This window comes from Rhinoderma darwinii, chromosome 6 (genome assembly GCF_050947455.1).
Source record: "Rhinoderma darwinii isolate aRhiDar2 chromosome 6, aRhiDar2.hap1, whole genome shotgun sequence".
Classification (NCBI taxonomy): domain Eukaryota; kingdom Metazoa; phylum Chordata; class Amphibia; order Anura; family Rhinodermatidae; genus Rhinoderma; species Rhinoderma darwinii.
In genome coordinates, this window is record NC_134692.1 from 26,341,602 (window position 1) to 26,458,793 (window position 117,192).

General features: G+C 42.1%; 2 protein-coding genes and 1 long non-coding RNA gene across 3 annotated transcripts; 2 read left to right on the forward strand and 1 right to left on the reverse strand.

Annotated features, from left to right (window-relative positions):
- Window positions 1-1,050: 1,050 nt before the first annotated feature.
- On the reverse strand, window positions 1,051-23,378 carry LOC142656214 (uncharacterized). The gene is made up of 3 exons (XR_012849624.1): window positions 22,834-23,378; window positions 9,405-9,490; window positions 1,051-1,128 (listed from the first exon to the last, which is right to left on the reverse strand). It is a non-coding gene; the product is annotated as an uncharacterized LOC142656214 (long non-coding RNA).
- On the forward strand, window positions 22,932-96,234 carry PSMD14 (proteasome 26S subunit, non-ATPase 14). Its single transcript, XM_075831098.1, has 11 exons — window positions 22,932-23,049; window positions 32,836-32,887; window positions 54,191-54,262; window positions 56,074-56,193; window positions 60,666-60,736; window positions 63,505-63,655; window positions 82,353-82,460; window positions 87,624-87,698; window positions 90,951-91,076; window positions 94,156-94,218; window positions 95,605-96,234. Exons 2-11 carry the CDS (start codon window positions 32,840-32,842, stop codon window positions 95,701-95,703), a joined length of 933 nt encoding a protein of 310 aa, XP_075687213.1. The 5' UTR covers window positions 22,932-23,049; window positions 32,836-32,839; the 3' UTR covers window positions 95,704-96,234.
- A 9,162-nt stretch (window positions 96,235-105,396) lies between these two features.
- TBR1 (T-box brain transcription factor 1) lies at window positions 105,397-113,109 on the forward strand. Its single transcript, XM_075831100.1, has 6 exons — window positions 105,397-106,202; window positions 107,219-107,373; window positions 107,613-107,734; window positions 108,490-108,648; window positions 109,308-109,369; window positions 110,556-113,109. The coding sequence occupies exons 1-6, from the start codon at window positions 105,511-105,513 to the stop codon at window positions 111,388-111,390; spliced, it is 2,025 nt and encodes a 674-aa protein (XP_075687215.1). The 5' UTR covers window positions 105,397-105,510; the 3' UTR covers window positions 111,391-113,109.
- Window positions 113,110-117,192: the final 4,083 nt, after the last annotated feature.

The following is a 117,192-nucleotide window of genomic DNA, read 5'->3' on the forward strand; positions in this document are numbered from 1 at the left end:
ACGGAAACCAAAGGTCGACTACGCTATTGATTCCGGCAAAACGACGGAACCCTTGCACAACTGAGACAAATGGAAACCATTAGCACCGGATCCGTCACCATTGAAATCATACCTATGGTTTCCGTTTCTGTCAGTCAGGGCTGTATTCCGGCGGAAAGCTCCCACGTTCCATCGGAACGGAGCCCTGACGCAGATGTGAACAAAGCCTAAGCAAGTAATGGCTCTACAGGATTAATGTTTGGACATTACGTGCAGATTTTTGTTCCTATACATTAGATTTAAGCGCTTGGCTGCTGATTTTCTTTTTTACTTATATTGCTAGTAGAGAAACTCACTGGTGACTACTTGCTTCCCTCATAAGGTAGGGCTTAGTGTTGGCTGGTGGAGAGGCGAACACTCACCGCCCCCATTATTACCCCAGTACCCACCACCACCAGGTGTGCTAGGAAGAGCCGGGTACAATCCAGTACCCGAACCTCTGAAGTGATGGTCGGGGCACTGGGGCGGACGCAGGCTGGTATTATTAGGCTGAGAAAGTCCAAAAACAATGGGCCTTCCCACCCTGGTAATGCTAGGCTGCTGCTGCTATGTTGTATCTGGCTGGCTATGAAAATGGGGGGACCCCACGTGTTTTTTTTTTAAATAAACAATTGAAAGAATAACTTGGGGTCCCACTATTCTTCATAACCAGCTAGACACACTAAAGCAGCTGCAGCCTAGCATTACCAGGGTGGGATGGGCCATTGTTTTTGGGCTGTCCCAGGCTAATAATACCAGCCTGCATCCGCCTCAGTACCCAAACATCACTTCAGATGTTCGGGTACTGGATTGTACCGGCTCTTCCTAGCACACCTGGTGGCGGTGGGTACAGGGGTAATAATGGGGGGGGGGGGGTTAGTTTTAGCATCTCCACCGGCTAACACTAAGCCCTACCTTAGTAATGGACGCTGTCTTTCAGACATCTGCCATTACTAAGGTAGTAGTAATAAAGTTTAAAAAAAAACCCTACACAGAAGAAATATTTTATAGATATAAAAGCCCCACACAACCCTCGTTAACGATTTTATTGAAAATAAAAACACAGTCATCAAAGTAGTCCTCGTATCCGACGAAGTCCAACAACCGAACCTGTAAAAAAAACACATTAGTAACTCTAATAACTAAAAAAGCAAAACAATTATTATACTTCCCTTCCTGGGTCTGTGACAGTAAACTGAGCAGTGACAGCTCTAAGCTGTCATTGGTTAGTTTACATCACATGGTCCCAGGTTACCTCCGTTCATCGGCCTACTTTTAAAAGTTTTGTGCTCCAGTCGGGAAGGGGGGCCGCTGCAGGAGTTTGTTTTTTTTTCTAAAAAATAATAAACTGTAACCTGATCAATAGTAAAGGAAATGGGCCCCAGTGTTCATGTGGGGGGCAGGGGTGTGAATATTTGTGGGGTAGAACTGAGCATTTCTTTTAGGGTATGTCCACACGTAGTGTAAACACTGTGGATTTTACGCAACGATTTTCATATGTGAAAAATCTGCAGCGTAATATAATAGCAGTAGAGTGGATAATATTTGAACAAATCTCAGCCACACGCTGTGTAAATAACCCACCGAAAAAACGTTCATAAATTGACCTGCGGTACGTTTTTATAATCCGCAGCCCGTCCATTTATGTTGTGGAATCGCTGTTTTTTTGTTGCAGGTTTTTCCTATTGAATTCAATGGGGTGGTAAAACCTGCAACAATTAGCACATGTTGTGATTTTTGCGGCGGAAAAGCTGCGTTATCGGGGGCGTCAGCCCTAAAAGTGCCTAGGGCAGCACAAACTCTAAATACGGCCCTGGCTATGGGTCTATGCTGTACCTCTGTGTGCCTCTATATGAAATCTATCATGGGCCTGTAATGTATGGGGAATGCATCTCCTTGTGGCAATGTAATTTCATCATCAGTAAAGTGTTGTTGAAATGCTATGCTGTGAAATTACTGCTTTATCCCTCCACTAGGTGGCACTTGTGCAGTGGTGAAACTGTTCCCTGTCTGGCCATGTATGAGCGAAGATATGCTACATTGCATAAGAGGGTGTTTAAAGGGGTTTTCCAGTCCCTAAAAATTGATGGCCTATCCTCAGGATAGGCCATCAATAGCTGATCGCTCAGGATCTGACTCCCGGGACCCCCGTCGATCAGCTGTTTTGAAGGGGTGCAGCGCTCAGGGGAGCACCCTCTTCAAAACAGCTGATCGGAGGGGGTCCTGGAAGTCAGACCCTGAGCGATCAGCTATTGATGGCTTATCCTGAGGATAGGCCATCAATTTTTAGGGACTGGAAAACCCTTTTAATCTGGCCAGTAAAGACATTGTGTACATATTGCATTCTGTTGCGTTTATTGACTGTTTTGATAAGGTAAGTAAAGGTGCTTGGATTGTTCCAATCTACATTCAGGTCACCGGGATGTATGGCCCGAAAGCCATTTTAAGGCTGCATGTACTATTCTGTAACAGACTGATGGTGGACACCTGAGCGTTTGTTATCACGCCTTGGGCGCGGCACTTAGGGTAGGTTCACACGTGCACGTCCGATACGCCTGAAATTACGGAGCTGTTTTCAGGAGAAAACAGCTCCTGAATTTCAGACGTGATGGCATGTGCAGGCATTTTTCGCTGCGTCCATTACGGACGTAATTGGAGCTGTTTTTCTATGGAGTCAATGGAAAATGGCTCCAATTACGTCCCAAGAAGTGACAGGTATTTCTTTGACGTGGGCGTCTTTTTTACGCGCCGTCTTCTGACAGCGGCGCGTAAAAAAAATGACCGTCGGCACAGAACATCGTAAAGCCCATTCAAATAAATGGGCAGATGTTTGCCGGCGCATTGGAGCCGTATTTTCGGACGTAATTCGAGGTTAAAACGCCCGAATTACGTCCGTAAATAGGGTGTGTGAAACCAGCCTTAGGGTATGTGCACACGGTAGCAGGCTTTTACGTCTGAAAAGACAGACTGTTTCCAGGAGAAAACAGCTGCCTGGTTTCAGACGTAAATGCTCCTCCTCGCATTTTGCGAGGCTTCTTTGACAGCCGTAAATTTTGAGCTGCTCTTCATTGAGTTCAATGAAAAACGGCTCAAATTACGTCTGAAAGAAGTGTCCTGCACTTCTTTTGACGAGGCTGTATTTTTATGCGTCATCGTTTGACAGCTGTCAAACGACGACGCGTAAATGACAGGTTGTCTGCACAGTACGTCGGCAAACCCATTCAAATGAATGGGAAGATGTTTGCCGACGTATTGTAGCCCTATTTTCAGGCGTAAAACGAGGCATAATACGCCTCGTTTATGCCTGAAAATTGGTCGTGTGAACCCAGAATTAGAGTATAAAACAGCGGTGAGCCCGCTAAACAATGTTCAGTGTTGGGACGAAGTAGAAGTGACCTCAGCTCTGCGTCACCAAGAGAGAAAGAGGTGTTGCTGCAAGTGGAGAAGTCTGGAAAAAATCTGCTGAGGAAGTGGAAGGAGAGACCAACAGTAAGGAGCTAGTACTGAGGAGCCTGTGTTGGACTGGTGAGGACCGTACTGCTTAAGTATCGAACGTCAGGCCAGTGGAGGAGACATGTCCTGAAAAGCAAGCAGAAGGTGGTGTGGCAGATCACTACTGTACAAATAGCTGAACCGGTGAAGGGCGCGTGAGAGGGAGGTGAGACGCAAGACATTGAGAGATGTGTAACTGTCAGTGATTAGCATCAGTGAAAGACTAAGGGTTGAGAGTCGCTCCTTTTTGAGGCTTACTGAGCCTTTTAAAGAGCAGCCACCATCTCGTGGGTCACTAGGCCTGAAGTAACGCAGATAGCAGCCAACATCTTGAGGCCTGAAAGGTCTAAAGCAGATAGCCCTTATATCAAGGAGGGGTGCCCGTGACTCTGTGTCTGCCAGTCATACATAACAAGCTAACCATCTTTGCCAGCCTGAGCCGTAACTAAGTTTGCGCCTCCCGAGGTTGGGAAAAAATTATAACTATTGTCTGTGGCCATGTACACCATAAGCTCCGGCAGGAATTGTATATAATTTAAAGAGGCTCTGTCACCAGATTTTGCAACCCCTATCTGCTATTGCAGCAGATCGGCGCTGCAATGTAGATTACAGTAACGTTTTTATTTTTAAAAAACGAGCATTTTTGGCCAAGTTATGACCATTTTCGTATTTATGCAAATGAGGCTTGCAAAAGTACAACTGGGCGTGTTGAAAAGTAAAAGTACAACTGGGCGTGTATTATGTGCGTACATCGGGGCGTGTTTACTACTTTTACTAGCTGGGCGTTGTGTATAGAAGTGTCATCCACTTCTCTTCACAACGCCCAGCTTCTGGCAGTGCAGCACTGTGACGTCACTCACAGGTCCTGCATCGTGTCGGCACCAGAGGCTACAGATGATTCTGCAGCAGCATCGGCGTTTGCAGGTAAGTCGATGTAGCTACTTACCTGCAAATGCTGATGCTGCTGCAGAATCAAGTGTAGCCTCTGGTGCCGACACGATGCAGGACCTGTGAGTGACGTCACAGTGCTGCACTGCCAGAAGCTGGGCGTTGTGAAGAGAAGTGGATGACACTTCTATACACAACGCCCAGCTAGTAATAGTAGTAAACACGCCCCGATGTACGCACATAATACACGCCCAGTTGTACTTTTACTTTTCAACACGCCCAGTTGTACTTTTGCAAGCCTCATTTGCATAAATACGAAAATGGTCATAACTTGGCCAAAAATGCTCGTTTTTTAAAAATAAAAACGTTACTGTAATCTACATTGCAGCGCCTATCTGCTGCAATAGCAGATAGGGGCTGCAAAATCTGGTGACAGAGCCTCTTTAATATAGGCTGCACTTGTTTTCATCCGTGAAGCTGCTTTTAGAGCAGCACTTCTCAAACAGTGTGGTAGGTGTAGATACAGTGAAGGAAATAAGTATTTGATCCCTTGCTGATTTTGTAAGTTTGCCCACTGTCAAAGTCATGAACAGTCTAGAATTTTCAGGCTAGGTTAATTTTACCAGTGAGAGAAAAAACCCCAGAAAATCACATAGTCAAAATTATATATATTTATTTGCATTGTGCACAGAGAAATAAGTATTTGATCCCCTACCAACCATTAAGAGTTCAGCCTCATCCAGACCAGTTACACGCTCCAAATCAACTTGGTGCCTGCATTAAAGACAGCTGTCTTACATGGTCACCTGTATAAAAGACTCCTGTCCACAGACTCAATTAATCAGTCTGACTCTAACCTCTACAACATGGGCAAGACCAAAGAGCTTTCTAAGGATGTCAGGGACAAGATCATAGACCTGCACAAGGCTGGAATGGGCTACAAAACCATAAGTAAGACGCTGGGTGAGAAGGAGACAACTGTTGGTGCAATAGTACGAAAATGGAAGACATACAAAATGACTGTCAATCGACATCGATCTGGGGCTCCATGCAAAATCTCACCTCGTGGGGTATCCTTGATCCTGAGGAAGGTGAGAGCTCAGCCGAAAACTACACTTGTTAATGATCTCAAGGCAGCTGGGACCACAGTCACCAAGAAAACCATTGGTAACACATTACGTCGTAATGGATTAAAATCCTGCAGTGCCCGCAAGGTCCCCCTGCTCAAGAAGGCACATGTACAGGCCCGTCTGAAGTTTGCAAATTAACATCTGGATGATTCTCAGAGTGATTGGGAGAAGGTGCTGTGGTCAGATGAGACTAAAATTGAGCTCTTTGGCATTAACTCAACTCGCCGTCTTTGGAGGAAGAGAAATGCTGCCTATGACCCAAAGAACACCGTCCCCACTGTCAAGCATGGAGGTGGAAACATTATGTTTTGGGGGTGTTTCTCTGCTAAGGGCACAGGACTACTTCACCGCATCAATGGGAGAATGGATGGAGCCATGTACCGTCAAATCCTGAGTGACAACCTCCTTCCCTCCACCAGGACATTAAAAATGGCTCGTGGCTGGGTCTTCCAGCACGACAATGACCCGAAACATACAGCCAAGGCAACAAAGGAGTGGCTCAAAAAGAAGCACATTAAGGTTATGGAGTGGCCTAGCCTGTCTCCAGACCTTGATCCCATCGAAAACTTATGGAGGGAGCTGAAGATCCGAGTTGCCAAGCGACAGCCTCGAAATCTTAATGATTTACAGATGATCTGCAAAGAGGAGTGGGCCAAAATTCCATCTAACATGTGTGCAAACCTCATCATCAACTACAAAAAACGTCTGACTGCTGTGCTTGCCAACAAGGGTTTTGCCACCAAGTATTAAGTCTTGTTTGCCAAAGGGATCAAATACTTATTTCTCTGTGCACAATGCAAATAAATATATATAATTTTGACTATGTGATTTTCAGATTTTTTTTTAATATAATCTATCTTTCACTGGTAAAATTAACCTAGCCTAAAAATTCTAGACTGTTCATGACTTTGACAGTGGGCAAACTTACAAAATCAGCAAGGGATCAAATACTTATTTCCTTCACTGTAGGTTCTCCTGCACCCGGGGAAAAGATTCAGATTGGCGCCCCCCCCCCCAACTTATTTTCCGACATCTCCTTCCCCCTCACCATGTTTGCTTTCTTTACCAATCAATGAGGTGTAATTTTTTGTCACAATTTTTTTAATGTAACTCGAGCATAAAACCATTTCTACATTTTACAAGCAATATAGTTATATAACATAGTTAACATAGAAATAGATTAAAAGAAAATAAATTGAAGAGGCCACACACAGCCCCCTGTAGATAGTGCCACACACAGCCCCCCTTGTAGATAGCGCCACACAGCCCCCCTGTTGTAGATAGTGCCACACACATCCACCTTGTAAATAGCGCCACACACCCCCCTTGCAGATAGTGCCACACACAGCCCCCCTTGTAAATAGCGCCACACAGCCCCCCTTCTAGATAGTGCCACACACAACCCGCTTCCCCCCTTGTAGATAGCGGCACACTCCACCCCTTGTAGATAGTGCCACACACAGCCCACTGCCCCTTTGTAAATAGCGCCACACTCCCCCCTTGTAAATAGCACAACATTGCCCCCCTTTTAAATAGCGCCACACTCCCCCCTTGTACTTAGCGCCACACTGTAAACTGAGCGGTGAGTGGTAGCCTACTGCTACCACTCTTAGCTCTGCCTGACGTGACTTACCGAAGGAGCCGAGGAGGTCATGCGGCGCAGGTAGCGGCGGAGTTCCTTCTGAATAGGGTCGGTGACAGCCAGGGCCGGACTTAGGTTGGATTGTGCCCTGTGCGGGACTCTCTAATGCTGCACCCTACACAAAACAAAAATTACCACATACATAGACACGCACATACTGGAACATTTATACTGTACATACATAAAGACAGATATTTAGACACACAGGCAAATATACATACACACATCTGGAATATATACATACATGTAAATATATAGACGTACAGACACACATATATACACACACACAACGGCAGATAAATACACACAGGAACATATACAAATACATAAAAGGCACATATATACAAGCAAAAAGACACATTCACAAACAGACCCAGTACATATAATGCCTGCAGTCCTATGTAACACCACAGATAACACAGTGATAACTCTCTGAGTGCAGATAATGTCATAGATGATAACTATACCCACAGACACATATAAACACACCCACACAGAGTATGTGTATATAAGGGCAGCAGGGTATATAGGGGTCAGCAGGATATATAGGCGGTCAGCAGAGCATATAAGGGGCAGCAGAGTATATAAGTGGCAACAGGGTATATAGGGGCAGCAGGGTATATAAGGGGCAGCAGGGTATATAAGGGGCAGCAGAGTATATAAGTGGCAGTAGGGTATATAGGGGCAGCAGGGTATATAAGGGTCAGCAGGGTATATAAAGGGCAGAAGGGTATATAAAGGCAGCAGCGTATATAAGGGGCAGCAGGGTATATAAAGGGCAGCATGTTATATAAGGGGCAGCAGGGTATATAGGGGGCAGTAGGGTATATAGGAGGCAGCACAGATATCTGCATTTTATCTGTTCTACTTTAATATTGAACACACATTTTTACAAAGAGACAAACACATGCAGAGACATATACACACACACACACACACACACACACACACACATACAAACAAACACAGAGACACATACTGTATACCCACTACACACACATATGCACACAGACACACATAGATACTCACCATGTCTCCTTGCTGACAGGATCATAGGTTTCTTGCAGGACAGGCTGTGGGCAGCGCATCCTCCTCTGCTCCTCGGCTGTTATTTACTCCGCGTGTATAACAGCAGGGCACAGATTAGAGGCAGAGCCCAGTGGCACCCCCTAAAGTCGGCCCTGGTGACAGCCCGGGAGTGGACCTGTCCAGTCACCTGACCTGAGTCATCTGACCTCGTCACTGACGTGAGGTCAGGTGACAGGTCAGGTGACTGGACTGGTCCACTCCCTAGCCGTCACAGACCCCAGTCAGAATGCCGCTGCATGATCTCCTGGCTCTTCCTAAAGCTGATCGCTGCTGCAGGTGTCCGACATACAGGGCGCCTATCAGCAGTGGTCAGCTGCTCTGCGGCGCCCCCCCCCCTACCACCTAGTTGTGCTCGGGGCACATGCCCCGCCTGCCCCCCCTAGCTACGCCCCTGCGGTAGGCTTTACTGGTGAGGTACCCACCAGTTGTTGGTGGGCACAGCTGGGGAGGAAGTATTGACAGGATGACCATATTCTGCACAGGCCTTTCCCTGACTTACTTATTTTAATGTTACACTTTGCGATGCATTATTGGCATGGACTTTTACCATTGATGAGGACCAGGCATCAACAAGTCCTAGTTGAGGACTCAGTAGAAAAACGTTGAGAAGTCCTGGTTTAGAGTGATTAGAAAATTATAACAAAAAATGCAAATAAACAAAACAAAAACAGAAATGTCAGAGAGAGAAAGAATGAAAAAAAGAAAGAAAGAAAGAAAGAAAGAAAGAAAAAGAAGAAGAATAGAAAAAGCTATACATCTGGTAGCACAATGGTCTTAGGGTCTCATGGACAACAGCAACAAACCATAATAACCTCCTCTAGAAATTACTTATTATACCTTTAATGACTTTAATAAATTAATTGAATAAATAATGCATAAAAAACATTATAGATAGGAATACCTGCACTAATTTATAGCAATTAAGTGGTGGACCACGGTGTTAAAATAGCGCACAGGGCTCATGTTCTCCATGCCTTATAATCTCCATGACACATAGGAATAAAGATCTTCCTATGGATTCATATTGTCAGTAATCCAGATGCTGGCCTTACATAATTACCAGATAATGATACTTAGGAGATATAACTTTCCTACATAGGTATTGCTCTGACGGCATATGTCTAATTAAAATCAACATTACTTACAATTAGGCATAAATAGTCAATAGCATCTGTAGTTTCAGGAGAACACGTGACGGAAGATGAAGAAGCAATTAATTGGATGAGGCCGCCTACAGAACGATGGAGAAAAAAAGGCATAACAGTAAGATTCATTTTCATTATTATTTCTTTTAAACCTATAGTGAATAGATATATTGCTCTTTACTCTATAGGGGAGGGGGTCTGATTAAAGCAATTGGGAAGGATTTGGAGGAAGAATATGAAGAGAAAAAACACCATCATATGTCACACCGTGTTATTTTTATACAACTGTGCAAAGGCATGTTGTATCTGGAGAAAAACCATCTGTATGCATATCTATATAAAGGTCTGTGCAAGGGAATATTCTTGTAGCAAAGCCTCCTCCTAGAACTGATGAAATGCAAGTGCTAAGAAAAAATAAAGGATGGTAAAAAAAGGGTGGTGAAAACAAGATGGTAATTTTGCTTTTATGTCTTAAACAGAGCGAGATGTTTGTAGACTGCCATCTCTTTTACTCTAAGGCTATGATCACACCTGCGTTGGGGCTTTCCGTTGTTCTGCTCCGTCAGAGGAGCAGAACAAGGGAAAATTGTAAGCCATGGTTCCGTTGCACCACAGATACCAAAGGTGGCCGATGACTCATTGACTCTAAGGCTGGGTTCACACGACCTATTTTCAGATGTAAACGAGGCGTATTATGCCTCGTTTTACGTCTGAAAATAGGGCTACAATACGTCGGCAAACATCTGCCCATTCATTTGAATGGGTTTGCCGACGTACTGTGCAGACGACCTGTCATTTACGCGTCGTCGTTTGACAGCTGTCAAACGACGACACGTAAAATTACTGCCTCGGCAAAGAAGTGCAGGACACTTCTTTGCAACGTAATTTGAGCCGTTCTTCATTGAAGTCAATGAAGAGCAGCTCAAGATTTACGAGCGTCAAAGACGCCTCGCATAATGCGAGGAGCTTTTACGTCTGAAACGAGGCAGCTGTTTTCTCCTGAAAACAGTCTGTCTTTTCAGACGTAAAAGGCACTTCTCGTGTGCACATACCCTAATGGGTCACTAATGGGATCCATTGATTCTAATGGGTTTCGTCGGCTTTCTGTTAGGGTGTCCGTGGCTTTACCGGAAATAATAGCGCAGCCGTGATCTCAGTCGGATCTGAGATGAAGGACCCTAACGGAGCCTCTAATGCAGATGTGAGCAGGCCCTTATACACGTTCAGTCATTGTTTACTACAATGGTGTGGACTCATCAAAACTAGTGCAAAGGAAATGCGAATATGATGCTCATAACAACTAACCAGGGGCATAGCTAGGAAGGGTTGGCAAGGCATGAGACCCGAGTGCTGGGTGCTGGGTGCCAGGGAGAGCACTAACAAGCCACTCTGCCTTGACCACGGAATTTAGATACTAGACTATGTCAAGGGTTGCCACCATTTCCACTCAAAAATACAGCCCAAGTTCAGGGTATATTTACCCGGCTTTGTAACTTTTTTACACCATTTTGCACAAATTGCGGAAAAAAAACCACCACAAAACTGGCATGTGTAATTACACCCCAACATGGGTAAAAAAGTGGGTGTGGTTTTGCGGGCGTGACTGAGTGTGAGTCTAGGAGGTTCAGACAATCAAGGGGGGGGGGGTTTCTTAAGTTGCAAATTCATCAAAAGTCGCAATTTGCACATTTTATTATTTTTTTGATGCGCTTATGATGTCCAAGACAATTTTCCCAAAAAATATGCGGGGCTTAGCCAAAAGTGCATGGCCTGCTGTGGCCCAACAAATAGACTATAATTTATGCTGAAGCGTAGATTTTACTTTCAGACGTAGAGATGTGCCTAATTTACTAAGAGGTGTGCACCTCGTAATAAACTAGGCGCATCTTACTCCAGCTATCTTTATATTAAGACAGGCGTATGAAACACCAGTCTTAGTAAATCTGCCCCAATGACTCTCTGTAACTCAGTCAGTATCCTCCCCCGACCTCAGCTTTTGAATTTTGGGTCTACGCAGACCGGCAGTGTACTCATGTCTGGCCGATGAATGTGAATATCTCTAGCTTTTTGCTGCTTTGCCCGCTGCAATCTCCCTACTGCGCCAATCTCACACTTGTTTCTACTACTCCTGATTCTGTTGATGTTCTTAGGGCTGGACGGCCAGATAAAGGAGAAGTATCCAATCGAATTGGGAAGTGATCTGACTGTACATCAACTGTCCTGGGGGTAGCTTACTATGTCCACGTTGTAGCACGATTTGTTGCATTCAGTGCATTGTACACTTAGACTTCTAGAATGCTAGAAGATCTAAAAGATTGATTGCTGTAGGCCCCTGAAGATTTGCAGCAGAAATAGATAGCGCAGAAATAGATAGCAAAGAAACGCGTAGGGCTAATAGTGGGTAGGATAGGAATTAAGGGTCTTAGCACTTGAACCATATTCCTTGCACCTAACTTGGATGTGCTGGACTTGGATTCAATCTATCTACCTTGTGCAGATCTCTATAGGGGCGGCTATTGGGCCCCACCTATATCTCTGATATTCTATGTCCAGTTTACAAACATATATAAAAACAAATAAAAATAAATAGTAACTAAGGTACAAACTGGACATAAATATATGTGATATGTTATTTTTTTTTAGCATTATTACCTACCACACTAGATTAATTTATTTTGTGTCAATACAAAGTGCAAAAGCACTAGACACATATTCTTGATACATTGTATCATTTATCTTGTATAAGCTGACATACTTATAATATAAACATTGGCAGTGAAGCATTGACTGCTAATTTATATAGTAGGTTTACATACAGTAGTAAACACACAGTAAAACACTTACATACATAGACCTAACTTACCTGCTCCTGCCGCCGCCGCTCCCTCTGGTCCGTCCGCTCCGGTCTGCTCCCTCCGCTCCAAGTGCACAAGTCCGGAAGCCGCGACCGGAAGTAGTAATCTTACTGTCCGGCCGCGACTTCCGGTCCACAAGAAAATGGCGCCGGACGTCGCACAGTTCAATTTGGACTGTGTGGGAGCGGCGCATGCGCCGTTCCCACACAGACGGCGTACAGCATAGTGGATGGAACGGGCCCTGTTCGCATTCACTATGGGACTGTATGTGTCGTATTCCATGTCTGTATGTGTTGTGAATCGACACATACAGAGATGGAAAAAAAAATGGCAGCCCCCATGGACAAGAAAAAGTGAAAAAATAAAAAAAAGTAAAACACAAATACACAAATAAATGTAAAAAAATGTAATAAAACACTAAAAGCAAATTGATATAAAAAAATAAATTTGTGACACTGGTCAGCGACTCAGTGAGAAAACTAACGGAAATTGAGAATTACAGACAGTGATTTTGTACATCAACTGTCCTATTATTACCGATACTTGCTATTGCTGGTTAAAAAAAATTGACCGATACTAGCCTCCTAATGGAAATAGGGCAGAGGTTTACTGGCCTGGTGGTCACCTAAACTAGGGCAGCAAATTAAATCTTTGTCACAGATAAAATAAATACTAGCTATGACCCTGCCAAAGGCCAGAGGTTTAAAAGTAGCCATTAGAATTCTGCATTTAGCTTTGGATGTGAATGGAGAAGAAAATATCACTGACCTTAAAATCAATAAAGAATAAGTAAAGCAAAGTATTTACAAATTTGCTCAACATTTTATACAGATTTTAACTGGTTTCAACAACACTATATCATCTGAAATTTGTTTAAAATCAACGAATAATGTAAAATACACAGATAAAATGGGACAGATGTACTAATGTGTCTGCCGCACCAATGTGTTGTAAATTGCGCCAATTTCTTGTTAAGCCATATTTTGTGGTATAAGAAGCACAAAAGTGTCTAGCAGGTCAAGTAAGATGCTCCATATTTATCATACAGCATGCACCACTGGGAAACATTTGCCGCATCATCTGACTGCCTAGACTAAGTTTACACGGCCTAAGGGTATGCTCACACACTTACTAAAAAAACGTCTGAATTTACAGAAGTTTTTTTTAGCAACTCGCGTTTTTCGCTGCCATTTTTAGAGCTGTTTTTCTATAGAGTCAATGAAAAACGGCTCCAAAAACGTCTCAAGAAGTGACATGCACTTCTTTTTTGCTGGCGTTTTTTTTACGCGCCCGTTTTTCAAAACGCCCCGTCAGAACAGATCGCCGTTTTTCCCATTGAAATCAATGGGCAGATGTTTGGAGGCGTTCTGCTTCTGATTTTTCTGCCGTTTACGTCCCGAAAAACGGCCGAAAATAAGCCGAGTGCACATACCCTAAATCTTAAGGGTATGTGCACACGAGAACTGGCTTTTACGTCTGAAAAGACAGACTGTTTTCAGGAGAAAACAGCTGCGTCGTTTCAGACGTAAAAGCTCCTCCTCGCATTATGCGAGGCGTCTGTGACGCCCGTAATCTTGAGCTGCTCTTCATTGAATTCAATGAAAAATGGCTCAAATTCCTGCACTTCTTTGCCGAGGCAGTCATTTTACGCGTCGTCGTTTAACGGCTGTCAAACGACAACGCGTAAATGACAGGTCGTCGACACAATATGTCGGCAAACCCATTCAAATGAATGGGCAGATGTTTGCCGACGTATTGGAGCCCTATTTTCAGACGTAAAACGAGGCATAATACGCCTCGTTTACGTCTGAAAATAGGTCGTGTGAACCCAGCCTAAACTGCATTAATACATCTGCACCAATATAGATTTTTTTAATCTTATATATGCCATGATAGTTTTTTGTTTTTTTTGCATGAGTTCTCCTTTACTGGAATAGAATTGAGAAATAAACTGTGATTATCAATGAAACCCCAAACCGACTTTTTTGATGCAAATAATTTGCACTAAGAAAAGAAATGGCAAAGAGACAGACAGACAGCTGCAAAACTGGAAAAGAAATGGACACATAGCATGAGGAATAGTCATCCTAACATAAGCAAACATAAACAGATGGGAGCAGAAATATCGCAGTGAGAAGGAGCGGCACTGAATTACCAGGGAACACGTTACGTACTCAGATACCAGTGAAGAATCAACAGATTTTCTCTTACTATAGCCTACATTTAGTCTTTGACTTAACTGGAACATCAAATCCACAATTTAGGCCTAATTCACACGAACGTGTCCGTTTTGATCGCGTAAAAATCGCAGCGTTTTTACTGCGTTGCAGTTCCGCGTGACATCAGTGTATGGTGCGTGTCTGCGTTTTTTACGCGCGTATGACATCAGTATGTCGCGCGTATGTCAGCAAAATAAACTGAAGGAGGTGTTTTTCTATTTTTCATTTCTTCAGCATCTGTTGCGTGAATCACGCACAACACACGGATGTGCGTTCGTGTGCCGTCCGTGATATTCACGCACCCATTGACTTCAATGGGTGCGTGATGCGCGAAAAACGCACAAGTATAGGACATGCAGTAACTTTCACGCAGCAGACACACGATACGTGAAAAACACTGATTGTCTGAATGGCCCCATTGACTTGCGTAGGTCCGTGCGATGCGCGTGAAAATCACGGACGTGAAATACGCTCGTGTAAATAAGGCCTTATTAGCATTTTAATCCTACCCTCTGGATTTGTAATCATCGCCATCCTGAAACACCTCTGGGTATTAAAATATAAGGAGACATTTAAATAAATATGTAACATCAATATATTCACGGAAATTTTTTAAATAAATTGTAAAGCTTTAGGCCCAGTTCACACAGTTTTTTTGTTGCTGATTTTGACGCGAAAACCGCGACGGAATGAGAGCCAAAAAACTTCCAAATTTGCAGGGAGGCAAAGGTGTTTTTTTCCCCGGGCGGCTTTTAACCGCTTGGGGGAAAAAAAAGCGGAATCTCCTTTCTTGCTGCGGTTTCCGCCTCTGACCTCCCATTGAAATCAATGGGTGGCAAAAAAAGCGTTTTCCGCCGCATTTCCACAAAGCGTTTTCCAAAAAAAGCGGCAAAAAAGCGCAGGTGGGTTAAAATCTGCCTCAAAAGTCCTGAAGGAATTTCGTGGCAGATTTTTTCTGCCTGCAAAATAATCAGTGTGAACATGACCTTAACCTCTTAAAGAGGACCTCCACTTTTGGCATTTCGTTTTGTTAGAAAAAAACTCCTAAAAATAAACTGCACAGGTTGTCCTGCTTCAGTGACCTCTATTTATAAGCTGTAATCTGTAAGGAAACCTGGCTGCAAGTGTTCAATTCCCCTGCAGCGCCACCCAGAGGTGTAAGGGTATGTTCACACTACCTATTTTTGACCGAAAAACGCCTGAAAAATCGGAAGCATAATGCCTCCAAACATCTACCCATTGATTTCAATGGGAAAGCGGCGTTCTGTTCCGATGGAGCATTTTTTGCGGCGTTTTTTTACGCGTAAAAAAACTGCCGCGAAAAAGAAGTGCAGGACACTTCTTGGGACGTTTTTGGAGCCGTTTTCCATAGACTCTATTGAAAAAAGCTCCAAAAACAGCCATAAAAAACGCAGCGAAAATCACGAGTGACACAAAAAACTTCTTGAAAACAGCTCAGTATTTTGAGACGTGTTTGACTCTGCGTGTGAACATACCCACATGAAGCACCCGTGGTTAGGTGATAATTGTCAATTTTGGGAAAACCCCTTTAATGTGCTGTCCGTGTAATGGATGTATGTTCCAGATTCTCCAGATAGAGAAGACTCTTTGTAGACATTATGTGCTTTAAATTATTGATAGAGTTTCCAAAAAAGGACCCCCCACCACAGTTGTCCTAATAGAGTATTTGAAAAAGGGATTTCTAAGCCAGACTTCGTCCCCAATTACCTTTGTGCTCATAACTTTATTTTTCAGTCTATGTAGCTGTATGATGGTGACATCATGTCCAGCAGCCACAAAAATTCCAACGTTGTTTTTGTCTATTTTTTTTAACACAGCTGAATACCAGAAAAATTATATTTTTTGCACATATAGTTGTTAGAAGAATTTTCCATACTTAGCAATAATGATTTAAGTTTTCATCCCAATAAGAGTTTTATTCTCATCGATGAAATACCGAGATCATGTACGTTATGCATTGAAATTATTTTATTAATGCTAGAAATATGTTTTCATGTGTTTATTACGTATTTTTCTTCTTATTTTCTCTTTTTTTGTCTTCTAAGGCCTAGTTCACATCTGCGTTGGTGGCTCTGTTAGGCGACTCCGTTGCAGATTCCTCCCGAAAATATCATAAGCAATAGCGCACCCAGACTGAAAATTCAAGTCAATGGGTTCCGTCGGCAGCCGGTGGTCTCCTCTGACGGAGCAGAACAACGGCATAATGAACGCAGATGTGAACTAGGCCTAAGTGATTTCATTTTATTTTCAACTTTATAAATATGCCAAAATATTAGATAAAATAAACCTTCTATCTAAGCTAATGTTAGGCCATAGCAATGTATGCTATAACAACAGGCAATAGGATCAGGCAGCTACTTGTTTCTCTAGGAGCCAGTGTTGCCCGCTCATCTATGACACCCCCATGATAATGTCAGTGGGATTTCCTCAGTGACGTGAAAGGTGGAGCCCTTTTGTATTACATTAAGGTCAGTATCGACCATGGTCACTCATAAACAAAAATTGTGGAAAACTATTTTCTCACTCACTGTCAGCCAAGCTTCCAGTCGGGTCATAGCCATGCAGGTGGGAGCCTATTGGCCACCCGAAGACAAGGTCTACACTATTAGGCCTCATTTACACGAGCATGTGCGTTTTGCGCACGCAAAAAAATGCAGCGTTTTGCGTGCGCAAAAGGCACTTGACAGCTCCGTGTGTCATCAGTGTATGATGCGCGGCTGCGTGATTTTCGCGCAGCCGCCATCATAGAGATGAGGCTAGTCTACGTCAGTCACTGTCCAGGGTGCTGAAAGAGTTAACTGATCGGCAGTAACTCTTTCAGCACCCTCGACAGTGAATTCCGATCACAATATACAGCAACCTGTGAATTAAAAAAAAGACGTTCATACTTACCAAGAACTTCCTGCTTCCTCCAGTCCGGTCTCCCGGCCGTTGCCTTGGTGACGTGTCCCTCTCTTGTCATCCGGCCCCACCTCCCTGGATGACGCGGCAGTCCATGTGACCGCTGCAGCCTGTGATTGGCTGCAGCCTGTGCTTGGCCTGTGATTGGCTGCAGCTGTCACTTGGACTGAATTGTCATCCCGGGAGGTCAGACTGGAGGAAGAAGCCGGGAGTTATCGGTAAGTCAGAACTTCTTTTTTTTTTTACACGTTCATGTATATTGTGATCGGAAGTCACTGTCCAGGGTGCAGAAACAGTTTAACTCTTTCAGCACCCTGGACAGTGACTGTCTCCTGACGTCGCGACCCGGAAATTTTTTTGCCGGGTTCGGTCAAAACGAGTTCGGCCGAACCCGGTGAAGTTCGGTACGCTCATCTCTAAATTCTGACACTCCGTTTGGATGTTTGTAAACAGAAAAGCACGTGGTGCTTTTCTGTTTACATTCAGTTTGACAGCTCTTGCGCGAATCACGCAGTTCGCACGGAAGTGCTTCCGTGCTGCATGCATGGTTTTCACGCACCCATTGACTTCAATGGGTGCGTGATGTGCGAAAAACGCACGATTATAGAACATGTCGTGAGTTTTACGCAACGCACTCGTGCTGCGCAAAATTCACGCATTGTCTGCACTGCCCCATAGAGTAATATAGGTGCGTACGACACGCGTGAAAAACACGCGCGTCTATTACGCTCGTGTAAATGAGGCCTTACACCGTGTTCCAAATTATTATGCACATTGGATTTAAGTGTCATAAACATTTAATTATTAGTTTTTCAATTAAACTCATGGCTGGTATTGTGTCTTAGGGCTCTTTGGATCATTGTAATCAATCTCAGACACCTGTGATAATTAGTTTGCCAGGTGTGCCCAATCAAAGGAAAACTACTTAAGAAAGACGTTCCACATTATTAAGCAGGCCACAGGTTTCAAGCAATATGGGAAAGAAAAAGGATCTCTCTGCTGCTGAAAAGCGTGAAATAGTGCAATACCTTGGACAAGGTATGAAAACATTGGATATTTCAAGAAAACTTAAGCGTGATCATTGTACTGTGAAAAGATTTGTGGCTGATTCAGACCACAGACGGGTTCGTTCAGATAAAGGCATAATGAGGAAGGTTTCTGCCAGACAAATTAATAGGATTAGGAGAGCAGCTGCTAAAATGCCATTGCAAAGCAGCAAACAGGTATTTGAAGCCGCTGGTGCCTCTGGAGTCCCGCGAACCTCAAGGTGTAGGATCCTCCAGAGGTTTGCAAGTGTGCATAAAGCTATTATTCAGCCACCGCTAAACAATGCTCAGAAGCAGAAACGGTTGCAGCGGGCTCAGAAATACATGAAGACTAATTTTCAAACCGTGTTGTTTACTGATGAGTGCCGTGCAACCCTGGATGGTCAAGATGGATGGAGTAGTGGATGGTTGGTGAATAGCCACCATGTTCCAACAAGGCTGCGACGTCAGCAAGGAGGTGGCGGAGTCATGTTTTGGGCTGGAATCAGGGGGAGAGAGCTGGTAGGCCCCTTTAGGGTCCCTGACAGTGTGAAAATGACCTCTGCAAAGTACGTAGAGTTTATAACTGACCACTTTCTTCCGTGGTACAAAAAGAAGAACATTGCCTTCCCTAGCAAAATTATCTTCATGCATGACAATGCACCATCTCATGCTGCAAAGAATACCTCTGTGTCATTGGCTGCTATGGGCATAAAAGGAGAGAAACTCATGGTGTGGCCCCCATGTTCCCCTGACCTCAACCCTATTGAGAACCTTTGGAGCATCCTCAAGTAAAATATCTATGAGGGTGGGAGGCAGTTCACATCAAAACAGAAGCTCTGGGAGGCTATTCTGGCATCCTGCAAAGATATTCAAGCAGAAACTGTCCAAATACTCACAAATTCAATGGATGCAACAATTGTGAAGGGGATATCAGAGAAGGGGTCCTATGTTAGCATGTAACTTGGCCTGTTAAGTTTTTTTTGATTGCAAGAGCTTTTGATTTCTGTAAATATGACCTCCTGATGCTGCAAATTCAACAAATTACCATTTTAGTTCTCTTTACAACATTTAAAATGTTTTGATCTCTGTTGTGCATAATAATTTGAAACAGTGCATTTTGAGTTTTTTACTTCTAAAAACAATCTGTTATCATTAGGAGATTTGTTCAATAAAATTTGCATTATACTCCAACGGTTGATGGCTTGAAGATTATACTGACTGTCATTTGCATCGACTATTTAGGAAAATCAGCGAAAAATAACATTTGCATAATAATTTGGAACGCGGTGTAAAGCAAATGCAAAAAATGCTCCAAACGACCCTGTTTTATAACGCCTCCCATTGATTGAAAATGGAGGTTAAAAGGTGGAAAAAGGGAGATTTGCAGCATTTTTTGGAGCGGATTCTGACGCGGTTTCCATGTCAAAATCACCACCAAAAAACGCTGTGTGAACTGGGCCTTATGGGGTCACTATCTCAGTAGCACTGTGACAGCCACGGTTATGGCAGCACTGTCCTCAAAATATCTAATGTGATGCACGGCCGCCATTTCCTCGCAGCATTCCTCTTGCAAAAATTAACCCTTTCCCGTCGCTGCAGTGGCTATTTACGTCGGGAAAGTGTATTTAAAATATGACGTCCGCTCAGAAGCAGAGTGTGCGCCATAGCTGCTGGGTCTCTGCTGTATTACACAGCAGGGACCCAGCGGCAATGCTTGCGCCCAGAAACATCTCTGACCGCAAGCATTTAACCCCTAAGATGCCGATGTCATCTGAGGGGCTTTCACTTTCGGTTTACCAGTGCTCACTAGCGCCCATGCGGCGAGGTCGCGGGAGCCAGTGTGTTTATCTAGCAGCTGGGAGACTTGTGAATGTTCCCAGCCCTGCTATAAGAATACTGCTATTGAAATCGGCCTGTGGTAGGTCTCAATAGCAATCAGGGCCTGCTCCAGGTTTATGTGGGCCCTTGGGCGACACAGAATTAGTTGGCCCCTTTTGCAGGGGAACCCCCGGCGGCAGTAAAATGGCAGAAAACATCACTTTGTGCCCCCATATAGACGTAAGGCCCGTTTTATGCCCCAATATAGAAGTTAGGCCCCCAGTTTGTATCCCCATAAATTTAGTGCCCTCTGTAGATAGTGCCAGACAGCCCCCCTCCCATCCCCCCTGCCAGGTAGTGCCCCACAGCCCCCTCCCTGGTAGTGCCACACAGCCCCCCTTCCTGTAGGTTGCGCATTTGGGGTTCCCGACGCTCTGGCTGTGGATTCCGCTTTAGGAGAAGCCCCTGACGTCACTGTCCATATATGGACAGTGTTGTCAGGGGCAACCCCAGAGCCATAGTCCCGGGCAGGGCACTACTAGCACTTTGCCTGAGACCAGGGTTGTAGCTAAAGGCTCATGGGCCCTGGTGCAAGAATTCAGCTGGGGCCCCCCAACCCCTCCCCAACACCAACAGACCCCTGCACACGCCTATAACCAGCTGCTTTTCCCGACAGACCCCATGAATGCCCCACAGTATAATGCCCTCCATAGCTGCCCCACAGTATAATGCCCCCCATAGCTGACCACAACAGTATAATGCCCACATAGCTGCCTCCACAGTATAATTCCCCCATAGCTGCCCCCACAGTATAATGCCCCCATAGCTGCCCCCACAGTATAATGCCCCCATAGCTGCCTCCACAGTATAATGCCCCCATAGCTGCCCCCACAGTATAATGCCCCATAACTGCCCCACAGTATAATGCCCCCATAGCTGCCACCCCCAGTATAATGCCCCTATAGCTGCCCCACAGTATATTGCCACATACAGTATAATGCCCCCTTACAGTATAATGCCCCCCCATAGCTGCCCCATACAGTATAATTCTCCCATACAGTATAATGCCCCCCCATGGCTGCCCCATACAGTATAATGCCCCCCATACAGTATAATGCCCCCTTGGCAGCTACCATATGAGTCCCCCCCATACCCAGTATAATGCCCCCATGTGTATGTACCTAATAGAAAAATATTAACATAATTACTTACCTATCCCCGTTCCCACGATGAGTGGAGGAGATCCTTTTCCTCCTCTACACTGTGCGGTGAGTGACTCGGCGCAGACAGGCGTGATGACGTCTTACGGACGCAGATTCAGTTGGAGGTGGGACCACTGCGGTCAGCGCTTTGTGGTAACGGGGGCCCTGCGGGCCCCACAGGCTTAGGGGCATGGTCACAGTTGCGACCCTATAGCTACGCCACTGCCTGAGACACTGCTCCTGACAACACTGTCCATATATGGACAGTGATGTCAGGGGCGTTCCCAGAGGCGGGGAGTTCCCTGGGACGCCTTCTCTCCTCCTTACATCACTGTCAATATATGGACAGTGATGCCGTGATAACAGCAGCATCAGCACCCGGCGGCCGAGTGGGCCCCCCCCAAGTGTAGTGGGCCCCGGCACTTGCCCGGGTTTGCCGGGTGCTGACGCCGGCCCAGATAGCAATACACAGATTTTTCCATAGACTGCAATACTGTGATATTGCAGTCTATGGCATAAGCGATCTAATGATGGCAGGCTCAAAATTCATAGGGGGGCTCAAATATAGTAATAAAAAAAGTTTTGAAAAAAATATAAAAGCTCAAATCACCCCCTCTTTCCCTAGATCACATGCAAAAACAAACAAACAAAAATAAACACAAACACATTAGGTATCCCCGCGTCCGAAAATGCCAGAACTATAAATATCTAAAAATATTTATTCAATACGGTGAACGTCATAGCAGGGAAAAAAGCTCAAAGTGATAGTATTTTTTACCACTTCAACCCACCAAAAAAATGTAATAAAAAGTGATCAAATGCCAAACATTCCCCAAAATCGTATCAATAAAAACAACATCTTTCCTTGTACAAAAAGACGCCTTACACAGCTCTGTACACAAAAATATAAAAAAGTTATATGGCGATGCAAAAAAGTTTTGTTTCTTTCAAACTTTTCCTTTTTTTTTTAAAGGTACTTTAGTAACATAACAAAAATATATAAATTTGGTATCACCGTGATCGTACTGACCCACAGAATAAATGTAACATGTCATTTTCACCATACAGTGAACATTGTAAAAATGAAACCCATAAGAAAATGGCGTAACAGCTGTTTTTTTTTCCAATTCCACCCCATTCTTTAATTTTTTCCCAGCTTCCCAGTACATCACATAGTACCATTAGAAAGTACAATTTGTCCAGTAAAAATTAAGCCCTCAAAAGCCTGTGTCAACAAAAAAATAAAAAAAGTAATGACTTTTTGAAGGCGGGGAAGAAAAAACAAAAGCATAAAAACGAAAATTAGTCTGGTCCTGAAAGGGTTCAAAAAAAGGAGCACCAAACATGGCTCCTGTAACGCAGACACAACTTGTCAATTGACTTACACTCTAGCGTATTAGAGAACAGTACGTAGCCATCAGCGTAACATAACTGTTTATCTCATACTTCCCCTGATTGGTTGCCTGGAAAGGAAAGGATGTGATGTAATGTTGAACCCGGACGTGCTTTGCTTTGAATGAAATCCGGCTGATTCACTGCGGCTGCCGGAGTGAGAATATTCTGAAAGATCTTCGTTATTTTCCTGAAAAGTTTTTTCACAGGTAATGCGGCTTCTAGGAGCCATGTTACCGTAGCATGTTAAGCCAACAGACTGTCATTGAGGTGGATAGGAGTTTGCGAATTGTCACTAGGCCGCAGGCTCGTCCTGGGACTATAGTAGTTAATCATGCCGATTGTTGTGAGCGTTGGTCAGGGCTACAGCATTAAGATACTTATCCATCACTGAGACCTCTCGTATTGTTTACGTCAGTCCGACCCTTACTGTTGATAGGGAGAGGGTAGAGATGAGGTGTAAGCTGAGAAAGGGAAATGCCGACTCATGCTGCGCCGCTCACTCCTCCCTGGCTCATCCTCTGCTATATCTATTACTTTGTCTTCCACTCACTGACAGCTGGAAGAGATATTGAAAATGTGGGGAGATGAAAACACAAAGGGAGGCATTTATAAAAGCTGTTGCCAGTAGCAACCAACCAGATTCCAGTTAACATTTCTGTTTAGAAAATAAAAGCAGCAACCTTATTGGTTGCTATGGGCAACTACTCTTTCTAAGTTTATCTCTGTGTGTAAAGCATCTGTAGGGGGTGTAATAACTGACAGAGGTGGTAAAAAATAAGGAAACTTTTTTTTTTTTTTAACATTATACGCTTATAATTCTGTCCCTGTCAGCGTGCACACACTCCGATTATGCTATGGACGCAACGTCACCGAGGTCTAGTGCCAGGAGAAGAACTTTAATTGGGTATTTCCATCGTAGATATTTATGGCATGTCCATGGATATGCCATAAAGGTCTGATAGATGCGGGTCCGATCACCAGAATGATGATACCCCGACCCAGTCCTGCCTGGTCAGGCGGAGAGTTAGTGGAGAGGCAGCCGGGAGTTATATGAACAGTTGGGCCCGCTGTGCTTTGCTCTTTACGTAAATCCTATAGAAGAGAATGGGAGTTACGGAAACAGTCGAGCTCGCTGTGTCCCACACTCAGCGATCGCACACAGGCGTGATAACAAATATTAGAGAAACGGAGGGGGTGTTTATTCAGAGGAAGGGACAGATCCTTATGATGCTATGGGTAACATTACATTGTTGGCACGTGCTCACTCTGTTCACATTTGCGCTGTGCTTTCCATTTATAACAGAAACCACCAGTGTCTGATCCGCCTAATCTGACAACGTATTCCGCTACAGCCCAATTATCTTATAACCGGGTCCATGGTGGTGTCTGTCGTCTTGTCTAAAGGAATAGCGCTGCATGGAGTAATATTCTTCCCGTCAAGCTGACGGAGCCTGTGGCTGAGCCTCTAATGCAGTTGAGAACATGGCCTAATACCAAGTCCTACACAAGTTCCTTTCTAATATTTTCAATGCAAACTCACCTATTAAAGGGGTTGATTAGGAAAAAGGGGGTCTTCCTGGTTTTCTACTCCTATAATCAGTGCCACTCCTGTCCATGGACTTTATTGGTATTGTAGCATTCACTTGAATAGGTATAAACTTTTGTTTCTAAAGTCTGTTAAGAGCACGTGGCCTGCAAGGCCGGAGAGAAAGCAGATATGTGGTGGACCTAGGTATCGTGTCACAGATCACTTGATCAGCAGGTCCTATGCTGGTTTTTAGGGGGAAATTGTATTGTACAATAGACACGTTCTTATGGTACCGCTGTATTCCTGAGAGCTGAGCTGCTTCCACCCTTTCATGTACTCCTATGACTTCCTCCAGTCTGATTGACATCTGTATATGTATCAGGGTATGTTCAATAGCGAGTGGCTTAAAAAAAATTCTGAAAATCAGGAGCTGTTTTCCCTTGAATACAGCTCCGTATCTTCAGCCGTTGTTTGTTAAGCGTGTGAACATACCCTAAGGCCTCATGCACACAAACGTATTTTTTCCCTCCCGTAAATACTAGCGTCAATACGGGTCCGGTGTCACCCGTATTCCACCCGTATTTACGGGCACGTTTTCGATGCAAAATTACACTGCACTAATCGGCAGCCCCTTCTCTCTATCAGTGCAGGATAGAGAGAAGGGACAGCCCTTTCCGAGGTAAAAGAAATTCATACTTACCCGGCCGTTGCCTTGGTGACGCGTCCCTCTCGACATCCAGCCCGACATCCCTGGATGACGCGGCAGTCCATGTGACCGCTGCAGCCTGTGATTGGCTGCAGCGGTCAAATGGGCTGAAACGTCATCCCGGGAGGCCGGACTGGAGGAAGAAGCAGGGAGTTCTGGGTAAGTATGAACTTCTTCCTTTTTTTTTTTTTTTTTTTTGTACACGTTGATGTATATTGTGATCGGAAGTCACTGTCCAGGGTGCTGAAAGAGTTACTGCCGATCAGTTAACTCTTTCAGCACCCTGGACAGTGACTATTTACTGACGTCGCCTAGCAACGCTCCCGTAATTACAGGTGCACACACATAGTCACCCGTAATTACGGCCTAAAATAGGACATGTTCTATATTTTTCAACGGCCCGGGCACCTTCCCGTAAGCAATAGAAGTCTATGGGCCTGTAATTACGGGCCGTGATTACGGGCGTTTTTACGTTCGTGTGCATGGGGCCTTACAGTGTATAGAGACAGTTGGCACTGAGGAGGACGGGGTATCGGGGGTCGTGTGATCCTCATGAATACAGCTGTAGTGCTTTTGCAAAATACAAGATAAAACAAATTGCACAATATTTTTCTTCAATTTGGCACAAATACCCAGCCGAACTGTACTTGGGACAGATCTCCTTAAAGAGGCTCTGTCACCAGATTTTGCAGCCCCTATCTGCTATTGCAGCAGATAGGCGCTGCAATGTAGATTACAGTAACGTTTTTATTTTTAAAAAACGAGCATTTTTGGCCAAGTTATGACCATTTTTGTAGTTATGCAAATGAGGCTTGCAAAAGTCCAAGTGGGTGTGTATTATGTGCGTACATCGGGGCGTTTTTACTACTTTTACTAGCTGGGCGCTCTGAAGAGAAGTATCATCCACTTCTCTTCAGAACGCCCAGCTTCTGGCAGTGCAGATCTGTGACGTCACTCACAGGTCCTGCATCGTGTCGGCACCAGAGGCTTCAGTTGATTCTGCAGCAGCATCAGCGTTTGCAGGTAAGTAGCTACATCGATTTACCTGCTAACGCCGATGCTGCTGCAGAATCAACTGTAGTCTCTGGTGCCGATGTGGCCGACACGATGCAGGACCTGTGAGTGACGTCACAGATCTGCACTGTCAGAAGCTGGGCGTTCTGAAGAGAAGTGGATGATACTTCTCTTCAGAGCGCCCAGCTAGTAAAAGTATTAAAAACGCCCCGATGTACGCACCTAATACACGCCCACTTGGACTTTTACTTTTAAACACACCCACTTGGACTTTTGCAAGCCTCATTTGCATAACTACAAAAATGGTCATAACTTGGCCAAAAATGCTCGTTTTTTAAAAATAAAAACGTTACTGTAATCTACATTGCAGCGCCTATCACAGGCAATAGCAGATAGGGGTTGCAGAATCTGGTGACAGAGCCTCTTTAAAGGAGTTGGCCACTTTGTATGTAAACTTGCGAAATGCACATAAAATCTGAATGAATACAATTTACAAATTTTTATTTTCCATCTGGCACAAGTTGTGAATTGCAGGATATGCCGCTGTCCATTAAAACAATGGAGGCCTGCAGCTCCTTATCTGTGCGATTTTTAATATGGTGTCGTTCATATAATATATACAGGTTTTCTGTCGCAGTCTCTGGCCAGGCCAGTTACCGTGCAGGCTCGAAATTATCACTAAACGTTCGATGCATGTGCAGATACAAGGGCTTGTAGAGAATATCCCAGTCAAAAGATCTAGTATTGAGTTTTGTAATTTTCTAAATATAATGGAAGATTTCTCAAAACTGATGCAAAGAAAAAGTGGAGTTGTTGCCATACAAACCAGTTAGATTGCTGATTTCATTTTCCAAAGGGCCTCTGAAAATTGAAAGGTGGAGTCTGATTGCTGAGGACCGCAACGCCAATTTTCATTTGCACCAATTTTGAGAAATTCCATCCCCCTATTGGTTTTAATTGCTTTAAAGGATTTGACCCCTGTTCCCCACCCCCTACAAGGGCATATGAATGTCAGAGGGGGTCCCCCGCTTGAGAACTGCCTCTGTGTGCCAGAAAGGGGGATTGCTCTCTATGCATTACATGGACAGCCGTTCACTTGAATGGCCGGCATGTGAAGCTACATCTCCCCTGCAGCGGCTGCCACTTTCCCCGTTGATAACAGCTGATCGCGAGGGGATGAGACAACCCCTTTGACTTTAGATAAACGTATTAAATTCAAACAATTTCCAAACACGAGCATCTTTTTTAAATTTAACATTAATATAAATTTTATTTTTTTGCATGCATTTTTAGTGGCTTTTTTATTTAACGTAATTTTGTACATGTATTTTTCCTGCCTTTTTGAAGTTTTATAGAGAAGCCTATGGAGAGAAACACCAAAAAAAAGCCCCAAAAAACTAAACACTGTGTATGTCGACAGTCTGAGGTTTCATTCTAGACTGTAAAAGGAAACGGTCACCAGCATTTCACCTATTGAACTTTACTTATCCCTCACTGGCCGCTGCTATAAAAAGTTCATTGCCGTTATCCCCTCTCCTAAACTCCTCCTCCTCCTGTAAATAACGCTCTGCAAACATTTTGCGCCTTTTATCGTAATAATCCGGTGTCCCGTTGTGCGCACACACCAGAAGAGGACATCAATGCACAAGCGCAGGAGTTAGTGTGCTGGGGGAAGGCGAGGAGCTGTCAATCAAAAGTAAGGAGGCGGAGTAAACTCGGAAAGACCTGAGGAATGAAGATTTGACTCTTTTATTCACATTAGCATACAGTGCAGGAAGAATAAACTGAATACTAAAGCTACAGAGCCGACTAAGAAGACAATTATAGGTTGTATAGAAATGATTTTTCACTAACTACCACCAGGTATTGCTGGTTTAATAGGTGAAATGCTGGTGACAGGTTCCCTTTAAAGGCCAGGTAAAACTTTGAAAGGCAATTTATTTTTTTTTGTTAATAAAAAGTTTAGTCCGTGTGATTGATGCAACTTTCTAAATAGTTTTTATTAGAAATTTGTTTTAATTTTTGAGATACAGCTGCTCTGTATTCTCTATACAGAGCAGCTGTATGGTGTGCTAAATCCTGCTCCCGCGGGACTAACGGGTTCAGTGAAAGCGGCTCCTGCGTGTCTCTGACAAGCAGGATCCACCTGTAATCTATGACGTCTAAGTTCATAACTACTGAACCCGCACACTGAAGCTGTCAGGGCTGCGGGACTGACGGATTCAGGTCATCGCGAGCGATACAGAGCAGCTGTGTCTCAAAAAGTAAAACAAATTTTTAATAACTATTTAGAAAAGTTGCACTAATCACACTAACCTTTTTTATAAAAAAAAAAATATATATAAAAAATTCCCTTCAGAGGTGTACATAGCTTTTAAACTAACATCTGGTTGCAGTGTTTTTGACAAAATCAAAAACACATCAAAATATGTGTGAAACCGGATTAAATGAGTTGTCCACTACCTGGACAACTGAAGACCTATCCACCGGATAGGTCATCAGTATATGATCGGTGCGTGTCAGACAACCGGACCCCGCACCGATTAGTTTCTCCGACTGCCTGCGGGCCCCAGATGTCATTGCACACTATGCAGTGTACGGAGCTAGAAGCATTTGGCTCCGTACATTGCACAGCTGACGAACTGCAGCTCTGCTCCTGTTCACTTGAATAGGAGCAGAGCTGCAGTATGGAAGATCAGCCGCTATTCTGTGACTGGAGCCAACTGTACATCCAGTGCCTGGAGGCAGCCGGAGCAGCTGATCAGTGGGGGGTCTGGGTGTCGGACACGCACTGATCATATACTGATGACCTGTCCGGTGGAAAGGTCATCCGTTGTCCGGTAGTGGAAAACTCCTTTAAGGCTGGAATCACACATGCAGTTTTTAATGCAGCTTTTTATGCAATCTCTGGAGCCAAACACACGAGTTGGATACAAAAAATAAGAGAATTCTTTCCTTTATATTTTTCCTTCCTAAAAAAAAACTGCACCTAAAACTGCATGTGTGATTCCAGCCTTATAACTTTACCTTGTGAAAATAATGAATGAAATCTGACAGCGTGGTTATGTCTGTTGTCATTCTTCCCTTAATGTCAGACTATACTTCATTCTTCCAATGTAGTGGTAGACATAGATGTTGGATGACTTCCATGCAAATCGTTTTTTTTCCAATTCAGGAGCATATGTGTTCTTCAAAAATAAGCAGAATTACAAAACATATGATTGTTCTCACAGTCTTATCTCCGGCTTTTATTTTTAACCTTGCATTCCCGGTATCTCTGTTTTATGTATATTTCTGTGTGTGTATGTAATATATTTATTTGTGAACGTATAGATCTTAGGCCTAGTTCACACAGTTTTTTGCCAGGCAGAAAAAATCGGCCTCAAAATTCTTTAAGATTTTTAATTGTGAGGGGTTTTTGTTTTTCACGTTTTTTTGCACGCAGCTGTTGAATCGAATTCATAAACTGGCACAAAAAATGCTCAAAACGAGCGCCACAGGTTTGTTTGTTTTTTGCCTCCCATTGATTACAATGGGAGGTCAGAGGCGGACACATCTCAAAGAAAGAGTATGCAGGTTTTTTTGTTTTTTTCCGCGAGCGGCAAAAAGTTGGCCGGAAAAAGAAACGTCTCTGCCTCCCATTAAAATCAATGGGGGGCGGTTTGGAGAGTTTTTTGGCACGGATTACGACGCTCTGTGAACTTACCCTTAGTATTTGCTATCTTAATGTATTATAGCATATGTTTGTAATTTTTTTTTTTTTTTTTTTTTTTAAGGCCTCCTTCATATCAAAAACTGCTCCAACTTCTGCAACACCGCAAATGCAGTTTTTGGATGTTTTTTTTATTTTGTCTTTTTTTTTATGTCTATTGGTACAAAACATAGCACAACACAGAGCATTCTATTTGGAAAAACAAAACACACACCCCACTAGGGCAAAAGACGGACAAAAAAAACACAAAAATGGATTGTGTAGAACGTTTCATATTTTTATGTTTCCCTCTAGCAAAAAAACAAAACACTGGCCTAGATATTGTGTGTGAATCCAGCCTAAGGGCTTATGCACACCAGCTCCTAGATGTACAGAGCTGACCTTATATATAGCCCGTAGTCTTCTACAGGACGGTGCTGTACATTGTGATATGATCTGTCAGGTGCTGGGTATGGAGGGGAGGATATGTCTGTAATACAGGATGATACAGAGGCATCATACAGCGGCACAGAGTGCCCACAGCTCCGTAGTGCAGAACAGTAGGGACTGCCGGTGCTTGCTGTATACCTCCTGGTCCAGTTTGAAGGTCCAGACTTCTGCAGTGCGTGCGGCAGGAAAGATCAGAGATATACGTGGACTACTCCTATGTGGTGAGGGATCTGTTGCCTGTCATTTTATTAGAACGCTCTGTATTTTTTTGAAAGGCACATACACATGAATTTTTTTTATTTTTTTTATTCCTCCCCCCCCCCCCCCATCCGTTTTATTTTTTTAATGGTGAGAACAGCACTGCAGACTGGGCTACTCTTCATGTCCTACAGAACCCCACACAGGTGTGAGCGGAGCGTAGACATGGGTGCACCTTCTTATATATTGTCTCCTGCACAATACATAAAAGTTTATTCCGTCCAGGTTTGTGCTGTAATACAATGTTAGAACATCCTCCTAGAACTTTTAATCACCCAGAAAATCAAAACTGTCTCCAATGTAAGGCGCTTATCAATGCTTTAGAGTTCTATTTTTTTTGTCTTGATATCCCTCACTTGCAGTTTTGTTGAGTAGTGGAAAGTGTAAAGTAAGCGGATTCAGACGCTGTTTTTTACTGTGTTTTCATTGGCTACATACAATGGAGAAATTTATTATTGAATTTACGCCACAACTAGCGTTGGTCACAAATAATGGCACACACCACTATTGTGTAATAATTTGCGACTTTTCTTTCTATATTACCCATCTCTCGCCATTTAAAAAATTGGGGTGGGGTTTAGCTAGAGGGAGTAGGGCCACTTTCGGTCCTACAGATATACCAGAAATTAGCCTGAATTACTACAAAAATCTGAGCCTTCTCATAGCAGTGTAAGGCTGGGTTCACACAACCTATTTTCAGGCGTAAACGAGGCGTATTATGCCTCGTTTTACGCCTGAAAATAGGGCTACAATACGTCGGCAAACATCTGCCCATTCATTTGAATGGGTTTGCCGACGTATTGTGCAGACGACCTGTAATTTACGCGTCGTCGTTTGACAGCTGTCAAACGACGACGCGTAAATTGACTGCCTCGGCAAAGAAGTGCAGGGCACTTATATACATTATATGCAGGGCACTTCTTTGCAACGTAATTTGAGCCGTTCTTCATTGAACTCAATGAAAGCAGCTCAAGATATACGAGCGTCACAGACGCCTCGTATATTACGAGGAGGAGCATTTACGGCTGAAACGACGCAACTGTTTTCTTCTGAAAACAGTCTGTAATTTCAGCCGTAAATGCCTGCTATCGTGTGAACATACCCTGAAGGATCTGCCAGGCACAGCTTCTTTATCAACGCCCATAGGTAATCAGTCTGCACCTGCTTCTATGTCTGTGAGACTGACTCCATCTTCCACCACTCAGGATGGCAGGCTTAGGAGTGGGAGAGCCTATCGCAGCCTGGCCAGACGGAGCTAGCTCCCGCCCTCTGTCTATTTATACCTGCCTTTCCTGTTCCTCCTTGCTTGTGAGTCTTCTCTGCTGGTTTCCTGGCCCTGCTGCAGCTTCTTGTACTATTTGTCCCTGCTTCGTAGTGACCCTGGCTTGCTGACTACTCTCCTGCTCTTCGTTTGGTACCTCGTACACTCCTGGTTTGACTCGGCTTGTTCACTACTATCCTGCTCTGCGTTTGGCACCTCGTACTCTCCTGGTTTGACTCGGCTCGTTTACTACTCTTGTTGCTCACGGTGTTACCGTGGGCAACTGCCCCGTTTCCCTTAGGTTCTGTGTTCCCTTGTCTGTTTGTCTGTCATGCACTTATTGAGTGTAGGGACCGTCGCCCAGTTGTACCCCGTCGCCTAGGGCGGGTCGTTGCAAGTAGGCAGGGACTGAGTGGCGGGTAAATTAGGGCTCACTTGTCTGTTTCCCTACCCCCATCATTACAAGCAGACGTACATTTTGATTGCTCGTGCACAGACAACTGCCTCTTCATAAATTTGGCCCATTTTACTCCATTGTATTTTGGTTCTAGACTGGCGTATGAGAGGCCAGCCTAAATCTCCCCAAAGCCTTTTGGGTTGTAGTGTTTTCTTCAAAACATGCTCTGGGTTATGGCATCATTGTCTGGCGATTTTGTCTCATAGGCTTCTCTATAGGACTTGAAAAACGCATGTTCAAACTAAAAAACACTTGAAATGTTAATTATTTTACGAGCTAAAAACACTGATCGAATATTGCGTGTGAAGTCGACTTAATCAGAATTCCGCTTGTTCAAGATTCTCATTCGAGAGAGAAAATACCTTTCCAGTTAAAATATTGCATTAAAAACAACTTTTTTTTTTTTCTATGACTTATGGTAACTAAACCTAAAGAAGCAAACACTGCCTGTTAATTAGTGGAGGAGACAGCTTTTTGAATTAATATGTGGCGTTAATTAACAGGAAGACTGATGTTGTGCTGTAATTACCACCAATATTTTTGGCATACTGAGTGATTGAAGGTGAATGTAGTTTGGCTGATAAGGTGCGTGCCATTTACAATTTTCTTTTATTTGTTAATCTATAGGATCATGGATCGACTCCTAAGGCTTGGAGGTGGAATGCCTGGACTCGGGCAGGTTAGTAGGTTTTTGTTTTTTCTTAACTTAGGTTCAATCCGTAAATCAAGCCAATTTTAATTTTTGTTATAAAAATACTGACCCTACCGTTGCTGAATTGCAGTATATTTCATCCATGCATTGTCCACAAGGTTAACTGCAAGGCCAGATTCACACACAGCTTCTTTGCAATAGCAGTGCGAAAATTCAGCAGCATTTACGTAAAATAAATTGACATGCTGCCGAATTTCTGCACTTATTTTCTGCAGATTTGTTTAACCCGTTAATGACCGCCAATGCGCCTTTTCAGGGCAGTCATGAACAGGCTTTATTTTGATGCAAACGCCTTTTTACGGCACTGCATCCAAATAAATCTGAGTCGCCAGGAGCAGTAAAAGCCCCCTGCTCTCCGCTACCTGAGGGTGGGATCAAAATAAACACTGTTTAAATCCTCAGATGCGGCGGTCAATATCGATGCGATCGCTGGGTGCCGATGGTTTGTATGGCAGCTGGGGGCCTAACAAAGGCCCCCAGGTCTGCCTCTAGTGAATGCCTGTTAGGCCATGCCAGATGCATGGCCTAACAGATGACTTAGTTTTATACTGATAGGCAATAAATAATACATTGCAATACAGAAGTATTGCAGTGTATTCTAAAAGCGATCAAATGATTACATAGTGAAGTCCCCTAGTGAGAGTAAAAAAAAAAAAAGTTTATAATAAATAAAAATAATAAATGAAAAACCCACTTTTGCCCCTTACAAAATGCTTTGTTATGAAAAAAAGTAATAAAATTGCGCATATTTTCTATCACAGCTTCCATAATGACCCCAACTATAAAGCTATTACGTTATTTAACCCGTACGGCAAACACCATAAAAAAAAAAAACGCATGAATTGCTGTTTTCTGTTTATCCTGTTTTCAAAAAAATTTAGGGAAAAAAGTGATCAAAAAGTCGCATGTACCCCAAAATGGTACCAATAAAAACTACAAGTCATCCCAAAAAATAAAGCCCTCCTACAGCTGCAGCGGTGGAAAAATATAAGTTATTGCTTCTAAAATATGGTGACCCAAAAACAATTCATTTTGAATAGTGTTTTTACTGTGTAAAAGTAGTTAAACATAAGAAAACTATATAAGTTTTTGTATCGTCGCAATTGTAACGACTCCCTGATTAAAGTTATTTATTCCACACTGTAAACGGCGTAAATTTAAGACGCAAAACAAAAAATGGTGAAATTGCTGTGTTTTTTTGTGTTTTTTTTTTTTTTTATAAAAGTTAATCACTAAATTATATGTACCCCAAAATCGTTCTATTAAAAAATACAACTTGTCCTGCAAAAAAAAACAAGTCCTTATACAGCTACGTCAACGCAAATCTAAAAACATTATAGCTCTTTGAATGCGACGATGAAAAATCGTACAAAATAGCTTGGTCATTGAAGCCTAAAATAGACTGGTCACTAAGAGGTTAAATCGTATCCATACTGTAATACACTTCAGGATTTCCGCACAGATATTCCACAGCTTTTCCATCCCATGTGCCCCCTAGGGGGCCTGAAGGCCAGGTGTGTAGTGGAGTGAATGGGAACAAATGCCCATTTACATGTTACATGGGGTAGATTAAAGGGTATCCCCCTTTGACATAATCAATGGGGTTTCCGCCATCTCTAGACCACCGGGGTGCTTGTGAAAAAACAACTCAGGGCTGTTAGTTAGGGCACGTGTCTGTATGCCCCAACATTCGCTCAGATATAGCCTATAGAACGTTTTTTCAATATTTTTTTTATCACCATTGGTTGTAGTCAATGTTAAAATTGTCACAAATTACCTAAATCTATCTAAAACTTTGTCGCTTGAGCCCAGCAGAACAATAAAATAAGCACAAAATTTGTGTTGTGTTGCAAAACCAGATATTAGTGCAACCAGAGAAGGGCTTGTGCAGCACTGTCAAAATTGCTGATTCAGTTGCGCCTCGCTAAAATCTGAGGGGCGCCTCAGCACTGGTCTATAGTCATCCTTGTATACTTGGATGGTTAAGATGTTGGAGACCTTGGATTGGAAGCCAGTGTGACCAGGCAGTAACACACTTTTATAGGAAATTCTGTATTATCTTATGCTATAAAGTCTCCAAAGTAAAAATTAAAAAATCCATTGTGGGGGGAAAAAGTTAATACAGTAAAAAATATATAAAGAAATTGACATTTTAGCGTTAGTAAAGGATTTTTGTATAAACTGTAACATGAACAATACATTACCCAAAAGTAAAAGTAGCCTGGTCATTAAAGGAACAATAGTCCTAAAATTTTATGATAAAAGTTAAACGAAGATTTCTAGTGCTTGTCTCTGCTCACATAACGTCAGAGCAATACATTGAATACCCCAACATATAGTTCCGATGTAAGGCTCTGATGTACGCCACTGTATTATCATATAGTGGCATACGTTGTCCATTGGCCGCAAAGTTGAAAACAAAAAAAATGTGTGTACTTTTTTAGCAGTTCTTCACTGTATAGGAAAGGGCCTGACGAAGGTCAAAAGGACGCTCTCTTAGCCTCCGTCGTGTGAATACCCCTATGGCTACATTTGGCAAAATGCGCTAGGAGCTTTCACGATGCATACACTGAATATGAACAGAGCTTTGGTCAGTCCATAGTGTTTTCTGCATGTGTCTGAAACCGTCTTGTAGAAATCCTGCAGAGAACGCAGGGGTTAGTCCTGCTGATCTGTTCCATTTTCGGCTGGTGAACGGTGTAGGGGTGGGGCTTAGCAAAATGGCGGTGCTTAAAGAGGCTCTGTCACCAGATTTTGCAACCCCTATCTGCTATTGCAGCAGATCGGCGCTGCAATGTAGATAAGAGTAACGTTTTTATTTTTAAAAAACTAGCATTTTTGGCCAAGTTATGACCATTTTTGTATTTATGCAAATGAGGCTTGCAAAAGTACAACTGGGCGTGTATACAGTAAAAGTCCAAGTGGGCGTGTATTATGTGCGTACATCGGGGCGTTTTTACTTCTTTTACTAGCTGGGCGTTGTGAATGGGAGTGTATGATGCTGACGAATCAGCATCATCCACTTCTGTTCGTTAACACCCAGCTTCTGGCAGTGCAGACACACAGCGTGTTCTCGAGAGATCACGCTGTGACGTCACTCACTTCCTGCCCCAGGTCCTGCATCGTGTCGGCACCAGAGGCTACAGTTGATTCTGCAGCAGCATCAGCGTTTGCAGGTAAGTAGCTACATCGACTTACCTGCAAACGCTGATGCTGCTGCAGAATCATCTGTAGCCTCTGGTGCCGATGTGGCCGACACGATGCAGGACCTGGGGCAGGAAGTGAGTGACGGCACAGCGTGATCTCTCGAGAACACGCTGTGTCTGCACTGCCAGAAGCTGGGCGTTCTGAAGAGAAGTGGATGATACTTCTCGTCAGAACGCCCAGCTAGTAAAAGAAGTAAACACGCCCAGATGTACATACATAATACACGCCCAGTTGGACTTTAGCAAGCCTCATTTGCATAAATACAAAAATGGTCATAACTTGGCGAAAAATGCTCGTTTTTTAAAAATAAAAACGTTACTGTAATCTACATTGCAGCGCCGATCTGCTGCAATAGCAGATAGGGGTTGCAAAATCTGGTGACAGAGCCTCTTTAACAATCTCGGTGTCCTACTGCAGAGAGGGGAGAGGCTCATGTTGCAGCCAGTTGTCTTACAGTAAGACACAGGACAGCGAGGCGGAGGTGGGGGTACATGGTTGTCTTCCTTGGACACAAAGAGAAGGTTTCTTTATATATTTCTCAGGACAGGAGGAGATTAAGGGAGGAATTGCTGGGATATTTTAAATTTTTCCTTCAAAGCAGAAGTCCAGGCTTCGTCTTAATAAATCTCATTTGCTTGGTATATGCGTGGCAGTTACCTGATCGTCTTTTTCTACTTGGGGGTTTAGTTTCTTGTAGTTGATGATCATTCTCAACATACACTGAGTTGTGGGCTGGAATTCTGCTTTTAAAGGGCACCTGTCACTACGTATGGAGCCTCTAAAACACCAGCAAGTCGTTATGCAGCTAGGGTTTAGTGTTGCAAACCTGCCCACGTCCGTACCGTCTGCTTAGGTAATAGTTAGTAAAACAAGTTACAAGTTTCTAAGAGGAGTCCGGCAGCATTGTGCGCGTGAAGCACATGACCGTTTACCTCGCATTAATGCGTATACGCAGTGTACTGTCCTCGGCTTCATGCATGTGTATCCCATAAAAAGTTACTTGTAGGTTGTCTTACTAACTATTTCTTAAACGTCCGTTTTTGACGTGGGCAGGTTCGGAACACTAAACCCTAACTGCATAACTAGATGCTGGTGGTTTTAGTGGCTCTAAACCTAGTGACCGGTTCCCTTTAAGGAGAACTAAACAGAAAATTCACACACAAAAAAAAAAATATTACAGCAATTTCTTTCTTAAATTTATTTTATGCTTTGATCCTACTTTTTCATATAGCAATTGAAACTGAGAAATATATAAAGAATTCTCCATGTATTACATGAGATCAGCCATTTCCCCCTTCTCCTCACTATCGTGTCTGACTGTAAGACACCTGGCTGCAGCAGGGAGCTCCCCCCCCCCCTTTGCCCTGTCTGCAGTAGGAGCAAGGATAGGATAGTTAAGCTCCACCACTTTTCTTGACTCCGCCCCTTGCATTGTTCTCCAGCCGATAATGGAACAAATCAGCATAAATTAACCCCTGTGTTCTCTGCAGGATTTCTACAAGACTGCTTGTTTCAGGATTATGCAGAAGATCCTGAAGACTGACAAACAGTATGAGCAAGTTTATATCCTATTTACTTGTATTATTCACTTTGAGGTTTAGTGTTTCTTTAATACCAAAACCAAACCTTTAAAACCATAAAACAAGGCCTTCTGTGTGGGCTGAATACTGCTCTCCATGGATATATCCTTCATAGTCAATCCTTAAAAAGTAGTTCTCTAGAACTATCCTCTCTGACCCAATTTCTATAATGAGACTTGAACCTTAGAAACTATCTTAGAACCCCTATAAAGTTGCAAAACCTGTATTCGTTTTTGCAGTACCAACATTTCTGCTGACTGGTAGGTGACAACTTTAATCACCACAGGAGTAAGACCCGTCAGTGTCACCAGCTTCCTGCTGTGGCTGTCGCTAGGCAACATCCCGAACATGTTCAGCCGCTGCCTGGCAAACCGAGCAAATTAAAATAATTATTCATGAGGGCGTGTAAAGGGTTGCCTAATGACTTACAGAAGTGGGATGCTATAGTATTTTACTGGAGTCTCCCCTTAGATAGGCTTTGGGTGCCCACGTTTTTAGATGAGCAATTGAAATAAAAATAATCCGTATGTCTCATTTTATATAGTTTCTGCCTAGTTCAGCAGCCTCGTCTGGCATGAAAGGATTGCTTTCATGAACATCTGGTGGCACAGCCTAACTCGGTAGTTGGGCAGCTGATGTGCCCGCCTGTAATCTTTGTCTCCGCTTTCCTCGACCTTTTGTGTAAGGGAGACGTAGGAAAAGTCAAAAGGGGTTTCTCACCTTGTTTGTGCCATTGGAGTTCTCAATGCGCATTTTAATGATGTCATAATTAACTTCCTTAATTCCAGCTTCTGTCATCTGTCTTCTCGAAATGTGAGAAAATGTGTCTGAAAGGTCGACATATGGGCTTTATACAATTGATTCTGCCGAGAAATTAGCAAAATGGTAATTTAATGCTCCTTAAGAAACATGTAGCGTAAATCATATGCACCGTGCAACAAATAACACTTTCCTGCCCTGTGTATTGTCTTCAAGTTGAAAACGCTATCTCCCCCCCCCCCCCTTTAGGTACTGAATACATTTTTACTTACTCCTCCTTAACTTCACGCTCTGTAATGGAAGAGGACAATTTGTCTCCTAATAAGCAGATAGAAGTACTGCAGTGTACTTTTAGGTTCTGGTCTGCCCTTTCACAATTGAATGCATTACAAAGCAGGGTCACACACTTTCCAATTTGGATCCTAAAGTACACATCCTAAAGTTTCTGGTTTGTGAATAGAATGGCAGAATTACAGTGAACACTGACACGATAGAAGAGCAGTAGAAGGGGGTATGACCATTTCAATTTATGACATTTAGGGAAAATGTCAGTGACTACTGTTATGAGTAGCATCTCTAAGGCCATGTTCACATCTCGTTTTGGCTGTATGTTCGGTGTATTGAAAAAGGTTCCTATACCACACAGCACTTGTTTATTTTTGCAATGGAAGTCTATGAGCGATGTATGCAATTATATTACACACGGTTTATTGGGAGATTTTCCTGGCTTGTGCACCAAACGTAAAGAAAAACGAAGATGTTAACAGAGCCTTAGGCGCCTTTTAGACAGGGCTGTGATCGCCTGAACAGTCGTTTAATGAACGTCCGCGCCTGATCATTGTCCAGTGTAGACCTGCCCAGCGATAAAACGATAAAACGCTTTTTTGTTGTTAATCACATCTTTAAAATTGTCGTTTGTCAGCAGCACGATAATGCAAAGTGTATGAGAGGGGGGGGGCTCAAACAAATGATTGCATGAACGATCGCTTGTACGAATCCCCTCCTGATCATTGCCACAGGAAAATTAAAGTAAACGAGCGCCAACCAACTTCCTATATCATCGTTCGCGCTCGTTATGGACAGTTTATCTGCCCATGTAAAAGAACCCTTCGTATTGGTAGTAGTAATAATACTTACACAGCGTTAAAGGGGTTGTCCAGTCATGAGAAATTGATGGTCTATCCTCCGGATAAGCCATTAATACCTGATTCGGGGGGGGGGGGGGTCAGACTGTCAGCACCCCCACTGACCAGCTGTTTTGAAGGGGCCGTGGTGCTCGTATGAGCGCTGCTTCCCCTTCATTTCTTATCCTCTTGCACTATGAATCGTCAGTACGTTTGTAGCGGGGTTCACAGTGATACAGCCATCTCCTATTGAAGTGAATGAGGGAATACTGCGTGGCCGCCACTACTAGTTTGTCGGTGATTCACAGTATGAGCAGTGACCGAAATTAAGGGGAATCGGCACTGGTACGAGCGCTGCAGCCGCTTCAAAACAGGTTCTCGGCGGGGGTTCTGGGAGTTGGACCCCTACCGAACAGATATTTAAGCCCTATCCTGAGGATAGACCATCAATTTCTTATGACTGTACAACCCCTTTAAAGGGGTATTACAATTTCAGCAAATAAGTTATTCCTTCCTCAAGCTTTTCAAGATCTCTGCTTGCTGTCATTTCAAAGGAACCTTCATTGTTTACTTCCAGGGGATTAAAATCTGTCCTGGTCACGTGATAATCACACAGATGTTCGGCTTATTACAAGACAAAGCATCTGATAACTGTACTGTAATAAGCGGAGCACCTCTATGTCCGTCACATGACCAGGACAGGTTTTTATCGCATAGAAGTAAACTTTGAATGTTCCTTTTAATTGACAGCAAGCAGAGAGAGTAATTGATACAGCAAGTATATTGAAAATTTTGAATAGTTTAGTATTATGCAATGTATAATCTTTATTTGCTGAAGCTGCAGGTCTGAATGAGTGTCTGCCTCTGTCTCTGTAATAATCCAAGCTGAGCCCAGTTACGTTAAGTGCCATGCTCTTTGATTTGGCGCGGTATTCGACTCGCATGGCAATAGCCACTATATTTCCTTACGTAGTTGCCAATTATCTATCATGTTCTCCCATCTGTGAGTGTATTTTATCAGATGGGATAGTTGGGAAACTTCCAGGATAGGGCAACATGGATGGCACTCAACCTTATCACTGGGAAAGTGAATTCTGAGGCATGGGGCTTGTCATTAAATAGCTAAAAAAGAAACTGTTTTCTACAGCTTGTGAGAACACAGTCATAATATATATGTAGACCTGGAAGACCTGCCAGTTGTACAAGACGAAGTTCTCATTTATTCCTGGTCGAGTGTTTACTACTCACGCTCGAGACGTGACATGGGAATATCTGCTCTTATAAAAAGATTTATGAAATCCCAATAACGTTTTACAGGAGGTCCACATAGATTTCAACTACAGATGCAGGCCGCTTTGTTCTAACCGGTCATCACTCCTCTATCTAGCTGGGTCCTAGATCTGTGCTCATCCAGATCTTCCTGCTTCATGAATAGAATACAGAGAAAGGCTCCTGTGTTGAGCTGAAACGTCGTGTGTATATGGACCAATAAAGCTCCTTTTTCTACCTTGCTTATACCTTGGAGTGCTGCCTGATTTTTGGATTCTACTACAGCAGGTCTGTTAGCCCTGACCTGGGCAGGTCGGCACCCACCTACGATTTACAAGGCTGTGCGGCTGACATTGTATTTGGACATTAGAATACAGAACGGATAGAAATACTGTCATACTGTAGCAAGAAGGCGACACATTTCACTGCTTTTGGGAGAAGATGGGCTGCTACCCACCTCACCGCTGTCATGGCTGCCACTAAAGGTGTTCTCTTATAAAGACAACCCCTGTTTAATCTGAAGCCGGCCCAGCAATACTAGCAGGTCGCTGGGAGAAGCTGCAGCCGTGTTTCTGCTCTGGATCAGAAAAACAGAGCTCCGACCGCTATTAAGATATATTATGAAATGAAACGTGGCAGAGTTTTGGACCACGTGGTATTAAAAGGTGGACATGCACTTTAGGCAGTCGCATAAAAGGTTACTCCGGTCTAAGGCATTTCTGGGACTTGCACCTACTGGGAGAACGGGGCCCACTGATGCATCTCTTGGCCGCCTCATCAAGGTAAAAGATGAATGGAGAGGTGGCTTCACATGTGCGCTGCTATCGCAATGTACTTTTGAGGGAGTTACGATAGAAATGCCTTAAATGTCTTATTCCGTTGATATTTAATAAATGTCTTCGATGCGAATAACCCCTTCAGGCATCATACGTATTTTTTTATGATGTAGTAATAGGGTCCATGTACTGCATTGAGCAAATAAGGTCAAGGCTCCTGGGCGCATATTGTAGTCACAAATATGATGGGAAGGTGACCGCAGTAAGGTTAGGGCTCCACGACATTTTTTTGGTTGCATGACCGTGGCATTGGTTAGAATTCTTGTTGGTTTGTTGGAAGTCGCAATTTTACAACAACTCTCAGGCGATAAAATTTTGAAACTAGAGGTCGCGCTAAACATTTTTCAGAAGAGTAAAAAAACACTACTCTTTATGGAGTATTTTTAGTCAAGGAGGTGTATGACATTAACAAAAAATACTATAATAATAGTAAATAGGCTGAAAAATATTTAGTGTGACCATAGTGTATATGTGTATATATATATATATATATATATATATATCTATCACGCCTGTAAAGATATGCAGCAACACGCGGTCAGACTGGACTTCCTGAAAGCAACATTTGCTACAGAGGGTTATTTTCCATATAAATAGCCAGCTAGATAGATGTCGATATTTTAGCGTCTGTATTATAGACCTGCAGTCGTTCAGAATGAAGCCATAGACCAAAAACGATAGAGATAGAAATGAGAGAGGGATATAGATAGAGAATTATTACCTTCATCAGACTAGCAGGTACTGGAGGGCTGCGGAGGTGCCGCTTGGAGCCTTCCATGAGTCTTGTGCTGGTGGCTTAGTGTAAGAGTTATTTTACATATGAAGAATTTCTGAGAACCTGCTCTTTTGTACTTTTTTTTTTTAAATTCCGCTGCCACGCTGCCTGCCCGAATCAAATTTAGTCTTATGTACAGATTCCTTTACAGGAGTCAATGGTCCTCTGGGTGCAATGGACCCGTGGCATAACATTATGTATTTTATTTTGAGGTTGCTGCTTTTTGTTTTTCCGGATAAACCGTGAGACCATTACAGCCAATTCATGTCTAACCTCTTACACACAACAATGGTGGTTTCATATCCCAGTGTCGCTAAGAGAAGCAGTAATTGGTGTTAGAAGCGGGTACAGTCTTTCTAACTGGGAGACGGTGGGCGGCGATTGTCCTCGTTATTCCACGACCATAGAATTTCCGTTCACTAGAAAGACGTTTATGACATCATTAAGGACTTTTTTTTCAAAATAAAAAGTCACCGTCTTATTCCCTCGTGTGATTTCCTTATTGTTCGTCTTAAAAGTAACAGGTTAAATAAAACACGGTCCAAATGAAGACCATCATTAAATATTTGCAGCGTATGGACCACGTGGCTCTCAAAGGTAACAGAAGCCTGTTTCTTAAATGTCGAGGGCATGCCGGTACTAGCAAATTGTATGGGGGGGGGGTTTAAATGGGAGTTCTTTGGTCCGTTTATCTACACAGCGCATTGTGTACAGGGAGTTCCGGTAATTGCTGTAACAATGTTCGTAGGTCAAGGCCTTTTCTTTTCTACGTTTTATTATTTACAGAAGAGACAAAAATGTCTTACTAGATGTTTTTTTTTGTTTTTTTTAAACTATCTTCATTCGTGATTTTGTAGCAAACCTGTTGAGTATTTGCATGTAAGTTTATTAATTGGAAAATAAAGCTGGAGTTTTTTTTTTTTTTTTTTTATGTGCACGGTTTATATTTTTTTTCCTTCCGTGGCATTTGCACTTTTTGTAGTGTGATATTCTGAGTTAGGCTGAGCTTAAACATTGTGACTTTACATTACATTCTTAACAATAAGGCCTCATTCAGTTATTTTCTTCAGGGTGCTATCCGGTTTTTTTAACTGATCGCACGCTGACCCATTCATTTCAATGGTGCCATGCACACTTCCGTTGTTTTGACTGTTCCGTCAAAAGTAGAGCATGTCCTACTTTTGTCCGTTGTTCAGTGACCGTGGGGCCCATTGAGGTTTATGGGTCCGTCAAAACGGACAGCACACAGAAGGCATCCGTGTGTCGTCCGTTTTTGACAGATCCGTTGCCAAGCAACGGCTGGGCGTGCCAAAGTTCACAGCATTCAACACACAAGATGGATATGGACAGACTGATCACAATGGTGCCCGACCACCCAGAACTGTGGGATACACGGGCAGAGTTGTACCACGACCGGTACAAAAAGGATGCCGTGTGGGAGGAGCTTTCAAAGGCGATGTTGCAGTGTCGTCGGGAGCAGTGAAGTCGTGCACAGCGGCCGAAAATAAGTAAATACACACGTTGCACTTTGCTGTAATTCATTATTTATGGCCCTGTTTTGCTATTATGCCATAGTATGCTTGTTTGTGGTGAAAACAGCGCCAAAACGATCATGTAACGTTCCTATGGGTGTTCCCTGTGTCATGTGACAAGTTAATTTTAATACCTTCCGTTTTTAAAATGGAAGCACAACGTCCGGAACAAAGGAACGGACATGGAGTGAAAACGGAAAGCACATGGAAGTTATAGCGGACACACGGATCCGTTTCAAAAAGGACGTCAAAACGGTGAAGGATGTGTGTATGAGGCCTAAGGGCTTGTCCACACACAAGGGAATTGCTGCAGAAATTCCGTTGAAAGTCGAAGGCTTTCTGCGGGGAACAACGCACCATTTCCTGCGGTTTTTACGGCAGAAAATGGTGCGTAAATTTTGACGCTTTTTTCTCAATGTTAGGAGATGGAGACATCTCCTCTAAAAAACGCAGCAATTCTGCACACTTTCCGCAGCAGGAATTGTCATGCTGCGGTTTGAAAAATGCGCACCACAGGTCCATTTCGGGTCGGAAATTTTACGCAGTGTGTGGATGAGATTTGTTAAATCTCACCCTCTATTCTGCTACTGTATTCTGCTGCGTTTTTTCCGTCCGAAATTCCGTCCAGAAAAAAACACGGTAATTCCGTAGCGTGTGGACGAGCCCTAATAGCGATGTATAGGTGAGTAATATGGTCGAGAGACGTGTAGAATTTGTCCTGTCCTCCAGGGTCATATAAGGCGATTTTTTTTTTTCTTCTTTTAAATTATCTACGAACATATTTCTTCCCACGCCCTGTCCATATAGTTATTTTTTTTTTTTTTTGTTTTTTTTTTCCCTTTCCCCCTAATTTTTTTTCGGTATACACCAATACAAAATGAATCGTGATGGCATGCAAAAAAAATAAAAAATGTCAGATACTATAAGGGTTTGTTCACACTGCTTATTTTCGGGCTGATTTTGGAGCATAAACGCCTTGTTTTACGCTCCAAAATACACTTGAAATAAGCCTGCAAACTGTGTCCCATTGTTTTCAATGGGAAACACACTTTGCTGTTCACACTGGCGTATTTTTATGCTGCTAAATTAATAAAATGCCTCATAAAAAGTAGTAGCGCGTCGCTTCTTGAGGCATTTTTGAAGTTGATTTTCCATTGATACTATGAAAAACTCCTCAAACTCCTCCAAAATAATCTTCAAATTAAAAGAAGCTTCAAAATCGCCTTGAAGTCAGAGGCTGTTTTCTCTTGAAAACACGTTTCCCCACGTTTTTCTACGTGTGGACATACCCTAAGGCCACGTTCACACAGTTTGTTTGTTTTTTTGCAGGCAGAAAAATCTGCCTCTAAATTCCTTCAGGAATTTTGAGGCAGATTTTGACCTGTCTGCAAATTATTGCGGAGTTTTTTTGCCCGCGGCCATTGAGTGCCGCAGGCAAAAAACGCAGCGAAAAACACTTTCTCAGCCTCCCATTGATTTCAATGGGAGGTCAGAGGCGGAACCGTGGCTAGAAAGAGCATGTCGCTTTTTTACCGCGAGCGGTTAAACGCCACACGGTAAAAAAAATCCTCTTTATTGAAATCAATGGCAGGCGGTTTTGGCCGTTTTTTGCCGCTGCGGTTTCTGCATCAAAATCAGCGTAAAAAAAATAAGTGTGAACTGGGTCTTAGAAAAAAAAATCTGCGTGAAATCTGCGCCACATAGAGGTACAGTATGGCCACACTATATTTCTACAGGTGCATAATGCAGTATTCTGGTTCCGTACAACACAGATCCAGCATACGGTTGTTCACATGAGCCCTTTCACGTACTCGACCACAACATCTCCTTCTATATATTTCCTTGCTATTATTTTTGCTTTGCCAGTAGTGTTTCTTCCGCCGCCAGTGGATCATCCATTCACCTAAACCTTCACCCTTAGATTTTGTTAACATGTAAAATGTCTCTTCTTGATTCATACCCTGATGAAAGTCTCTATGCTGTAGTAAAACTTTCACTACAATTTTATTTTGTTGTAAAAAGAAAAGACATCCATTCATTCTTGGCTGACCAGCAGAAATACCTCGTGGCCCATCCTGCTTTTTCCCTCCCATCCTGAGCAGAGTTGTTACCCTAGCTTGGCGATGGTGTCGGTAGGCTCCCGGTCATCCTTTTTTTTTCTTTTCCCCTTCAATTTGTCCCCTGTTCTTGACCACTGCTTTATGTGGTCCCTTAAATAACAAATGTATTTGGACAAGTTTTGTCTTGTCAAACCGCCCCTCTATGTATACGCTCTAAACTGCGTCTTACACTGATCCTGTAAGCAAACCCAATACTACCCCTCTCCTTCCCCCTTCCCTTTTGTTGAGCGATGGCTAAGTGAGCTTTATACGGTTATTTTGTAGGTTACCTACCTGCACTGGTAAGACGCAGAGGCTACTACATCTCTTTGCATTTTTTTATATGGTTTACATGTTACTATTCTTTAGGCTTATGCTTTGACCTGTTTACACTTATCTGTGATGTATCTGTTTTCTGACGTACCTCTACTCTTAGGCCCTGTTCACATGACCAGGTTTCCCAGCCGTCTGACGGGCGTTCAAAAAAACGGTCGTCACGTGGCTGTAATAGGAACAATAGACCCCCAAATGGAGCTATTCACACAACCTATTTTTTATTTTATTTTTGACGACTCGGGAGACCGGGCCGTCAAAAAATGGGACATACCCTATTTTCGGCTGTTCTCCCGGCCGCCCCAGCTCCTGTAGAAGTCTATTGAGCCCGGGTAATACACGGCCATCGTTTTTGTAACATTACGTATATTTGGTTATTTATCTTCAGTTTGTTTAAGTAATTAGCAATTTTTACCAGCTACTTAATAGACTTTTACTGAGCTATAATGTTCCACCAATAAAAGCAAAGATTATTGTAGTTGTCCATCCGCATATGCACTAAAACAGTCATGTACCTTGCTCATGCCATGTCATGTACCTTGCTCAGGCCATGTCACATACCCATATATTGCTTTGTTCATATGGCCGTAAACTAGCTGGACTACATTTCTTTTGGTTCTTGCACTAAATATCCCTAAGAATACTAAGCCATGTACTATTAGAAAAATGTTCCTGCCTAATTGGGGTCCATCCAAAAGAGCAAGCATCCTGTATGTTGGGAAGCATTGTGACGCAATGTTTAGTACTGTTGGCTTGCGGTACTGGGGTAATGGTTGCAAATCCAACCAATGGCAACCTCAGCATGAAGTTTGTGTTCACCCCCAGTTCTTGTTTAGCTTCCTATGAAAGTGGCCATCATATAAAGGTGACCTATGGAAGTAAAATTTTTACCTCCAGTGGAAAAATACTGATGAGTGAGAAGTCTGTATACAATACGACACTATAACAATGGTAAATCGGTCTTGTAATACATGGAGTTTAAAGGGGTTGACTCATTTTGACAACCCCTGTCCATGTGTTCTATTAGGATACATTGAGTCCTAGAGGAGGTTCCAATGGGATCCCGCTGTATGAGCCAGAGCAGGATAACAAGCAACAGCTTTTGCGTACCCCAATCCCGCATCTGATAGTTAATGGCTTAATTTTCTCAGTTTAGCAATATTTATTGCAAGAATAAAAACAAATGTAGTTAGTTTATGTATGGCCATATGATCAAAACATAAATATATATGGTTATTTGACATGACTGCATGTAATACTAGATGTATTGGGAGCTGGACCCTTGACGATCAGCTGATTTCCTGTGGCAGCTCTCATGTTAAGTGGGTTTACAGAGATCACAAACATATCGATCATATGGGCACGTCATCACTGCAGGATAGTAAACCAGGAAGCATCGAGTGGCTGCGCTGGAACGGGTGATTGAGTGATGATAATGATCAGGTGAGTAATGGGTCTTTTATTGTTTTTATGGCTTTCCCCCTTCCCAGACAGATTTTTTTTCTAGTCTCTGAAAACATCATTAAACGAACACTACACACATAAAATGCACAAAAAAATATCCCAGCAATTCCTGCATTAATCTAAGTCTTTCCTTTGATCCTATTTTATCTTGTACTGCAATTACTACTGAGACATATATAAAGGTGTGTGTGTGTGTGTGTGTGTGTGTGTGTGTGTGTGTGTGTGTTTTCTAGGAGAATAGCCATCCCCCCCCCCCTTTCCTTATACTCAGAATTCGGTGTCTGGCGGTAAGGCAACTGGCTGCAGCAGGAGCCTCCCCTTCTGTCCTGACTGCAGTAGGACACACATAATTAAGTCCCACTCCGTTCAACTGAAAATGGAACGGATTCATTAGAAATTAACCCCTTTTGTTCTATGCAGGATTTCTACTGTTTTGCAGCCTGACAATACTGTTTACTTTTATCTTTAATTTCTAGATTTAGTGTTTAGGGTTTTGTCTGTCAGAGAAGTAAATGTAATTGGCGGATTCTGCATGTAGTGTAAAGTTATTTTTATAGCGGTATTTTTCATAACCTCTTGATCATACAGTCCATATAGATAGTAATGCATATTCCGCACCCACTGATACTCATATCATAAGGTGGCCATAGACATGGTTTTCTTATAAATCTGTTCATACACAACAGTAATTAATGATAGTTGGTTCAAAAGTCCTTTAGACATATCTATACGTTTTAGTATGATCATGATGCGTATTTGGGCAGTGTTGACTACTTTTCTATGAGGCACATTGTACATGTCAGTCCTTAATCAAACGTATTTTTCACGTTGTTGGGTTTGTCTTTGTCTACGGGACTGTATATTATTGGGTGGCCTATATGTCAATGACCAGCTTTACAGAGAATGTCCGTCTTCGGTTTTGTTCTTGCATTGTTTAATGTCGCCCGAGTTAATTTTCAAGTGACGCGAACAAACTCGCGAAGGGTTAAGCCAGCAGGAAAGAATTCATTTCCACTTTAATGACCTAGCCTTGCTGGGCTTGGACAATGGGGAACATGCTTCTGACTTGTACTCCTATTGCCAATTAACACCTTCTATAACAGGTTGCCTCCGCTCAGCACTGAAGCAGACGCAGTCGCTGTAGTTTACATGCCGCTTGTTTTTCACACTACTTGTTTAATGCTCACAAAATTAAAGCATTAAAAGGATGGCTCAGAGTATGAAATAAACATACCGTCCTCCGTCCCCGGCTATATATTTGTATGATTTTATGATGATTTCCGTGCACTTTCTTCCTATTATAAATCCTATGTAAAGATTCTAATTGCTTTAAACTACGTCCTGTACACTCAGACAAGTCTGTTTTTTCTTCCTTTCCCATATTAATGTCACTGCTCGTTATCTGGGTATCATTTTGCCTTAAAAAAAAAAAAAAAAGACCTTTTCTGTCTTTATATTAGTTGAGTGGACTACTTTATAAAGTACAGAAGTATAAAAAATAATAAATGCTGGCTTGAAAGATATTACATTTTTACTGTAGCCCTTGTTAATATTCATTACTTTGTAGGTTTTATTTACAGCAAACAGTTCAGCGGCTGATTACAGCTTTCTTATCAGTCGTTTTGACTCTCGTTTAATCAGCAGGTATTTAATAAACCTGGCTAAGTAAGTGATAGAAGTTCACACTAACAGGAAGGTGAAGTAAAACGGCTAATAGTGTTAATAAATTTGCTAAAAGGCCTGAGCAGATAACACATTAGGTCTGTGCTGTTACCATCTGAAATGCCTTCTGTAGCACTTTGTCAACAAGCACTGTCCATGTGAAAAAGACAAGCCAGTATGCCGGCTTCCAGCGTAATCCACTACTAGCACGTTTTTTTAAATAAAAAATATATATAATATAAATAAATAAAATAATAAAAATAAAAAGTGTGTGTGTGTGTATATGTATATATATATATATATATATATATATATATACACTACTGGGTGTGAATTGATCTTCTTGTTTTGTGTGGATTTAATAAGCGAGTGGAGAAGTCCAATGATAATAACCTTTATTTACTCAGCGCCGACTTAACACCCTTTTACACGGGCCAATGATCGGTTCAATGAGCACTCGTACGAACGCTCGTTCCCGATCATTGCCCTGTGCAAACGGCATCTATCAGTAAACATCGATTGCCTGATTGCATCTCGGCATCTATCGGCTGATTGCATCTTTTATGCCAACCAAAAAGTGGTCGCTAGTCAGCAGCACGTCTGAACAGGGAGATGTGCTGCCGATATAACGCAGATGCATGGGGACTAACGATCGCTCCTCCCATACATTACCGATGATTGCTCCTTGTGAATGGAGATAAAGAGCGCCGATCAATGAGCAGTATCGTCGATCGACTCTCAATTTGATGGCCAGTATCGGGCTGTCTAAAAGGACCTTGAGTATACAGTTAAAATAACCTAAATCATATAGTAAATGTTGACAAAAACCTCTGCTAAAAATATTTGAGCAAAGCGAAAACCCTGCCTGTTAGTACTTACATCGGGTTATGCAAGACACTATATAGTCTTGTCAGAGGATATTTGTAGGACAAGTGGACAATGTCTCATCCAAGATGCATGTGACATGACGTGTGCAGTACCTGACATATTACGACTCTGTACTAGGTACGAGATACAGAGTTGTAATACAGCACCCATCGAAGCCTATGGGCCCTACTGGAACTCCAGATACCTCCAACTTCATACCGAGACATAAAGCGTTTTCTCTGCTTCGTATGGAATATAACAGGGAAAAATTTTACCTTGTCCCATCAGATGCTGTGTTCTCATTTAGAAGCATTGCTATCTCTGTAATACGGTGCTGTACAGACAGTGGCACACGGAGTGCCTATGACTCCATAGTATGGAATTGTGCCACCATTTAGGCTTTGTGCACACAACTTGGGCGTCGTTCACATCTGTGTTGGAGGCTCCGTTAGGCTCCTCTGTCGCAGATCCAGTCGAGATTACCGGTAACAATCCTGCGCTATTATTTCTGGTAAAACCTTGGGACACCCCGATGGAAAGTTGATGGAACCCATTAAAGTCAAAGGGTGCCGTCGGCCGCCAGTGGTATCCATGGTGCTATGGAACCGTTGCTTCCGGTTTTTCCTAGTTCTGCTCCACTAACTTAGCAGAAAGCCAGAAACCTACGACGCAGGTGTGAACATAGCCTTAGCCGTCTACATGAAACCTTACTGGAATCATTGATATGATGATTTTTAGATAGATCTATTTATCTTCTCTGCTGGCTTACACTTTGTTGATTTATTGTTACATTGGTACGTTTTTGGTGCTATTTTGCTTTTCTTTTCATGAGACGATGGATACCTTACACACGTTTGTATAATTAATTGGCTCCTTTCTATCATTTTTAACGAAAAATAAATGTGTTATCTTTATTTTTTATTTTTTTTCCCCCCAGTTTTCTGTTCTATGTAAAAAAAAAATAATAATAATATAGAGTAGAAATCGGTGCTGAGCATAAAACTGAAATGACTTTCTGTGCTCTTCCCAATTATATTATCATGATATCATCATTATCCTGGGCTGCGACTTCGTGGACGCCCAGGATAAGACGCTCTAGGTTTCAGATTGTTTCTACCTCCTGAGTGAAGGCTGTGATTATTGCCCTGCAGGCAGGTCAGTTCACTGGATAACACTTTTAGACAGTTAAAGGCAGATTGTAGCAGCTATACTTCTTTATTTTATTTTTTTTGAGAGTGAGAGAAATCAGTCCGATTTTCAAGTGTCTTGTAACTGACCTTTTGCCAAAATCAAAAGAATTTCGTTTCGTTCTAATTTCTTATCCTTGGCTTTCTTGTAAAATCCCCTTTTACATCCGACATTTTATGATATGAATGTTAAGTAGAGGCGTATTGTGTCGGTAGCAGGAAAAACGCGAATTTTTTTGTGGCTATTAAATTCACCATTTAAAGTGGAATTCCAATGAAAAAGGCGCATTCTTAAGTGTGATACCGACCTGCTATTTACTTCAGCGCACGCTGCTTTTTTAGGGCACGACAATGATTAGTGGCTGCTGCATTGTAGCCTAAGCTACAAAGGAACTCCGAAGGAGTATAGGCCCTTTTACACAGGCCAATGATCAGGCAAATACTCATTCATCAGTTGATCGTATCGTTTATGCAGCAGAATATATTATCGTTGTCTGCTTTGGAGCCCAAAAAAAGTGTCCAAAATACGCTTAAAAAAAAACCCTCAAGAAGCGCTCGCATTTCAAAAATCCAGAGGGAATTTTGAGGCAGATTTTTTTCTGTTTGGCAAAAAAATGTGTACATTGTACTCTGATGGACGTTACGTACAGGACCAGTGAGGACTTGCTTAAATCTTTCTCTACTTTTCTTAATTGGACACAACTTATAAGAAAAACTGTCCTTTCTCCTCTGCTGGAAATCGCTTCTGCAGCAGGACTCCATCCAAACAAGTATGATTTAGTTTGTTGGAGCTCCATTGACCTTTCTATTCTAGATTGTCAGATTTTTTTATTTAATTTTTACATTAAATTGTGTTGATATGGAATGTAATTAAGTTAATTTTGTGGAAGAATTTTAATGGTGGACCTACAAAGTAGACCTGTCACTAGGTCATATAAGTTGAACTTGTTTTCTGACCTGAATGGTCTCTCTGATTCGAGGTCTTCTTCTTCTTTTTTTTTTTTTTTTTTTTTTTTTTTTTTTTCATTTTTCTGGATTCCCCACCTTCCTTCTTCCGTTCGAGAGATGTGGCCCACTGATGTGTTGGCTTCCTATATGCCAATTAACTGTAGTTAGCCAACGGGGTGGAGCTAGCTTCATTGCCTCTGCTGACCAATCTGTGCAAGACCGCTACAGAGTAGTTCACGCCCTGTTGGCTAACTACAGCAAATTATCATAGAGGGTGCCAACACATCAGCGGGCCACATCTCTGGAACGGGGGTCCAGGAAGAAGAGAGACAGCGCTATTCAGGTCGTATAACCAGCTCAACTTATATGACCTAGTGACAGGTCTTCTTTAAGTGTCCTAACTTTAGCACCTTTCTTCTTAAATAAAAAAATTAAATACAGGAGCTAAGATTTTGCTGAATAACTGGTTCACTATAGAACTATTTCTGTACTCAACCAGCACCCCCTCCCCCCCCTCCCCCCAGCACTGCAACAACTATAAGGATCTGATGTTTTACAGATCACACTCAAGCCTCATGCACAAGAGCGTATTACAGCTCTTTACAAACGGAGTTTTACAGAGCAGTACTATGGCACCCATAAAATTCTTTGGGTGCCCTACGTTACACTCATATGTCTCCATTTCCTTACAGGAATTATTTTCATTTGAATTCTGTATGAATTTCAATCATGGCATTTGCCATCAGACACCGTATTAAGATGTATTCACCGCTAGAAGCGTTTCTACCACAGGACCGCACAGAGTGCCTACATCTCCGCAGTGCTGTGTGCCTTGGTGAGCTTCACTCGAACACCCAAACAGTTATTTCGTATGAAAGCGCCACATCACTTGGTTTAGCACTTAAAGGGGTTTTCCCACAAAGACATTTATCAACTATTCACAGGATAGGTGATAAGTGATAGCTGGAGGCCCAACCGATCACTATAATGGTGGTCCCGTACCACCCGTTTGCCCTCACTGCTCAAACGCAAGTTTGAATGGACCACAAGATGGGCGTGCGCCCTGACGCTCTATTCATTCTCTATGGGACTCACGGAGATGGCCAAGCGCTGTAGTCGTTGAGTGTAATAAAACAAAGACAGAGAATGAAAAACACTGATCCAAAAGTAGATTGAAAAAACTATTGTAACTTCTACTGATGACCGTAATGAACTAGAATTTTTTTTTTTTAAATTTTTGCAAAAGAACCGTGAAACTTCTATGAAACCTGTTTTAGGCATGTGTTACATATATTGGCGGATACTGTAATTCTATGAAGTAGTTTCGCTGCCTCAACTGCGTTCTCCTCTTCGCTCCACCGCAGCGAACGTTAAATTGTTTAGAAATCATTTAATCATCCAAAGCGAACAACACCCACATTCACACCATCACAAGATGTCATAGAGATAATTGGGAAATAAAGTATTTTACAGCTTTAGGAAGCAAAGTCCCTATTATACCAACCAATGTTACAGTATCCACTATGGCAATTGTCCGTGTAGTCATCGTAGTGTATGTTAGTGCAGTATGTGCCTGAACGTGACCTGCGAGCGGCCAGATTTGACACATGTTCTTACTTTATTTTTAGGGGCCTCCCACCGATGCTCCCGCAGTGGACACAGCCGAGCAGGTTTATATTTCTTCCTTAGCATTGCTTAAAGTAAGTATCTACCTGTATATGCATGTCGTCGTCCCCCCCCATCCCATTTTAACGTAATTAAGGCTCAGTTCACACCATGCTTTTGCATCCTGTTGAATTGTACTATTTATTTATTTTTCAAGATTAGAAAAAAGGTACTTAAAGATAACCGGTCACCAGCATTTCACCTATTAAATCATCAATACCTGGTGGACGTGGGTGAAAAATCATTATGTAACCTATAATTATCTTCTAAGTAGGCTCTGTACCTTTAGTGTTCCCGTGCCGTATGCTAATGAGCATAAAATAGTCATATCTTCATTTGAAAAGAGTCATATCCTCATTCCTCGAGGCTTTCTGAGTTAACCCCGTCTCCTTAGTTTTGATTGACAGCTCCTCGCTTCTCCCCATCACACACGAAATCCCGCGCTTGCGCATCCATGTCCTGTTCTGGTGCGAGCGCACAACACGACACCCTAGCGGCGCATGCACAGTAACAAGATTTGAAGCCTCAACAAAGCAGGGAAGCATGTCAGACCATGCATGACTGGTGCATGTGCGCTATCTCAGATGAGATTTCGGCATAAAGGGCGCGTCCGTTTTCGGTGGTGGGCGGGCTTAAGAAGAGGAACGAACGAGACTGCTGGATTATTACCATAAAAGGCGCAAAATGTTTGCAGACCGTTTACGGGCGGAGGAAGAGTTTAGGAGAGGGGATAACGCCAATGAACTTTTGATAGCAGCGGCCAGCGAAGGGTGTGTAGAGTTCAACAGGTGAAATGCTGGCGACAGGTTCCCTTTGAAACAGGATTCCTATCCTGTTGCCATTGACTTCTATTGTAAAAAAACAACCCCCCCCCCCCCAAAAAAAAACCAAAACAAACGAACATGCTTCCATTAATGTTTATATGTACTAACTCTACAGTGGACTAACCCTACATGCGTCTTCGTTTGTGAATGTTTTTACTGTGACGTTTTTCTAATAAAATTGTTGGAAACCATATTGGAAAAAATCCAACGTGGCTATTAAAACGCTGATCGTCCGAAATCCTCATCCATTTTGGTAGTAGATGATCTTCTGTGTATGGCCAGCCTAGTTTATTCACAATGCCGTGCAGCAGAGAGCGCTGCAGTACAGCTACTTGAGGACACTGCTAGGGAAGTGTCTGGTGACAATCTATTTATCTACTCCTGTAGTATCGAATTGAACTGAATGCGGCCGTCGACTGTGGGACACTTGGATCATTTGAAACAATAATGCACCAATTTTTGGGGTTCTTTTTATAAAAAATCTTTCTGTGGCAATATTTAGTGAAAGACCCACTTTGATAGCTGGTAGCTTCGTCGATGGGCTACTTTGCAGTCGGGCTCTATGTTCAGTCAATCACAATGTACGACACCCAGTAATTGGTTTTGGTGACTTAATTTTTGATCCAATGTTCATGATGTTGATTTAGCTGCACTGGTGTGTGGTTCACTGCTTGTACGTGGCTCCAATATAAATAAATCTCCCCCATTGGGCACCCCTTGACAGACAATGCTCTTTATGTAAGTTGTGCACTTTATGATTTTGTATATTTTTTTTAAAAATTACTTTTTATTTGTATTTTTGTTTTATTGTTTTATTACTACTAATATATATATTATGTTGTGCTATATTTTTCATTATTCTTTTTTTTTAACTGAGACAGATACATGATAAATTAAATATTGTTGAGTTCAACGCCCCATCTAGGGGAGTCTTGTTATGTACGAGTTTACAGAAGTGAATTGCATGCTCCAGTTAGGTAGAAATCACATGCATTTTGTTAATGGTTCTTCACTTATCCTAGATGCTAAAGCATGGCCGGGCTGGTGTCCCAATGGAAGTCATGGGTCTGATGCTGGGGGAGTTTGTGGATGACTACACAGTCAGAGTCATTGATGTATTTGCCATGCCCCAGTCTGGAACTGTAAGTCCTTTTACTGTTTTAAAATATAAAGTGCATCTGTTTAATAGTTAATTGTGAACTGAAAGCACCGCAGAAAAATGTTTCAATAAAAAGAAATGGACAAATATACAAGTACATGCCCACAGGTGTTGATTATAGAAAGCAAAACATTTGTGTCAGACCATTCCTTCAGAACCACAAAACCAGAAAATAACTTTAATGGAGTCCTTCAGTTTTATACAGTAAGAGGTCAAATGGCTAATCAAGAAAAGGACCAGTGTGTGTTTCCTAGCATAATTTTCAGTTCTTTCTTAGTAATTGCCCTGTGATCATAAGTTGGCGATTGTAAAAAAAAAGGGGCTTCCAAGATTAGACGAAAGGGTCTCTTTCCCCCTCCCCCTAAAACAGCACCACTTTTGCGTATGGGCTGTGTCTGGTATTGCAACTTGGCTGCTTTCTCTAGCATAGGTTCGTGCCACTGAGCGTTCATGGACCGTCACCACCTCTACCAATTTTATGTTCAATTCCTCGATTGTGCTTTCAATCAATAACTGGCTACTTCAGCTGCAATTGCTCTACTTTAAAGGGGGTGTCCAGTTTAGAAAACCCATTTTCATATACCCTATTAGGAAATTATGAGTTAATCGAGGAGGGTCCTTTGTTCAGAGACCCCTCTGGATGGAATAGAGAATTGTTACAAAGAGCATCTATGCCTCTGGAGGGCCAGACCTGTCCTACATTACACAGACAAGCCGTTGATGTGAATGAGCACTGTGTAATGCTTAATTTCCCCTGTGGTGGGGCTAGAGGGAAAATTAACATTTACTGTTAGATTTCCCCACAGACTACAGCTGATCGCTGTGGGGCACTTTGTGGACACCTTAAGGCCCTTTTACATGGGCCAATTATCGGGCAAACGCTCGTTGCTGATAATTGCCCGTTGCTCGTTCATCTGCTAATCTTATCGTTGATGACAGCAAATCTCCCTGTGTAAACAGAGACCTACTGCCGACATGATAGAAATGTATGGGGATGAGTGATCGGAGTAACAAGCGCTCGTCCTCCTACATAGCTCCATGTGAAAGGAGCAAACGAGCGCCGATCAACGAGCTGTCTCGTTGATCGTTGCTAGTTTACACGACCCAGGACGGGCCATGTAAGAGGACCTTTATTAAGAGTCTATTCTAATATGTAGATTGTCCAAAGCAAAGAACCCCTTTAAATGACCTGTGGAGTTTAGAAATGATGAATTGGATTTGATAACATATAGTCAGTGTTCATTGTTTGGAGCCTCCTTCAATCTTATGTGCACAGGGTAAAGATTGGGAGTTTGGCTGCATTCAGAGGCTATTCACCTGTAATACAAAAAGGGCAGCAATGTGGGCTGTGACTGAAGAAATATAATAAGACACCTATTTATTATGTTTCCCAAATATGTATGGCCTTGCTGGAGGACTGACTTAAATTAGAAATACTATAGACCGTTTTATAAAAAAACAAAACAAAAAACTGTACTTGCTAAACTAGAGTTCTGGGGACTGATCTGGTTGAGTCTTTTGAACCTTGTAAGCTCAAAACTGGATAGTCTAGTTAGCAGTGTAATGTGATCTTCATTCGGGCTCTATGGGAACGGTTAAGAAGGTAGGGAGACTCTTTAGACAGTAAGAAATGGGTCTAAATAGGCCTTTAACTGTATGAACTACCCTATAATACCATACTTAAATAAGACTATATGTATAAGTTTATTAAGAAAGAGAGCCATATTGATCATGAGAAAAAGACTTCAAAATCCTTTGGATAGCCTAACAAAACAAAAAAACAAACACCTGTAGTTACACCCGCCTCCAAGAATTTAATTGATCTCTGGCACTGGAAAACCTTCAACATTCTTTTTTTGCATGAGTGGCTCCATTTTTTTTTCTGATGCAGAGCACACAGCCATTGAATTAAATAATACAATTCTGTCTGCCTACTGCCACCACTAGAGGGCGCTTTAGGCGTTTACAGCATATGATTTATACATTAAAGGGATTGTCCCACAACAGAAAATGTTACAAATTTGTTAGGAAATGTCAAATGAAGACACTTACCAATATACTTCTCACTTTCAAAACTGCGAGGATGTCCAGATTTCCCTACCCTTTCATCTGGTCTCTTAGCTGTGACGTGTTGAAACAGCCTCCGGATGCAGGGTGCCCCCCTCTGTGTGTCGGTGGTTTGATAACGGAGCTGGCTGCCTGTCTCAGTTCATTATCTAAGCCAGCCCCTTCCCTGTCACAGCTAATACAGTAGCTTTATGTCTAGTCTGTAAGTGTTCCTTCTCCTCCCGCTCTACTTATTATCTTTTATCTCACTTTCCTTTAACTTTCAGCACAGAGCTATGTGCTTTCTGTGTTAGTGGTACACTTCAATAATATTAACCCCTTAGTGACCACTAATACGCCTTTTCACGTCGGTCACTAAGGGGCCTTAGGCTAGGCTGACGCCTTTTAACATTCGCCTAGTCTAAGTCCTGCACGGGTCTCCCGTGCAGGCTGGAGCCGGGGCTCTGCTGTCTGATGACAGCTGAGCTCCTACTCCAACGCCCGTGATCTAAGTTTACTTCGATCGCGGCCGTTTAACCCGTTAAATGCCGCCGTCAATAGCGACCGCGGCATTTAACTTTGTTTACAAAGGGAGTGAGCTCCCTCTGTCACCCATCGGCGGCCCGCGAATGCAATCGCGGGTCTCCGATGGGGTGTCATGGCAGCCGTGGGCTTGATAAAAGCCCCCAGGTCTGCCCTGGACATATGCCTGTTAGGACGCGCCGGAGGCACGTCCTAACAGATTGCCTGTCAGATTTACACTGACAGGCAATAATGCTCTGGTATACGAAGTATACCAGAGCATTATAGCAGCGATCTGAAGATCGCAGAGTAAAGTCCCCTAGTGGGACTAGTGAAATAAATAATAAATGTGAAATAAAGATTAATAATAAAAGTTACAGTAAAAAAATAAAACCATTTTTTTCCATAAAAAGTGGTTTTATTTAGTAAAAGTGTCAAAAATAAATAAAAGTACACATATATGGTATTGCCGCGACCGTAATGACTCCATTAATAAAGTTAATATGTCATTTAAACCGCAAGGTGAACACCGTAAAAAAAAAACGCAAAAACCATGGCGAAATTGCTATTTTTTTCCCTTGCCCCTCAAAAAAGTCATAATAAAAATGAATCAATAAGTCCCATGCACCCCAAAACAGTACCAATCAAAACTACGTCTCGTCCCGCAGAAAACAAGCCCAAAAAATCACTACATTGATAGAAAAATAAAAAAATTACGGCTCTTGGAAAGCGACGATGCAAAAACAAATAATATTAGTTCAAAAGTGTTTTTATTGTGCAAAAGTCGTAAAACATAAAAAAAACGCTACATATGTGGTATCGCCGTAATCGTACCGACCCATAGAATAAGGGTAACATGTCATTTACGTCGCATAGTGAACGGCGTCAATTTAAAAACGCATAGAACAATGGCGGAATTTCAGGTTTTTTTTTATAATCCCCCCAAAAAAAGTTAATAAAAAAATATGTACCCAAAAATGGTGCTATTAAAAAGTACAACTAATCCCACAAAAAACAAGTCCTCATACAGCTATGTAGACGAAAAAATAAAAACTTTATAGCTCTTTGAATGCGACTATAGAAAAACGAATAAAATAGCTTGGTCATTAGGGCCTAAAATGGGCTGGTCACTAAGGGGTTAAAGACTTCTCACGCTGAAAGCAGATAGCTTTGTGCAGACAGTCCAGGAAGGGAAGTTCGATATCCTACAATTAGGAAAGCAGGAGGTGGAGAAACACTTGCAGACTAGATATAGTCTCAGGGATATATATACAATAAAGGCAATAATAAAACTGTATGCCATAAGCTCCCCCTAGTGTTGGCTGCAAGTGGGTAGAATTGTATGGTTTAACGCAGTCAGACTGATGCAATATTTTTATTCGGAGACCATTATATAGCGGTGGATTTTGATACACATCAACTGAAAGTATGTACAGTTCATACCCTTACCCGAAAAGTGTTTCCCGAAAACCCTAACCGAGCTGCTGCTGTGGACTTTGATTCAGTCATAGATTTTATGCTGCTTAAACAGCCTTTCTGCCATTGATGGTGTTTGGATTGGCCTTACTCATAACTGTGTAGGCTTTCTACAAAACTGTCATGTTTGTCACAAATTGCTCCGTTTGCTAATTAACTTGATTTTAGATGAATCCTGCTTCCTTTAACAGTTTTGTGTCTTGTTTTGTAACAGCGATAACCCTTTACTGTTGGATATCTGAACAGCTTGGATTGCAACTTTCATTCCTTGCTGCAAATATTGAAATAAATTGTGCATATTCTCTTTTTATGCGCGTTGCAAATCTTTAAAAAAAATTCAATATCCTTTAGGAATTCTGATGAGAATGCACATAAGGATCGGAAATAATTGTGGGGGTTTGTATTTTATAGGGCGTTAGTGTGGAGGCTGTGGATCCAGTGTTTCAGGCTAAAATGTTGGACATGTTGAAACAAACTGGAAGGTAAGATCCTTGTTTTTTATTCCTTGTGTGATATGTGGTATACGGGGTTTTCGGTTTACTGGCTTGTGCTCGTGATGACCAATGTTGAAAGCCAAACACCGCTAAAAACCTGAAACATCAGACATGACGGTAGTTAACATTTAGTTTGCAGTCCTCCCTTGTTACACTCAGAGGGTGCTGACATATGAGTGGGTTTTTGGTGGGGCCTCACACTAGAGCTGTTTTAGCTGTCCTTGTGTTTGCCCTTCCATGTTTTTTATTGTTTTTTTTTTTTTTTTTCTTTTTGCATGGAAGGAACATGGTGATAAGTTATTTTTTTTTCCCCTGACCAACAAAAGTGACTGCAACATCAACTTTTAAATATTTGACTACCATGACGGAGCTGTGTGCCCTTAACATGCCCTGTCTTTGTACCCCTCTTTATTTGTATACCCCCTTTTGAAGTGGTCATCCCTTCTTGATTTCCATTGAAAATTCTAAATAAAAAAAGCAAAATAAACAAAACAATTGGTGGAAATAAAATCATGAGCGACCACTTGTAACATCCATGTCACTGGTAGGCACTGGTGTTTGTCTCATGGCAAAAGAATAGACTTTTAAAGGCGATGTACACTTTTGTAGCTAATTTTTATTAAGATTTCGTTTTATTTGATTCTATGCAACTTTTTAAAATTATTTTCATTAAAAAAACACTTTTACTTTTTCAGATACACCTATGTATTCTTTATACATAGAAGCTGTATCTTGCCATCAAATCCGATTCTGTCAGGTCAGCTGGACTGACGGCTTGGCAAAAAGCTGGTCCTGCGTGTCTCTGACACGCAGGATCCACCTAATAACGATCACATCTTAACTTTTGGCTACGAAATTGTACATGGCCTTTAATGTCTGTCAACTTTCCCAACCAACCTTTTTGTACTGCTCGAATGCATATAAATAACAAAAAAAAAGAATTCAGCTTTGCAAATATTCTAGATTAAAATAATATCCTACCATTTTTGCTTCCACATCTCGCTTGAAGAGCTATGCCTCCCTGGTTACAGACTACAAACAATGTGTAGCCTGATCCTGCAGTCGTGTTACGCCACTCCCTCTTCTTGATAAGCTGCAGATAGTAGGAGAAGGGACCGGTGTAAGAATAATACACGACTGCAGGATCAGACTACACATAGAGTTCATTGTAGTCTGTAACCATAGAAACATCTCCTGTATAGGACCTGTGTGCACAAAACAGTAGGAGATCTGTAATCAGGATTATTTGAAAAGATGCTGTATTGTATATAAAAAATAAGAATTGGTTCAAAGGTGGACATACCCTTTAAAAGAGTTTGTAACAAAAGGGAGCAAAGACTATAAGCAAAACCAAACTATGCCCTAGTTTATAGATCGTGTCCCTAATCGTAAATCCCCCTAGACTACATTTATATTCCCTGATATGTAAAGGGATTGCATAAAGCAGACCAGACCATTAAAATGACTGAGTCAATGGCTATTAGTATTTGTGTATTTTCCCATTACCTGATAGTTGCCCTTGATTGTTCAGCCATTGTCTCCATTGTCCAGTTTTGTGAATCTATAGGTTTGGCGTCGCTTTATTCTCCCTATAATACAGCATAATTGAGTAATTTCCTGATAACCCAGCGTGGGAATATTGTCCTAGCATTCAAGATTAACAGGTTTTTTTTGGATCATCAAATACTGAATTAATGGATTTCTATGTAGTCCGACTTCCTGTCTGCAAGGGACTCGTACTGGCAGAATTTACTTTTGCAAAAATGTTTTTGGGACTTATCTCTCTGTAGAGCAATTATTAAAATAAAAGAAGACCCCTAGAATTACATAGATCATCTGTACAATCCTGGATGTTGACTTCATAGGGGAGAAAGTTGAGACAGGTTCCCTTTAAAGCGAATACACTAATATATACTTTTTGCGGAGGGATCATCTGCAGAGAAGACACCAACTTTTAATTGAATGTATAATTCTAGTATGTAGATGAAAGATGCGACCTCTAGCTTTCCGAAGGCTTTCGATGAGTTGGAATTTGTACTTGACACTCCCGCTTCTAGTATAATTCATCCTTTTAGTATTCTCCATCATTTTACATCCCACGGCCCCAGTGTCGATATTCCCTCAGCTGTCGCTGTTGCATACGCTGATATACAGCCATGCTTCTTGTATCGTACGTGTGAGGTTAGTTAAAGATTTGCCCTCCGTCATGGCTGGTCTTAATTGCTTTAATAGTAAACAGTCTTGTCTAGCGAAGCGCGCACGGTAATACGGCAAATCATTTTCTATGCAGTTTTATTCTTTACCTCTCAACAGTTGTCATGTGCACGCTCAAAATTCTTTTACTGCGAAAAAAAAAAACTTCAAAATTAATGTTAGCAAAAGGCTCAGCAGCTGAGCGGAACAGTGCAAATTGCTTTTTGACTGGGTTCCTAGTTGTACTGCTGGTTTAATTGATATTTAAAGAGAAGATATTTACTCAAGTGCTGAAAGGGTAAAAACTGGCTCAGGGAAGGTGTGGTAACAGGGTGAAATACTGAAAGCACGATCTACTATCGCTAATGTGTATCCCTTAATGATAGCACTCCTTTGTCACACTTGTTCATGCTTTCACAATGATACTATGGTGAATGTTCCTAATGGAGCCTTTTTCACACCGTCAAATTTACGGTTTCCAGTCCTAATTTATACCCTGTTAGTGTAATTCCTCTTTTCATACCGTACCATGTTTGGGAGTCTGAGCCATCTTCTCGTTCCAGGCCTGAGATGGTGGTTGGTTGGTACCACAGTCACCCCGGCTTTGGTTGCTGGCTCTCCGGAGTTGATATCAACACCCAGCAGAGCTTCGAAGCCTTATCCGAAAGAGCCGTAGCCGTGGTGGTCGATCCCATTCAGAGCGTAAAAGGAAAGGTAAAGTACAAGCTGTCTACCAGCAATGTAATTCAGTCTGTGTTTTAATGTAACTTTAACCAATTTTTTTTTTTTTTTAGTATACTTTGTTTTTTTTCTTTCACGCTTTGATATATAATTAATACATTGCCTTATTCCCAAGAGCCTTGTTTTTCCGGGCTTCAGATGGTTCGTGCATCTCAAATGAGCCGTCTCCTACTCACTTTTGGGTAATCGGTCCATGATGACATGTAGAATTTTTTTGTTTAAAACAAAAAACAATCGTTAGAGAATTGTTAAGGATTGCCAGTCCTTTTCCAATCACATTGGGTTGTTGAGGCTCCCCCCAGCACAACGCTTCCACTATGAAGGCTTTACACTGGTAGACCATTCAAGTTTCCCCTGAAGACCGTGTCCCGAGCACTTCACTTTTTTTTTCTGGAGCTGACGAACTACTTCAGTACGGCGATTGCAAAATAAATGAACTTGTAAAGCATATTGGGCTGTAGTTGTCCTTTGTTTAAATCTCTTTTGTTCTTGTTTGGTTTCTTTTTCCTTTTTTTTTTTTTTTTTTTTTTTTATATTTCGCTTCAGCCCCATATGCCATTTTCCTATTTCCTGCCTCGTGACAGCAGGGTGCAGGTCTATTATCACCTTCACAGAGCTGTCTGCAAATGTGAGAGGCAATTCGATTTTGCTCAGCCACAGGGAGAGTGGATTAGAAAAACTCAGAAGCTCCTGAAATTGGCTTGAATGGTTTACTGCTTTAAAATACTGCTGAGGTGTCTTGTTGGAACATGTCACGTCCATTGTAATGTAAAATAATAGATATGATAAAATCATCGCAATGCATTATTATAAAAGTTTGCCTTCTCTTAAAATATCCCATCATTATGTATATCGCTAAACATCGCGCGCCACAGCACAAGCACCAACGCTTTTCTGTTTTTTTGGGTGGGGAAAGGTAAATGATATGTGGAGGCAGTTCATTGGAATATTTCACCGGGGGAACAAAAAACATTTATATCACAGGTTGATATAAGTTTTAATTGCTGTGAACTAGTATTTTACCCTAGAAATAATTGCTTTTGGGTGGAGGGGATAGAAATTGGGGGAGGGGGGGGCACAGAAAGCCTTGCATGGCCGGGTCCTTAATTAACTAATGAACTAATTGGTTGAGCAAGGTTTAATGAGCAGACATATTGGAACACTGTCGGGGGTAATTTTGGACTGTTAATATTTAAGAAATGAAATGACACAACCCCCTCTCAGGGAAGGGATTGGTATATTCAGATAATAAGATTAAATCGGGGGTTATTCTCTTGAGAATTGATGCTGGGCTCCGTTTTTTGACAATTTGGAGAAACCTATGTACTCAGAGGTAAAAAACATTCCCAGGATCTTCTCCATTACTTAAAGCTTGGGAAGGGGATGGATAAGGTAGGACAGCTAGAATGAAGTCACGAGCATAAATACGTTCTGCCTAAGTCCTGGTCGCACAGATGAGTTGTGGAGTGTGAGGTGTTGTATGAGCCCGGCCTTACTCAATCCTGGGGAATGTCCTCTCCCCCTCCTCTATTGTTTGCTGGATATTGTTTGACATCTGCAGGAGAGTATATACCTGTTTAGGATGAATAGTGCTGAGATATATATATATATATATATATGTATTAGGAAGCGTTTATTCTCTTTTTGCTCCGTTCCTTATGAATCTGTAACGTCTTCAGATTTTCAATACAGTGGCCTTATTTCTAACACAAATGGGATACAAATATTTGTGTAGATAATTGTGAGAGCTAGATAGTTGGATAAATTTGACAGGTAAATGGATATATGAGGTAGATAGTTAAATGAGATGGATATATGGGATGGCTGGCTGCGCGCGTGTGCGCTGGCTGGCTGCGCGCGTGTGCGCTGGCTGGCTGCGCGCGTGTGCGCTGGCTGGCTGCGCGCGTGTGCGCTGGCTGGCTGCGCGCGTGTGCGCTGGCTGGCTGCGCGCGTGTGCGCTGGCTGGCTGCGCGCGTGTGCGCTGGCTGGCTGCGCGCGTGTGCGCTGGCTGCGCGCGTGTGCGCTGGCTGCGCGCGTGTGCGCTGGCTGCGCGCGCGTGTGCGCTGGCTGCGCGCGCGTGTGTGCGCGCTGGCTGGCTGCGCGCGCGTGTGTGCGCGCTGGCTGGCTGCGCGCGCGTGTGTGCGCGCTGGCTGCGCGCGCGTGCGCGCTGGCTGGCTGCGCGCGCTGGCTGGCTGCGCGCGCGCGTGCGCGCTGGCTGGCTGCGCGCGCGCGTGCGCGCTGGCTGGCTGCGCGCGCGCGTGCGCGCTGGCTGGCTGCGTGCGCGCTGGCTGGCTGCGTGCGCGCTGGCTGGCTGCGTGCGCGCTGGCTGGCTGCGCGCGCGCGCTGGCTGGCTGCGCGCGTGCGCGCTGGCTGGCTGCGCGCGCGCGTGCGCGCTGGCTGGCTGCGCGTGCGCGCTGGCTGGCTGCGCGCGCGCTGGCTGGCTGCGCGCGCGCGTGCGCGCTGGCTGGCTGCGCGCTGGCGTGTGCGCTGGCTGGATGCGCGCGTGTGCGCGCTGGCTGGATGACTGAATGGCTGGATGTGCGCGCTGGCTGGATGTGCGCGCTGGCTGGATGTGCGCGCTGGCTGGATGTGCGCGCTGGCTGGATGACTGGATGTCTGGATGTGCGCGCTGGCTGGATGACTGGATGTCTGGATGTGCGCGCTGGCTGGATGACTGGATGTCTGGATGTGCGCGCTGGCTGGATGACTGGATGTCTGGATGTGCGCGCTGGCTGGATGACTGGATGTGCGCGCTGGCTGGATGACTGGATGTCTGGATGTGCTGGATGACTGGATGTCTGGATGTGCGCGCTGGCTGGATGTCTGGATGTGCGCGCTGGCTGGATGACTGGATGTCTGGATGTGCGCGCTGGCTGGATGTCTGGATGTGCGCGCTGGCTGGATGTCTGGATGTGCGCGCTGGCTGGATGACTGGATGTCTGGATGTGCGCGCTGGCTGGATGACTGGATGTCTGGATGTGCGCGCTGGCTGGATGACTGGATGTCTGGATGTGCGCGCTGGCTGGATGACGATGTCTGGATGTGCGCGCTGGCTGGATGACTGAATGGCTGGATGTGCGCGATGACTGGATGTCTGGATGTGCGCGCTGGCTGGATGACTGGATGTCTGGATGTGCGCGCTGGCTGGATGACTGGATGTGCGCGCTGGCTGGATGACTGGATGTCTGGATGTGCTGGATGACTGGATGTCTGGATGTGCGCGCTGGCTGGATGACTGGATGTCTGGATGTGCGCGCTGGCTGGATGACTGGATGTCTGGATGTGCGCGCTGGCTGGATGTCTGGATGTGCGCGCTGGCTGGATGTCTGGATGTGCGCGCTGGCTGGATGACTGGATGTCTGGATGTGCGCGCTGGCTGGATGACTGGATGTCTGGATGTGCGCGCTGGCTGGATGACTGGATGTCTGGATGTGCGCGCTGGCTGGATGACTGGATGTCTGGATGTGCGCGCTGGCTGGATGACTGGATGTCTGGATGTGCGCGCTGGCTGGATGACTGGATGTCTGGATGTGCGCGCTGGCTGGATGACTGGATGTCTGGATGTGCGCGCTGGCTGGATGACTGGATGTCTGGATGTGCGCGCTGGCTGGATGTCTGGATGTGCGCGCTGGCTGGATGTCTGGATGTGCGCGCTGGCTGGATGTCTGGATGTGCGCGCTGGCTGGATGTCTGGATGTGCGCGCTGGCTGGATGACTGGATGTGCGCGCTGGCTGGATGACGATGTCTGGATGTGCGCGCTGGCTGGATGACTGGATGTCTGGATGTGCGCGCTGGCTGGATGACTGGATGTGCGCGCTGGCTGGATGACTGGATGTCTGGATGTGCTGGATGACTGGATGTCTGGATGTGCGCGCTGGCTGGATGACTGGATGTCTGGATGTGCGCGCTGGCTGGATGACTGGATGTCTGGATGTGCGCGCTGGCTGGATGACTGGATGTCTGGATGTGCGCGCTGGCTGGATGACTGGATGTCTGGATGTGCGCGCTGGCTGGATGTCTGGATGTGCGCGCTGGCTGGATGACTGGATGACTGGATGTCTGGATGTGCGCGCTGGCTGGATGACTGGATGTCTGGATGTGCGCGCTGGCTGGATGACTGGATGTCTGGATGTGCGCGCTGGCTGGATGACTGGATGTCTGGATGTGCGCGCTGGCTGGATGACTGGATGTCTGGATGTGCGCGCTGGCTGGATGACTGGATGTCTGGATGTGCGCGCTGGCTGGATGACTGGATGTCTGGATGTGCGCGCTGGCTGGATGTCTGGATGTGCGCGCTGGCTGGATGTCTGGATGTGCGCGCTGACTGGATGTGCGCGCTGGCTGGATGACTGGATGTCTGGATGTGCGCGCTGGCTGGATGACTGGATGTCTGGATGTGCGCGCTGGCTGGATGTCTGGATGTGCGCGCTGGCTGGATGTCTGGATGTGCGCGCTGGCTGGATGTCTGGATGTGCGCGCTGGCTGGATGACTGGATGTGCGCGCTGGCTGGATGGCTGGGTGTCTGGATGTGCGCGCTGGCTGGGTGTCTGGATGTGCGCGCTGGCTGGGTGTCTGGATGTGCTGGGTGACTGGATGTGCGCGCTGGCTGGGTGACTGGATGTGCGCGCTAGCTGGGTGACTGGATGTGCGCGCTGGCTGGGTGACTGGATGTGCGCGCTCGCTGGCTGCGCGACTGGATGTGCGCGCTCGCTGGCTGCGCTCGCTGGCTGGATGCGCTGGCTGGCTGGATGCGCGCGCGCTGGCTGACTGGATGCGCGCTGGCTGGCTGGCTGGATATGCGCGCTGGCTGGCTGGCTGAATGGATATGCGCGCTGGCTGTATGGATATGCGCGCTGGCTGGCTGTATGGATATGCGCGCTGGCTGTATGGATATGCGCGCTGGCTGGCTGTATGGATATGCGCGCTGGCTGGCTGTCTGTATGGATATGGCTGGCTGGCTGTGCGCGCTGGGTGGCTGGCTGTGCGCGCTGGGTGGCTGGCTGTGCGCGCTGGGTGGCTGGCTGCGCTGGCTGTGTGCGCGCGCTGGCTGGCTGTGCGCGCGCGCTGGCTGGCTGTGCGCGCGCGCTGGCTGGCTGTATGGATATGCGCGCTGGCTGGCTGTATGGATATGCGCGCTGGCTGGCTGTATGGATATGCGCGATGGCTGGCTGTATGGATATGCGCGATGGCTGGCTGTATGGATATGCGCGATGGCTGGCTGTATGGATATGCGCGCTGGCTGGCTGTATGGATATGCGCGATGGCTGGCTGTATGGATATGCGCGATGGCTGGCTGTATGGATATGCCTGATGGCTGGCTGGCTGTGCGCGCTGGCTGGATGCGCTGGCTGGCTGGCTGGCTGCGCTGGCTGGATGCGCTGGCTGGCTGGCTGGATGCGCTGGCTGCCTGCGAGCGCTGGCTGGCTGCGAGCGCTGGCTGTGCGCGCGTGCTGGCTGGCTGCGCGCGCTGGCTGGTTGGCTGGATGCGCGCGCTGGCTGGTTGGTTGGGCGCGCTGGCTGGATGCGCGCGCTGGCTGGCTGGATGGTTGTGCGCGCTGGCTGGATGTGCGTGCGCGCTGGCTGGATGTGCGTGCGCGCTGGCTGGATGTGCGCGTTGGCTGGATGGATGCGCGCGCGCGCTGGCTGGATGGGCGTGCTCGCTGGCTGGCTGTGCGCGCTGGCTGGCTGGATGCGCGCGCTGGCTGGCTGGATGTGCGCGTTGGCTGGATGGATGTGCGCGCTGGCTGGATGGGCGTGCTCGCTGGCTGGCTGCGCGCGCTGGCTGGCTGGATGCGCGCGCTGGCTGGCTGGATGCGCGCGCTGGCTGGCTGGCTGGATGCGCGCGCTGGCTGGCTGGATGCGCGCGCGCTGGCTGGCTTGATGCGCGCGCTGGCTGGCTGCGTGCGCTGGCTGGCTGGATGCGCGCGCTGGCTGGCTGGATGGATATGCGCGCTGGCTGGATGGATATGCGCGCTGGCTGGCTGTATGGATATGCGCGCTGGCTGGCTGTATGGATATGCGCGCTGGCTGGCTGTATGGATATGCGCGATGGCTGGCTGTATGGATATGCCTGATGGCTGGCTGTATGGATACAGGTCATGGATGGATATATGAGAGGAAGAAAGATATGAGATAAGTCAGATGGGTCCAAATATACGTAAAGGTAAAAATTTATAGATATCTATCAATAGACATCTTTTTTTATTTTTAAATTCAGCTAAAATGTTCTTCATTAAAGTTCATATAAACCGGTTGTGTCAAATATAATTTTTTTCTTTGGTGCCCCATGTTTGAGCTTTTTTTTTTTTGTTTTTATAGCAGCCTTGAAGGGGTTAACCCTGACTGCCACTTATAGGTATTTCCAAGTTGTTCAGTAAATAGAGCTCTAGCGATGAATCCTCAAAGGAAACGGTGAGAAAATGCACATAGTCCAAGGAATCTGTTTTCCGCAGCCAAAATTGACATTGTATAAATAATTTGAATGTGTCTTAACTTTGAGCGTACAATCACATCATTTCAGTCGTATTCCTTTGGCATGAGTCAGTTTCAGTTGTTTGTGCTTTCCAGCGAAAATGGCATAAAAAGTCTGATTTCTCTGAATTTTTTATGCCGAGGGGCTTACAGCAGGCTGGGGATGATGTTTTTCACTTGTGGCCGCCTGACAGTGCACAACAGCAGAAGTAACGCACCCAGAGCTGCGCTCACAGGGTCACATGTCCACCATAAATGTTTTAATATCCTGCAAGTTTAGCAAGGAGTTGATGGCTGATCTCTTGCAGGTGATAAGAGATGTTTAGATAAGACGTTAGTTGTTTTCTCTTCTTATTCCACACCTGGCATATCAACAATGCTTGTGTTATCATAGAATACATTACAATAACATGGTTGACTTAAAATCACATCTGTGCATGCAGGTTCCTCCAAAGTGATAAGTCAAATGCAGCTTTGATATTCTTGCTAAAAGCCACTGACAGACATTTTTGTGGTGCTATGTAATATCTAGCAGTATGTGCATAGTAAATTGCAGAACATTGTACGATCCTGGCCGGTTGTGGAAGTTGTAATCTGTCAGTATGGTTACAGGACTCTACATTAAACGGGATTTCCCATGAGAAACGTTTATAACATAACCACAGGATATGTCATAAATGTCAGATAGATGTGGGTCCCACCTCTGGGACCAGCACCTATCTCTAGAACGAGGCTCCCTAAACCCAGTTCTAGCTTTTTGTGCTCAAGCTGCCTCTTGGCCACTTCCTGATTACATGGTCGGGAGTTACGGAAACAGCGTAGCTCGCTGAGCTGCGCTGTTTCTGTAAGTCCCATGGTAGTGAAAGGCAGTTGTGGAAGCAGCGTAGCATACGAGCTACGCTGTTTCCGTAACTACTATTCAGTTCTATGGGAGTTACGAAAACCGCGCGGCTCAGCGAGCTATGCTGTTTCCGTAACTCTCGACCGTGTAATCAGGAAGTGGCCGAGAGGCAGCTTGAGCACAAACAACTAGGATGGGGATTAGGGGGCCCCGTTCTAGAGATAGGTGCGAGTCCCAGAGGTGGGACCCACATCTGACATTTATGACATATCTTGTGGATATGTCTCGAATGTCCCTCGTGGGAAAACCCCATTAAACAGGATTAGTGATGAACACCCATCTTTCTGTAAGATTTTGATCATTTGTACCGTTAACGTTTGACCATTAATTGGTAATGTCGTCCTACAGACTCGTGAACATCAGATGACGATAAAATGAACATAAAGGGGCAACCTACTCTTTATCCAGTCTGCACCTGGATGTGGCTGCTACCAGCCACCTTGCCTGGGGGTTAGGGGACCCCTGTCCTTCCTCTAGATGGGGGTCCTGGAAAAGCCTCAATCTATCATTTTTTTTTTTTGTCCTTTTAGCGATCCCACATGATAGGACGTGGACTTTAAAGTGAATAAACACCATTTTTCTTTTTCTTCCTAAATGGGTCCTAAATTCTGTTAATTTCTTAAGGAAGTTGGCCGCTTTATGATTATTTTCCAAAATGTGCATTAAACTCTATTATTTGCCGCTTACTTCTATACAGTTAACAGATCATCGCTGATATCTTGGTTTGTAAATCCCAGCCCCCTTGCTTAGTGCAGTTTTCTCCACAGACTGCATGGAGCTCCGGTCATAAACATGGCTGCTGATGGAGGGGCATTGAAAAACACTGCGCTTAGAAAACTTGCGCAGTGTCAGGCGTTCAGTTTTTCAGTGGAGGCTGCTCATAGATACGTTGAGTCACATGCCTCTCCATCAGCAGCCATGTTTAGGACTAGAGCGCCATGCAGTCTGTGAAAGAGACTGTACTAAGCAAGGGGGCAGGGCTTTATAAATGAAGACATTGACCTGCTTACAACTGTGTATTAGTAAGTGTCATATAATTCTGTTTTTTGCACATTTTGGAAAATAATAATAAAGTGGCCAACCCCTTTAATATACCTTTTATATGAGGACAGAGTTCCTCCTTTCTGATACAGCGCTCCAAATCACTGTTTAAGACTTCGAGTTTAAAATATTTTATTTCTGTGTACCTGCAGCCGCCGCTAGGGGGAGTTCAATGTATAAACAGTATGCAGTATGTTCCTGAACTCCCCCTAGTGGTGGCTGCATGCAGCCTGAATGTTATCTTTTAAATCTATCTTTGCAGGGGAATCTAGAGCTTTGTATCAGAAAAACAGAGCTTTGACCACTATAAAGATATTTTAAGAAATTATTAGCCACAGAACTTTGGACCTAAAAACGTGATGTTAAAAGGTGGACATTCCCTTTTTATAGGGGTCGCCTCAACATACATCTCTGTTCAGAAAAGAGCAATAAGCCCGGCTAGTGGCATCCCCTTGGTAAACAGCTGATCTTGCCCAGGGAAACTACGGCCATTCAGTCAATTCCCCTGCAGCAACCGTCGCCAGGGAAATGTATTATTGCATGACTGACATTCAGATGAAGGCTCGAGTCAGCCAGAACGGGAGCTGCTCTTACCTCTAATCTGTTATATTTTACTACATCCGGAATAATGTAATAAATTCACTACCTCCGTAGAGTACACTCCGTGCAACATGATTTATTAGAAGGGCTGAGATGTAATGTGAAGTTTTATTCTTTGACGGCCCTAAGCTCAACCTTTTTAAAAAAAAACAAAAAAAAAAAAAACAAGAAACATATCCGAAGACACAAACATTACTGTAATGCAAATAGATGTTTATTGCTATAAATGTAGTAAAGGTTAACCTCCATACCTACAACCATGAAATATTCTCTTCTATTAGTAGGTCTCGTGCAGTGTTTAACCGTATTTCCATTAAATCTGACTCACCGCCGTATAATGCCGGGGTCTTGCACCACTTCTTAAGAACACAAGAAGTGATAATTTGTCTGCAAGACAACACTTTAACATTGTCCTTGGAAATCCTAGCAGGTCTGCCGTTTGCTCTTCTCACCATATTTTGTCCTGTTTACTAGTGTTATTGGGGGTTTTCGCATACCGATAGTTTGGGTTTATCATCATAGCACTTGTGTCACATTCTTTTAGTCTTGTGAGAAGTGATAAATTACTTGCCATTATTTGCTGTTGGTGTTCTTCTGTAGCCTTGTGATTTGTCTCTATAACTACTAAGCTGGTGTTATGTCTCTGGATGCCAGAGGAAGGGCTGGAACTCTTTAGCAGTCCAGAATGTTCTTTTCTTCATCTCTCTGTTTAATTTTAGGTGTTTTTAGGTTGTTTTTGTAATTTTGTATTTAGAATATTCTATGTACATTACCTAGTGTCTGCAATTTCTGGAGTGTTGGGTATTTGTAATGTTTAAAGTGAAAGAAAAGGACTACTGTGGTCCTACCTTGAAACCTACTACATGCATTTTACAGACACCCTTTTAGAGGTTCTCCACAGGCTATTTGCAATTCTACCGATAAAGATAGGTGGGGGCAATGTAGATGTAACCTATTATGTGCACAGTTTTTCACTTCTTGTGGCTGATTGGATTTAACTAGATACGAGGCCTCTTCAGGAGACTAGTAATAACTCAGAACATCTGAGATGATTATTTATCTAATGTTTTTATCCTGAAGCTGCACAATTTCTTATGGTTCCTGCTGGCTATGCTGGTGGGAACCAAACCAGAGCTGCAAGTCTGTACAAGCAATTTCCTGTGACCACTTTTTTATGATGGTTGCTTCCTGTACTGTAATGGTAGTCACCCAGACTGGGATTCAGGTTGTTCCTAGGCAACCAGAAGAGGTTAAATCTACAGAATACAATAAGGGGTAACTGCATGATGAAAAGCATTCTATCTAATAGACAACAATTAGGCATGACTCGCATTCGTGTATTATGAAACGGAGCCGTGACTGGACTGACCTTTACATGTTGAAATCCACCCCTGGTCATGCGGATTTAGATTGGTTTAACTTTTGGATTTATATGAGATCTAGTTTGCTAGGATAAGAACTGGAAAAAAATAAGGTTTTGTTTTTCCAGATTAGAAGGATGAGGATTAAAATCCTTACCATCGCTGTCTCCTGATTGGCTGCATTTTTAGTCCAGTCATAGTGCCAAGTTCCCCCTATTCAAATATATTACATCAGATTCCCAAAGGCTATGAACATACACGGTGCTGCACCTATTCACAGAAATAACATGTGTGAGTACCCCCTAGAGATGTAGCATGTACCACTTAGGCTATGTTCACACGGGGTCTTTTGCCGAGTTTTTTGACGCGGAAACCGCGTCGCAAAACTCGGCAGAAACGGCCCGAGAACGCCTCCCATTGATTTCAATGGGAGGCGTCGGCGTCTTTTTCCCGCGAGCAGTAAAACTGCCTCGCGGGAAAAAGAAGCGACATGCCCTATCTTCGGGCGCTTCCGCCTCCGACCTCCCATTGACTTCAATGGGAGGCAGGAGAAAGCGTGTTTTCTGCCCGCGGCGCTCAATGGCCGCGGGCGAAAAACGGCGCGATCATTGCTATTCACACGGAGTATTTTGGGGGAGGAATATCTGCCTCAAAATTCCGTTTGGAGCTTTGAGGCAGATATTCCTCCCCCAAAATACTCCGTGTGAACATAGCCTTAGGGTACATGTGCCAGAGGTCGAGAACCTAATACCTAGTGGACCCAACCATCAAGATCATATACACGTTTATTGCTTTGACCCAACCAAGAATGCTAATCATAGAAACACTCATTGTGTTTAATTTCAACCCTAAATCACCTATAGGCACTGGAATAGGTTGTTCTCGCAGGATCTAAAGTAAATAGAAGCTGAATGAGCCACTGGGCATCCGGTCTTTGGGTTAGGGGCTGTTGGCCTATTAATTCACCCAAAGGGAAATGGAGCCAGAAGTGTCCAATTGCTGGTTTCTCTCCTTCATGGAGGTTTGGTCGAGCTAAATATTCAAATTAAAGGGGGGGGGGGTTATTATTTATGGGCCTTTTGGGTTACTAGATGTCAACTGGGTCAGTCATGTTTTAGGGGACCCGGCAGAGTGGTTCTTTAATATTGCTTTTTAGGCTTCTTATGAAATGTATATGTACATTTTAGTGTTCTCCTCAGTGCTTCAAAATCAAATACAAAGCAGATGACAAAAGAACAAAGACGTTTTGTATTTTATCTATTTTCTTTTAAATGGAAGTGAAATTTGGATTGTATTATTGTTTGGCAATATTCTGGTACATATTTATGTATAATTTGATTGAAAATATTTTGTTAATCTATGGGTCAGTCACCTGCCATCTTGCTATAGGATAAATATGTATTATTCTTTTTTTAATCTTTTTTTTTTTTTTTTTATATATTTCCATGCCATAATGATTTCACAAAGCGAACACAGATGTACAAAAAAGATGTAGCTTCTATTTTCCTATTGACAGCTTCCAAATATTTAGTATTTAATTCCAAGAGTTGCAATTAGTACAGCAAACCATGGTACTCCAAGCACACAGCCCACCAGCTAATTATGTTAGCGAGGTCAGAGAAAATACATATTTCCAGAAAAATAAAAGGGCTGTATTAATGCGCGTGTCTTCTAACTTGGCTGTTAGATCACAGTTTGTTGATCTGGAGTATAATGTGTACAATTCACAAATTTGTCTGATGAGAGAAATTGGTGTGCGCGCGCGATTGTGTTTATTTTACTAACCAGTATATTCACAGCAATCACTTCCAAATATCTCCGCAGTAAAGATGTGTTAATTACAAAACAGACAAGGTCTTCTATTATATTAAATCTACTAACAAGAAGACAGCAGGAATCACACATTTAAATAGCATCAGCCACCCTTCTTTTAGTGCGGTGTTTTGATCCGCGAGTTATGCGTAGACCAAAGGTGCTATTAAAGACTGAGCGTATAAAACAGGCAAATGCATTCAACAAGCAAACAGACCTTTAGCCATAATTTTAACAAGCCGATGGAATTATAAACCATCATATTCTGCCGATTCACGCGGCGTTATTAACAAGAGGTTTCCCCGTGCTAGGCCGAGCGCTAATGGCTTTGTTATAAATTGTCTTTTGCAACAATGACCCTAGAAGTCTCAAGGCGCATAGGAAAATTAACTGTAGATATTGTTTTATGGAGGGCTGATAGGTAGGAAGTTACCTTGGCTCTCTCTACAAAGAGAGGTAGCGCTTTTGTTTCTAGACGGTTGAACAAACCGACATTGATCCAGTTATATAGTTCCCATGTGCAGTTTGTTTTTTTATTTTAAACTTTATTTTAAACTAAAGAACATTGATGCCGAGTATAAAAAATAAAAAAAAAATATATATTTTTTGGGGAGTGGATCCTTAAAGGTGCAGAACTAAGCAAAGCTTTGTTCTCCTTTTGGATTCGACTCTGCATAGGCATGTGGCAACTGTGCTGTCAGGACCAGTGTTGTATTTTACTGACAATTAAACTACCCATTTCAAGTTGCCTAGATAGATAAGAAAAAAATAATAAGTGTGTGTGTGTGTGTGTATATTTATTTGTGTTGGAAGCTGTAAACATTTAAGAATATTTATGGTTTCTATCAATATAGATCCTCCATTTATGGACCCTTATATGCATTGCTGTCCCAAACCCTGATAGGTCAGCCATGCTTAGATTTACTTATGTCACCTGCTTCACGACTGCTGCGATGTGGTGTTTCCTTTTATCAAAAAATGTGTAAATGATATTGTTTAAAAAAAGAACAGTGTGTGTGTGTGTGTATAATATATATACATTATTTTTTATATATCTAAATAAATACATATGTTGAGAGCTATAAAGAAAAAAAATATCTCAAAATGTAACACAAGTTCCCACTTTTTAACCTAAATTTTTTTTTTTACAATCATTCATTTTGTTCTTTGTAAATATTAAATATATAATGTAATTATAATATGTTTTCAGATTTAAATAGAAATTATATTTAGTGGTGTGTATTTATAGCACACATTTATTTCACCCCTTAAGAAGATATGAAAACACATTTGCGCATTCAAAGGCTCCTTGGGTGCCCCTGCAAATGCCCACTGGGGCGTTTTCCTTGTAGTGTAATTAACACCTCTTTTGCCCACAACTCATTAAGTCTCTGGACATGAATGAGTCTATTTATTTTGCCGTGTTACTCTAAAGAAGGAGCTGGGTTTCTAATGTGCACAGAAAGCAATTATTAACCGTACAGAAATGTGCACTATTTTCGTGTGTGTGTGTGTGTGTGTGTGTGTGTGTGTGTGTGTGTGTGTGTGTGTGTACAATGTATAATGTATAATATATAATATCCGCATCATTTTTGTTTCTAATTTTACATTGCAGGTTTTTATTGTACTAGTTCTTTTAAGACTGTTGCTATAGTGATTCTAGTGATGCCATATTTACTTGAACTTCCGAAAAAAATACTGTTCTTCCAAAAAGAAATTCTGTTTGTGAAAACAATCTGCTTGTAGATATGCTAATGATGCATGTATACATATGGAAATATTGATGGACTTGAGTTCCTGAGTAAGTATGACTGTTTATGTTGTTAGTGTTCACCAGTATTGTTGTTTTTTTAATAGAGACAAATAGGAAAGTGATCTATTCAGTATTTTGTCACCATAAAAAAGAAAAATAATAAAAAAAAATAATAATTCAAAACACCTCAACTTCCCTAGATCTATTCTCAAGCGGCGGTATCCGTTGTGCAACGGAACTGTTGGTTCCATCATTCTCTTGTTCTGCTCCTCTGACGGAGCAGAACGAGGGAACACACCAACACAGGTGTGAACAAAGCCTTAGTAGGGAAGTATTCATGCCTTTATTATGCTGTGTTTGGAATAAAAAAACAATTGTTTTTGTTTTTTGTAGTAATTTTTTATTAGAAAATAAACAGAGGTTTACGTACATGACGACCTTTTGGAAAACCAGTTAAAATATGGCAGAAACGAAAACGGCAAAGACAGATCGTTAAAATCTATTTTAAATCTTTTAGTACACGCTCGCTGCCTAGTACACATTAACTGGCTCTGTTGGGCATCGGAGTTAAAGAAGACCAGGGTAAGGCCCTGTTCACACAATTTTTTGCAGGCAAAAAATTCAGATGCGTTTTTTGCAGCTAATTTTTCCGCGTGTTTTGGCTAGTTTTTTTTTTTTTTTTACCTCATCAACAGGCAAAGGAAAAACCCGTGAGCGTTTTTTTTTGCCATAAAACGCGTATCTTCAGTTGATTTCAATCGGGTTTTTGAGGAAAACGCCTCAAGATAGGGCATGTTGTTTCTTTTTCCCGCAAGTGTTTTTTTTCGCTCGCAGGAAAAGGAAGAAAAAGTCCTCCGCCTCCCATTGAAGTCAATGGGAGACAATTTCGGCCGTTTTTTGGCCCCGGTTGTTTCTGCGGCAAAAGACGCATCCGAAAACTTCCGTGTGAACATGGCCTAAGCGGTCTGGGTTTTTGACCCCCAGACGAAGGCTCTCAGCCGACACGTACATCGGGTGTGACGCCAGACAGCACAAATCTATGGGTAAGTTGCTTATACTATATATCCCCTATATATCTACTTTTTATGTAACCATTTGTTTGGGTCCGGTGCTGACTGCATCTTTGCCCTCAAATGATTACTCAGACCTGGGACATATTATCTAGAACACATTACATGTCTCCTGGGTTTATATATCTCCTACACTATGTAGGGCACTGAATGTGCTTTCATGGTTGCAGTTACTCCAAGCCTTACCCGTGATACTTCCAAAACACGTGTGTTTGTTTATTATCCAACTATTGACAACTGTCTGGCCTCCATTGCTTCACACTGTGGGAATCATCTTTGACTTTGTGTGTGTTCTTTATATTTTATACCAATAAATCTATATATTTTATCAGTATAAGCATGGTTTTGACTCTCTTTTTAGGTTTTTATTCTAAGCGTTCTGGGACCTGATCCGTTTTAGGGTATTGCTCTATGGCTACATGGAGTTCATATAATAGTCACATGACTTCTCTCCCGATATGGAAACGCTGGGGGTGCGTGCGAGTCACAGTACTACTGAAATGTTACCGTGACTTGCGGGTGACCATGTGTTGCCGTGGAGGACACTCTTTTGGCATCCATCGCGTCTATTCGACACGTTCAGCGTATGTGCTGGCTGTATCTCCCGGTGCATACGCTGAATGTGATGTGAACACCATTGTTGTTAAGGGTCACAAACATGAGTACTGAAAGTAGTATATCAGTTCTTATCTAAGCAACACATTCTAGAACTTTAGTAGAGATCAATTTTTGGATTATTTTAAAATGAGTAATGTTAGTTATTGCAGAAGACTTTATATAAACATCTGGACAGCAAAGTTCTGCCTGTTATTCTTTCCTCCCCTCGCTATTTCTGTACTAGAGTTGAGCTCTGTGTCAGAGATGGTGACATATGGGACTAATATCATGAGTACTGTCTAAATTTAAATTGTTCTCCAGAGCACTGATGCTGTGCAGTCTGTTAAGTTTTCTCCATGTTTTTATCGTTTCATCTTTAAGCTCGGTGGCGGCAGTACCACGCATTGTACGAAAAAGAAACAAGTGTTCATAGTCAAGGGTGATGCCTTGTAATGTAAAATGATATGGAGTCATGGTGGAAGCTTTATGGTTACCAGGGGTTTGTAACTTCTAGTACAATTACTTTTGTTTGTTTAATATTGGTGGCAAAATCTAAATGGTGAGCTTGTGCTTATACACAGCAGCCAGTCTGAAGAGGCGGATCTTCAGTGCAAGGTTGGCCATACGCTTGTTTTTGTAGTTTGATCTTAAAGCTTAGTGACAGCAGTACCACACGTTGTATGAAAAAGAAGCAAGTATTCATAGTCAAAGGTGACGTCTTGTAATGTGAAATTTATATGGAAGTTGTATGGTTACCACGGGTTTGTAACTTGTAGTTTCACAACAGTTGGTTGGCCACGACTCCCATCATGCCCTGATCATAATTTTTCCGACTGGTGATTTGTTACTTGTAGTTTGCAATCATTCTGTCCTTATAATGGAAATCAGCTCTCCTTCCACAAACTAAATGGTGAGCTTGTGCTTATACACAGCAGCCAGTCTGAACAGGCAGAGCTGCAGTGTAAAGTTGGCCATCGGCTTTCATTAGATTGCTAAATGGACAGATGTTCATTTGTTGTCGGGAATCCCTCCCTCCATGGTTGCCCACATATCCGGTAGATTGCTAGCAGAGCCCAACACTTGAACGAATGCAAATGAAATAAACGAAAAAGTGAACGGAGCCCAAGTGGGTTCTGATCTATGATCACTTGCATCCATGTGCAGCTGTTGGCTTCCCTACTGGAGAGATACATGGTAGTGTTTTGTTTTTTGTACTCTATTTAGTAAAGTAATTGAGAGAAAAATAATCTGAATTGTTCTCTTGCTGTAATGGTGTTTATCCAAGCAGATAAACAAAGAAAACTAAGAACAAATTCAGAGTTGTACATAAGGTTTTCAAATCGGTGGGAGACCAATCAAGTTACAGAGATGACAAGAAATTGGAATCCAAAAGCCGAAGAAGCACAGAATGGTTTGACGAGTGCAGGATTGTTCAGTATCTTCATACTATGCTAGAATTTCATTGTGATAATCCCGGGGGATTTACATCCACACTATGAAGCTAATGTAAAAAAAATAATTATAGGTGTGTGATGCTTGATCACTACCAAAATGACCTTTTATTTATGGTGTATCTATAAATTATAATCAGGTATGCACCGTTTCAGGAGCACCGTTTTCTTTCTCCTATTTAAGATTTGCATTAGCGATCATACATTTTCTTTTATAACCTTTGCAAATCAGTGGCATAGTTTTTACAAGCTGCGAACTATTGATGCATATTACCAGTATTAGGCCTCATTGATATTTGCCGAAATAATGATTTATTTTTTTGCATCGATTATTCAACCTGTCCTCAAATGAAATTAATGGAACAAAGTGGAATAAAAGCCTAGGAGTACACCGTATATGGTTGAGTTCAATGTATACACTGTATTCCGTAAACTGCTAAGCTCCCTCTAGTGGTGACTGCAGGGAGCCAGAATGTTATCTTTTTAATTCCATGCAGGAGATTTGGAGCTCTGCGTCAGAAAGACAAAACTCTGACGGCTATAAACATACATTAGGAAATTAATCCGGGCTGAATTGAACATCTTTCGATTAAAAAAACAACTAAAGTATATTCAAGGGTGGGCATTCACTTTGTGTGAACGTAGCCGTAAACAGAAGCTACTGTAGGCTGTAAGTTTGCGACCTCTCTATACTCGCTGCTGTTCTCAGAATTTTTCCGAGGCATATTACAAGGCGTGAGCGCTCTAATTTTAGATTCGTGTGGAGCTCCATTACATTACATGAGTGGGCATGGCACTGCCTTCTATATTGTCATTCTGTATAAGCCCTGCTAGAACAGATTGGTCATATGTATCCTAGAGAATAAGAGTGACTCCAACTAGTGCCTTGGCTAACGTCAGACCCCCCACGCCTTGGTTTTCTGTACTGATCTAATATGGTCTATTGTGTTGCGGAACTCCAGATTAATTTACTTTTTGTCCTTCCTGCCATGGGAGCTTTATGTTTGTAGGACTTATTACCTGTATATTTATTCTAACCTTGTATTTACTTCTGCATAGATTGCCCCTCCAGTGCTGCATTGGTATTTAGGGAAAACAGTCGAAAAAAACAGATTGTCAGCAGATAGACATCATTGGCCGGAACTTATGAAAGCCATCTGATTTGGAGAATTGTTCCTCGCTGGCTATAATTTTGTTGTCATTTCACATATCCTCTTACTGTAATTGATGTGACAGGGCTGGGCCAAAACTTGGTCCCTTAGCTTGTGCTCGCTTTCATGTTTAGCCTCTCCCTGACATTGAAGATAAGATGGTACTTAGGTGTCAGGTCTACAGAAATCGTTAATCATAAATCACCTTAAACAAACTTTCTTTACTTTATCTGTTTCTCTATAAGGATAAAAAAAAATAGAATAATTAGTCTAATTTTTCCTTCCAGAACGAAAGAAATGTCCTGATGGTTCACACGGCGGGGGGCAGTTTTATTAATATTATAATTAAATGAGTATCGGGAACCGCGCCAAGACTTATACGAGCGGATCGTGCAATGACCACTATTGTGCAGTTCTCGTGTCCCACAAGGAATTGACGAGACAGTTTTTGTTTTTACAGGTTGTTATTGACGCCTTCAGATTAATCAATGCCAACATGATGGTTTTGGGACACGAACCAAGGCAAACCACTTCCAATCTCGGGCACTTAAACAAGCCATCTATACAGGTAGGTCAACTAGAACAAAGGACCGCTAAATGAGGCTTTCTGCTGATGGCAAGTTTGTCATTATAATGGTCCGATATAATTGTCAGCTTTTTATATAAAAATAATGCAAATGTTATTGTTAAAAATGTTACAATATACAAGGAATAAACTCGTAAAAAAAAAGTGTGCCAGGCAAATATGTGCCGCGTGCCAGCTGTGGCACCAGTGCCATAGGTTGCTGACCCCTGATCTACAGTTTCTCTGGAATTTAATGACCCTGGTTTTGGCTCATTTGGAAATGGCGGCAGATGATAATTGTGGACACAGATGTTTCTTGGGAATCTCGATCAACCTTACTTGTCTTTAAAGCATGGAAAAACATGGGGTCTGTGCCCTTAAGCTGGCCATACACATTAGATGTCCGTCGAACACGCCAATTTAGGTGGCACCCGCTGACCATCTAATGTGTATGGTGGCATCCCAGCTCTCCCCCCAACAGTAAGAGGATTTATGTTATACAAAAAAAAAAAAATTCCCGACGTTTTGTGGGGGTTAGGTCCTCCTACGCTTGCCAAGGACACACCCTTTCCCGCTACAATAAATATTTTCAAACAGAATTGTATCGGGGAATTGCAATTGAATGAAATCACTAGTTACACAGTTACATTTCTTTAATTCTACTTCAATGGGGTCGGATAGGTGCTGGGTCATAGAAAAGTATAAAAAAATCACTGAAGAGTAAAAAGACTTTCTGAAAGAACAAAATAAAATGTTAGCGCTTTATTGTTCAATCCGAGGAATGTCTTAATCAGTTATATCTGGAATATTCCCTATTCTAGAAGAAAAAGGTATTAGACACTAAAGTCCAACATTGAGTGGTCAGGTAGAATTGTTTTATCGAATTCTTTACCATATTACATTGTTTAAACTATTTTGAACATTTTCAATATTGTAAATAAAAAATATATATATATTTTTTTATAATTTTCCTTCGTGGCCAATAACAATCATTGCCTCTTCCGTGATGCTGAAATTCTATACCTGTGTTGTTGTAGTTTTGTCCATTGTCAGGGGATTTGTGGTTTACAAGCTATTCTTGAGGTCTGGTTATGTCCATTTAAGCTTTTAACAGCTGGTTTTAAACCTTTTTTTTTTTTTGCGGGGGGTTTATACTTTTTTTTTTTTTTAAATTTTTGCTGTGCACTTATTTTTTTTCTCTGTTTCCATCACCTAGATTAAATATAAAGAAAGTGTTATGTGACATTACCATGCTTCCTTCTCTACGATAGTTCAATAACACCAAGTTTATAATAGAGCCTATGTCCTAATGAGAACAGAAATTGCCTTTGTTTTCAAGTGAGGCCGGACAAGTTCATACTTGCTGGTTTCTAGAGAATAGAATACGCTGGACCCTTTAGCCAACGTATAATGACCTTCAGCGTAAACATTTTGCTCCTTCATTATCTTTTAAAAGGGTTAAGGGCATTTTCCGCTTCACGCTCTCGGAAAAAGGAAACTTCACCGCACCTCAGGTTCTTCTAATTGAACATAACAAGCGCCTGCTTTCGCCATGTTAAAATAATTAGTCTAATTTCTTAGTTCTCAAAATTATTTGTAAACGACAGTAATTAAAGGGGTTGTCCGAGATTTAATGACTTTGTGTTAATGCTTGTAATTTATAAATGTAAATACATTTGTAATATACTTACATTTTCCAAAGTGGCCCCTTTTCCAGTTCCTGAAACTTGACGGGTGACGTCACTCTCTGCTCTGGCCGCTTTGTTGATCTTGAATTCTTTTCCGGGTGTACGACACGTCACTTGTGACGTGGTGTATATCGGCTTGTTTTGTTGTAACGCGCATGCGCGGCCCCTGCTGTGTTCTCGAGAACAGCAGGGACCGCGAGATCAGCAGTGACAGCGCATGCGCGTTACGGGCTGTGAAGCAGAACAAGCCGATATACACCACGTCACAAGTGACGTGTCGTATACCCGGCAAAGAAGTCGAGATCAACAAAGTGGCCAGAGCCAGTGCAGTGAGTGACGTCACCCGTCATGTTCCCCACGGCAGGATCTGGAAACTGGGCCACTTTGGAAAACGTAAGTATATTACAAATGTATTTACATTTATAAATTACAAACATTAACACATTCATTTTATCTCGGACAACCCCTTTAAGTTTTAAAAGGTCTGTCATATACTTCTTTCCATTCAAGCTTTTTGAAAGGGATCTGTTTACGGTGTGTTTATAATAGATGTTTGAGGCAAATACTCCGAAATATTTAAATTATTTTTAGTTACCAGTGTCCGTTATTATTTTCATGCAGCTATTGTCATTAGGCTAAGTTCACACTAGCGTTAGGCCCCATTCACACGAGCGTGAATCACGTCCGTGTGCTGTGCATTGAAACAACACACGGCGCACGGGCCCATTGATTTCAATGGGGCCGTTCACACATTTTTCACGCAGCGAGAGTCCACTGCGTGAAAAATACCGCATGTCCTATATTGGTGCGTTATCATGCACCTACGCGCCTATTGAAGTCAATGGGTGCATGAAAACAAAGCACCACACACACACGCATGCTCATGTGTGTTTGGTGCGTGATGTACGCATCAATTCAGTTGAAAATGTGAAAAGAAAAAAAAAAAAGATGTGCGTGAATAACGCATGCCACTCGCAAAGCACACTGATGCATAACGCCACACACACACGGACCCGATTCACGTGCGTGAATCGGACGCTCGTGTGCATGAGGCCTTAGTATACGTTTACCTCTCTTCTGTCAGAGGAAGAGCGGATCGAAATATTAAAGGGTTACTAAACGTTCAACCTACTTCTGACATGTCCTAGTGACATTTCAGAAGTTTTGATTGGCGGGGGTCCAAGCACTGAGACCACTACCCACCACTCGCTAAAACAAAGCAGCAGATGCGCTCGTGTTGGAGCTGAGCCGCTTCGTTTCTGTACGGCTTTTTCCGGAAATCGATGTAGCGTGTACGGACTCAATTAAAAGTCTATGGGCCTGTGAACCGCTACATTGGCTTTCCAAAAAAACAGACAGAAACGAAGTGGTTCAGCCCTCAAGCAAGCATTTCTGCCGCTTCGTTTTAGCGATTGGTGAGGGTCAAACCCCCACCAATCAAAACTTCTGACATGCCACTATGATATGTCAGAAGTTTGTTGAAAGTTTAGTTACCCTTTAAACAGAAAGCAACAGTTCCGTTAGAATTACCGTTGATTTCAAAGTTGTTTTTTCCGTTTGTCTCTGTTCGCTAGTTTTCCATTTTTATCTATTTTTTTTTTGACTAAGCGAGAGTGCCGTCTGCAGCACTTTTGTTTCCGTAAAAATAAACAGAGACTTAGCGAACAGAGACAAGCGGAAAGCACCTGAAACCAAATAATTATCTTTGAAATCAACGGTAATTCTAACAGGCCCGTTGCTTTCAGTTTAATCTTTCCTCTAACGGAGGAGAGGTAAACGTATACGAACGGTAGTGTGAAAGAAGCCTGATTTGTAATGTTCCAACGGAGTGGTAATTTAGGGACGCAATTGTCCTGGCCGCCAAGTCATTATTGGTATCCATATTAAAGAAGTGTACCAGTCATTGGGGAGTTCTCTCTTGGTTGGCAAGACTGTATTAAAAAGGTTGTCTCCTGAAGGTTAAAGGGGTTTTCCAATAATCTATATGTATCACCTATCCACAGGATACGTGATAAGTATCTGCTCAGAGGGGTCCGAATGCTGGGACCTCCTCAATCCCGAAAACTGCTTACTTTGCCATCTCTGCGCCGCATATCAATGGAGCTGTACTGTGCATGCTCGGCCACCGCTCTATTTACTTTCTATGGGGCTGCCGCTCTGCTGTGGAGTGCACAGGGTTCTCGAGATCAATGGCGATCCCAGCGGTCTGATATTTATCACCCATCCTGTTGATAGGTGATCTATATTGATTATGGGAAAACCCCTTTTAAGGTAAGATTTACATGTTGGCTATTAAAATGAATGGAAGAACTTGTAATTCAGATATGGGCCAGAGCAGCAGCAGCTCTTACTTAGCAGCTGGGGCGCATAGATGGGGTCTTGAATTGGGGCCCTGGATGAAGCTTATATGGAAAAGGGGTTATCTACATGAGACGACCCTGTTAAGATAGATTTACACAATGATGTTTGCTGCAATCCAACCATAAATGAACAATCCTATCAATAACAGACACGTATAAATAAGGAAATGTGTCGATTCTGAAAATGCTAAAAAAACAAAAAAAACACCATCAACAATGACCCCAATTATGGAGATCGGCAAAAGAAAGTCAGTCGGCACTCTAGCCAAGTAGCCGTTGTGCTTATGGTCCAGGGGTAATTCCAAACTAAAGAACAAAGTCTTAGTAGTTACTAATCTGCTGCAATATTGTTGTTCTCTTCATACAGCAGGCACAAGGCCAGATTTCTCAGGTTACACACTGCATGTTAGGATTAGTGGTACAAATGAGTGGGGACGCTGGATGTGGCTTTCAAGGTTTCGGGTATAGGTCCGCTTCATGTCTTTGACAAGATTTGATGTCTCATTGGTTGTTGAAATCCCATTTTCAAATAACCTGTTGGGGATTTATGAGTTAGTAGAGCGAGCCAAAGGTGGCTACAAGGAGCGTCTGCTGTGGAGAACCCAGTACGGCCATGCATTACGTGGAAAGCCCATTAATTTAACTGAGAACTGTGCCTAGGAGTTGAACACTTCCCCATAGATTACAGCTGATCGCTGGTGGTCATAACGGATGGTCCACACTGGCCAAATTATTTTTAAAGATATGAAAAATATGGCTGCTTTCTTCCAGAAAAACACCACCTGCGTAGGGGCTGTGTCTGGTATTGCATTGCTGAGATGCAATACCACACACAACCTTTGGACAGGTGTGGTGCTGTTTTTGGAAGAAAGCAGCAATTTTTCTCTAATCCTGGACATCCCCCTTTAACAAACAACTGTATGTCTTGTGCAATGATGTCTGGTGTTGAGCCGGTGTCCAACCTGGTCCGGACCTCTATTAATCCTAAAGTTATGGTTCAATATTACCATTCAACTAAGTGAAAAGAGTCTTTGCAACCAAAGATCTGAACTCTCGCAACGGGATACGCCCAGCTCTGAACAATGTGTCTTATTGATGCCACTTTGTTTTTTCCTTAGGCGCTAATTCACGGTCTGAACAGACATTACTACTCTATAACCATTAACTACAGGAAAAATGAACTGGAACAGAAGGTGAGAATTTATATGTAGTATTATAGATATTTTCATCTGTGTATACGTTCATAATGGTCACAATACAGAAGATGATCTGTAGGGAGCAGCAGATAGAACGACATTTGCTGATTTATTTTAAGGGAATGTTCACACGTAGAGTCAAAAATGTCTCAAAATACGGAACTGTTTTCAAGGGAAAACAGCCCCTGATTTTCAGAAGTTTTTTGAGCAACTCAAGTTTTTCGCCGCGTTTTTACGGCCGTTTTTGGAGCTGTTTTCATTGGAGTCTATGAGAAAACGGTTTCAAAAACGTCCCAAGAAGTGTCCTGCACTTCTTTTGACGAGGCTGTAATTTTACGAGCCGTCTTTTGACAGCGACGGGTAAAATGACAGGTCGTCGGCACAGAACATCGTAAAGCCCATTGAAAGTAATGGGCAGATGTTTGCCGACGTATTGGAGCCGTAAAACGCCTCCAATACGTCTGAAAATAGGTTGTGTGAACCCAGCCTAAGGAGTTGTCTTAAAGGGAATGTCGCTATAATTTTTTTTAATTTTTTTCGTTAATTATTATTTAAGTGATTTACACATTGTTTTAATTTTTTCACAAGTCAGGAAATATTATAAATTAGATTCTAATTTATAACATTTCCATGCGCTGGGCACTATAGGGAGCACTTCCCAAAATTGCAGCATGGTCAATGTGGTAAAGCAACCTCATTGCTTTATGGTGCAAATCTGGGGTAGACACACTCTCCTCTAGTGTACTCACACAATCCCTCCTCCCTTATTCTGGCTAGTGCCAGGAGAAGGAGGGGGTTTGAATCGTCAAACCTCCTACTTCGTTCTGTCAGGTTTCTATTGTCCCTGACTATCAGAATCTGCTGTTTCATTCTTCTTGGTAAATAAAATGGAAATCAGGTGGACCCATTATCAGTCTGTGGCATTCATCTGCATGTTAGGAGTAGCGGTACAAATAAATGAGGTCCCTGGTTGTGGCTTTCAAGGTTTCGGGGTATATGTCAGGTTCTCCGTCTTTTGACCAGATTTGGTTTGTCATTGGTGGTTGAAATCCAACGAATTTCTATGTATCCCTCAGACTGATGATAGGTCCGTCAGATTTCCATTTTATTTACCAAACACCAGATTCAGACGGACCCATTATCAGTCTGTGGGATCCAAGACTCCGGTGTGAACAGAGCTTTAGCTAAGTGCATTGATGCATATTAAACATTGCAGCTTTTTCATTTATTTTCCTTTATGTACAGCACGTACTCTGTAAAATACTTTGTATGTGTTTTATAAATGAAGGACATTTCTATAAGGGCTTTTACTGTCTCAATATAAATTACCAAATGGGAGGAATGAGCAAACTGGGTCCTAGTGCCAGCCTCAAAGGGAACTCTTGCTGTTTTTAGTATATTCATCAAAATAATGAGCTCTAAGCCTCTATGTATTTATATGCAGAATCCCGTATATTCAGTTTCTCCACCTAAATTTAATATTTACAAAAAATACGGCCAGAGATGCACTAAGATATAGAGAAAGTAAATGTTAAAGTGCTGCCTAGTCTCCTTACACTTATATAAGTTAAGTGGCAATTCCGACTTGTGCTTAGCACCTGAGTACCTGGGCCTGGTTGTTAGTTACTTGCCCGACAACCCCATTGAAAAAACCTTGGTTGTTATGCAGTTTATCCATAGCAACCAGACTGCTAGACATGACTCAGATGTTAAGCTCAAAGCTAAATTTGCACCTTGTCGGCAGCAGAGAAGGGTTAAAGTATCCTGGCAGCAGTTATGCCATGTTCTTCGTTCTTACATATTCCATGTACTGGGTGGAGTATTCTGATGAGTAACATCCTTTGATATCCAGCGCTGACGTTCTGGCTGCACTCCTGGTGATTAATTTGCATATCATGTGACCGCTGCTTCCAATCAGAAGGATATTTCTAGAATTATGCCAGAATATGATTAATCACAGCTGATCCCTCTGATTGGCTGCAGCGGTCACATGCTATGTGAATCAATCACCGGGACTGCCGCCAGACCATCGGCGCTGGATAGCCGTGGTAAAGTGCTGTTGTTGTTTTTTGCTTATTTTTCTCATTTTCAGCCATAACGCCAAAATTTGCAAAACCCAGGGAACCGCTTTTAAGCAAACCCTAACAAATGAATCACTACAATGACCACAAAAAGCAGTTTAAAGTCAAGGAGGCTTTAAACCGTATATGAAATTGTATATCAACTATCCCAGCACAAAAGAAAATGAGACAAAAAACAGGATAGAAAAAAAAATATTAAAGGAATGTAGTACAAAAATATAATACATTGCTTTATACCAGCTAATACAAAGCAATTTCATGATGACAATATATCGAACTTTCTATTACATAATTACTATTTATATTATATATATATATATATATATATGTGTGTATGTATGTGTGTGTGTGTATATATAAATACACATACATACCTTATCCACCGTCCACCCCATCATCTCCTCTGTTTTTAGTTTCCTCTAGGTCTATAGGTGCCACCGTGCATATAATGGCTATTTGCACGTAGAACGTACTTAAGGGGGTTTTACACTGGGCGATTATCGGGCAGACAAGAGTTCATAGAACGCTCGTTGCCGATAATTGTCCTGTGTTCGTTCATCTGCTGATCGCTGACCTGTTTACAAACACTTGTTCTTCTGCTGAGCGTATCGTTTTAAAAAACTTAAATATCGTTGTCCGCACATCTCTCTGTGTAAACAGGGAGACGCACTGCTGACCTGATTATGGATGGGGACGAGCGATCGGAGTAACGACCGCTCATCCCTATCCATAGTGCCGGGTGATGGGAGCAAACGAGCGCTGATCAATGGGCTGTCTCGTTGATCGGCGCTCGCTGCATCGGCCAAAATTGGCTGGTGTAATAGGGGCTTTACTTTTGAAAGATGCAGAATCAGATGCATCCACTAAATTGTCTCTTATAGATGCGGAAAGTCAAAGGGATCTGCTTTTGAGTGTAATTTGTCTCCTCAAAGTATATAAAGCTGAATAGCGTTTAGAATGAGAAACTTCCCAACGTTGTGCCGCCGCATGTTACCTGCATGAGAGACAGGCCGTCAGCTGTGCTCTGTTTGTTCAACAGGTCTCGCTGAATGGTCTACCGGGATATTAGAGTTTTGTCTCTTGTAAAATAACTTTATTGACAATGACAAGACTTTGTTTTGTTCATTTTAGGTTATGATTTAGTGTTATGTACGTTTTTCTCTTACAGATGCTGTTGAACTTACACAAGAAAAGCTGGATGGAAGGATTGACACTTCAAAACTACAGTGAACACTGTAAACTCAATGAGACTGTTGTGAAAGAAATGTTGGAACTTGCCAAGAATTATAACAAGGTAACCAGCATGTGATGTAGGACTTTTGTCTTCGTTTTGGTACATATGGAAGTCTCATAGGTGCAGCTTTTTAGCCAGTCCTATGACCAGTAAGTGACCCACTTCTTGGTATATTGGCTAAAAAGTATAGTAAAATAGAACTGGTACTCCTGCCTCGTCCTATATTTATTTCTTAGTGCAGAGGGGGAGATAAGACCATCTTTATGTAGTGTAATAATTGCATTTAATGTGATCAATCATCAAACTTTAGCAGAAGATTTAGTAGACCCACTGACCGCATTAGAAGAAATAACATGAAAGGCGTTGTCTCGGTAAAGCCATTGGTGGAATATCTGCTGGGGTCAGACCGCTGTGACCCCTGCTGTTCGCTAGAGTCATGGCAGCGATGCTAGGAAAGAACTGTGTCACTTAGTTGTCGGCTCTGCTTTTTCCGTACGGAAGACAAAGATTAGACCCTAACCGAACAGACAGATGCATATCCTAGCGACATGCCACCAATGTCTTTGCAACAACCCCTTTAAGAGTGGATATTTAGGAAATGTGCTACCTCAAACTCCTTTTTCTTAATGATGGTTTAGTTACTTGTATTTTGTACTGTGATTCTTCGTGCAGGGCCTGAGGGGCGGTGCATGGCTGCGGGAGTCTCTCTCTAGTGTTCTATCCATTCTTGTCATGCTCGGCCCCCACAGGCCCTGCACTAGGCATAACCATGTACGCGTTTTGGCCAGACTTTACGTATTTCTTTTTTTCTTTACATAACCTGATTTTTATTACGTTTCACATTAAAATATACAAAAAGAAAAACAAAGCAGTACCATATTGGTACAAAACAGGTGATAAAGTGACATCAATGAATACAATCCGCAAAATAAACCAGTCCAGATCAGTTACTAGTTGGGCATCCTTCTTGTGGTCAGAACAGTTGCCTACATTGTGCGCTAAACTCGTAGACTCAATTCTCTAGTGAATCTGTCACCTCCAAACCACCGCGGAGTGTTCCTTTTTAAGCACTACCTACATGTAGGGACTTAAATATAAAATCGATAAAAACCACAACATAATATCTACTTATAAGGGCCCTTTTGCACAGGCCAATGATCAGGGAAATGCTCGTTCCCGATCATTGACGTAAACAGGACAACAATAAGCCAATTAACAAGCAAACGTTCGTTCATCATCTGATCAGCTCGTTTATGCATCAATAAATATTATCGTTGTCTGCATCAGATCTCCCTGTGTAAACAGGAAAATGTGCTGCCCGTATGATGGTAATGCATGGGCATGAGCTATCTCGGTAATGATCGCTCGTCCCCCATACATAACCAATCATAGCTTCAAGTGAAAGGAGCAAACGAGCGCTGATCAACGAGCTGTTTTGTTGATCAGAGCTTGTTTGCCTGGCCCATACCGGGCCATGTAATAGGACATTGACGTGGATTTTGCTGTAGAAAATCTGCAACAAATCCGCTGTGTGTGGGTAATCTATCCCCATACAGAATAATGGTTTCTACATTTTATACATAATGTTGGATGACAATGCGTAAGGCTCATGTAAGTATGGGCAAGACTGTACATATTAAAAAGGAGCAGAGTAAGGACAAGGGGTAATAGGTCGAGCATAGGACGGCAGGGTATATACATATGAAATATAGGGGCAGAGAGGGAGTGAGCTGGGAGAGAAGGTACAGGAGCTGGCAGACCTTGTGTGATCAGCCGGCCCTCCATTGAAGGTGGTGGGGCGCATTCTGAAACGGTATATCCTCCAATAGTCCCGCTTAATGTGGGACTGATGAGGAGATTCTGTGTTTTCTCATTCAAAATTGAAGTGGTTAAATGGCAGTGCTGTTCCCCTCTTGTTGACTCATGACTGAATCCCATTTGCATATGTCAGACAAACATTCAAGTCGCCATTCGGTGGGAACTGATCAGTATCTGAGCCTGTAGCGTGTGTTGTCATTTCAATATTTTTTTTTATTTTTTTTTCCAATGTGGCTGCTGCCAGTAAATTGGAGTGGGTGTCAGGCATGGCATTGAGAAGATTTCTATGTGGCTTTGAAAGACTTGAAGGTGAAATCTCTCTTGTGGTTTTAGGGTCACCGTCTGCGTTAGACGGGAGGAAATTATTCCGCTTTCTTCTAGATTGTCAGATTTGATCGGTGCATATTTCATTAATTGAAAGCTTGTAGACAAAGTTGGGAATGCAGTGAACATATTTATTTTGCTGCTATAAATAGATGTAATAATACAGAGTTTCATACGATGCACTTACAGAAGAAAACGGTGTTCAATTATTCAAGTATTGACAGCTTTTTACTTGTCTGTAAATTTGGACAAAATGACAGCTTGCAGTAGCTTTATGGAGTTTCTTGGGATACTTTGTAGACCTTTCCTACAACGCCAAAGATCAGTATCCTATTAAAGCGACACGGTCACGGTAAAACACACTGATCCAATTGGCACCTGTACAACCCCTGAAGCCGCACCTGCAGAGCACATGTTTGAGCTCAACATTAATGCAAGCTTAAGTTTTAACTACTATATTTACTATAACGAAATCGAAGATCACTCTCCCTACAGTAAGTGTTAAGGTGTAACTTGAGCCTGTTTTGACAAATAATCACAATCCAAAAGGTGCAAAATAAGTTCTCTATATGGCCCAGAAATAATTTATTCCCTCCTTTTCCTCACCCCTGCAGTAGCACATCAGGAACAATAAGTGTAGTTAAAAGGGGTGAGGCTTACAGAGTTTGTCTCTAGCTGAGGGGCAGCTGGCTGCAGTAGGCACCTCCCCTCACAGCTCTGTCTGCAGTGATCAGAAGTTCATTCTGACGTGTTTTTTTCAGCTCCACCTGCTCATTTGGACCTTGACAAGAGATTTTGATATAATTTTACTTTACAGCAACCTAGCAAAACATTAAATCTGTTAATAATAATAATTTCAAATTAATACTGGACAAAAAGAGGTTCCAGTCTGAGGATCAAAACATTGTGCGAAGTGTTATATATTAACATAAAACCTTGTAACTTATTGTATGTGCAGCGACAAGTTATTTTCTAAACTTGACCTTTTTTTTTTCAGGCTGTGGAAGAAGAAGATAAGATGACACCTGAGCAGCTTGCCATAAAAAATGTTGGGAAACAGGTACATAACTTCTATACTCCTTCACCAAATAAGATTATCGGAGTGGTAGTAATTTGTTATGAAGAGTGAAGTGGTTTTAGGGCTTGTTACTAAACTTTCATAAAACTTTTGACATGTCAGAAGTTTATCAGTGGGGGTCTGCGCGCTGAGACCACCGATCACTAAATCAAAGTGACAAAAGCGCACAGGAAAGAGCTGTGCCACTTCATTTCTGAACGACTGCTTAGTTTTCCAAGAAAAGTGCGTGATGTTCGGACTCAGACTTTCTATTGAGCCCATTCACCGCTCGCTCGGCTTTCCGAGGGGAGCTGATTAGACATTAAATGTCAGTGCTCGGATCCCCACTGATCAAAACTTCTGACAAGTCACTATGACTTGTCAAAAGTTTTAGGAAAATGTAGTTATATTTGAATGCAATCGTTTTTTTGTTTTGTTTTTTTGTGGAATGTATGGTTATAGTAGAATATTTTTTGTAATCTTATTATAAAATGTTACACAACTTTCTAATATACTTTTGTTTCAATTCCTCGCCGATTTAAGGATCTGATTGCTGTCAGTGAACAGAAAAATATTATTTACATTTGTACAGTGAAAACTGAACGATCCTAGTCCTGCTAACACATCCCGAGCCTGTTAGTCTGTCTGTATAGGTAAAGGCTATCCGTCTGCAGTCCAGTCTAGGACAGAGCAGATTTGTGTTGCTGTTGTGTTTAGATCAGAGGGTTGCCTACATGGTCTGTACACGTTTTTAGCTAGAATGTGAACAAGGTTCACTAACAACAAGCAGAGGTCCAGAAATGGTCAGGAATTGAAACACAAAGTTGCAGTATTCTTCATTATACTATGATAAGTCATTCATAAATGTGAGTACCTAAAAACCTTGTAATGTAGCTTTATATGGAGGATCTGGCAACGTCCTCCCCTTCCAGTAGCCTTCTTAGTCAATAAAAAGTTTGTCTTCAATAACTGAATAATGAGACAGTAGGAGAGGAAATGATGCTGCCTTAGCCTTTGTGTGAGACATTCATTGAGAGGGAAGAGGGAAAAACATCTGATTGGTCAAAGTACACAGCACAACGATGACGTCACACCAGTGAGAGCCCTCCCTAACTTGCTAGGATATGCCACCAATGTTCAATCGGCAGGGGTCTCATCACTGTGACTCTCTCCAATTGCTACAAAATGTGGTAGCCGCGCTATTGCTACATTAACTCCTGTTGGCTCCGCCCATCTTCTTCTGGCCGCATAGATGCCCATTATGGTCAATGACACCAACGTCCATTATGGGACAACTCTTTTAATTTTCCTGGCACATGTACCTTGATGTAAACTTGATGACATTACTGCATGCCCCATGTTTACTAACTCTTTTTCACCTTCCCGCAGGATCCCAAACGCCACTTGGAAGAACATGTGGATGTTCTGATGACCTCAAACATTGTCCAGTGTTTAGCAGCCATGTTAGACACGGTCGTATTTAAATAGTGGATTCGTTGGAGAGCGCGTCTTTCGTTTTTCTTAAGTGGGTTATGTGTGAAAACCGCAGTCAGTCTTCCGGACTGTCCTGTACTTTTATATAAACTGCAATAAGGTTCATTTCATCGGATGTTTTTTGTTATTTTATGCAGTTCAGTTTTCTGTTGTGAAATGAACCGATTCTGGTCAAATCCTATGTAAATAATGGGGTTATATGGACACCAATCAGAAATGCGCCTAGAGCCTCTGGCAATGACGAGGTTAACTCTTATAAACTCCGTTTCATTTGACTCAAAGACATCCAAGAACATGAAGTGCTACTTTAGATGGGGACATCTGGCATTGTGGGTGACCGGGGAGCAGCGCAGTAACACCTCCGTCTCTGTTGTGTAATTACTTCTGCTCCGAGATGTCAGAGACTTTACTGGCTACAAACTTCTTTAAACATTCATCAGGGCAAAGTTTATTAAGTCTGCATTTATTATTTGGGAAATCCATGCGGCAAGTGTTGCTACATAATAAAAAATACATTTACACCTTTCCAGTCTTTTGTATTTTTTTTTTTCCCTGTAAAACTTAGCTTAAAAAGGAGTTATCCAATTTTTATTATAATTAAAACTTAATTATTGAACTATTCTACAGCTTTATTATATGCTCTCTGTTTTTTTAAAGGGATTGTCCAGTCATAAGAAATTTATGGCCTATCCTGAGGATAGGTCATCAATTTCGTATCGGTCAGGGGGGCAGACACCTGGCACCCCCGGCCTATCCTCTATTTTGAAGGGGCTGCGGTACTCGTGTGAGCGCTGCTTCCCATTCATTCCTTACCTGCTCGCACTGTGAATCGCCGACACACTTGTAGCAGTGATTCCCAGTATTAGGCTGGGTTCACACACCCTATTTACGGACGTAATTCGGGCGTTTTAACCTCGAACTACGTCCGAAAATACGGCTCCAATGGGCCGGCAAACATCTGCCCATTCATTTGAATGGGTTTTACGATGTTCTGTGCCGACGGTCATTTTTTTTAAAAGACGGCGTGTAAAAAAGACGCCCGCGTCAAAGAATTGCCTGTCACTTCTTGGGACGTAATTGGAGCCGTTTTCCATTGACTCCATTGAAAAACAGCTCCAATTACGTCCGTAATGGACGCAGCAAAAAACGCCGGCAACATGCCATTACGTCTGAAATTCAGGAGCTGTTTTCTCCTGAAAACAGCTCCGTAATTTCAGGCGTATCGGACGTGCACATGTGAACATACCCACGTGAATGGGGAGAAGGCTGTGATACTGTGAACCGCCACTACAAGTGTGTCGGCGATTCACAGTACGAGCTGTGACTGGAATGAAGGCTAAGTGGCGTAGTTGACCTTCCATAGGGATTTAGCTCATAACGGATTGCAACTATTTCAGCTACAGCATGGAGATCTTCTGCACTGCATTGGTTCTTCTACACTCCTTGGCTAAAATATAAGGCTGGGTTCACACGACCATGTTACGTCCGTAATGTACGGAACGTATTTCGGCCGGAAGACCCGGACCGAACTCAGTGCAGGGAGCCGGGCTCCTAGCATCATAGTGATGTACGACGCTCGGAGTCCCTTCCTCTGCGTGGAACTACTGTCCCGTACTGTAATCATGATTACAGTACGGGACAGTTGTCCTGCAGCGAGGCAGGGACTCCTAGCATCGTACATCACTATGATGCTAGGAGCCCGGCTCCCTGCACTGAGTTCGGTCCGGGTCTTCCGGCCGAAATACGTTCCGTACATTACGGACGTAACATGGTCGTGTGAACCCAGCCTTAGAATTGCATTCGGGGGACATTGATAATGACACCATCACAATGATACCCTACATAAACCTCAATTGTAGGCAAGTTCATAGTCTTCGTGGAAATCCCAAATGTTCATTTGACCCACATGGCCAACAAACACATTTACAGACACCTAAATTCCCTGTATCTAATGCTCTGTTCATACAATCTAGATAGGAGACTGCTAATTGCTGCAGACCACAACTTTCACCAAGTTCTCCTAAAAAGTTCTAGAAGAATAAAATAGCACACCCCTTTTTTTAATTTTTTTTTATTTCTAATCTCATAACCTGAAGGGGTTTTCTATGTCCAGAATTGCAAGGGCTGCAATACCAGACACCACCTATAGACGAGTGGCACTTTCTTTAGAAATCTCTAAGAAACTAATTAAAAGGGTTCTGCAACTTCAGCAGAGTTTTTTAAAGGGGTTTTCCTAGTTATTTAAAAGAAAAATTGGTCATGGTAGGGGGGGGGGGGTGTAAAAATGATGCTTTCCATCCTCAACATCGCTGTGTACGGACATGCAGAATGATGTGCTCGTATCCCCACATGATCGCTGCTGCCAATCACTGGTCTCAGTGGGTATACGGCACAGGATCGCTGAGGCCTGTGCTGCTGCATCATGTTGGTATATGGGCACGTCATCGCTGCAGCTATGTCAATACGCAGCTGGAACGATGGGGATCTGTGAGGTAAGTAATGGCTTTGTTTTATTGCATCCCTCCTACATTGGCCAATTTTTTAAATGACTCGGAAAACTCCTTTAAGTTAATATGTAAAATGCCCAAATAAAGCTACATTATGAAATGCAATCACATCCACTGAAGTACCAAAGAAGAGGCGGAAAGGAAACGCACCCAACATTGATGGTTGGTGGGACTTGCCCCAGTTGGTTGGTGGTGGCGGCAGCGACATACTGCAAAAAGCCTTGGAGCAGAGCTGCCCTAGACCTGCATCTAAATACCCAATAACTTGATTGGGACGGAGCTATAGGCTGCAGTATAAGGCACAGCCACAATGAACTGCACGGTGCTGCGCCCGGGTAAATGGTGAAGGAGATGCTGCTCTTGCCGGAACGCCTCTGCCCTTTTATGCAGCTGAGCGGTTAGGCACTGGGCCTCTCACCCACCGATGAGATATTGATACTTGGGTTAGGCTGTCGATATTAGTCTTGGAAAACGCCTTTAATCCATAATATATCAAGCGCTTCTGATAATCCGTTCTCAATATCTCACCATACACGACCTGAGTCTGTACATGATTGAGCAGAGCCGGACTGGGTATGACTATAGTGGTCTATAGACCCCTAAGGGCTGGCCAGTATGAATATGTGACACAATCCTGGCACTTGTATATCCACCTGTCCTCTGTCCCCGGAGTAGAGATGTATTATTAACTCAGAAGAGAACTCAACATTTCTAGAATATATGAAACTATTTTCATTGAATCCTGCCATGTTAGGTTCATCACGTAGCACCAGTTATATAATTAATCATTGAACTCTTACCATTGTCCGGCATGGTTGTAACAATAGGATTCTTCAATATGTACACTGCAGTCTACTTCATCTGTAATTAAATATAATGGGGCATTTCACAGAAATGATACTTGTGTGACTATAGTTACATAGAATTTGATGCTATTATGTGAAATCGGTAAATGATCGATCTGAAGCTACTTTATATTGGACATTTTATGAGGAGTGCCCACAGGGGCGGACCAGCTCCCTTGGTGCCAAAGGCAGGGGTTTCACAATGCACCCAGTCTTCGGTCCTTGAAATGTTCATCGTACCCAGTCACCTATAGCATCCAGTTAGCTTTACAGGGAAATTTCTTTCATCTATAAATTACACCCCCTCCCCTCCTAGGCACCCTAGGGGGCTGACTATTCCACCTAATTTATGTCTTCTGAGCGCCAGCAAAAAGATGAATATGAAAAACCATAACATTGAGGAACTAAACTGAAGATGCAACTTTCTGGTGAAACCGTATTCATATGGTTGGCCGTAGTTTAAATCAACTTGATCGCAAATAATAATAATTATCCTTCCATTATCCATCTAAGGAAGGGATTTACTAAAATAATAACGTCTTCTAGAATTAACACAACTTAACTAGGACCTGTCTGCTCTCCTGTCATTTCTGTAAATAAATGTATTCCCCATAAAATAACAATTTTGGAGCTTTAACTTTGCGTCATTCCTTTGTTATTACTCATGGAAATGTATGAATAAATTAACTAGGCGTTACCATTCATCTTGTCAATTGGGGTTTTTCCCTACACCGTCTGCCACTGATTGTACATGGTCAAGATGAATAGGGACAAGATCCAGTGAGAAGGAGAATATTAACCCCAATTGTCAAATTATTCATACATTTCCAGGAGGAATAACAGAGGAACAACAACACCGTTCTAAAAAGGATGGTCCAGAATTGTTATTCCATGGGAATACAAGTATTTTCTTAAACAGACATGTCAGGAAAGCAGATTGTAGGAGATTTAAAAATAAAATAAAAATCGGACCAGTCTTCGGACAGCACTTAAATTGATGACAAAGGTACTTCAAGATGTATGAGATCGGAAGAGCCTAATTGCTTTCTTCTAGAAACCGCGCCTCCTCGTGGGCTGTGCGTGGTATTGCAGCTCAGCCCTGTTCACTTAAATGGGGGTGAGCTGCAATGCCAGAGACAGCCCTTGGACAAGAGTGGCACTGTTTTTGTGGGAGAAAAAAAAGAGAAGCAGTCTATGTTTTCCAATCTTAATCTACCCCTTTAATAGTGACAGATGCCACAAATCCAAGAATGTGGTGTAAAAGTACATTCATTACACCATGCGATTATGCTCCATGTCTGTGATTAACTATGGCGGCAATGTGTTAAGTTTCAAGGAATTATTGTGGGATTTTTTTCATCATGCAATGACTTCCAGTTGTAGCTGTAATAATTGCATTGCTTAGCTTTCCATAAAAAGCAAACTGCACACAATTTACAGTTTCGTTGGCATCAGATACATCTCATCTCCCCAAGGCAAATATGTTTTATACCTAATTTACACCTAATTAATTGAACTAACTCCTCCCATCAGGGTCCCTATTGAATTTCTAGCATTGTGATATGTATCAGTGGCAGTAATAGCAACCGACACCCAGGCAGGGAGCTGAAAACTAAAAGTACTCATTCTATTTATGACCTGAAATACATAAAATGTGCAAGAAATCTAAGAATCCCATCAATTGTTCACTTACTATTTAATGGATAATCCATTCTGCACAGTAAAATGGTACCAATACAGATCCATTGAAACATGCTGCGTATTGAAAAATACAGCACACGCAATAAAAATATAAATGGGTATGAAAACAGGAGACAGGAGAGTTGCATACAGTCTCATCTGTGTGTGTATATAGTGATGCATATAGTGATCTCGGCCTCCAGCAGTACAATAGAGCCGTCATTAACTCACCAACCATCTAAAAATAATGAAGTGGCTCTACTTATCCTATACCAGTCTACACAGCAAAGCTGACAAGTAGGCTGTGGGAAACAGAAAGTGTCTGCCTATTGTGTGAGTGCTCCAGTGGTCAGTATGTAAACTGGAATATTTCAGGTTTGGGTTTTTTAATATGGATAGTCACATAAATAAATTATAGTTATATAAATTAAAACCTGGATTTAAATGTCATTTTCTGATGATACATTCCTTTTAATCATTAATCAGTCACCTGTATATTATTTGTAAACATTTATTCTAGGCAGTTGTGGATCCAAAACAGAAGGACATTTTTTTTTTAATATCTAACCCTAAATTTCGTAAAAAAAGAATTAAAAAAAATGGACCATATGTGCATTGTGTGAATGAACAAGGCCTAAAGTAGACACTTCAATAACCCAGTTAATAAGAATAGATAAAGCTGACGCCAGTTTTCTTCTTAGAGTCCATACAGATGATCTCTGACACAGCCAACCAAAGCAAGAGTACTATGAGGAAACCCATGCAGACATTGGATTTGAACCCAGGACCCCAGCGCTGCACAGCAATAGTGCTAACCACAGCCACCATGCTGCCAGCACCCTACTCTACACTGATGAGGAGAAACTACTTCAAAACAGTGCTGTCTACACATGGGTGTCTCTAGTTTGGCTGATAATCCAAGTCATGTTTACTGGTTTAAGGGGTTAATGCTTGATAAAGACCCATTCATGGGTTGAAACGTTGCAAGTGTTTTTATGCAAATACACTTCATTGGATTATCTTGAGTGCTGCAGTTCCCTTTTTCGATGGCTTAAAGGGAACCTGTCACCAGCATTTCACCTATTGAACTTTACTTCTCCCTCACTGGCCGCTGCTATAAAAAGTTAATTGCCGTTATCCCCGCTCCTAAACTCCTCTTCCGACTGTAAATATCGGTCTGCAAACGTTTTGCGCCTTTTATCGTAATTATGCGGTGTCCCTTTGTGCGCACACACCAAAAGAGGACATCAATGCACAAGCGCAGGATTGTGTGTGCTGGGGGAAGGCGAGGAGCTGTCAATCAAAAGTAAGGAGGCGTGGTAAACCCGGAAAGACTTGAGGAATGAAGATATGACTGTTTCCAAACGAAGATTTGACTCTTTTCAAATGAAGATCTGACTCTTTTCTGCTCATTAGCATATGATGTGGGAACACTAAAAAGCTAAATACTAAAGCTACAGAGCCGACTAAGAAGACAATTATAGGTTATATAGAAATGATTTTTCACCCACTACCACCAGGTATAGTCGGTTTAATAGGTGAAATGCTGGTGACAGGTTCCCTTTAAGGGGTTGGACATTGATTTACAGAATAGTCACCAATAGGTGGTACTAGAGAGACCGATTTGTTCCTACTGGAGGAAATCTATTTTTTATACTTTTTCCTAGGGAGCATTACCCTTTAGGCTCCCTACTGCTCCGCAAGTAGAATCAGTACCTTCCGAGAGTTGTGACATTGTGAAGACATAATTGTCCACTGATGAAATTCTGGATCACAATTGGTGATCTGAACGATTAGAAGATTATATTGGAAGCCATGAAATAGTATCATCACTGATTTCCAAAATTAAAGAGCTGCAATGTTTTGTGGAGCTCCTAAACCTCTTAGGCCGCATGCACACAACCGTGCTTTTGCGGCCGAAATTATCCCGAAAATCCACGGGAGAATTGCGGCCCCATTCATTCCTATGGAGCCATGCACACGACTGTGGTTTCCACAGTCCGTGCATGGCCCAGGAGCCCGGACCGCAGAAAGAACGGGAATGTCTTATTACGCCCGTGTTCTGCGGTCCAGGCTCGTAGGAAATAATGGACGCGGCCATGTGCACGGCCTGCGATTTGCGGGCGGCTCGCGAATGACACTCCGCTGCCGGCCGACCCTTAGACTCTAGAGCTTTCTATTAGTGGAAATTTCTGACACATTCTAAGCAAAGGGCCATTGATTTGAATAGTCCCCAGAATGTTGTGTGTAACAATTACCTTAACAACAGTTCTTGTCCCTACATAGTCCTGACAGCGTGAGATTGTGTGGGCACCCAGCCTATTGACAAGGGGAATTGTAACCAGGTCCATATTTACAGCTCATTAGACCCTGAAGATGCTACTATTTTTGCTTGGTAACCGTTATATTATATGCAAATAATATTGCAATTAAATGCTCATGTGACAGCACTTTCCAATATCCTGTTGGCGTCGTTATGGGGGACCTTTTTAAGAGGCATTCTTCAGGCATTGTTTATGGGGGCCCTCCACCAGCGTGATTTATGAAAGGCACTCTACTGGTGTGGTTTATGGGGGGCACTCTGGCATGTAGGGACATACACAGAGTCACTACATATATATATTCATACATAATTGCATTTGCATACACACATACACTAAAGCTGATATTACACGGCCCGGCGAGGGCTGTGTAAACAAGCGTTGATAGACGAGACATCTGGTTGATGGGCGCTAATTTGCTCCTTTCATGAGGAGCTATGTATGGGGACAAGCACTTGTTACTACGATCGCTCGTCCCCATACATTTCTATCGTTTACACAGGAAGATGTGCTGTCGACTATGATAATATCTTGGCCATTTAAAACGATACAATCAGCCGATAAACGAGCTGTGCCCGTTCATCAGCTGATCGTTGCCCTGTTTACACAGAACAATTATCAGGAACGAGAATTCTCTGAACGCTCGTTTGCCCGATAATTGGCCAGTGTAAAAGGGCCTTTACTGGTCCATGACTTCAGGCTCTTATTGCAGGGGTAAGATCATTGATACACCCCCAGATTTATTGCTGGTTCTCGAGAGAGTTCAGGACTCTCTGGGAAAGGGGGGGCAGAATAGATGCTGTAAGACACAGGTGGTCTTTCTGTGTTCTCATAGATTTATTACAATGTAACTAGATTACATGTCATCAGCAAACATTAAGGCTATTGCTCATTCCCTCATTCTCTGTGCTGCTGATGACCGGTAATCCTGCCACCTTAGGTCCAGCAATACACAGAGAGACTGCTATACACAGAGAGAGACTGTTATCCACAGAGAGAGACTGTTATCCACAAAGACTGCTTTAAACATATATTGGTCAAATTTAAAAACAAAACAGCATAGAGTGCAGCCCCCTGAATAGTTCCGCACTAGGCACCTTCCCTTGAGTGCCTAGCAGTAAATACAGCCCTGATGATAATGCCCAGTTGTCTATATATTAATACATTTCCAGGAGGAATAACCGAGGAATGGCAAAATGCAGAGTTCTAAGAAAAGATGCTCCGGAATTGTTATTTTATGGAAAATGAAAATATTTACTAAAACAGAGAAACAGTTCCTTATTAATACAACTAATTAAAACAAGGAGCCTCAAGTTGCAATTGATTTGATGGGAGTAGTAGTAGTTGACGAACTGCTAGATAGACATCCTAAATCATGAGCCTGTTCAGTTTACCTATAGGTCTTACAAATGATGGGAAGCAACATAATAATTTCCTGTAGCAATTTTCATTAGAAAAATAATAAAGATATTCTGCAAATTATGACATTTGTCATCCAATTGTTCTCCCCCATTATATTGTGATCAGACTGTCGGTGGGGTGGGCTTGGTCTAGGAGAGTTCCTCTATAAATTTGGAGGGTGTTACACTGATGGAACAAAGACCTGAGTGTCTTCCAATTTAAAGGCTCACGGGTCTGAGGTTTTCTCTCCTCCTGCTCCAGGGACACAGATGAAATATTTATTTATCAGAGATGTCATAAACATCACTACAAATGCATCAAGTCACTTCAAGTCAGCAGCTTATAATTATTTCAGATCCTATCCAAGGACTCAATATTCCCTCTCTCGCCTGAGATCACACAGCCCCAGCAGATGCTAGATAGTTTTGTTTTTTTCTATTCACTTGCTTAGAAGAAGGAAGAGACTTGCAGCTGAGAGTTGAAGATGCTCAAATAATACGAATTTGTAACACACAATGTCCTATCCCTGACCACTGTGACTGCACTGGCAAAGATGGAGCAATTTGCACCTGACCTGCTCCACCCTAACATCCTCCCCCTCCCCCACCCAGAATATTAAGAGGCTGCACCAGTGTCACACTAAATAGAGATAATTCTTAGCCAGTCCTTCAACAGGTCCTCCAAGCTAAAGGTGATGAGATCCTTCTTCCAGTACCCAAACACAAGACACTTTATCTACTTCTTGCTCATAATAATAAACTCTTCCCTAATTTGCCATCCAGGCGCCAGGTGATTATCCTAATTAATGCCTCTCTAATTAATTGACTGTCAGCAGTTAACCAATGGTAGGAGCTGTCTCATCAGTTCTCCATGCAGCAGGATCAAAATGTTGTCTTATTGCTGCATGGAGTCAATTGGCCAATCTGTGAGCCCCAAGAAAAGGAGATGTGAGAGGCAGCACCAAGGGTTGGAGATTAGGAGGCATTAATTGTTCCCCTGGATGGCTGCTCTCCATGTAAGGGCTGAGGGGTTAGTTTGGTGCTAGCTATGCAGTTGGATCATTGCATCTCTCCCTCTATGATGCTCTCCAAGAAATTCCTGAGTGTCAACAGCAGTTACCCCCATCCAGGAGCCTCTGAGCTTGCTTTGCATGAACATCCCATTATCTCCACTTCTGACAACCTGGAGAGAAGTTCACCTCTGAAAAAAACTACCAGGGGGATGACGAATCAGTCAGATCCAGACAATTTCCCTGACTCCAAGGAGGCACCAGGGGACGGACAGAGGAGTAAGCTGTCTCCTGTCTTAGATGGGGTCTCTGAGATTCGTCATAATTTCGATGGATCTGCAGCAGATCGCTATCTCCTCCCTCAGTCCAGTCAGTCCCAGTCTTCTGCAGCTCCAACTACTATGTTCCCTTATCCAAGTCAGCATGGACCGGCTCACCCAGCCTTCACCATCGGGAGTCCCAGCCGCTACATGGCTCACCACCCAGTCATCACCAATGGAGCTTACAACAGCCTCCTGGGCAATTCCTCCCCTGGCACCGGATACCCAGGCACCGGATACCCTTACACGCAGCAGTACGGGCACTCCTATCAAGGAGCACCTTTCTACCAGTTCTCCACCGCGCAGCCTGGACTGGTCCCTGGCAAAGCTCAGGTCTATCTATGTAACAGACCACTGTGGCTCAAGTTTCACAGGCACCAGACTGAGATGATTATCACAAAGCAGGGCAGGTGGGTACCGTGCCAGCCTGATACAATCTATGCCATGTCTGAAATGTTTCGATTAGACAGTTTTGCTCTATTGCTCTGCAGGCTGCTAGTAGTATTATTTATATTATTATTATTATTATTTATTATTGTTGTTATTATTATTATTATTTCTTTATATTATTATTATTATTATTGTTGTTTTTATTATTCTTTGTATTATTATATATATTCCTTAATTTGTCATATCTAGATATCATTAACTATTAATACTGAACAAGACATCAATACATTCGAAAATTATATTACTACAACATTTTAACACACAGAATTATTATTTTTTTTAAAAAAGCTATTCATAAAACAAGCTTTGTATAATTAAAATATATATATATATGTACACACGTATATTTATTATATACATATATACACACACGTGTATTATATATATATGTATATATATATATATACATACATACACACATATATATATATACACACATATATATATATATATATATATATATATATATATATATATATATATATATATATATGTAATGTTTTTCTATTTTATACATTGTTATATTTTGTGTTACATTTTTATATATATATTTTTTTATGTTTACGTGATTCCCAATTACGACTTTTACATTGACAGTCTTTGCTTGAAGAACTAGTTTTCCCTATTTTTAATTTTTTTTTAATTTGTATTTTCAGTAAAAACTTATGAGTATATACAGTTTTTGTATCAAACTTTTTTATACTATCGTATTTGTTTTGGAAAAAGATAACATTTAATTTACTGAATACTACCAAATCTTCTTATTATATTTTATCACATTTTTCAATAATTCATCATTTGCACTTACTGCACGATATGAAATATTCAATATATAGATATTAATATTATTATCATTTGTATTATTAATAATTTTTTTTAAATTTAAAGTGTATCCTTTTTTTTCTCCTTTTTAATTAAAAAATAATCTCTTTTTTTCCCCTCTCTCTCTCTCTTTCTGCTTTCTTCTGTGCACTAGACGTATGTTTCCCTTCCTAAGTTTTAACATCTCCGGTCTGGACCCAACAGCACATTATAATATTTTTGTAGATGTGATTCTTGCCGATCCCAATCACTGGAGATTTCAAGGGGGCAAATGGGTTCCTTGTGGCAAAGCGGACACCAATGTACAAGGCAAGTCCCAATTAACACTTTCCCTTTTTAATCGCTGACACTCTTTTAGGTGAGAAACCTTAATTAGAGTCTTTTGTAATCTGGAAAAAGCCTGGGATTTTATGAGCAGATGACAGGAAAAGGGAGTTGGGTGCTAGAGAAAATAATATGCAAATGATGGAATTCATGTAACTCTAATGAAGGGACTGATATCACAATGCAAGTCTTGTATATCATGTATACCTATGTTTTTGGAACAGGTAACAGGGTTTACATGCACCCGGATTCCCCTAACACAGGAGCTCACTGGATGCGCCAGGAAATCTCATTTGGGAAGATGAAACTTACTAACAATAAAGGGGCCTCCAACAATACTGGACAGGTCAGTGCGACAATCCTAATTAGAAGTTGTACTCAGCAGTAGCAGCAGTTGTGTATTGTAAGTGCAGCCCCTGTACTGAGTCCCCAGCCCTCTATCATCCCCCAGCATGGGATATATTTATAGCATGTGTGTCATTGTACACCATCTGCAAGATCCATTTCAAACACTTTCAGATATACAAATCAGCCTGGAATAAATTACTGTGCATGTGTGCATCGTGCAGGAGCTGCAGCAATCCAAGTCCTGTCTGCACATAGGGATTATTCTGGAGTATTGTGAAATAATTCTATAGTGTTTTATGTACCTAAACCTTCCACTATGGTTTATCATGTTCTATCTATCTATCTATCTATCTATCTATCTATCTATCTATCTATCTATCTATCTATCTATCTATCTATCTATCTATCTATCTATCTATCTATCTATCTATCTATCATCTATTTGTACAATGCATTGTTATTGCATACTTTATTATGCATGTGTCCGCATTGATATCACACAGTGTGTATCTGTATCTTGATGGTTTTACATTCTATCTATCTATCTATCTATCTATCTATCTATCTATCTATCTATCTATCTGTCTGTCTGTCTGTCTGTCTGTCTGTCTGTCTGTCTATCTATCTATCATATGCATTTTTACAATGCATCATTATTGCATAATTTATTGTACATGCATCTGCATTGATATCGCACAGTGTGTATCTGTACCTCACATTGATGTAACCTGATTTCTCATGGTGTTTTGGTAGATGGTTGTATTGCAATCATTACACAAGTACCAGCCCCGGCTTCATGTTGTGGAGGTGAATGAAGATGGCACAGAAGATACCAGTCAACCTGGCAGAGTGCAAACCTTTACCTTCCCGGAGACCCAGTTTATTGCTGTCACTGCCTACCAGAATACTGATGTAAATATACACTTATATCATTTAAACGCCTAGTGGTAAATGAGGATTATGACAAATGGAGATACATGATAAATAACAGTATACATTAAAATATCATCAAAAATATGCATTGGTGTAATTATTATTAGTAGTAGTAGTAACATTGTGGTGGTAGTAAGTAACATCTTCATCATTACGGCTGTAAACAATTTAAGAATATACATAGACAATCAATGTAGTATTTGTCATACATTACATTATATAGGGACCCTACCAAATAAATCTCAATTCAAGTTGAATGCATATTGAATGACTGAGGCCTCAAAGACGAATCATATTTATTATATTGTTTATCATTACTACTATTATATGTTATTATAATTGTTATTATTATCGTAACTGTTTTGTAGATCCTTTCATCACAATAATGTTGCGTTGAGGCAACATGAACAAAACATAAAATATACGATTATTTTTTATTTATGGTAAAGATATAAATTTGGATTCCTCAGCACAAAAAAATAAAAATAAACAAAAGTTAACAATGTATATTATTAGACAACTTAGATCAAAGGCAACTCAATAATTATTTTTGTTATCTTTTTTGAGATTCTCCAATATATTTTTGTAGATATATTCAGAAAGTTTGTATTCTAAAAAAATTGTATTTTGCCTTGTAGATAACCCAACTAAAAATTGACCATAATCCCTTTGCAAAAGGATTTCGGGACAATTATGATACGTAAGTAAAAGAGAGTGGAGAAAGTAATCTATCTATCTATCTATCTATCTATCTATCTATCTATCTATCTATCTATCTATCTATCTATCTATCTATCTATCTATCTATCTATCTATCTATCTATCTATCTATCTATCCTCACACACACACACACACACACACACACACACACACACACACACACACACACACACACACACACACACATATATATTTTGGAAAAAAATAGATTTTTTTTTCTCCTGCAAATTGTCACTTATTTATTATTAGTCTGTAAGTAAATCTATTAACCTGATATTAACCTTATTACGCTGGTTAGTTATTGATTATATTATTATACCAACTCAAAGCATCTATTAATCAGTGTGTAGGGGATTCGCTCTCTGTATGGCTCCTGTAAGTGTGAGCAAGTCGCCGCCGCCATTTATTTTGTATGTTGGATAAAATAAAGTGAATATGACAAAAATAGCCCATAAAATAAAAAAATCTCTAATCAATGAGTGCTATACAGCTAGTATGGAAAAAATAAATGCAAATAATGAATATAAAAAAACATATATGTATATTATTGGAGTTTATATATTATTCTAAACAGGTTTATATAGCTACAGGCTGAAGAAGTCCATCATAGTCCATAAAAACGCTCAAATAATAATATTACTACCACGTTGTTTATAGACTTCTACTAATCATTAGTCATAATAATAATAATAATAATAATAATAATAATAATATGATTTTCAAGATGCCTGTATATGTATTTTCCTAGAATATTAGGAGCTGTTATGGACATTCTTGTGCGAACCTATAGAAATGCAAGTATTGCAGCAGGGCGGCTGTTTATAACCCGCTGTCTGACATTGAGACATTACTTATTGTCTAGAAGAGAGTGTCATAATAATCATAGTAGTCGGGAAATAGTAATACTATCTATCTATCTATCTATCTATCTATCTATCTATCTATCTATCTATCTATCTATCTATCTATCTATCTATCTATCTATCTATCTATCTATCTATCTATCTCACTATCTCATATCTATCTATCTATCTATCTATCTATCTATCTATCTATCTATCTATCTATCTATCTATCTATCTATCTATCTATCTATCTCGCTATATTTCTATCTATTTTTCCAATCTCTACTTGATGTATTTAAGGACAATTATTTGTCTTACAGGATTTACACCGGTTGTGATCTAGACCGCTTAACTCCATCACCCAATGACTCCCCTAGATCTCAGATAGTCCCCGGTGCCCGGTACTCTATGGCCAGCTCCTTTCTCCAAGACCAATTCGTCAGTAACTACGCAAAGACTCGCTTCCACCATCCAGGATCTGTGCCAGGGCCAGGTACAGATCGCAGCGTTCCTCATACCAATGGGCTACTTTCCCCACAGCAGGGTGAGGATCCGGGGGCCCCTTCTCCGCAACGATGGTTTGTAACCCCGGCTAATAATAGACTGGACTTTACTACTGCATCTGCCTACGATACTGCCACAGACTTCGCTGGTAACGCGGCCACTTTATTGTCTTACGCAGCGGCGGGAGTGAAGGCTCTTCCTCTGCCCACGGCCGGCTGCGCGGGGCGCACCTTGGGTTACTACAGTGACCCGACTGGGTGGGGAGCGCGGAGCCCACCCCAATACTGCACCAAAACCGGAACCGTGTTGTCTTGCTGGGCCCCAGGGGCAAGGGTAGGAGCTTCAAACCCCTACCTAACTGGTACAGAAGAAGCCGACACGTTAGCTGCAGATAGGTCCCCACTGGGAGAGGACGCCAAACCCAAAGACCTATCTGATTCCAGCTGGATCGAAACACCTCCCTCAATCAAATCAATGGACTCTTCCGACTCTGGAATTTATGAGCAGGCAAAGAGAAGGCGACTCTCCCCATCTGACCCGGCTGTGTCTGGCAGCTCCTCACCTCTCAAAAGTGAAATTTTGTCCTCTAGAGACTGTGAGAAGAACTGTGCCAAAGATCTTGGTTATTACGGCTTCTACACCCACACCTAAATCAGCCACTGCTTAAAGTCAGCCCATCAGCCAAGGTTTGCCACCTTAAGGACAGACAGTTAATGACCAAGTCCTTTGCAGTGGTCTTTAGAACTTCACCTATATCTTCTGTTGAAACAACAGGCTCTGCCCATAAGAAGAAGTGCAAGATGGTGCTTAGGACTACCAACCATTTATGTTTTGCTGCCAAGTTCGGAACACATCCTAAAACTCTTTAAGGCACAGCACTGACAACTATTTAATCCTATTTTGCGTTTCACCTCTTCACTACATAGTCATCTACCTTGAATTAAATGCCACAATTGAGAGTGGTTTAACACCATTTACATGATTGGGTTCAGCACCATGGACATTGTTGGGTTCAGCATTATGGACATTGTTGGGTTCAGCACCATGAGCAGTGTCGGTTCCAGCACCATGAGCAGTGGCGATACCAGCACTATGGACAGCAGTAGGTCCAGCACCATGGACAGCACCATGGACAGTAGCTTTTACAGCATCATGGACAATGGTTGGTTCAGCACCATGGAATGCTTATTAATGGCGGCTAAATTTAGCCTTGGAAGAACAGGACCTAGTAGTATCCTCAGCTGTCTTCTTATGGCAGATTTAATTTGTAGCAAGTCTGTTGGAGATATTGTCTGCTCCCAACTAAAATCATACAGCGCTTCCTCCCATGGAAAATATCATTTATGGTAGGGATGTTGAATAAACTGTCAATAATTCACTGATATTACTGTACTTTTTTTTGTTCCGTTTTTGAAGTCACCAGCAAAACTCATCTTGTCCTAATTAATTTACTAACTAAATTATATATTTATTTATGAATTGATTAATTTATAACGTATGTGTCTTCTGCATCAATCCTGGTGTATTCACCACTTGCAAAGAATAATGTTTACATAGTGGAGCTCACCCAAGTATTGGATTCCACAGTTATATATGGAACTTGCACATATTTGTGTCATATTTTTCTCTGATCGAGGGTAATTCATTCGTCCTCCTACTACAATGACATCAAGTTGTAATCATTTTATTTATTGTGCCAAACACAAGACGTTGCCAAACACAAACCTGCATAGAATAAACCATATATCATCCCATTTTTCTTTTATTAATATATAATTTTTTTTTATTTATTCATCATATCACTCAAGTTGTCAATTTTTTTATTTGGTGTTTTATTTATACCTCATTGCTATTTTCTGTGTGTATTAAATCATTTTTTATTAAAACCGCATCATTAGTTTTTCTGGACTGCTGGTGACAAAGTGTAGTGGAAATCAAATGTGAATTGTATATTTCATACGTTCCTAGGGCAATTTGTAATTGTTTTCTATTGACTAGATGTCGGGAGAGACTAGTGTAGCTGTATGTATTTATTTTGGTTTATTTGATTAATTTTTTTTTTTTTTAAATTTAAGTCTTAAACGATGTAATAAGAGTAAACTGCACAATGATTTACATAAGCTACACTCATTTATCTCATTTTATACAGCTATAAATTGTTATTACCATGCTGATTATTATTATATCCAAAATCTGTAAACACTGGAAGGTAAACGTTACGTTCTCTCTGTACATATCTGTCTACAGGATGGACTTCTTTTTTTTTTTTCATGATAGAGACTTGTAAATATCTGCTTTTATGTTATTTATTTGTCTGTAAGTTCGATTCGTTGCAATAGATGTGTTTCTCTTGTTTGTATTGTCTGTATCTCGACTACTAAAATAAATTAAGAAAATACATTTAAATGTCTTTTTAAACTGGAGTTATATACTGATGTTTCTTTTATGATACAATAACAATGTCTCTTTGTCTATATCATATCACATCTATCTCATATATATATATATATATATATATATATATATATATATATATATATATATATATATATATATATATATATATAAGCTACCCATCTATCATATACAGTATATCTGTTTATATTTTATGAATGTATTGGCCACACTCTCTCAAAACACATACTCCCTTCATATGTATAGATAGACCACAATGGTATTATATATATATATATATATATATATATATATATATATATATATATATATATATACACATACACACACACACACACACACACACACACACACACACACACACACACACACACACACACACACACACACACTCACACACGAACACAGAATAGTTGCGTGGATATATTAATACCCGTGATAGAAAGATCTATTCTATCTATCTATCTATCTATCTATCTATCTATCTATCTATCTATCTATCTATCTATCTATCTATCTATCTATCTATCTATCTATCTATCTATCTATCTATCTATATCTCTGATCTTCTTCCCTAGTTATGTACTATCACTTTATCGTACATGATATCTGAGTGAGCAGTATTAAAGCATAATAGCCGTAAGTCAATTTTCTGCTACTTTAGGGGGGATTTTGATAAACTATTAAGTTAAAGAATTTTTTATTGAACTTATTTATTGTATTATTTAATTGATTTAATTTAATTGGAGTTTTTTTTGCCAGTTTGGCTACTCTGACTTCATACAAGTGAATTTATTCTATTGCTTTTCTAAGCTGAACATCCAAGCTTGTAATTTCAATGCATAGGCTTTAACTCTTTATGTTATTACTATATTTCCAGTCATGTCTGCACACTGTATGCGAGTGTCATAAAGGACATAGTAACCCTACAGTGCACTGTACAGTGCAATGTATAGACTTTAACCCTTCTGTGTCCTGGCTCCTCTTTGCAGCTCAGTAGTTTATAGGCTTTCTGTTCTGGTGCTGTATAAGCTCATACTAATGTGATATCTAAAAAATAGCGACTCTGTTATGGATAAAAATATTTTCCATTCTCACCTTTGGGTTCCAATGTGTTGGCAATTTATGATTAGGGAGTGTGATACATGGAGGTAGTTACTTGCTTTGTGAAAGAGATCTGTTCATTGAGAGGCCGAATGTGCAGGTAATGTTTAATGAGCACCCAATTCTCCATTTCCAAGTGAGACTGATGGCTGAGCTGGTGATAATGACATATGCTTTTCAATACTAGATATTGTATCAAAGCTTAAAATGTGCAATGTATCAGCAGCTTGTGATATACTGACATATTACATTTAGTTTCTGCATAGCTATTTCTGCTTTCATGTTTATTTCAGCAAGAAGGAGTGAAGGAAGGAGGGGGATGAGAAAGTTACTGATACAGGAATGGGGTGTAAGGAGGAAAGTACCTCAACTTTTTAATAGGAATATAGATACATTAATTGATTTAATTTAATTGTTTTTTTGCCGGTTTGGCTACACTGACTACATACAAGGGAATTTATCAGATTGCTTTTCTAGGATGGTCGTCCAAGCTTGTAACTTCAATACATAGGCTTCAACTCTTTATGTTATTACTATAACTCCAGTCATGTCTGCACACTGTATGCTAGTGTCTACATAGGGTACATAGGGTCACATAGGCTATATCTGCACTGTATTAATTAACACAATATGTGCCAGTACCATTTCATAGAAAAATTCACATAACTTCCCCATCTGGCTGATTTCTGAACGATTTAATCTGCAGGATGAGGAATATAATACAAGGTAAATTGTGTCTATTCCACTAATTTTAAACTTAAAACACAAAAGCTTTTTTTACTTTTTTTTAAAGAGATAGTTTATTACCTATTACACTAAATCTGCCCATTGACACTATGATGTTTGTTTATTACCAATAATTACTCCTTATAATTGTGTCTTTTTGGGGGTCAAAATAATTGGATGTGATCAAATTATTATTATTTTTTTTTATTTTAAAAAAAGCGTTTTTGAAAACGTTTACATCCTCTTTGAGTGTATTCATAACATGTGGCAAGATGGGAATGATGGTTCCCTGTAAAGCACAACCTGTGCATAGTAGTCGTGTATTTCCACTGGACAATCAAGTGTGCATGACATTTTTAGCTTTATTATATTTTTTTTATTTTGTACTTTGTTAGGTCCCCTTTACATATGTCTGTCCCTCCAGTCATGATTACCTCCAGCGGAGTACAAAAACACCAGAGCGAAACTGATGACAAAACCGATCCCATATTTTCCTAGGGAACAGTTTAGTGTCTGGTTGTGTATCCGGCTATGAACGCTGGACAGGTGCACAATTAACTGAATTTACTGGTGACATCAATATAAAAGAATATTGTCTAAAAGAAGATTTAATCTATTAGACACATGCCTAATATTAATAGTACATAGTTTGAACTCTGATTATATTCATATTAACTGAACATGTTTTATATTGTATTGTTGTAGTTTTATATTGTAGATATATGATTTGTTCCTTTTAAATTTGTTTACACTTATGTATTTTAGAAACCATTACTTTTTAATGGTATTTCATGTATACTCATTAATACTAATGTAATGGTTCATAGACCACGGCAAGAACATATTCTCTTATTTAGAATGCAGTCATGACCACAGCCTCTGATGGAATATTTTTTCCCTCTTCTCTATTTTATGTAAAAATTGGAATATATGATTTTCTTTTAAAAGAGTTAGATGCCTTATATAATATCCTATAGATGAGAATCAACCACAACTATGCTAGTGAAAAAATATGAAGTTGCACTTGTACAGTATACTTGATCCTATGGGGAGACACAGTCATTGTCTGATCGGAAGCAACATTTAGGACTTCTTGACAAAGTTTATTTCCATTTGCTACCCAATGTCTTCCTCAAGTCTCAGTACACAGATAAGAATTATTTAAAGGGCATGACCACACATAGCGGAATTGCTCTGGAATTCCGCTGCGGACAGTCCGCAGCGGAAATCCGCAGCGTACACGTTTCTCCATTGCCTTCCACAGCTTTTTAGTCGTGTTCGTTTACACGTTGCGGACAATTCCGCTGCGTAGCATAGGCTGTGGCGCGGATTTGGTGTCCGCAGCATACAATGGTTGTTGCGGACGTGTTGCGGACTCATTGCGGAATTTCTCCATTGACTTCAATGGAGAGTCCAAATTCCGCAATGAAGTCCGCAGATGTCATGTACATGTTATGTGTGCTGCGGAGCGTATTGGTTTTACTAACATGACATTTCTTCATTCTGGCTGGACCTATGTATTTCTAGGTCTACAGCCAGACTGAGGAAGTAAATGGGGCTCCCGTAATTACGGGTGACTACGTGTGTGCACCCATAATTACGGGTGACTACGTGTGTGCATCCGTAATTATGGGAGCATTGCTAGGCGACGTCAGTAAATAGTCACTGTCCAGGGTGCTGAAAGAGTTAAGCGATCGGCAGTAACTGTTTCAGCACCCTGGACAGTGACTACCGATCACAATATACATCAACCTGTAAAAAAAATAGAAGTTCCTACTTACCGAGAACTCCATGCTTCTTCCTCCAGTCCGGCCTCCCAGGATGACGTTTCAGTCCAAGTGACGGCTGCAGCCAATCACAGGCCAATCACAGGCTGCAGCGGTCACATGGACTGCCACGTCATCCAGGGATGTCGGGCTGGATGTTGAAAGAGGGACGCGTCACCAAGACAATGGCCAGTAAGTATGAATTTCTTTTTACTTTTACTAGGGAAAGGGCTGTCCCTTCTCTCTATCCTGCACTGATAGAGAGAAGGGAAGCCCTCTTCCCCTCAATACGCAACGGCTAGTCCACATCAATTTAATGCCCATTTTAGGCAAAGCCGCAACAGAATCTGCAACGCAGATTCTGTGCGGCATTGATGCGCACAGTGGCGGAAGAAATCCGCCAAGTCTGGGCATGCCCTTAGGGTATAGGATGTCATGCGGG

Excerpts from the sequence above, each read along its gene's own strand:
- PSMD14 (XM_075831098.1), top strand. The coding sequence starts at position 32,840 with ATGGATCGACTCCTAAGGCTTGGAGGTGGAATGCCTGGACTCGGGCAG. Across the intron at positions 56,194-60,665 it reads CCATGCCCCAGTCTGGAACT|GGCGTTAGTGTGGAGGCTGT; the intron begins GTAAGTCCTTTT and ends TGTATTTTATAG. Across the intron at positions 82,461-87,623 it reads TAAACAAGCCATCTATACAG|GCGCTAATTCACGGTCTGAA; the intron begins GTAGGTCAACTA and ends TTTTTTCCTTAG.
- TBR1 (XM_075831100.1), top strand. The coding sequence starts at position 105,511 with ATGCAGTTGGATCATTGCATCTCTCCCTCTATGATGCTCTCCAAGAAA. Across the intron at positions 106,203-107,218 it reads ATTATCACAAAGCAGGGCAG|ACGTATGTTTCCCTTCCTAA; the intron begins GTGGGTACCGTG and ends TCTGTGCACTAG. Across the intron at positions 108,649-109,307 it reads CTGCCTACCAGAATACTGAT|ATAACCCAACTAAAAATTGA; the intron begins GTAAATATACAC and ends TTTGCCTTGTAG.